We start from the raw sequence: 144,179 nt of genomic DNA on the forward strand, positions 1-144,179 counted from the left end.
CCCACTATTAAATACCTTTAAAATAAGTGTGAGAATAACTGGTAAGTATGGAGATTGGTGGCTAAGAATTCTTGATTTTTTTTCCACAAGTGTATTGAGAAATGGCCTGTAATTGTATACTCTGCACACAATGGCTAATGAGCCCTTAATTTCTTTCACCACTATTAATCGCCTTTAAAAACCCCACAGTACAGGTGAGTGCAGGTATGCGTGGTTGATAATTCACAGTTTTTTGCTGTAATGCACTGTAAAAGGCTTGTTGTGTTCCACCTTGAACACACAGGTATGAGTAATGAGCAGCAGTAAAGCGGCAGTGAACGCTGCAATGTGTATTAAGATTCTTTTGGTTATTGATGCTGCAACCACCCAAAATTCTTCTTTAATTTCCTCCCTATACTTTCCCTTCACTAGCAATTTTCTTTCCCTGAACTTCTGTCCATTTTCTATCACTGTGTGTAGCTCCTGCTGATGTCTGTCCCTGCACTAAAAAAGATGTGAAATACTTAAAATACTGTACTTAAAATGGCCGCTGTTTTTTTAGGGCTATGACATCACAGGGGCGGATGGCTGCTGATTAGCTGCATGCTTGGAATTCTGGGTGATCCAGAATTCTTTGCCCCTTTTCTTAACCTGTGAAGCGACCATTTATTAATTATTATTATTATTATTATTATTATTATTATTTTATTTATTTTATTTTTTATTTTATTTTTTTTTTCTTTTGGGGGGTCTCGCATTTTTTGCTTACTAGTATTGTTTATTATGATAAGTAATTTTTTATATATATTTTATAAAGCTAAAGTTTTTTATGAGACACATTAAATATAAGGATTATACTGGAGCAATCATGTCATTTAATGAGGGAAAATACATTTCCTCACCATTCCTGATGTTATGTAACTGGATCTTTTATGACGATGAAAATGTGAGCTTTAAAACAAAGTTACATAGTTACTTCATGCCGATGGAACCCATACCACAGGATCGGTGGCTGCAAATTCATGATAATACAGTCCTATGAAAAAGTTTGGGCACCCCTATTAATCTTAATCATTTTTAGATCTAAATATTTTGGTGTTTGCAACAGCCATTTCAGTTTGATATATCTAATAACTGATGGACACAGTAATATTTCAGGATTGAAATGAGGTTTATTGTACTAACAGAAAATGCGCAATATGCATTAAACCAAAATTTGACCGGTGCAAAAATATGGGCACCTCAACAGAAAAGTGACATTAATATTTAGTACATCCTCCTTTTGCAAAGATAACAGCCTCTAGTCGCTTCCTGTAGCTTTTAATCAGTTCCTGGATCCTGGATGAAGGTATTTTGGACCATTTCTTTCTACAAAACAATTCAAGTTCAGTTAAGTTTGATGGTCGCCGAACATGGACAGCCGGCTCTCAAATGATCTGAAAACAAAGATTGTTCAACATAGTTGTTCAGGGGAAGGATACAAAACGTTGTCTCAGAGATTTAACCTGTCAGTTTCCACTGTGAGGAACATAGTAAGGAAATGGAAGACCACAGGGACAGTTCTTGTTAAGCCCAGAAGTGGCAGGCCAAGAAAAATATCAGAAAGGCAGAGAAGAAGAATGGTGAGAACAGTCAAGGACAATCCACAGACCACCTCCAAAGAGCTGCAGCATCATCTTGCTGCAGATGGTGTCACTGTGCATCGGTCAACTATACAGCGCACTTTGCACAAATAGAAGCTGTATGGGAGAGTGATGAGAAAGAAGCCGTTTCTGCACGTACGCCACAAATAGAGTTGCCTGAGGTATGAAAAAGCACATTTGGACAAGGCAGCTTCATTTTGGAAACAAAAATTGAGTTGTTTGGTTATAAAAAAAGGCGTTATGCATGGCGTCCAAAAAGAAACAGCATTCCAAGAAAAACACATGCTACCCACTGTAAAATTTGGTGGAGGTTCCATCATGCTTTGGGGCTGTGTGGCCAATGCCGGCATCGGGAATCTTGTTAAAGTTGAGAGTCGCATGGATTCCACTCAGTATCAGCAGATTCTTGAGAATAATGTTCAAGAATCAGTAACGAAGTTGAAGTTACGCCGGGGATGGATATTTCAGCAAGACAATGATCCAAAACACCGCTCCAAATCCTCAGGCATTCATGCAGAGGAACAATTACAATGTTCTGGAATGGCCATCCCAGTCCCCAGACCTGAATATCATTGAACATCTGTGGGATGATTTGAAGCGGGCTGTCCATGCTCGGCGACCATCTAACTTAACTGAACTTGAATTGTTTGTCCAAAATACCTTTATCCAGGAACTGATTAAAATCTACAGGAAGCGACTAGAGATGAGCGAACAGTGTTCTATCGAACTCATGTTCGATCGGATATTAGGCTGTTCGGCATGTTCGAATCGAATCGAACACCGCGTGGTAAAGTGCGCCATTACTCGATTCCCCTCCCACCTTCCCTGGCGCCTTTTTTGCTCCAATAACAGCGCAGGGTAGGTGGGATAGGAACTACGACACCGGTGACGTTGAGAAAAGTAGGCAAAACCCATTGGCTGCCGAAAACATGTGACCTCTAATTTAAAAGAACAGCGCCGCCCAGGTTCGCGTCATTCTGAGCTTGCAATTCACCGAGGACAGAGGTTTCCGTCCAGCTAGCTAGGGCTTAGATTCTGGGTAGGCAGGGACAGGCTAGGATAGGAAGGAGAAGACAACCAACAGCTCTTATAAGAGCTAAATTCCAGGGAGAAGCTTGTCAGTGTAACGTGGCACTGACGGGCTCAATCGTCGCAACCCAGCTTTCCCAGGATCCTGAATGGAATACACTGTCAGTGTATTCCCGTATACCCGATATATACCCCGATACCCGTTCCAACGGTGTGCCCCCCCACCTTCACCCCAGAAATACCCTGCAAGTCCCCTAGCAATAGAATTGGGGCTATATACACCCACAATTTTTACTACTGGTATACAGTGCCATTGTCTGACTGGGAATTCAAAGAATATATTGGGGTTATAAATACCCTCATTTCTTGCTACTGCCATATAGTGCCAGTTTCTGACTGGTAATTCAAAGAATATATTGGGGTTACGTGCACCCACAATTTTTACTACTGGTATACAGTGCCATTGTCTGACTGGGAATTCAAAGAATATATTGGGAATACAAATACCCTCATTTCTTGCTACTGCCATATAGTGCCAGTTTCTGACTGGTAATTCAAAGAATATATTGGGGTTACGTGCACCCACAATTTTTACTACTGGTATACAGTGCCATTGTCTGACTGGGAATTCAAAGAATATATTGGGAATACAAATACCCTCATTTCTTGCTACTGCCATATAGTGCCAGTGTCTGACTGGGAATTCAAAGAATATATTGGGGTTACGTGCACCCACAATTTTTACTACTGGTATACAGTGCCATTGTCTGACTGGGAATTCAAAGAATATATTGGGAATACAAATACCCTCATTTCTTGCTACTGCCATATAGTGCCAGTTTCTGACTGGTAATTCAAAGAATATATTGGGGTTACGTGCACCCACAATTTTTACTACTGGTATACAGTGCCATTGTCTGACTGGGAATTCAAAGAATATATTGGGAATACAAATACCCTCATTTCTTGCTACTGCCATATAGTGCCAGTGTCTGACTGGGAATTCAAAGAATATATTGGGGTTACGTGCACCCACAATTTTTACTACTGGTATACAGTGCCATTGTCTGACTGGGAATTCAAAGAATATATTGGGGTTATAAATACCCTCATTTCTTGCTACTGCCATATAGTGCCAGTTTCTGACTGGTAATTCAAAGAATATATTGGGGTTACGTGCACCCACAATTTTTACTACTGGTATACAGTGCCATTGTCTGACTGGGAATTCAAAGAATATATTGGGAATACAAATACCCTCATTTCTTGCTACTGCCATATAGTGCCAGTGTCTGACTGGGAATTCAAAGAATATATTGGGGTTACGTGCACCCACAATTTTTACTACTGGTATACAGTGCCATTGTCTGACTGGGAATTCAAAGAATATATTGGGAATACAAATACCCTCATTTCTTGCTACTGCCATATAGTGCCAGTGTCTGACTGGGAATTCAAAGAATATATTGGGGTTACGTGCACCCACAATTTTTACTACTGGTATACAGTGCCATTGTCTGACTGGGAATTCAAAGAATATATTGGGGTTATAAATACCCTCATTTCTTGCTACTGCCATATAGTGCCAGTTTCTGACTGGTAATTCAAAGAATATATTGGGGTTACGTGCACCCACAATTTTTACTACTGGTATACAGTGCCATTGTCTGACTGGGAATTCAAAGAATATATTGGGAATACAAATACCCTCATTTCTTGCTACTGGTATATAGTGCCAGTTTCTGACTGGTAATTCAAAGAATATATTGGGGTTACGTGCACCCACAATTTTTACTACTGGTATACAGTGCCAATTTCTAACTAGGAATTCAAAATGCGCAAGGCTCCCGGAAAGGGACGTGGACGAGGCCGTGGGCGAGGTCGGGGGAATGGTTCTGGGGAGCAAGGTAGCAGTGAAGCCACAGGGCGTCCCGTGCCTACTCCTGTGGGGCAGCAAGCATTGCGCCACTCCACAGTGCCAGGGTTGCTTGCCACATTAACTAAACTGCAGGGTACAAACCTTAGTAGGCCCGAGAACCAGGAACAGGTCTTGCAATGGCTGTCAGAGAACGCTTACAGCACATTGTCCAGCAGCCAGTCAGACTCTGCCTCCTCTCCTCCTATTACCCAACAGTCTTGTCTTCCTTCCTCCCAAAATTCCGAAGCTTTACAGAACAATAACCCAAACTGTCCCTGCTCCCCAGAGCTGTTCTCCGCTCCTTTCATTGTCCCTCAACCTGCCTCTCCACGTCACGATTCCACGAACCTAACAGAGGAGCATCTGTGTCCAGATGCTCAAACACTAGAGTCTCCTCCATCTCCGTTCGATTTGGTGGTGGATGACCAGCAACCCACCCTCATCGACGATGATGTGACGCAGTTGCCGTCAGGGCATCCAGTTGACCGGCGCATTGTGCGGGAGGAGGAGATGAGACAGGAGTTGGAAGAGGAAGTGGTGGATGATGAGGACACTGACCCGACCTGGACAGGGGGGATGTCAAGCGGGGAAAGTAGTGTGGATGTTGAGGCAGGTGCAGCACCAAAAAGGGTAGCTAGAGGCAGAGGCAGAGGTCAGCAGCTTAGGCGAAGCCAGGCCACACCCGGAATCTCCCAAGATGTTCCAGTTCGTACCCAGCCCCGAAAAACTCCCACCTCGAGGGCACGTTTCTCGAAGGTGTGGAGTTTTTTCAAGGAATGCGCCGAGGACAGATATAGTGTTGTCTGCACAATTTGCCTCTCGAAATTGATTAGGGGCTCTGAGAAGAGCAACCTGTCCACCACTTCAATGCGCCGTCATTTGGAATCCAAGCACTGGAATCAGTGGCAGGCAGCAACGGCAGGACAAAGGCCGCCTGCCGTTCACGCCACTGCCACTGCCTCTGCCACTGCCTCTGCCTCTGCCACTGCCACTGCTGACTGTGCTGGCGATGCACTCCAGAGGACGAGCCAGGACACCACTTCATCTGCCTCCGCCACTTTGTTGACTTCTACCTCATCCTCCCCTGGTCCTGTCTTATCTCCTTCTCCTGCACCATCAAAGGCACCATCAGGCGTTTCTTTACAACAACCCACCATCTCTCAGACATTGGAGCGGCGGCAGAAATACACTGCTAACCACCCACACGCGCAAGCCTTGAACGCCAACATCGCTAAACTGCTGGCCCAGGAGATGTTGGCGTTCCGGCTTGTTGAAACTCCCGCCTTCCTGGACCTGATGGCAACTGCGGCACCTCGCTATGCCGTCCCTAGCCGTCACTACTTCTCCCGGTGTGCCGTCCCCGCCTTGCACCAGCACGTGTCACTCAACATCAGGCGGGCCCTTAGTTCCGCGCTTTGCACAAAGGTCCACTTGACCACCGACGCGTGGACAAGTGCATGCGGACAGGGACGCTACATTTCACTGACGGCACACTGGGTGAATGTAGTTGAGGCTGGGACTGCTTCCCAAACTGGCCCGGTGTACCTCGTCTCCCCGCCTAACATTCCTGGCAGGGACACGAGAAGAACACCCCCCTCCTCCTCCTCCTCTACCGCCTCCTCCTCCGCCACCGCCTCCTCCTCCGCCACCGCCTCCTCCTCCGCTGTTAGATTGACCCCAGCTACGAGTTGGAAACGTTGCAGCACTGGCGTTGGTAGACGTCAGCAGGCTGTGCTGAAGCTGATCAGCTTGGGGGACAGACAGCACACTGCCTCCGAGGTGAGGGATGCCCTCCTCGATGAGACGGCAATATGGTTTGAGCCGCTGCACCTGGGCCCAGGCATGGTCGTTTGTGATAACGGCCGGAACCTGGTAGCAGCTCTGGAGCTTGCCGGACTCCAACATGTTCCATGCCTGGCCCACGTCTTCAACCTAGTGGTGCAACGTTTCCTAAAGAGCTACCCCAATGTTCCAGAGCTACTGGTGAAAGTGCGGCGCATGTGCGCCCACTTTCGCAAGTCGACAGTAGCCGCTGCTAGCTTAAAATCTCTCCAGCAACGCCTGCATGTGCCACAACACCGGCTTTTGTGCGACGTCCCCACACGCTGGAACTCAACGTTTCAGATGTTGAATAGAGTGGTTGAGCAGCAGAGACCTTTGATGGAATACCAGCTACAAAACCCTAGGGTGCCACAAAGTCAGCTGCCTCAGTTTCTCATCCATGAGTGGCCATGGATGAGAGACCTTTGTGACATCCTACGGGTGTCCACAAGGAGGGTGAGCTCTGAGGATGCGATGGTGAGCCTTACAATCCCGCTCTTGTGTGTTCTGAGAGAATCCCTGATTGACATCAGGGATAACTCAGATCACACAGAGGAGTCAGGGATAGCATCCAATCCGTCACAGCTGGAGAGTAGGTCCACACATCTGTCCGCTTCATCGCGTTTAATGGAGGAGGAGGAGGAGGAGGAGGAGGAGGAAGAAGAGTTGTCCGATGATGTGATGGTGATACAGGAGGCTTCCGGGCAACTTCGAATCGTCCCATTGTTGCAGCGCGGATGGGTAGACATGGAGGATGAGGAGGAAATGGAGATTGAACTTTCCGGTGGGGCCAGAGGAGTCATGCCAACTAACACTGTGGCAGACATGGCTGAGTTCATGTTGGGGTGCTTTACAACCGACAAGCGTATTGTCAAAATCATGGAGGACAACCAGTACTGGATCTTTGCTATCCTTGACCCCCGGTATAAAAACAACATCTCGTCTTTTATTCCGGTAGAGGGGAGGGCCAATCGCATCAATGCTTGCCACAGGCAATTGGTGCAGAATATGATGGAGATGTTTCCAGCATGTGACGTTGGCGGCAGGGAGGACAGTTCCTCCAGTAGGCGACCAAGTTCTCACCGGTCCACACAAACGAGGGGCACACTGTCTAAGGTCTGGGACACCTTGATGGCACCCCCTCGCCAAAGTGCCGCCACGGAGGGTCCTAGTGTCACCAGGCGTGAGAAGTATAGGCGCATGTTGCGGGAATACCTTTCCGACCACAGCCCTGTCCTCTCCGACCCCTCTGCGCCCTACACGTATTGGGTGTCGAAGTTGGACCTGTGGCTTGAACTTGCCCTATATGCCTTGGAGGTGCTGTCCTGTCCTGCCGCCAGCGTCCTATCTGAGAGGGTGTTCAGTGCAGCCGGTGGCATCATCACTGACAAGCGCACCCGTCTGTCAGCTGAGAGTGCCGACCGGCTCACTTTGATAAAAATGAACCACCACTGGATAAAGCCTTCATTTTTGTGCCCACCTGTGTAAAGCACCCCAACATGAAACTCCATGTCTGTACTCAACCTCTCCAATTCCTCCGCATCCTCATACTCATCCACCATAAGCGTTGCACAATTCTGCTAATACTAGGCTCCCTCCAACATGATTTCCCCCAACTCTGCTGGTTAGAGGCTCCCTCCACCCTGATTTCCACCAACTCTGCTGGTTAGAGGCTCCCTCCACCCTGCTTTCCCACAACTCTGCTGGTTAGAGGCTCCCTCCACCATGAATTTGCCCAAACTGGGCTGGTTAGAGGCTCCCTCCACCATGAATTGGTCCAAACTGGGGTTTTTAGAGGCTCCCTCCACCATGAATTGGTCCAAACTTGGCTGTTTAGAGGCTCCCTCCACCATTAATTGGTCCAAACTGGGCTGGTTAGAGGCTCCCTCCACCATGAATTGGTCCAAACTGGGTTTTTTAGAGGCTCCCTCCACCATGAATTGGTCCAAACTGGGGTTTTTAGAGGCTCCCTCCACCATGAATTGGTCCAAACTGGGCTGTTTAGCGGCTCCCTCCACCATTAATTGGTCCAAACTGGGCTGGTTAGAGGCTCCCTCCACCATGAATTTGCCCAAACTGGGCTGTTTAGAGGCTCCCTCCACCATGAATTTGCCCAAACTGGGCTGGTTAGAGGCTCCCTCCACCATGAATTGGTCCAAACTGGGGTTTTTAGAGGCTCCCTCCACCATGAATTGGTCCAAACTTGGCTGTTTAGAGGCTCCCTCCACCATTAATTGGTCCAAACTGGGCTGGTTAGAGGCTCCCTCCACCATGAATTGGTCCAAACTGGGTTTTTTAGAGGCTCCCTCCACCATGAATTTGCCCAAACTGGGCTGTTTAGAGGCTCCCTCCACCATGAATTGGTCCAAACTGGGCTGGTTAGAGGCTCCCTCCACCATGAATTGGTCCAAACTGGGGTTTTTAGAGGCTCCCTCCACCATGAATTGGTCCAAACTGGGCTGTTTAGAGGCTCCCTCCACCATGAATTTGCCAAAACTTGGCTGTTTAGAGGCTCCCTCCACCAGTAATTGGTCCAAACTGGGCTGGTTAGAGGCTCCCTCCACCATGAATTTGCCCAAACTGGGCTGTTTAGAGGCTCCCTCCACCATGAATTGGTCCAAACTGGGTTTTTTAGAGGCTCCCTCCACCATGAATTGGTCCAAACTGGGCTGTTTAGAGGCTCCCTCCACCATGAATTTGCCCAAACTGGGCTGGTTAGAGGCTCCCTCCACCATGAATTGGTCCAAACTGGGCTGGTTAGAGGCTCCCTCCACCATGAATTGGTCCAAATTGGGGTTTTTAGAGGCTCCCTCCACCATGAATTGGTCCAAACTGGGGGTTTTAGAGGCTCCCTCCACCATGAATTGGTCCAAACTGGGGTTTTTAGAGGCTCCCTCCACCATGAATTGGTCCAAACTGGGTTTTTTAGAGGCTCCCTCCACCATGAATTGGTCCAAACTGGGCTGTTTAGAGGCTCCCTCCACCATGAATTTGCCCAAACTGGGCTGGTTAGAGGCTCCCTCCACCATGAATTGGTCCAAACTGGGCTGGTTAGAGGCTCCCTCCACCATGAATTTGCCCAAACTGGGCTGTTTAGAGGCTCCCTCCACCATGAATTGGTCCAAACTGGGTTTTTTAGAGGCTCCCTCCACCATGAATTGGTCCAAACTGGGCTGTTTAGAGGCTCCCTCCACCATGAATTTGCCCAAACTGGGCTGGTTAGAGGCTCCCTCCACCATTAATTGGTCCAAACTGGGCTGGTTAGAGGCTCCCTCCACCATGAATTTGCCCAAACTGGGCTGGTTAGAGGCTCCCTCCACCATGAATTGGTCCAAACTGGGTTTTTTAGAGGCTCCCTCCACCATGAATTTGCCCACACTGGGCTGGTTAGAGGCTCCCTCCACCATGAATTGGTCCAAACTGGGGTTTTTAGAGGCTCCCTCCACCATGAATTTGCCCAAACTGGGGTGTTTAGAGGCTCCCTCCACCATGAATTTGCCCAAACTCTGCTGGTTAGAGGCTCAATCCACCCTGATTTTCAAAACAAATGTTGGTGCCAACCTCAACTTACTACAAGGGCCAAATTCACTGCTGGTGACAAGCTCTCCTCACTGCAAGTGCCAAATACACATGTTTCAAGGTGTTTTCCTACTGTCAGAGATGTGGTATTGAGTGTGTAAAGTGTGTAGTTGTTAGGCTGTGATGTTGGGGTAATAGAGGGTCTTTGGTGTGTTAGATGCCCCCAGACATGCTTCCCCTGCTGTCCCAGTGTCATTCCAGAGGTGTTGGCATCATTTCCTGGGGTGTCATAGTGGACTTGGTGACCCTCCAGACACGGATTTGGGTTTCCCCCTTAACGAGTATCTGTTCCCCATAGACTATAATGGGGTTCGAAACCCATTCGAACACACGAACATTGAGCGGCTGTTCGAATCGAATTTCGAACCTCGAACATTTTAGTGTTCGCTCATCTCTAGAAGCGACTAGAGGCTGTTATCTTTGCAAAAGGAGGATCTACTAAATATTAATGTCACTTTTCTGTTGAGGTGCCCATACTTTTGCACCGGTCAAATTTTGGTTTAATGCATATTGCACATTTTCTGTTAGTACAATAAACCTCATTTCAATCCTGAAATATTACTGTGTCCATCAGTTATTAGATATATCAAACTGAAATGGCTGTTGCAAATACCAAAATATTTAGAACTAAAAATGATTAAGATTAATAGGGGTGCCCAAACTTTTTCATAGGACTGTACATTAATATGGAAAAACAATGTGGTAAGTTTTGTGATTTCTGGTTTTCAGTCTTTGTTATGTGTACAATATACTGTAATACTCTGGTGGACAGTGCATTATGTTATTGCTCTACAAATCTTTACTCCATGTTGAAACATTGAGAAAACTATACAGCAGTGATGGCAAACCTATTAGAGACCAAGTGCCCAAACTGCAAACCAAAACCCACTAATTTATCACAAAGTGCCAACACAGCAATTTAACCTTAATAATGTGCAGATCCACAATTGCATAGAATTACAGAATTGCAAAATATTGTCATAGGAATGGGGCTTTATAGAGATTTCTGCTCCACTGTGACCCCCACACCGTCCAATCTGCTCCACACTGGCCCCCCACACAGTATAATCTGCTGCACAGTGGCTCACACACAGTACAATTTGCTCCACGGTGGCCCCCACACAGTATAATCTGTTCCAAGGATGGGTGCCCAAAGAGAGGGCTCTGAATGCCACCCCTGGCACCTGTGCCGTAGGTTCACCATCACGGATATACATTATATTACCTGATGTCATGTTATATGTATACTGCTACAATCTTGGTTTGGAGTTATGATAAAGGCTAGGGATACACAATATCTTTGGTGAGAACTCCAGCCATGAAAGCAAATATTGCTGTGTTTTTCTGCAACTCCTTCACTAATGTAAGTGACTGGAGCAACATTGCCACTAGGAGGGTGCTGCAAACCGAGACCTTCAGTTGCTAAAATATTGAGCACAATTTAATCATTTTGAGAACGCAGCATTTATGGGGTCCTAATGTGACTCCAGCAGTAGTAGAAGGTCCTGGGGGGGTGGGGGGGCACAATTTACTAAAGCGACTGGCTGGAATAGCCAGTGGAAGACATCTGGTGCATTATCAGTTATACTACCTATTATTTGGCTTAGTTTGAGACAGAAATGTGAGCTAAATTAATAGAAATTTTGTTGCATCATAAAGGGGTATTCTCATCTCAAATATCCTATGAAAATTCAAGCATTTTCCAAAATGCATTGCTTTAGATATGCAGCTTTGTTTACCTGCTTTGTGCAATTATTCCCCCCATTGTTAACACAACATTCCCTTGGTCCCTGGATGGGACTTTGTCCTTACCTAGCATCTCAGGATGGGTGATGTGACTATCTGCTCTCTGGAGGGGAGGGGGGCTGAGTTCTCAACATCATGATTACTCACACAGCTTAGTTATTTCACTGGCCTTATGATGAGCATTTTAGGGGTGTTCTGCTCTGTTGGTAAGGATGTGGTAAGGAGTCAGACTCTTCTTACTGACTATAAGGCATAAGGACTGTTTATCAAAATTTCTCATACTAACAGATGGGTTTTTATTACATTTATTACACACACTGTAAATACTGTAACAATAATTATAAAGGATATTTGTTTGATATTAGAAGCCACAATCTCGTTGCAACGACAAATGTCCTCCTGGTTCCAGAAAAGCTCCTAATGGAGGATATCACGTCTGCTGCTATGACTGTGCCCCGTGTTCTGAGGGAGAGATGTCCAATGCAACAGGTAGGAAAGTGCTTTCACTTCAACAATCACAAAATCACAAAATCAGTAGATGGAAAGGAGTTTCCAACATTTTATCTCAAAACTTCTTGTAGATGATGTAGTTGAAAATCAAAAGTGAAATATAAAATGTGCATATCATTAATATTTGGTGGGACCTTTGCCCTTTGCCTTCCATCACTTCTTCTCGATACCTGCAGACAGTTTTTGGCAGGATTCGGCAAGGAGGTTGTTCCCGCCACCATCTTGGAGAAGTGAGCAAAGATCTTCTATAAATGTAGTCTTGCTCCAATCCTTCTGTCTCATCATGTAACCCCAGACAGACTAGATGATGGTGAGATCAGGGCCATATCTGTATGGCCATATCATCACCTCCAAGACTCCTCCACCAAAGTACAAAGGTCACACCAAATATTAATGGGATTTACATTTCTTTTTTGTTCATATATTATGTATTTTATTCATTGACACGAAGAAACTCTTAACTACTCTATTCCTGGAAGTATTCCCACTTTGCAATATTTTTGACACATTTGCACAAGGCTGTATGGAAATCTGCATGGAAATCTATGTAGAAAATGTAAAACAACTGGTTGGCATGGATTACTGTGAAAAAGTATAAAAGCAGGACTCTGATGACTTTTTTTGTGCAGTCATGGTCGTTCTATTGGTCATTATCTATATAAACTGGTTATTATTGTCCTGGGGGCCAAACATGGGTGGATTAATAATATGGTCACTGATGGGTGCTGTGTAGAGATGAGCGAGTAGTATTCGATCAAGTAGGTATTCGAAATATTCATACTCGATCGAATACAACTAGCTATTCGCAGTAAATATTTGATTCAGAGCCAGCGTTGATTGGCCGAATGCTATACAGTGTATCAACGCTGGTTCTGCAGCAGGCTCGTCCTTGCTAGTCAGGAGAGCTGGCAGCTTGCTGTTACGAGGGAGCTTACTTTTTCTCATAGGAATGAATAGACCAACGTTGATTGGCCAGAGTACAGCATTCGGCCAATCAACGCTGGTTCTGCTAGAGGCTCGTCTGTGAGGAGGCGAAGTCTAAGATAAGGACCACAGCAGTCTCCATTGTGGTCCGATTTTAGTCTCCGCCTCCTCACAGACGAGCCTCCAGCAGGACCAGCGTTGATTGGCCGAATGCTGTACACTGGCCAATCAACGCTGGCCAATTCATTCCTATGAGAAAGAGAGTCAGCTCCCTCATAACAGCAAGTTGCCAGCTCTCCTGACTAGCAAGGACGAGCCTGCTGCAGAACCAGTGTTGATTTGCAACAGGCTCGTCCTTGCTAGTCAGGAGAGCAGGCAGCTTGCTGTTATGAGGGAGCTGACTCTCTCATAGGAATGAATTGACCAGCGTTGATTGGCCAGTGTACAGCATTCGACCAATCAACGATGGTTCTGCTGGAGGCTCGTCTGTGAGGAGGCGAAGTCTAAAATCATCAGTCTCCATTGTAGTCCGATCTTAGACTCCGCCTCCTCACAGACAAGCCTCCAGCAGAACCAGCGTTGATTGGCCGAATTATGTACACTGGCCAATCAACGCTGGTCTATTCATTCCTATGAGAAAAAGTAATCGCCCTCGTAACAGCAAGCTGCCAGCTCTCCTGACTAGCAAGGACAAGCCTGGCAGCTGTGGGACAAGGTGGGGGTGGCAAGAGCAGTATGGGCTTCAGCAGCAGCAGTCTGAGCCTAAAGTTGCTGATGAGCAGCTTTCTTCGCCTGCATAGTGAAGAAGCTGCTCATCAACAGTGACACATAAAGCAGAACTTGAACCAGCAGGTGGTGGCATAGAGAGAGTGCACCCTGCCACCCGTCGTGGAAGATCCACTGGACTTACAGGCAGCCAAACCTAAGTTGTAGCCGCAACTGGCTGAGTTGCCCTGGAAAAACTGTCCTGCCAGGCTAGTAGTGTGGTATCAGAGCATGTGTTTATTGCAGTGGGGGCCATAGTTACCCCAAGGAGAAGTCGACTGTCCACCCAAAATTTCTAGAGACTCACCTTTATGAAGATGAATCAGTGGAGTAGATCAGACAGTATTTCCACCCACTAATTCCTTATACAGCAGATTAAATAATCAATGCTGCCTCACCTCACTCTGCCACTGAGTCACTCTATGGCCTCCTAAGGCTATGGCTACCTCCACATTATATCAACTTGCCACTCTGTGGCCTACTCATTCTGCTTCCACCTCCACAGTCTGCTACAAGGTTACTGTATAGCCTCCTCATGCTGCCGAAACCTCCTCTCTCTGCCACTGGGTCACTGTATGGCCCCCTATGGCTGTTGCTACTTCCACATTATATCAACTTGCCACTCTCTGATCTACTGACACTACTGTCACCTTCTTACTCTGCCACTGGCTTCCTCATGCTGCTGCCACCTCCCTATTCTGAGATTGGATCTCTGTATGGTCTTATAAGGCTGCTGCTACCACCACAACATATAGACTTGCCACTCTGTAGCCTACTCATACTGATGTCACCTCCACACTTTGCCACTGGGTGGCTGTATGAGCTCGTCACACTGCTGCCACCTCTGCACTCTGCCACTGGGTGACTGGACGGCCTCCTCATGCTACTACAAGCTCCGCATTCTGCTACTGGGTCACTGTATGGACTCAAAAGACTGCTTAAATCTGCACACTCTGACATAAGGTTACTGTAGAGTCTCCTCATGCTAATGCTGCCATCCCACTCTGCCACTGGCTCACTATATGGCCTCAAAAGGCTACTGCAACCTCCACACTCTGCCGTTGAGTCACTGCATGGTTTCATAAGGCTACTGCAACTCCATGCTTTTCCACTGGGTCACTGTATGGCTTCATAAGGCTATTGCAACCTCCTCACTCTGTCAATTCTGCCTCCACATTCTCTCGCCATTGGTCCTGCAATGTCTGCCTCATCCTCCGCTGTATCCTCAGCCTCCATTGCAGGGAAAAGGGCTCCCTGGCCTGTCATTCACTGGCTTTTTTTGCAGGCTACTCTATGTAGCCTGCAATAGAAGCCCCGGTATTTTACAATGCATTACAAACCATTAGCATTGTAATGCATTGCATTAGTAATCAGACCCCCCCTTTGGTTCAAGACCCGTAGGGGGGTCTAACAAATGCATAAATTAAAAAAAAATATATATATATATATATATATATATATATATATAAAAAATAATAAATAATTATAATTCAAATCACTCCCCTTTCCCTAGAACACATATACATGTATGTAAATACTGTGAAACCCTTACATGTTTGGTATATCTGTATCCGAAAACCCTCGCTCTACAAATATAATATACACATATATACAAATATATACAAAAATATAAAAATATTTTTCCTGTACGGTAAATGGCGTAGAGAGAAAAAAAAAGTCAAAAGTGCCAAACCGCTGTTTTTTCACTGTTTTGTCTTTGCTAAAAATTTTAACAAAAAGTGATCAAAGTGATACCAATTCCCCAAAACAGTAGAACTAAAAAGTACACCCGGCCGAACAAAAAAAGACACCGTATGCATCCCTGTACATGGAAGTATAAAATAGTGACGGGTGTTAGAAAATGGCGACTTTTAGAAAAAAAAAAAACAATTTTGGAAGTTTTGGATTTTTGTTAAGAGGTTAAAATGTAAATAAAACCATATCTATTAGGTATCTCCAGAATCGTACCGAAACACAGAATACAGGTGAGATGTAATTTTGGCTGCACAGTGAACGCCGTAAAAACGAAGTTCGTAAGAAAATAGCACAAATGCATTTTTTCTTCGAATCCACCCCATTCGTAATTTTTTTCCTGCTTTACAGTACATTGTACAGAATAATTAATGGTGGCATTATGAAGAACAATTTGTCCCGCAAACATTAAGACCTCATATGGCTCTGAGAGCGGAGAAATAAAAAAGTTATGGGGTTTGAAAATTCAAGCCAGTCAGGTCTTTTTCTGGGAGCCGTTTGTTCTGGCTCCCAGAAGAAAAAATGGACATGCTCATTCTTTGGCCTGTAGACACTCCCTCCTCCCGACTAGGCCCATTCATTGGACCTAATCTGGAGCGGAGTGCGCAACTGGATGCACCGGCGATCAGTCGCAGCTACCCTTTTTTTGTTCCGGAACCTGAGGAGGACTTTGCTTAAGGTTTCGGACTAAAAAACCCTGTGTGAACCTGGCCTTAGAATGTTTTTGTAGTATGGGAGGAAATCCACACAAATACAGCATGTGAAGAACATACAAACAGTGCAAAATTCAAACCCAGGACTCCAATGCTGCAAGACTACAGTGCTAGCAGTGGCGTAGTAACTACCGCCGTAGCAGCAGAGGCAGCTGCCATAGGGCCCGGGACATTAGGGGCCCGGTGACAGCTGCTACCGCTGCTATCATTATACTCGGGGGTCTTTTCGGACCCCCGAGTATAACGATCGGCAGCCTGGGAGAGGTAAGAAACATAAAAAACACTATTACTTGCCTTTCCACGCTCCGAGCGGGGTTCGGCCTAGTCGTTTGACATCTCATGACCTCGGCCTGCATGCGGGGTCAAGTGACATCTGACGTCATTGAAGATGACCAACAGCGTAGGAGGCCGACAGCGTAGGAGACGGGAGATAGGTGAGTAACAGAGGTTTTTTTTTTTAATGTTTTTCTCCCCCTGGGTCTCTGATTATTATATAATTGTTTATGGGCCACTATGGGGGACAATACTGTGTGCAGGGGCCACTATAGGGGATAATACTGTGTACAGGGGCCACTATGGGGTATAATACTGTGTGCAGGGGACACTATGGAAATAATACTGTGTGCAGGGGCAACTATGGGGGATAATACTGTGTGCAGGGGCCACTATGGGGGATAATACTGTGTGCAGGGCCACTATGGGGTATAATATTGTGTGCAGGGGCCACTATGGGACATAATACTGTGTGCAGGGGCCACTATGGGGGATAATACTGTGTGCAGGGTCACTATGGGGTATAATATTGTGTGCAGGGGCCACTATGGGACATGATACTGTGTGCAGGGACCACTATGGGGGATAATACTGTGTGCAGGGGCCACTATGGGGCATAATACTGTTTGCAGGGTCACTATGGGGCATAATACTGTGTGCAGGGGCCACTATGGGGGATAATACTGAGTGCAGGGGCCACTATGGGGCATAATAGAGTGTGCAGGAATGCATAGGAGGGGGTCGGTCAAGGTCTTCTGCATCGGTTTCGGTCTGGGGGGCCTCATGTCAAAAGTTCACCACGAGGCCCCGCCATTCCTAGTTGTCCCATGTCAGCAGTAAGTGTGAGTTAACATCACCAAATATTTTACCCTTCCTTTGATCCATCAGAACGATAATCTCCCAAAAAACAGATCCTGTCTGTTGTGTGACCGCTTTCACTTGGTCAGGATTTGGTCAGTAATCCATCAGTATTAGAGATGAGCGAACAGTGTTCTATCGAACACATGTTCGATCGGATATCAGGCTGTTCGATGTGTTCGAGTCGAATCGAACATCACGTGGCAAACTCCAAAAAAATTTGATTCCCCTCCCACCTTCCCTGGCGCTTTTTTTGCACCAATAACAGCGCAGGGGAGGTGGGACAGGAACTACGACACCGGAGGCATTGAAAAAAATCGGAAAAAGTCATTGGCTGCCGAAATCAGGTGACCTCCATTTTAGACGAATAGTGGATTTCAAATCCGGGTCATATGAGAATGTGAACTTTGTGACTAAGAGACAGGGATAGCTGTACAGGCAGGGATAGCTAGGGATAACCTTTATCTAGGTAGGAATGTTATTAAAAATAACTTTTTGGGGCTCTATCGGGTGTGTAATTGTGATTTTTGTGAGATAAACTTTTTCCAATAGGAATGTATTGGACAGCGCTGATTGGCCAGAGTACGGAATTCGACCAATCAGCGCTGGCTCTGCTGGAGGAGGCGGAGTCTAAGATCGCTCCACACCAGTCTCCATTCAGGTTCGACCTTAGACTCCGCCTCCTCCGGCAGAGCCAGCGCTGATTGGCCGAAGGCTGGCCAATGCATTCCTATGCGAATGCAGAGACTTAGCAGTGCTGAGCCAGTTCTGCTCAACTACACATCTGATGCACACTCGGCTCTGCTACATCAGATGATGTACATCTGATGTAGCAGAGCCGAGGGTGCACTAGAACCCCTGTGCAAACTCAGCTCACGCTAATAGAATGCATTGGCCAGCGCTGATTGGCCAATGCATTCTATTAGCCCGATGAAGTAGAGCTGAATGTGTGTGCTAAGCACACACATTCAGCTCTACTTCATCGGGCTAATAGAATGCATTGGCCAATCAGCGCTGGCCAATGCATTCTATTAGCGTGAGCTGAGTTTGCACAGGGGTTCTAGTGCACCCTCGGCTCTGCTACATCAGATGTACATCATCTGATGTAGCAGAGCCGAGTGTGCATCAGATGTAGCAGAGCTGAGTGTGCATCAGATGTGTAGTTGAGCAGAACTGGCTCAGCACTGCTAAGTCTCTGCATTTGCATAGGAATGCATTGGCCAGCCTTCGGCCAATCAGCGCTGGCTCTGCCGGAGGAGGCGGAGTCTAAGGTAGGACCTGAATGGAGACTGGTGTGGAGCGATCTTAGATTCCGCCTCCTCCAGCAGAGCCAGCGCTGATTGGTCGAGTTCCGTACTCTGGCCAATCAGCGCTGGCCAATGCATTTCTATGGGGAAAAGTTACCTTGCGAAAATCGCAAACTGACAGGGATTTCCATGAAATAAAGTGACTTTTATGCCCCCAGACATGCTTCCCCTGCTGTCCCAGTGTCATTCCAGGGTGTTGGCATCATTTCCTGGGGTGTCATAGTGGACTTGGTGACCCTCCAGACACGGATTTGGGTTTCCCCCTTAACGAGTATATGTTCCCCATAGACTATAATGGGGTTCGAAACCCATTCGAACACTCGAACAGTGAGCGGCTGTTCGAATCGAATTTCGAACCTCGAACATTTTAGTGTTCGCTCATCTCTAATCAGTATAGCTGATGCCAAAAATAAACAGCAGAGGATCCAAAACAGAGATGACACATGAAAGGAATATTTGCAGGTCTTCTGTGTTTTGTACCCACTCCTGTTTTTGGCTACCAAATCATAAGCCAATTCATGATGGGACCATACAGGCTTTACAGCTTTGACACAGATGTATATATATCCAAGCGTAGGAAATTATTTTTTATTAATAATAATTTGTTCCATTTTTTTCCAGACAGTGAAATTTGCCACAAATGTCCTCTTGATCAATGGCCAGATCCAGAAAAAACAAGATGTCTTCCTAGAGTGTATGAATTCCTCTCCTATGTAGAAGATGCTATAGCTTCTTTCTTCTCCGTAACTGTGGTCCTCTGTTGTGCCATAACCTGCTTTATCATAAAACAGTTCATCGTATATTGGGACACTCCTCTTGTGAAGGCCAACAACCGGACAGTCAGCGTCATCCTCCTGGTCTCCATCTTCCTCAGCCTCCTCTGTGTCTTCTTCTTCATCGGTTGTCCAGTGAATATAACCTGTAAACTGAGACAAACATTCTTTGGATTTTTCTTCTCTATTGTTGTCTCTTGTGTTTTGGCCAAGACGATCATGGTCTACATTGCTTTCAAAGCCACTAAACCAGGCAGTTCCTTGAGGAAGTTAGTAGCAGTCAGATTATCCTATTATATTGTGGGTATATGTTCTTCTGTACAAGTTCTAATATGTATTGTGTGGTTGTTGGTGTCTCCTCCTTATGTAGAATTTGACCATTACTCTTATCCTGGGAAGATCATCATCCAGTGTAAAGAGGGCTCAGATCTCTGGTTCTATTCCATGTTGGGTTATTTGGGGCTCCTGGCCGCTGTCAGCTTTCTTCTGGCTTTCATGGTGAGGACATTACCGGACAGTTTTAATGAGGCCAAGTACATCACCTTCAGCATGCTGCTGTTCTGTAGTGTCTGGATGGCCATGATCCCGGCTTATCTGAGCACCAGAGGAAAGAACATGGTGTCCGTGGAGATATTCGCTATATTGACCTCCAGAGCTGGGATATTAGGCTGTATATTTTTTCCCAAATTATATATTTTAATCAACAAACCCGAGCTGAATTGCAGAAAGCAAATAGTCGAAAAGGAACATTTGTAGTATCGATGTATCACACGTGGTTCCTGCCCAATGTCTGAGTGATGGATAAAAATTGCAAAATTAATTGTGGTAAATATATTGTGTATATATACAGTGGGGCAAAAAAGTATTTAGTCAGTCACCAATAGTGCAAGTTCCACCACTTAAAAAGATGAGAGGCGTCTGTAATTTACATCATAGGTAGACCTCAACTATGAGAGACAAAATGAGAAAACAAATCCAGAAAATCACATTGTCTGATTTTGTAAGAATTTATTTGCAAATTATGGTGGAAAATAAGTATTTGGTCAGTAGCAAAATTTCATCTCAATACTTTGTTCTCTCTCCTTTGTTGGCAATGACAGAGGTCAAACGTTTTCTGTAAGTCTTCACAAGGTTGGCACACACTGTTGTTGGTATGTTGCCCCATTCCTCCATGCAGATCTCTTCTAGAGCAGTGATGTTTTGGGGCTGTCGCTTGGCAACACGGACTTTCAACTCCCTCCAAAGGTTTTCTATAGGGTTGAGATCTGGAGACTGGCTAGGCCACTCCAGGACCTTGAAATGCTTCTTACAAAGCCACTCCTTTGTTGCCCTGGCGGTGTGCTTTGGATCATTGTCATGTTGAAAGACCCAGCCACATTTCATCTTCGATGCCCTTGCTGATGGAAGGAGGTTTGCACTCAAAATCTCACACTACATGGCCCCATTCATTCTTTCATGTGCCCAGATCAGTCGTCCTGGCCCCTTTGCAGAGAAACAGCCCCAAAGCATGATGTTTCCACCCCCATGCTTTACAGTAGGTATGGTGTTTGATGGATGCAACTCAGTATTCTTTTTCCTCCAAACACGAAAAGTTGTGTTTCTACCAAACAGTTCCAGTTTGGTTTCATCAGATCATAGGACATTCTCCCAATACTCTTCTGGATCATCCAAATGCTCTCTAGCAAACTTCAGACGGGCCCGGACATGTACTGGCTTAAGCAGTGGGACACGTCTGGCACTGCAGGATCTGAGTCCCTGGCGGTGTAGTGTGTTACTGATGGTAGGCTTTGTTACATTGGTCCCAGCTCTCTGCAGTTCATTCACTAGGTTCCCCCGCGTGGTTCTGGGATTTTTGGTCACCGTTCTTGTGATCATTCTGACCCCACTGGGTGAGATCTTGCGTGGAGCCCCAGATCGAAGGAGATTATCAGTGGTCTTGTATGTCTTCCATTTTCTAATTATTGCTCCCAGAGTTGATTTCTTCACACCAAGCTGCTTGCCTATTGCATATTCAGTCTTTACAGCCTGGTGCAGGGCTACAATTTTGTTTCTGGTGTCCTTTGACAGCTCTTTGGTCTTCACCATAGTGGAGTTTGGAGTCTGACTGTTTGAGGGTGTGCACAGGTGTCTTTTTATAGTGATAACAAGTTTAAACAGGTGCCATTACTACAGGTAATGAGTGGAGGAAAGAGGAGACTCTTAAAGAAGAAGTTACAGGTCTGTGAGAGCCAGAAATCTTGATTGTTTGTAGGTGACCAAATACTTATTTTCCACCATAATTTGCAAATAAATTCTTACAAAATCAGACAATGTGATTTTCTGGATTTGTTTTCTCATTTTGTCTCTCATAGTTGAGGTCTACCTATGATGTAAATTACAGACGCCTCTCATCTTTTTAAGTGGTGGAACTTGCACTATTGGTGACTGACTAAATACTTTTTTGCCCCCACTGTATATATATATACAGTATATGTATATATTTCAGTTATTTCTTGGTTGTTGCATGTATTTATGAAATAAAATAATCATTTCTTGCATTATTTCTATAAAATTTTGACCTGAGGGTTAAATGATTTTATGATGGACCACGTTAAAACTAGTATTTATAGACCTTGAAAAGGTATTTGACACTGCCTCTTCGAAACCCCTTAAACTCTGTTCACACTTGCATTTAAGACTTTCTGTCAAGCTTTGAGGTATTACCAGATAATGCTGACAGATCCTCTCCAATTTTATTTTATTTTGGGTTGGCTAGTTCAGTCCTAAGGTTTGTTTGTATCCTAAAAAAAAATGTCGTGACAGTGACAGTCGTTACAGTGTAACGAACAATAGTTATGGCTGACGTGTATAATACATTGTACAGCATGGCAGGTCTAATGGATGTTAGGACCACAATACTAAGTCATTTATCTGGGCTGTTACAAGTGGCCCTCACACCTGTGTTGTCTGCTGCTAATATTCTAACCATCCCCATATTTGCATTTGGTATCTTTCACATGTCTCCATGCCTTCCCCGGCAGTGACAGTGACTGTGGCCTCCCCCGGAGGGGAGCCTTCACTGTTGGTTCACCTGGTCTAATTTACTTCCTCTAAGTGATGGAATTATTGATTGTTCAAGAAATGTTCATTGCACTCTTGCCATGACCATAATTAAACCCATGAATGCAGGTACCCCGTCAGTAAGAGAAGGAGTCCCTGCACTCTAGTCCACGCCCTCATAATCTCCCGCTTAGATTACTACAACACCCTTCTCCACAAAATCCCAGCTAACACCCTCGCCCCCCTCCAGTCAACCTTAAACTGTGCTGCTCATTTAATCCACCTCACCCCCCGATCTTCCCCGGCTGCTCCCCTCTGCCAGTCCCTCCACTGGCTACCCATTACCCAGTGTGTTGAGTTCAAACTACTAACGCTAACATTCAAAGCCATCCACAACCTGTCCCCTCCATATATCTCTGAACTAATCTCCCGCTACCTGCCCACACGTAACCTCAGATCCTCCAATGACCTCCTGCTCCGCTCTTCTCTCATCCGCTCCTCACACAACCGTCTCCAAGATTTCTCCCGTGCATCCCCCATACTCTGGAACTCCTTACCAAGACACATAAGACTGACCCCCACAATCACAGGCTTCACGAAGGCCCTGAAGACTCCCCTATTCAGGAAGGCCTACAACCTCCAATAACACTATCACCGCACCACCATCTGTACAGTCTCTCCACTCACCTTCTCAGCCGGGATGGCGTATCTGAGCACCAGAGGGAAATACATGGTGGCCGTGGAGATATTTGCAGTAATGGCTTCCAGTGCTGGACTTTTAGCTTGTGTGTTTTTCCCAAAATGTTTTATTATTTTATTTAGATCAGAAATGAACAGAAAAACTGATCTGCTGGGGAGAAGAAAGGAAATATGTAATAATAGTAATAAATGATGATGTGTAATGTGCCCTGTGGTAACATAATGCCCCTCCCCCACACCACTATTATACGCTGTGCTAGGCAGAATATCTCTGTATTATATTCTATTATAAAGCTTTTGTCCCTATACTCCTGAAGTGCTGCAATGTGTGAGAAAGTGACAGGCAAAGTCCTGGATGGACGCAATATCTCACCCAGACTCCTCTCTTATGTGTAGTGAGTGAGGTCAGTACAGGGCTGTAGCAAAAACCTCGCCTGTGATTATTAACCACTTCTTTCCTGACAACGGGGCCCCCCGGAGCGCCTAGCCTGGGGGACACATGGTGTCATGGTCCATTCAGGCTGTTATTTAGTAACTTTTGTATGTTTTAAATGGATTTTGCCTGTTTCTGGGCTGTTTTTGTGTGTTTTTCCCTCCCCCTCCCCCTCTTTTTTCCCCCCTTTTTAGGTGTCACCATACTTACCATGGGCGTTTCCTGCAGCTGGGTTTTTTGGTGCAGCCATCTTCGGATTGGTTCTGAAATCCTAATTTTGCTTACCTGAGGATGGAAGAGCTGCTGACATCGCTGATCCGGAGAGCCGAGTCCAGAGGGGGAGAAGAATGGCTGCGGCGCTGTCTAGAAGATCCACATGCCCCGGAGGAATCTTTGGAGGTCTTTCATCCGGCAGCGCTGCTGCCCGAAGCACTCCCTGCAGAGCTTGGGAGAGGAGGCCGAAAGCGTGGCTCTGCTACACGCCGGACTGATGGGGGCGGGCCGCCCAGTGTAGTGCCGCCCCCTGTGTCTAGGGGGGCGGAGCCGAACGCTGCCGGAAGTCTGTCGGCGCCGCTGACGTCAGATGCGGCGCCGACTTCAGCTGCTTTACCGGCACCCGACTGTCTGGAGTGGGTGCCGGCATCCTCGTCTTCTGAGCCGGTGCCAGCGCCGCTGACATGGAGGGTGGCGCTGGTTTCTGAAGAGCTGCAGGCGCCCTCTCCCAGAGTGAGGGCGCCGGGACCTGACCGGAAGCGCTCGTCCAGCCGGGCGGCGCTTCCCTCCTTGGCTTCAGCCCTGCCTTCTGCATCTGGTGGGGCTGAGCTAGGGATGCATCAGCATGCTATGAGCCGGAGATCAGCGGCGCCTGCTCTGCTGGGACTGGGAGCAGCGCCTGAAGACCGACAGCTGCATGAAGTAAGAAGTGGAAGAAAGAGAACCAGGAGAAGCAAGGTTGTCTACTCCCCTCCAGTGTCCCCTGTGAAGAGGAGAAGTGATTCCAGCATCCGTGGGGTCCAGCCCAGGCAGGAGCGACACCAACAGGAACAGAGGGAACCGAAAACCGCCACTCCAGGGGACCTGTCATCTGATGAAGCTGATCGTGGGGGTGAGATACAATCTATCCCTGTTTCTCTTCCTTCTGTACCTAGCGTAGCGGACAATGCTAGCGTAGGTTTGATGTCTGAGTTCATGAAAGCGGTAATTAGCCTAGTTAAACCTAATGTTAGTTCTCCTGCTAATGTATGGAATAGCGTTAGTCAGACCTCTGTTCCTTCTGATGTAGAATTGCCCGTTTTAGAGAAGGGTATTGGTGTTCCAGAAATTGCTACTAGAGAAATGTTTTCTTGCGCCATATCGCCATTGGGTTTTCATTTACAGTCAGCTGTTAAGGAGCAGATATGGCATAACGAATACGTTGATTTGTTGTCCCTACTCCCGTCCGCTAAAGAGCATTTAGTTAAGGAGCCTAAGGCGGACAGGAGTGAGGACGATAAATGTAAGGGCCCGCCGCGGTCCTTTAATAACTGGTTACAGGCTTTTTGTATATTTGCCGCTGTGTATGGGGAAAAATTCCCTTCCTGTAGCGGTCTATTTCAGCATGTTGATATCGTATTGGAGGCATACCGCCAGTTTGGTGGAATGGCATGGTTCCAATACGACGAGATGTTTCGTCAAAAAATGGCGGTTTACCCTTCCTTGAAATGGGGTTCTAAAGATATAGGTTTGTGGCTGCATCTGATGTTGCCTCAGAAGGATGCTCCGGTGCTCCATTCTAATGCTAATGTGTCTGGTTCTGCTAATGCTAGTGGTAATGTTTTTCGTAAAGGAGTGTGTTTTGCATACAATGAGTCTCAGTGCAAATGGTTGGCGAACTGTAGATACAAACATGAATGTTCCTTTTGCGGGGGATCTCACCCCCAGTGTCGGTGTTATAAAAGAGCCAGCCAATTACAGCAAGCCCCCAGTACTAGAGAACAGGTTTCCAAAAGCATGGACTCCAGTGATGTTAGCAAGGCTGGAACCGTGGCTAAGGGTCTACCCAGACAGGGAGAAAGCTAAGTTGCTTTATGACGGTTTTAACAATGGTTTTTTGGTTCCCAGTTATTCTGGTTCTGGTTGCATTTGGGTTAACAATTTGAAGTCGGTTGAGCAGTTTAAGGACGTGGTTAGGGATAAATTGGCAAAAGAGATTGCTGCAGGTCGGATGGAAGGGCCATTTTCTTCCCCACCATTTGCGAATTTCCGGTTGTCTCCTTTAGGTATAGTTCCCAAAAAGGAGCCGAATACATTCAGGCTGATCCATCATTTGTCGTACCCAGAAGGGGGTTCGCTGAATGATGAGGTAGATACGGATCAGGCTTCTGTTAAGTACGCTTCTTTTCAGCATGCTATTTTGTTGTTGCAGCGGTTTGGTTGTAATGCATTAATGGCGAAGGTTGATGTGAAATCGGCTTTCAGGTTATTGCCAATTAACCCTATTGGTTATAATTCTTTGGGTTTGCAGTTTGAGAATGGGTTTTATTTTGACAAATGCCTCCCAATGGGTTTTTCGTTATCATGCTATTATTTTGAAGCTTTCTCTTCCTTTTTGCACTGGGTGGTTCAATGTCAGGTCCCTGAGGGGGGTATCGTTCACTATTTGGACGACTTTTTATTTGTAGGTCCAGCAGATTCTGATGTGTGTGCCAGGTTGTTGGAGGTTTTCGTGCAGTTGATGGAATATTTTGGTGTCCCCCTGGCAGAGGAGAAAACAGTTACCCCCTGCTGTGATATTGAATTCTTAGGGATCCGTATTAATTCCCAGTCTATGCAGTTTAGCTTGCCGGCGAGTAAGTTGCAGAAGTTGCAGGGGTTGTTGGTTTCCATGTTAGCTAGGACTAAATGTACATTACGTGATATGCAGTCTGTTTTGGGCCTATTGAACTTTGCTTCTAGAATTATCCCCATGGGACGAGTGTTTTCTAAGAGGCTGTATTTTTCCACCAGTGGTCTTCGGTCTCCCAGGTCACATATTCGCTTGACTGTTCCGATTAAGGAAGATTTATCCATGTGGCTGGAATTCCTTGCAAAGTTCAATGGGCGTACTGTCTGCCAGAGTCAATTTATTGATGGGGAACACTTAGAATTGTTCACCGACGCGTCAGGAGGTATTGGTTATGGTTGTTTTTATAGAGGTCATTGGTCAGCAGAGTCTTGGCCGGTCAGTTGGGTCTGCAATAAGGTTACTAAAAATATTGTGTTGTTGGAGCTGTTCCCAGTGGTGGTGTCGATCGTTGTTTGGGGCGGTTATTTTAGAGATCGTAGGATTTTGTTGCGCTCCGATAACAAGGGTGTCGTTTTTGCGATCAATACACTTTCCTCCAAATGTGACTTAGTGGTTAAATTGTTACGTCATTTAACGCTTTGTTGTTTGCAATTAAATATATGGTTGAAAGCATCATATATTGAGGGTAAAACTAATGTTATTGCGGATGCTTTATCTCGCCGTCAGTTTCACAGATTCAGGGAGCTGGCGCCTGGAGCGGACCGTCAAGGGGTTTCTTGTCCCCCTCATCTGTGGACTTTGATATGGGACTGATAGTGTCTAATTTAAGAAATTCACTGGCCCCAAGAACATGGGCTGCATATGCAGCCGCATGGAGGGAGTGGATTGACTTTTGTGTTGGTCTAGATACTGATTTTTGGCAGAGTGATGTGGGTTTGGGTTTAAAATTTGTGAATCATTTACTGTTGCAGAAGTTATCTTATGCGAGTGTAGTTAAGAAATTGGCTGGGATTTCCTTCTTTTTTAGACTCCAAGGTTTGCGTGCTTTGACGTCCTACTTTCCTATTAAACAGGTTTTGAAGGGTTATAGGAAGTCGGGATTTGTTAATCCTAGGAGGAGGCCTATTTCTTTTAGTTTGCTTGGTAGCCTCTGTCATGTGCTAGCATCCGTTTGTAGGACGGAGTTTGAGGTTTGTTTGTTTAGGACCGCTTTTGTTCTGGCGTTCTTTGCTGCTTTGCGGGTAAGCGAGCTGGTTTCCGCTAGTAGGTCTGTTCAATCCGGCCTATTAAGGGAGAATGTATGGTGTGAGAATGAGCAGGTATTCCTTCGTATTGTCAAGTCTAAGACGGATCAGTTAGGCAAGGGTACTGTGATTAAGTTGAGGCGTTTTCACAGTTCTGAGTGGTGTCCGGTTAGGATGGTTCACGTTTGGCTTTCTGTTAGACCTTCCAGTGGTGGGGTCATGCTACTTCATGAGGATCTTTCCCCTCTCACCATATACCAATTTAATTTTGTGTTGAAGGCTTGTTTGCGTAAACTCAATTTATCGGAATTTTCTTTCTCTTCTCATTCTTTTCGCATCGGTGCGGCTACTGAGGCGGCGAGATTAGGTCTGGAGGATAGTGTAATTAAGAGACTGGGTAGATGGGATTCTGATAGGTTTAGACTCTATGTTAGGCCGGATCTCCTTTTGGTCTAATTTTGATGTTTTTATAGGTAAACGAATGGTCATTTGGATCATTGGCCATTCATTTATTCATTGGGCACAGGACCGAGCTGCCAGGAGGCCCTATTCTGCGAACCTTTCCTTGGACCCCGACAAATTTACAGTGTATTGGCATGGGGTAAGGGGTTTGTCATGGGATAGACTTCCTGACGAGTTGTGTAAAGTTGAACAATGTTGGCCTGAACCTGATCTTCTTATAATACATGCAGGTGGGAACGATATTGGCAAGCGTAAGACCTTGTAACTGTTAGTTGAGTTTAGGAGGGATTTGTCTCAGTTTAAGTTCAAGTTTCCTAATTGTGTTATTGCCTTTTCTGAAATAGTTCCCCGGCTGTGTTGGTCCTATGGGGACAGGAAGTTTATGGAGCAAATCAGGAAGAGAGTCAATAGGAACATGGAAAAGTTTCTTCCGGTTCTGGGTGGCTTATCGTACAGGCACACAGACCTTGAAGGCTTTTGCCATGGCTTATATAGACAGGATTTGGTTCATTTATCGGATATTGGTTTGGACATTTTCAATTCAGGTCTGGAGAATTTAATCCAAATATGGCTGCGGTGTTTTGGTGGTGGGGCCATGTCCTAGGTACATGGCTTGTGGGTAATGGTCACCCAGCTAATGCTGGGTGGACTAGGTTATTTGGTGATTATTATTTTGTTATTTGAATCATTTGATATTTCTATTGGTTCAATTGTGTTTATTATTATTTGGTTAATTAAATTTATCCGTTATTTAGATTGATTAATTAATTATTTAATAATCTAATTTAACCCTTAATAAACACCGCGGCCTTATTTATCCACAAGTTTGTGTAGTGTCTTTTACTCTAGGTTTATTACTGTTTTTAGTTGTTTATGAATTGGGCCTATGACACCATGCAGCAGAGAGGAGCACATGCACAGGCGGGAGCTGGGCCTGCTGCTACCGCTGACCTTACTCCCCCACAAGTGATACATATGGGGGGGTAATAGTGGCTTTAGTGTTGTTGTACTGTGGGGTCACAATCCTAAGTGCTGACCATCCTGCAGATGTGACATCACACATTACACAGCCGGCAATATGTCAGAACTGAATGAATATACAATATACATAGACAATGTGAGTGTGAGCGATACCATGGAGATACCAGGCAATACTGTGACCTGTCCCCCTTATATCTGGCGGTCATACTTACGCTCCATACATCGGCTATTCTGACGATTTTATACATTGCCATGTTTAATGTGCAGAAATAAATTATTTAAAATCCATAAACCGGAAATATTTAATATCTGCTGGATAAGAAGTAGGGAGAAAACCCCAACATTAGTGGACGTTACATGATGGTGTATCTGCAAGAGTCAACCCAACCAAAGTAGTGGCAGGTACAGATGTAGGAAAGTTTATCCTGACACTGATAACTTGCTATATTTCTAAATTCTGGCACATTTTGCTTAATAAATCAACATATTTACCCCCCCAGTCCATTGCAATTTACAATGTCCACAGGTCTTCCATCCATATGTTATCCATTAGTTTATGATGTCCACAGGTCATCCATTAGTTTAAATGCACGGAGAGCATCTTCAATAATGGACAGTTTGTCCCGGGCAACCAGCATTCCCCCACACACTGAGGCAAAACATCACTGAGTGTCCAACGCTCTCCAAACCAGAGTGGAGCCAGGCTCCATAGGGATTCACCAGAGCTCCTGATGGTGGAGTTGGACTTGGTAAATTCTGAGACCTAGAACCACAACCGCCCAGAGAGTGTCACACATACAGCGCTCCCCAATTTGCAGTGGAACCAGAAAACCCAAAAATCACTCACCTAAGTGGGTGAAGAAACAGGAGAAGCTGGACAGCAGGGTTGAGTGCAGTACAGATGATCACCAGGGAATGGCAGAGGCACCGCAGGAAAGTCGTACAGGCCGAGTCGGTACACAGGAGGTCATGCAGAATCCAGGGGTAGTCAGGACGTAGTCAAACAAGCCGGGTCGGTACACAGGAGGTCACAAGGTAACAAAAGAGTGTAGTAGAAGAGTAGTCAGAAGTGTCGGGTCATCCACTGCAGGTCATGAGGTATCCAAATCACAGGTCAAGGAGAGGTGGACTAGGAGTCAAGTAGGCTAATACACAGAGGCCAAAAACAGGAACAACAAAGGAAGGCAGGGAAAAGGTAGACAGGCAGGAGTGGAGCCACAGGAGAGCTGATTCCAGAGGAAACTGAATAACAAGGGCTGGAGCCAGAATGAGGCCTAAATAGCCTTCATCCCGCCGCTGACCCTCCACACCCCGCAAGTATCGTTCTGATCCCAGGAGGAGACCATAATCCCCCGCAGACTATTGCGGAGGTTCCGGCCTTCCTCCTCCAGGGACTGGAAGTGCCAGACCCAGCGTAGGAAACAGAATGGGTCGGCAGCCTCCATGCAGCGCAGCAGAGGCTCTGCTCCTGGAGTATAACATATAGTTTGCCCAAGACGATTCTCCATTTGTCTGGTTTTGTAGAAAATAAATAAACAAAAATCAAGAAATTTTGCATATTCAGGTCCAACGCAAGAAGTGGTTAATTGTAGTCTTCACAAGATTGTGATAAACCCCTTGAGTGCAAGGACCCTTTCAGTAGTAGGAGCCCCCGTACTCTGGAGCTTCCCTGGGCACTGTACTCCAAAGATGGGGAATTTTAGGTTCATTGGACAATTAACTGTAGTAACTTCTATCACACGAGTAGAGATGGGCAAAGCTCCCGAGATTAATTTCAACCAAAATTTATGCATTTGTTTACTATTTCTTTGTTTTTAAAAGGAAAATTACAAACAATATTCAGGATTATAAATAATTTTGTATTTAGACATGGATTTTTCTCATTAAAATAACTGGCCCGGTGAAGATTGTGTATACAAGACAAGAAAGTCAGGATTTGATTCTTATGAGAATTTTCTTAATTTGATTTTAGGCTTCTTACTACCTATAAAGATTAATGTTACTGACTAGAGATGAGCGAGTAGTTAAATACTCAATATTCGATATCGTTTTGAGTAGCCCCTCAATATTCGACTACTCGAATCGAATATCGAACATTATTATAGTCTATGGGGGAAAAATGCTCGTTTCAGGGGTAGGCAACATTCGATCAAATTGAACTTACCAAGTCCACGAGTGAGGGTCGGGCTGGATTCTCCGAGAAGTCTTCTCCGTGCAGCGTCCCCGCGGCGTCTTCCAGCTCTGAATTCACTCTGCCAGGCATCGGGCCTGGGCAGAGCCGACTGCGCATGTCCGCACTACAAGAAAATGTCCGTTTACAGTCAAAGTGGCCATTTTCTTGTAGTGCAGGCATGCGCAGTCGGCTCTGCCCAGGTCCGATGCCTGGCAGAGTGAATTCAGAGCCGGAAGACACCGCGGGGACGCTGCATGGAGAAGACTTCTAAAGGTAGGAGAAGAACCAGCGTCGATTGTACGACTGTATAGCATTCAGCCAATCGACACTGGTTCTGCATCAAATTTTTCCATTCGAATAGCGAGTGGTACTTGATCAAGTATGAGTATTTTGAATACCGTAGTATTCAATCGAATACCTACTCACACATCTCTATTACTGACCAATCACTCAATGACAAGATACGTTCCTTAACGTTCCATAACTTTACCAATACATTTCATTGCTTCATTATTAATAAAGAGTTACAGTATTTAGTCTAAACCACCTTGTGATAGATGGAGAAATTACTGGAAGATATTGAAACTATTTGATAAACCTCACAGATAAGAAATATTGGAATCTTTACAAACTGGAAAACATCAGATTTGCTGCTAACCAAATTTCCATTCCATTCCGCTATTTGAGCATTCACTAATCTAACCTTCAGAAAAGGGGGGCTGGTATATTTTTTGTTCCTATATTGAAATATAGATGTAGCCAAATTTAACATGACTTAATGTAAGTAAACAGTTGTGGACATGATTTTTGATGTGAATTATTACGGTGCAGTGATCCGTCAGATTCAAGGTGAAGAGATCGACATCTGTATAATAAAGAAATCATTTTAGAAATAAAGAAACATTCATTTCAAAATACAACTTTTTTATCATTTCATCTTTTATTTGTTGGATTTCTCCTTGATGATTTTTGTAGAATTTAGCTCGGGTCTTAAAAGCAAAATGTGGAGTTTTGGGAAAAATATACATAAAAGAAGTCCAGCAGATGAGGTCAGTATGGCAAATATCTCTGCAATAGTCATGTCCTTTCCTTTGGTGCTCAGATAAGCCGGGATCATGGCCATCCAGACACTACAGAACAGCAGCATGCTGAAGGTGATGTACTTGGCCTCATTAAAACTGTCCGGTAATCTCCTCACCATGAAAGCCAGAAGAAAGCTGACAGCGGCCAGGAGCCCCATATAACCCAACATGGAGTAGAACCAGAGATCTGAGCCCTCATTACACTGGATGAAGATCTTCCCAGGATAAGACTGATGGTCAAACTCTACATATGGAGGAGACACCAACAACCAAATAACACAAATGAGAACTTGTACAGAAGAACACACCAAGACCACGGAATAAGAGACTTTGCTAGAGATCCACTTCACCCAGACACTGCCAGGTTTGGTGGCTTTGAAGGCAATACAGACTGTGATAGTCTTGGCCAGAACAGAAGAGACACCAATGGAAAAGAAGATCCCAAATGATGTTTGTCTCAGTAAGCAGGTTATGTCCACCGGACGACCAAGGAAGAAGAAGACACAGAGGAAGCCGAGCAAGATGGAGACCAGGAGGATGAAGCTCACAGTCCGGTTATTGGCTTTAACAATTGGAGTTTCCCAGTAATAGATGAAGATTCCCAATATAAACAATGTTATAATAGAAAAAAGTAAAGATAATCCTAAAAATACAAAGACCAAAATATCCTTCTCATATGATAGAAACTCATAGGTCTTAGGGATACACAGTACTCTCTTCTCATCAGGCCACTCTTCCTCAGGACATTTATGGCAGATGTCACTGTCTACAATTACACAGAGAAATAATGTGATCAGCAGATATATCATAAAGGATAGGTCATCAACTGAAGATTAGCAGGGATTTGACACCTGGAACTCATACTTTGCAGGCCAGGTGACATCAAATTCATTGGCCAAATTGCCCGTTTGCAGCTCAGTCTCTTACAAGTGAATTGGCTAAAATGCAAACAAAGAAGCTATACAAATGCCCAGCGCTATAAAATCTTTATCTCGGACAACCCCTTTAAGCTGAGGCCCTGAATAGTGTCATGCAGCAAAAAATTGCTGTGATGGAAAAACCTCAGCAGCAGCACATCGCGGTTTTTCCTGCAGTGCTTTTCACATATAAAATCTGGTTCTGGAAATCGCTACGTGTCCGTATATTGTCCGGTACTATGGGGGTGGGATTCACTAGAATCCCATCACCAAAACAGTGACTGCTGTGTTTTTTCCGCAGCATTTCCGCCAAGGGCAAACTGCAGTGCCTACGCCACATCTGTGTTTGGGTTTCCGTTCGGGGAGTCTGCTTGGGTACCCCATAAACAGAAACCTATATGCATTACAAAGCGGTTACCTAAGGAAACCACACAGACTCCATAGACTATAAAAGTGCAGCTTGCAGGACTTTTCTCTCCACACGATTCATGCGGAAACTGAGTGGAAACCACACGGTACTCATTACGGTCTATGGGGTACGTGGTTTTCTCAGGTAACCGCTTTTAATACATATAGGTTTCTATTTAGGGGTCTCCAAATGGACTACCCAAATGGAATACTGAACGCAGATGTTAATGGGGCCCTAAAAAGGGTTTTCATTAGACCCTAAAGAGGACCTTTCATCACTTGAGGCACATGCGGTTTTATATACCGCTAGAAAACCAACAGTGCGCTGAATTCTGAGCACTGTCTGCTTTTACGATGTGTGCCCCCGGTGAAGAGCTATAGGTGCCAGTACTGTAGCTCTTCACCGTCAGAAAGGAGTTTCTGACAGTCAGGAAAGCCCTTCCACACAGTAGCGTCTATAGTTCTTTCTTTCTTTCTTTCTTTCTTTCTTTCTTTCTTTCTTTCTTTCTTTCTTTCTTTCTTTCTTTCTTTCTTTCTTTTTCTTTCTTTCTTTCTTTCTTTCTTTCTTTCTTTCTCTCAGTACTACTGACTCCTGGTCAGGACACTACCCACTGCTGTCAGGACACTATCCACTGCTGTCAGGACGCTATCCACTGCTGTCAGGATGCTATCCACTGCTGTCAGGACGCTATCCACTGCTGTCAGGACGCTATCCACTGCTATCAGGACGCTATCCACTGCTGTCAGGACACTACCCACTGCTGTCAGGACACTACCCACTGCTGTCAGGACACTACCCACTGCTGTCAGGACACTACCCACTGCTGTCAGGACACTACCCACTGCTGTCAGGACACTACCCACTGCTATCAGGACGCTATCCACTGCTGTCAGGACACTATCCACTGCTGTCAGGACTCTATCCACTGCTGTCAGGACACTACTCACTGCTGTCAGGACACTACCCACTGCTGTCAGGACGCTATCCACTGCTGTCAGGACACTATCCACTGCTGTCAGGACGCTATCCACTGCTGTCAGGACGCTATCCACTGCTGTCAGGATGCTATCCACTGCTGTCAGGACGCTATCCACTGCTGTCAGGACGCTATCCACTGCTATCAGGACGCTATCCACTGCTGTCAGGACACTACCCACTGCTGTCAGGACACTACCCACTGCTGTCAGGACACTACCCACTGCTGTCAGGACACTACCCACTGCTATCAGGACGCTATCCACTGCTGTCAGGACACTATCCACTGCTGTCAGGACTCTATCCACTGCTGTCAGGACACTACTCACTGCTGTCAGGACACTACCCACTGCTGTCAGGACGCTACCCACTGCTGTCAGGACGCTACCCACTGCTGTCAGGACGCTATCCACTGCTGTCAGGACACTATCCACTGCTGTCAGGACACTACCCACTGCTGTCAGGACGCTATCCACTGCTGTCAGGACACTACCCACTGCTGTCTGGACGCTATCCACTGCTGTCTGGACGCTATCCACTGCTGTCAGGACACTACCCACTGCTGTCAGGACACTATCCACTGCTGTCAGGACACTATCCACTGCTGTCAGGACACTACCCACTGCTGTCTGGACACTATCCACTGCTGTCAGGACACTATCCACTGCTGTCAGGACACTACCCACTGCTGTCAGGACGCTATTCACTGCTGTCAGGACGCTATCCACTGCTGTCAGGACGCTACCCACTGCTGTCAGGACGCTACCCACTGCAGTCAGGACACTATCCACTGCTGTCAGGACACTACCCACTGCTGTCAGCACACTATCCACTGCTGTCAGGACGCTATCCACTGCTGTCAGGACACTATCCACTGCTGTCAGGACACTACCCACTGCTATCAGGACGCTATCCACTGCTGTCAGGACACTATCCACTGCTGTCAGGACTCTATCCACTGCTGTCAGAACACTACTCACTGCTGTCAGGACACTACCCACTGCTGTCAGGACGCTACCCACTGCTGTCAGGACGCTATCCACTGCTGTCAGGACACTATCCACTGCTGTCAGGACACTATCCACTGCTGTCAGGACACTACCCACTGCTGTCAGGACGCTATCCACTGCTGTCAGGACACTACCCACTGCTGTCTGGACGCTATCCACTGCTGTCTGGACGCTATCCACTGCTGTCAGGACACTACCCACTGCTGTCAGGACACTATCCACTGCTGTCAGGACACTACCCACTGCTGTCTGGACACTATCCACTGCTGTCAGGACATTATCCACTGCTGTCAGGACACTACCCACTGCTGTCAGGACGCTACCCACTGCTGTCAGGACGCTATCCACTGCTGTCAGGACGCTATCCACTGCTGTCAGGACGCTATCCACTGCTGTCAGGACACTACTCACTGCTGTCAGGACGCTACCCACTGCTATCAGGACGCTATCCACTGCTGTCAGGACACTACCCACTGCTGTCAGGACACTACCCACTGCTGTCAGGACACTACCCACTGCTGTCAGGACACTATCCACTGCTGTCAGGACACTACCCACTGCTGTCAGGACACTACCCACTGCTGTCAGGACACTACCCACTGCTGTCAGGACACTACCCACTGCTGTCAGGACACTACCCACTGCTGTCAGGACGCTATCCACTGCTATCAGGACGCTATCCACTGCTGTCAGGACACTACCCACTGCTGTCAGGACGCTACCCACTGCTGTCAGGACGCTATCCACTGCTGTTAGGACACTATCCACTGCTGTCAGGACACTATCCACTGCTGTCAGGACACTACCCACTGCTGTCAGGACACTACCCACTGCTGTCAGGACACTACCCACTGCTATCAGGACGCTATCCACTGCTGTCAGGACACTATCCACTGCTGTCAGGACTCTATCCACTGCTGTCAGAACACTACTCACTGCTGTCAGGACACTACCCACTGCTGTCAGGACGCTACCCACTGCTGTCAGGACGCTATCCACTGCTGTCAGGACACTATCCACTGCTGTCAGGACACTATCCACTGCTGTCAGGACACTATCCACTGCTGTCAGGACACTATCCACTGCTGTCAGGACACTATCCACTGCTGTCAGGACACTACCCACTGCTGTCAGGACACTACCCACTGCTATCAGGACGCTATCCACTGCTGTCAGGACACTATCCACTGCTGTCAGGACGATATGCACTGCTGTCAGGACACTACCCACTGCTGTCAGGACACTATCCACTGCTGTCAGGACACTATCCACTGCTGTCAGGACACTATCCACTGCTGTCAGGACGCTATCCACTGCTGTCAGGACACTACCCACTGCTGTCAGGACACTATCCACTGCTGTCAGGACACTATCCACTGCTGTCAGGACACTATCCACTGCTGTCAGGACACTATCCACTTATGTCAGGACTCTATCCACTGCTGTCAGGACACTATCCACTGCTGTCAGGACACTATCCACTGCTGTCAGGACACTACCCACTGCTGTCTGGACACTATCCACTGCTGTCAGGACACTACCCACTGCTGTCAGCACACTATCCACTGCTGTCAGGACGCTATCCACTGCTGTCAGGATGCTATCCACTGCTGTCAGGACACTATCCACTGCTGTCAGGACACTATCCACTGCTGTCAGGACACTACCCACTGCTGTCAGGACACTATCCACTGCTGTCAGGACACTACCCACTGCTGTCAGGACACTATCCACTGCTGTCAGGACACTATCCACTGCTGTCAGGACACTATCCACTGCTGTCAGGACACTACCCACTGCTGTCAGGACGCTATCCACTGCTGTCAGGACGCTATCCACTGCTGTCAGGACACTACCCACTGCTGTCAGGACACTATCCACTGCTGTCAGGACACTATCCACTGCTGTCAGGACACTATCCACTGCTGTCAGGACACTATCCACTGCTGTCAGGACACTACCCACTGCTGTCAGGACGCTATCCACTGCTGTCAGGACGCTATCCACTGCTGTCAGGACGCTATCCACTGCTGTCAGGACGCTATCCACTGCTGTCAGGACGCTACCCACTGCTGTCAGGACGCTACCCACTGCTGTCAGGACGCTACCCACTGCTGTCAGGACGCTATCCACTGCTGTCAGGACGCTATCCACTGCTGTCAGGACGCTACCCACTGCTGTCAGGACACTATCCACTGCTGTCAGGACTCTACCCACTGCTGTCAGGACACTATCCACTGCTGTCAGGACACTACCCACTGCTGTCTGGACACTATCCACTGCTGTCAGGACACTATCCACTGCTGTCAGGACACTATCCACTGCTGTCAGGACGCTATCCACTGCTGTCAGGACACTACCCACTGCTGTCAGGACACTATCCACTGCTGTCAGGACGCTATCCACTGCTGTCAGGACGCTACCCACTGCTGTCAGGACACTATCCACTGCTGTCAGGACGCTACCCACTGCTGTCAGGACGCTACCCACTGCTGTCAGGACACTATCCACTGCTGTCAGGACACTATCCACTGCTGTCAGGACACTATCCACTGCTGTCAGGACACTATCCACTGCTGTCAGGACACTATCCACTGCTGTCAGGACACTATCCACTGCTGTCAGGACTCTATCCACTGCTGTCAGGACACTGTCCACTGCTGTCAGGACACTACCCACTGCTGTCAGGACACTATCCACTGCTGTCAGGACACTACCCACTTCTGTCAGGACACTACCCACTGCTATCAGGACACTATCCACTGCTTTCAGGACACTACCCACTGCTGTCAGGACGCTACCCACTGCTGTCAGGACGCTATCCACTGCTGTCAGGACACTACCCACTGCTATCAGGACGCTATCCACTGCTGTCAGGACACTACCCACTGCTGTCAGGACGCTACCCACTGCTGTCAGGACACTACCCACTGCTGTCAGGACACTACCCACTGCTGTCAGGACGCTACCCACTGCTGTCAGGACGCTATCCACTGCTGTCAGGACGCTATCCGTTGCTGTCAGGACGCTATCTACTGCTGTCAGGACGCTATCCACTGCTGTCAGGACACTATCCACTGCTGTCAGGACACTATCCACTGCTGTCAGGACTCTATCCACTGCTGTCAGGACGCTATCCACTGCTGTCAGGACACTATCCACTGCTGTCAGGACGCTATCCACTGCTGTCAGGACGCTATCCACTGCTGTCAGGACACTATCCACTGCTGTCAGGACGCTATCCACTGCTGTCAGGACGCTATCCACTGCTGTCAGGACGCTATCCGTTGCTGTCAGGACGCTATCCACTGCTGTCAGGACACTATCCACTGCTGTCAGGATTCTATCCACTGCTGTCAGGACGCTATCCACTGCTGTCAGGACGCTATCCACTGCTGTCAGGACACTATCCACTGCTGCGTTCTAACGTTTATGCAGCCAGCCCAGCAGGACTCAGGACCCTCCACCCTGTTATGAGCAGACAGTGTGCACTGATGTAATTAATAATCTGTCTGCACCCTACGCCCCCTGCTGAGCTGGAGGTTGAAGCGGAGGAAGGCTCTCGCTCATAACATCAGACACATTAGCTGACCTCATATAGAGCCCTCCCTGGAGTCCCTGCTTGTATGACCTCTGCGCAGCTACAAATGACTGCACAGTCCAGCGGCCGCTGCACAGTCAGTGACCTGAGAGTAAGAACTGGGGACAGACAGTGACATATTAGGCAGCACAGCATAGGGGGCCCCTTAAGCTGTGAGGGCCCTGGGCAATTGCCCAGTTTGCCCCCCTAACGCTCCCCCTGGATGAAGGAACCGATTCAGAACCAAATTGGAATTTCCAAAAGTTTCAGGTTTGACCTGAAACTTTTGGGGTTCACCACACACAAAACACTACAATACTCAGGGGTCTCCTCAGAGGTGGTGGTCCGGGGGAGCTGAAAAAAAATGACAATTCCTACCTGTTATATTGGACATCTCTCCCTCAGAACACGGGACACAGTCATAGCAGCAGACATGATATCCTCCATTAGGAGCTTTTCTGTATCCCGGAGAACACGGCTCATTACAGCGGCCTTGTGGCTTCTTGTACATGTAGTAAATGATACACAATACATACAGTCATATATACAGCGTATATTATTACTGATCAGTCACACAGCTGGATTCTATTCATCATACTAAGACTAATAGGATTACATAACACCACCAAAACATAAGGCAATGTATATTCTACTCTATTATTATATACTATTGAAGGGAACTATATCTGTAATGGAAGTCCACACAGCGGACACAGCACACCGACATCTCTCAGGTAGAGGTCTGCAGCATTAATAGTTTGGATACACATAAAGGACTCAATGTTGACCATGTGTGGCTACAGGACCTGTGTAGCGGAAGAGGGGCTCAGGTGTCGGACCCCAATGGATGTATAATGATTGATTCCAAGAATAGCTCATCAATTAAAAAGTTTTCTGACCTTCTCTCCACTTTTTTCAGAAAACTGGGCAGCGGGTGGGCCACACGGTGGCTCAGTGGTTAGTACTGCAGCCTTGCAGCGCTGGAGTCCTGGTGTTCAAATCCCACCAAGGGCAGAAAACCATCTGCAAGGAGTTTGTATGTTCTCCCCGTGTTTACATGGATTTCCATCCCATATTCCAAAGACATACTGATAGGGAAAATGTACATTGTGAGCTCTATGTGGGGCTCACAATCTACATTTTAAAAAAAAAACAAAAAAAAAAAACTGGGCAGCGGCAGGGATGCCTTGGCCAGACACCTTTACTTTAAGGGATTGTCCAGATTTAAGTAGAGGGGGCAACACCCAGCCCTGAAAAAAATCAGCAGTATGGCGCCACTTTCAGCACCCGTCCCTTACACAATACAGAAATCTCTGACTGCTATATAATGTCTAGGGGCTTAAGATAAATCTTAGCTCCCACTGACCTCAATGGGCGTTGTGATGCAGTGATGGCATAGACATAAAACATTAAGAAACCAAACCAAAAAGTTAATTTCAGCTGACCATATAAAGAATCCTTCCATAATTCCAGGAGACAAAGAGCCGCTGTGTGAACTCAGACCAGGTTACGACTGCACCCTACTACTTCTATTAACCCTTAACCCATTGTCTCACATGTGTTATAATTATGTCATCCCATATAGCAAATATAGCCTAGAGTACGTAGTATGTCACATGTCCGGAAATCATTGTCTAGCTACGATTGTTGTAGTATTGATACCATCGGGTCTGGACGTCTTTGGAGTCCATTCAGACGGGACGGCTTTGAGGACATCAAACGATGTAGTGGTCTAACTAAGGTAATGGTGTCCTATTCTTGATATAGGTTATTTATTATCTATTTATTTATGTAGAAATATTTATGGAACAATGGGAGATTTGCTTACTATGCTATTTGCTACAGTCCTATGAAGAAGTTTGTGCCCCCCTATTAATCTTAATCATTTTTAGTTCTAAATATTTTGGTATTTGCAGCAGCCATTTCAGTTTGATATATCTAATAACTGATGGACACAGTAATATTTCAGGATTGAAATGAGGTTTATTGTACTAACAGAAAATGTGCAATATGCATTAAACCAAAATTTGACCGGTGCAAAAGTCTGGGCACCTCAACAGAAAAGTGACATTAATATTTAGTAGATCCTCCTTTTGCAAAGATAACAGTCTCTAGTCGCTTCCTGTAGCTTTTAATCAGTTCCTGGATCCTGGATGAATGGATTTTGGACCATTCCTCTTTACAAAACAATTCAAGTTCAGTTCAGTTTGATGGTCGCTGAGCATGGACAGCCCGCTCTCAAATGATCTGAAAACAAAGATTGTTCAACATAGTTGTTCAGGGGAAGAATACAAAACGTTGTCTCAGAGATTTAACCTGTCAGTTTCCACTGTGAGGAACATAGTAAGGAAATGGAAGACCACAGGGACAGTTCTTGTTAAGCCCAGAAGTGGCAGGCCAAGAAAAATATCAGAAAGGCAGAGAAGAAGAATGGTGAGAACAGTCAAAGACAATCCACAGACCACCTCCAAAGAGCTGCAGCATCATCTTGCTGCAGATGGTGTCACTGTGCATCGGTCAACTATACAGCACACTTTGCACAAATAGAAGCTGTATGGGAAAGTGATGAGAAAGAAGCCGTTTCTGCACGTACGCCACAAATAGAGTTGCCTGAGGTATGAAAAAGCACATTTGGACAAGCCAGCTTCATTTTGGAAGAAGGTCCTGTGGACTGATGAAACAAAGATTGAGTTGTTTGGTCATACAAAAAGGCGTTATCCAAAAAAAACAGCATTTAAAAAAAAACACATGCTACCCACTGTAAAATTTGGTGGAGGTTCCATCATGCTTTGGGGCTGTGTGGCCAATGCCGGCACCGGGAATCTTGTTAAAGTTGAGGGTCGCATGGATTCCACTCAGTATCAGCAGATTCTTGAGAATAATGTTCAAGAATCAGTGACGAAGTTGAAGTTACGCCGGGGATGGATATTTCAGCAAGACAATGATCCAAAACACCGCTCCAAATCGACTCAGGCATTCATGCAGAGGAACAATTACAATGTTCTGGAATGGCCATCCCAGTCCCCAGACCTGAATATCATTGAACATCTGTGGGATGATTGGAAGCGGGCTGTCCATGCTCGGCGACCATCTAACTTAACTGAACTTGAATTGTTTTGTAAAGAGGAATGGTCCAAAATACCTTCATCCAGGATCCAGGAACTGATTAAAAGCTACAGGAAGCGACTAGAGGCTGTTATCTTTGCAATAGGAGGATCTACTAAATATTAATGTCACTTTTCTGTTGAGGTGCCCAGACTTTTGCACCGGTCAAATTTTGGTTTAATGCATATTGCACATTTTCTGTTAGTACAATAAACCTCATTTCAATCCTGAAATATTACTGTGTCCATCAGTTATTAGATATATCAAACTGAAATGGCTGCTGCAAACACCAAAATATTTAGAACTAAAAATGATTAAGATTAAGAGGGGTGCCCAAACTTTTTCATAGGACTGTATATGGGATGACATAATTATAACACATGTGAGACAATGGGTTAAGGGTTAATAGAAGTAGTAGGGTGGAGTCTTTTGGTCGTTTGGAGTTTTAAATAGCCGAGTGTTCAGTATACATGTATGCCATGAGGAAGGTACTTCGGTACCGAAACGCGTAGCAATATTTTGACCTGAAAATTCGTGTAACCCTTTTAATGGAATGAAATAAAAGCTAATTTTTATATATTGGACGTCTCTTGGATCCTTTTCTGGTATTGAGCAGAGCGTTTTACCTGAAGTTTCAAAAAACATTAAGCCTGGACAACCCCTTTAACTCATGCCAGAAACATGGCATAAGTTATATATGAAATCTATGGCAGTCCCTGAATGGAGTAGGTTTCAATAGTGGCATATGAGACCTTGCAGGATGTACCAGATTTATTAAGAGGTTGGAGCCTTTCGATAATTCAGCACATCTGGCTCCAGAAGGGGAATTCATTAAGACTAGAGGAAATATGGAGTCCTTTAACAACTGCCCCGGTATACAAATGAATACACCCCTGTAAAATATCACACTATTCTCTTCTGGATGTTCTATTATTTTCTTCTGTGTTGCTTACGTTACGGGTCATATTAGGATCTGGAATAGATGCTTTGTTTCATCACGTCGCTACTAGAGATGAGCGAACAGTAAAATGTTTGATATTCGATATTCGTTTCGAGTAGCCCCTCAATATTCAACTACTCGAATCGAATATCGAACCCTATTATAGTCTATGGGGGGAAAATGCTCATTTCAGGGGTAGGCAACGTTCGATCAAATTATACTTACCAAGTCCAGGAGTGAGGGTCGGGCTGGATCCTCCGAGAAGTCTTCTCCGTGCAGCGTCCCCGCGGCATCTTCCGGCTCTGAATTCACTCTGCCAGGCATCGGGCCTGGGCAGAGCCGACTGCGCATGCCCACACTACAAGCGGACGTGCGCAGTCGGCTCTGCCCAGGACCGATGCCTGGCAGAGTGAATTCAGAGCCGAAAGACGCCGCGGGGAAGCTGTACGGAGAAGACTTCTAAAGGTAGGAGAAGAACCAGCATTGATTGGCCGACTGTATAGCATTTGGCCAATCAACGCTGGTTCTGCATCGAATTTTTCCATTCGAATAGTGAGTGGTACTCGATCGAGTACGAGTATTTCGAATACCGTAGTATTCAATCAAATATTTACTCGATCGAGTACTACTCACTCATCTCTATTTCTTACGTTACGGGTCTTATTAGGATCTGGAATAGATACTGTGTTTCATCACGTTGCCACCATTGGATGATCCCATAGAAACACATATAGAATAGATTCTCACGGCAGAGTATCAAAAAATTAAGACGTGCCAACAGTAATATAGGGGAGGACACGCATGTGACGTTCATGTTTAGCACAGCCGAGCATGCATGTTACTTCTAGAATCAGGATTAATAGTTCCTCTTACTCTGTTGTTCTTCCACCTGATTTCTCCTCCATCAGTATTCAGCTCACCGTGGTTTAGGGACGATTCTTTAAAAATACCAAATTGTAATAAAGTCATTGTAGCGTCATCGGAGTCAGTATTACGCCAAACCCAGTTCTTTATGTACCATACTGTGGGCACTTCACCTCTCTCATTGAAGAAAATATCATCTCCAGTGGGATCCGTGTACATGACATTTCTTACATACTTATGGAGCTGATTCTTTAAAAAAAAATTGAGAAAGTGGAGTTTTTTTATGTTTTTGTAGCATAAAAATGTAAATAAATATTTTTTTCCACTAAAATGTGAATTAAATTATGAGATATGACTACAGATTTCTGTCTATGGTGAATTGTTTCTTCCTTTGGTTTTATACACGAGATCTATATATGTAGCCTCTCCATTAGACTATGGACCACCAATGAGGTTTAATTGACCTCTAAATTAAAAATATCCAGTTTTATTCCACAATTCATATCCTACTAATATTATAAAGGTGAAAGTATTTGTGTTTGGATGTGTGTGGGTTTGTGTGTTTGGATGTTTGGATGTTTGTTCCTCAATCATGCCCAAACCGCTGAATGGAATGACGTGAGATTTCACACATACCTAGATGGCCACCAGGAAGGATTGATAGGTTACTTGGTATACCGCTCCGTGGTCACGGGTTTACTGTAAAGGAGGTCGCAGCAGAGGGGGGGTTGTAAAGGGGCTGGGGTTGCGGGGGGGGGGGGGAGAAGGCTTCCTGTAAAGTGGGACAGGGTATGGGGGGGTGGAGAGGGAACCGGGGCCGCAGGGGGCCAGGTTGTGCAGAGGGTGCAAAGGGGGCCGACACCAGGGTCGCAGGTGTGGGGGGGGAGGGGACCAGAGTCACAGTAGAGGAAAGAGGGCCGGGGTTGTAGAGGAGGGGTGGTGGAAAGGGAGCCGGAGTTGCGGGGGGTGGTGGAAAGGGGGTCGGGGGAGAGAAGTTGGTAAAGGGATGCAATGGGGGGGCCAAAGCCCGTGCTGCAGGTGGGTCGCGCAAAGCGGGAACACTGCTGCAGACGAAGTCGCGGCTACTGCTAGTACAATCATATATCAATACTAGGCTTCAGTGGACTCCCATGGCCACTAGTGTCACCAGTAGGCTGGTAGAGCCTAGACAAGGTTGGGGGACATCCGGGAATGAAGACCTGATGGGGGCCTAGTAGAGATGGGTAAGGTGAGTATGACTCCTGAAGAGACCCCAGAGTATAAGAGCATTTTGCACCAAAACTGGTCGGCAAATCTTGCGAACATTTTCAAACTGAATCTCAAAAGATTTTCCTGTTACGATACTGGTGATACAGCTGGAATCCAATAGCCAGGAAGGACGGCAGACACAGCGGAGTAGGAGACTTGGTCGATGGATAGCCAGAGGTCGGTGCACAGAGCGGGTAGTCGGGTGAAGCCAGGAGTCGGTACACGGAGCGGGTAGTCAGATGAAGCCAGGAGTCGGTACACAGAGCGGGTAGTCGGGTGAAGCCAGGAGTCGGTACACGGGGCGGGTAGTCAGATGAAGCCAGGAGTCGATACACGCAGCGGGTAAGCAGGAGAAGCCAGGAGTCAGTACACGGAGCGGGTAAGCAGGAGAAGCCAAGGTATACTGAGCAAGAATACCTCAGAGCTAGAGGACTGGGAACAAACACAATACTCAAGCATTGTTTATAATATGCTCTGGCTATATATAGGGCCAAACAGGAAACAAGATGGCCGCCAACAGGAAACAAGATGGCCATGGTCATGAAGCAATACTCGCCATATTAACTGTGGGCAAGAGTCAGGGAACAGCAGCCTCCAGTGGTGGGAGTAGTAATGACATTTGAATAGCGGCCACCAGTGGAGATCCTTGGAACAGCATCTTCACATGATGATGAAACACAGGTTCTAACACACAGACTCTGACATTACTCCCTCCTTTAACAGCGGCCTCTGGACGCTGTTTGACCTGGCTTGTCTGGATATCTTTGGTGGAATTCTCTAATCAAACGAGGAGCATTGATGTTGCTGATGGGCTCCCATGAATTTTCTGAAGGACCGTATCCCTGCCACTGTATTAAATATTGCAGACGGTTTCTGAAGATCCTAGAATCCAGGATTCTCTCAACCACGTAGTGTTCTTCTCCAGCAACTTTAATGGGACCCGGAGGAGGCAACAGACGACCTGGAAAAGGGTTAGGAACAACTGGTTTCAATAGTGAAACATGAAATACTGGATGTATCTTCATTGTCTTGGGGAGTTGGAGGCGGAAAGCTACAGAGCCTACTTGTGCTGTTATCTTAAAAGGACCGATAAACTTCTGTCCCAGTTTTACTGATGGTACATTGAGCTTTAAGTTTTTAGTAGACAGCCAAACTTCATCCCCTATCTGGAAGGTCGGAGAAGGTCTGCGTAACCTATCAGCTGTCTTCTTATACTTCTCTTGAGCAAGTTTCAGAGTCTCTTTTAACATCTTGAGATTTTGCTGTAATGCTTGGATTCTATCGGTGACTGCAGGAATGAAGGTTTCTATCGGAAAGTTAGGAAGAATATTGGGGTGGTAACCTAGATTTGCAAAAAATGGAGTTTGTTTCGTTGATGCATGCTGTGAGTTGTTGTACGAGAATTCTGCCACAGGAAGTAAATCGAACCAATCGTCCTGCAGATGACATGTATAACATCGTAGGTATTGTTCCAAGGTCTGATTGGTGCGCTCTGTTTGTCCATTAGACTGAGGGTGGAAGGCAGATGATAGATTAATATCGATATTTAATGCCGTACAAAAACTTCGCCAGAATCTTGAGGTAAATTGTACTCCACGATCTGAGACAACCTCATCAGGCACTCCATGAAGCCGAAAAATATTGTGAATCACAAGATCAGCTGTCTCCTCAGCTGAAGGTAATCCAGAACAAGGGACAAAATGTGCAGCCTTAGTGAGATGATCCACCACCACCAGAATGGTATTCTTCCCCTTCGAAACTGGCAGATCAACGATAAAGTCCATAGAAATTGATCCCCAGGGGCGAGATGGAATTGGTAAGGGCTGCAACAACCCCATAGGTGAAAAGCGTGGAATCTTATTCATTGCACAGGTACTGCAAGATGTCACATATTTCTTCACATCCTTGAGATGATCAGGCCACCAAAAGAAGCGGGATAGGAATTCTTGTGTCTTCTGCACTCCCTTATGACCCCCTATCTTGGAGTCGTGAATTAGTTTTAAGACTTCTAGTCGTACTGCTTCAGGAACATAGAGACGGTCCTCATGGATCCACACCTTGTTCTTGAAGACTAATGATAAATCATTGGGGGGATGTGCCAAGACTGGGTCACTTGTATAGGCTTCTCTTATCTTCCCCAGCAGGTCTGTGTTATGGATCACCCCAAAGAATCTTGATTCAGGGAGGATAGTCTTTGGTGGCTCTGCAGGAGAGGATTCAGTGGAAAACATTCGTGATAAGGCGTCAGCCTTACCATTCCGAGAACCAGGCCTGTAGGAAATTAAGAAATTAAACTGATTCAGGAACAAGCTCCATCGGGCTTGACGAGGACACAGACATTTGGCAGATCTGACAAATTCTAAATTGCGATGGTCAGTTAAGACCACTATTTGCTGTGTTGCGCCCTGTAAATGATGTCTCCATTCTTTGAAAGCGGCTACGATCGCTAGGAGCTCCTTGTTTCCTACATCATAATTCTTTTCTGATGAGGTCAGGCGTCTTGAGAAGTAGGCACAAGGGTGTAGCATGTCTTTTTCCCCAACTCTTTGTGACAAAATGACTCCAATTGCACAATCCGAGGCATCCACTTCGACAATGAATGCACGTTCCGGATCAGGATGTATCAGTATGGGAGCTGTTGTAAATTTTGTCTTTAGCTGAGAGAAAGCTTCTTGTGCCTGTGTGGACCAGACGAAGGCTGCTCCCTTCTTTGTTAATCGGGTAATTGGTGCAATTATCTCCGAAAAATGTTTGATAAAACGTCTATAAAAATTGGCGAATCCCACAAACCGTTGCACCTCCTTCACATTTTTGGGAATGGGCCAGTCCATGATTGCTTGAACTTTACTAGTGTCCATGCATAATCCTGAAGGAGAGATTACATAACCCAGAAACTGTATTTCCCTTTGATGGAATTCGCATTTCTCCAGCTTGATGCAGAGTTGGTTGTCCCTCAAACGTTTCAGCACGGTCTTCACGTGATTTTGATGTTCTTCTAACGTGTTGGAAAAAATTAGAATATCATCAAGGTAGATAACAACAAATAAGTCTAGTAAATCTCTGAAAAGGTCATTGACAAAGTGTTGGAAGGTTGCCGGTGCATTACAAAGACCAAAGGGCATGACCATGTATTCAAAATGCCCATATTGTGATCTAAACGCTGTCTTCCATTCATCCCCTGGTCTAATACGAATAAGATTATAGGCTCCTCGGAGGTCTAGCTTTGTGAATATTTTTGCCTGATGGACTCTCTCCAGCAACTCAGGAATCAATGGGAGGGGATAACGGTTCTTAATGGTAATTTTATTCAGCTCCCTGTAGTCGATGCATGGTCTAAGGGAACCATCCTTCTTTTTAACAAAAAATATGGGTGCGCCTGCTGGTGATGAAGATGGACGAATAAATCCCTTTGCCAAATTCTCATCAATGTATTCCTTGAGAGACTTCAGTTCTGGTTTGGCTAAAGGATAGATGGTTCCAAAAGGTATAGCCGCACCTGGTAACAACTCCACCGGACAGTCATAATCGCGGTGTGGCGGGAGTTTGTCAGCATTCTTCTTATCGCAGACATCAGCAAATTCTGCATATATGGATGGTAGTCCTGTAGTTGATTGAGGATTCTCCTCTGGCTTGCTCTGGGGTTGTTCCGAAAAACACTCCTGTTGTAAAGACTCAGATGGGAAGGATATTTTCTTAGTCTCCCAATCAATTATAGGGTTCTGTGTACGCAGCCATGGCAATCCCAAAATAATAGGGAAGTGTGGAGATGAAATTAGAAGGAAAGATAGGACCTCATGGTGATTAAGCTCCATGACCATCTCCAGGGGTTCGGTCTCATGATCAACTGGTCCTGAGTTCAGTGGAGACCCATCCACAGTTTCCATAACGATAGGAGACCGCCTTTTTTGCAGTTTCACCCCATGTCTTCTGGCAAAGTCAATGTCCATAAAGTTACCGTTAGCTCCAGAATCGACCATAGCTTGTGTGGATATCCACTGGGAGTTGGCTAGGAATTTTACAGACATAACACAGTGGGAGTCCTTGTTCTCCTTTCCTATACCAGGTGCGATGGAGCGGGTAACTGCAACCACAGGTGAAACATGTTCAGAGCACACAGATTCCTCATCTGAAAATTCTGGTTCGACCATAGCGGCAACAGTCTTGCGCCCCCGGTGGGGACAATTAATGAGGAAGTGATCATTCTTTCCACAATAGAAACATTGATTCTCTCGAAGCCTACGTTCTCTTCTTTCAGCATTTTCACGTCTCTGCATGCTGTCTACTTGCATCAGCTCTACTCCGGATTCCTGGTACCCTTTCTCCTGGGAGTCTCTGGTAGCTGGAGCTGAAACAGAAGTATAGCTGTTATTATTACGGAACCACAAGGAGCCCCATCTCTCCTGTTTACGTTCAGCCAATCTAGTGTCAATCCGGATACAGTGTTGTACGAATTTATCCACCTCAGTGGGGGTTTCAGCACGTGCCAACTCATCCTTTATTGTCCCAGAAAGGCCATTTCTGAAGATTGTAAGCTTAGCAGCATCATTCCATTTAGTGTCAATTACCCACCTCCTGAATTCCAAGGCATATTCAGCTACTGAGCGTTTGCCCTGGCGTAGTGCTAGTAAAGTCGCCTCCGCTGTAGCCACTCGGTTGGGGTCGTCAAACACTTCACTCATAGCTGCCAGGAAGTCTTTTAAATTATTCAGCCCAACATCGTTTGTCTCGATGAAAGGGCTAGCCCAGGCTAATGCCTTATGTGTCAGGAGCATGATGACGCACAAAACCTTGGATCGGTCTGTGGGGTAATGCATGGGATGAGCTTCAAAAAAGAGTTGGCACTGATTGAGGAATCCTCGAAATTTATCTCGGTCCCCACCAAACCAAAAGGGTGGAAGTGGCAGAGTGGGAAGGGCAGATGCTGTTCCACCACGCTCTTGGGACTCCAGTTTGACCACGCGGTCAGTTAGATCACGTACCAATTCCTGCAAGTTTTGGATGGCTTGTCCATAAACTTGAATGTGGTGTGTAGTCTGATTTTCCAAGGCCGTATGTTTAGTCTTGAAGTCACGCACCTCACTATGAAGCTTGGACAGTGTACCGTGCATCTGGTTCACACGATCCTCCAGACTCTTAATCCCGGCGGATTCCATTATTAAGGCTTGAGTATCCTGTTTACGATACTGGTGATACAGCTGGAATCCAATAGCCAGGAAGGACGGCAGACACAGCGGAGTAGGAGACTTGGTCGATGGATAGCCAGAGGTCGGTGCACAGAGCGGGTAGTCGGGTGAAGCCAGGAGTCGGTACACGGAGCGGGTAGTCAGATGAAGCCAGGAGTCGGTACACAGAGCGGGTAGTCGGGTGAAGCCAGGAGTCGGTACACGGGGTGGGTAGTCAGATGAAGCAAGGAGTCGATACACGGAGCGGGTAAGCAGGAGAAGCCAGGAGTCAGTACACGGAGCGGGTAAGCAGGAGAAGCCAAGGTATACTGAGCAAGAATACCTCAGAGCTAGAGGACTGGGAACAAACATAATACTCAAGCATTGTTTATAATATGCTCTGGCTATATATAGGGCCAAACAGGAAACAAGATGGCCGCCAACAGGAAACAAGATGGCCATGGTCATGAAGCAATACTCGCCATATTAACTGTGGGCAAGAGTCAGGGAACAGCAGCCTCCAGTGGTGGGAGTAGTAATGACATTTGAATAGCGGCCACCAGTGGAGATCCTTGGAACAGCATCTTCACATGATGATGAAACACAGGTTCTAACACACAGATTCTGACATTTCCTTCTAACATGTAAAGTATAGATGAAATCTATAAAATTGACAAGAGAAAGGTTTGGAAGGATTTCCACCCTATACACAGTCCAGTCACATTAATGTGACCACCTATCAAAATCCAAAATAGCCACCCTTGGCAGAGTGGACCGCTGCGAGACGTGCAGGAAGAGATGGGATGTTGTAATGATGTTCACTGGGATGTTGAGCCATGCCGACTCCAGTGCCGTGGCCAGCTGCGCTAGGTTATGTGGTTGAGCATCCATGGCGCAAACAACCCAATCGAGGTGGTCCCATAGATTCTCAATTGGGTTCAAGTCCGGGGAATCTGCTGGCCAATTGAGTATAATAAACTCATCCTGGTGCTCCTCAAACCTCGCACGTACACTGCGAGCTTTATGACACGTCACATTGTCCTGCTGGTAGATGCCATCATCCTGAGGAAAAACAATTCGCATGTAGGGGGGAACATGGTCCGCAAGGATAGATGCATACTGGTGATCCATCGTACCTTCCACAATGATGAGTGCACCCAGATGGCTGATGACACGCGCCTTCTGCGATTGATTATTTAACGTTGATGTCAAAAGTAGGCGGTGATCACATTAATATGACTGGACCGTGTAACTTTTCTTCATACATGTCACTTACTTCTCTGATGTCACTTACTTCTCGGACTGTACCATATTTCTTTCTGGTCATCTCATGAATGGCGTGAGCCAGGATATAAACTGATATATATGTATAGTAGAAGTTTCTATCTGTCAAAATCAAAGGTTCTGGAATCCGATAGACATCAGAGCAATTTACATAATGACCATGTAAAAAATCAGCAAAAAATTCATTTTTCTCTTTATTTTTAGTAAGACAGGAATACGTTGTTAGCCATATTTCCTCCAATACTGGGTCGTCTGGACGGCTTAATGAAGTTACACTAGCGATCATGCGTTTAATGTGAGGAATTGTTCTTTGTGGTAACATAAATATTAAGCTGCAGTTGATCAATGAATACAAATACGTTCTTTTTGGTAAGGAATTCATCCAGGAGTCGTGAAGGATCAGTGTGTGATTCTCTATGTAAGCTTTATATGGGATGAGATAGTCAGCATATGTTTTGGTGTAATGACCAAATATCACCAGAACTTTAGTAGTTGATTTGCTTAGTGTAGCCATGAAATATCTAATACCATCTTCAGATTCGGTCAGTCGTATAAGAAATTCAATGCAGATCCCATTCTGCTCCATTTTCTCCTTCAGCTGCAATAATCCCATATCAACACTCTTATCTTTTGGGGCTATAATTCCAACCCAATTCCATCCAAAGTGTATCAGGCATTTCACAATAGCTTCATATAGGACCTGATCATCTGGAATGATCTTGAATAGACGCGTTGATGGGTCTTTATCATTTTGGAAAGGCTCCCGTTCTCCATGAATGATCTACGGAAAGAGAATTGTCTCATGTATCAAACACACTCTTCTAAAAGGAATATAATCTATGCTGTCTGCAGGATATGATGGATACACTTAGGAAATTAGATAGTTGTGATGTTCTCTTCAAGGAAAGGAATATATGAAATAAATAACATAGTTGCGTAGGTTGGGTTTGGATGGCATGGGAACAAAATTTGGTTCGACCAAGTTTGTTTATGAACCTTACCTTAATTTGGCTTAAAAGTAGATAGTTTTGGGGCTCCTAGAAAACTATCTGTAAAATATAGGTTCCTTGGAACCCTAAGAGTATTCTACACTATGTATTATAGATAGGTTCCTAGGAGTCCTAAGAGTATTCTACACTATGTATTATAGATAGGTTCCTAGGAGTCCTAAGAGTATTCTACACTATGTTTTATAGATAGGTTCCTAGGAGTCCTAAGAGTATTCTACACTATGTATTATAGATAGGTTCCTAGGAGCCCTAAGAGTATTCTACACTATGTTTTATAGATAGGTTCCTAGGAGTCCTAAGAGTATTCTACACTATGTTTTATAGATAGGTTCCTAGGGGCCCTAAGAATATTCTACACTATGTTTTATAGATAGGTTCCTAGGGGCCCTAAGAATATTCTACACTATGTTTTATAGATAGGTTCCTAGGAGCCCTAAGAGTGTTCTACACTATGTTTTATAGATAGGTTCCTAGGAGTATTCTAAAATAATTTAAGCCATAAAAGTATTCTACACTAAAAGAGCCAGCTACTCTGTAAGAAGTCTCTAAAAGAGTTTTTGATACACTCCCTTTTCAGGATATCATTTACCTAATCACTTATTCTTATCTCTGCTTCTAAAACCAGTACTAACTGTTCCAATGATAAATATATTGCATTGACACTTGGTCACTTGCAATAAAAAAACAAAAAAAACTTACTTAACTCTCTACAGTCTGTAACTCATATGGTAGTCCAGCTGTAGGACAACATAGTAACAGAAGTCCATCCAGTTCTGGCTAATATCCTGCAACAAAGGTAAAATGCCCATGAGGCAGAAGCCATTTCTATATTTTAGGGGAGAAATCCCTTTCCAACTCCAATCTGGTCATAAATATTAAATCTTTGACTGAATGTACAAATACTAAAATTTCTATGGAAAATTATAACCTTCAATTATAATTTTTGTTCCCTGTCGTCCTTACCAGCGGCACAATGTGGGGGTATTTCGTGCCCCTGTGTGCTGGTAGGACAGGCGGAGTTTTAATTAGCCATGTATTAATTTCACATGGCTCGTTCCCTTTAAGAGGAAACAGATACCTCCCCCCTGTGTGTTTTTTTCTGTCCTGTGTAAAGGATCGGACAGGTGGAGAGGACTCTGTGTCCTCCTAAAGAGAAAGAAGGAAGAAGTTGTAAGTTGCAGGTTCTCACCTGTTCAAATCATCTTCAGTGAAGCACTCTGGCCTGCTGGACTTCTGTGTCAGTCCTGCAGGGAGAAGAGGGGTAAGTTTAAAGGCTCCTTTATCTCTTCATATATCCCTGCCTCCCTCCCACAATGTTTGCCTCATGTATCCCCGTCAGTCCCGTCTTGTTTGGGCTTTGTGGAGCCGCGCACCGCTGGCTCCAGGAAGGGGAACTTCCGTTTTCGTGGAACCTTCTCTGTCTAGGAGGTTCCCGGCTGGGCGCTCATAGAGGTGACACCGGCACTTCCGGTTTCGGCATCCGCCGCTCCGGGACCACGCAGACAGCGGTGCAGTGCGGCTATAGAGGCAAGGTATGTGCCAAGGGTCTGTTGGCTAGGGAGGGAGCAACTCATAAGGCCTGAGAGTGCTCTCAGGAGGGCAAGGAACGGAGCTCACATATTTTTTTGTTAAGCCACGCCCCTTTCTGGATACAGGGCTGTAAACAGGGGCATGGCTGCTTCCCTCATTGCCTGCTAGCTTAAACCACTAGCTGGTTCTGTGTTGTGGCTCGTGTTACTGCTTCAACTACACTTGTTCTAGTGCAAACTCGACTGAAGTTTGGTAAGTTGTCTGACTGAAGATGGGTGAGTCTCCTTATATGGTTCCTTAAATGTACTCCTTTATGTTCCATATCCTATGCTTAGGTATCGCTGAAAGCTAGTTTTTGTCATGTCTTCGTCTTCCACCCCTCCCGGGGATCAAGTGAGACGGATGAAGTCTTCAAAAGGAGACATCTGGCTTGTATTGAATGTGACGTTCTACTACCTGATAGTAGGTGCGGTCTTTTTTGTCTGCTAATTCTCCCAATGGTGGGAGTATCCTGAATGTCATTTTTTGCCTCTAGGCTATGACTGGTCACGCTGCCAGCAATGCAGGGGACCTCTGCGGGAGGAACCCGTTACCAGTGATATGGTAGCATAGGTCAAGGAGTATGGTGAGTACGTTAGCCGCTAAAAGGGGTAGGGTCCCCACTGGCTTCTAAGTATCCTTGTTTTTGCAGGATGATTCCTTAAAGGATATCCGTACATCACTGGCTCAGCTCACCAAGAAACAGTGCGTGAGAGGCGTTCTGTTTCGCTGCCCTCCCTGGAGTGCCTCCAGGTGGAGGATGAGTCCATATCATCGGACGACCAGTCCTCCTGTTCCAGCAGACCCATTTTTTCATCATGAGAAGACTAACAAGCTGCTGAAGGCCATCTGGTCGTGGGACCAGGTTGGCGAGCGGGAAGCCTCTGCGTCCACCTTTGAAAAGCGGAGGGTTTTTCAAGTGGACGCCTCCATGGCCAGTTTAATGGAACAAGAGTGGAAGCAGCCGGAGGAAGCTTATGTCACCACCAGGGCTTTCAAAGCAGTATATCCAATTGATTCCTCCCAGCTGGATCGCTGGGGTCCTCCACCCAAGGTGGATTTGGCCATCTCAAAGCTCTCCCGTCGCACTGTCGTGCCTATTGATGACGGGTCAAACCTCCAAGATTTGCTCGATAGGAGAGTGGATTCCACACTCAAGAAGGCGTATTCGTCTGCTTCAGCCCAGATGGCAGTGGGCATTGCCTCCACAGAAGTAGCTGATAAGCTTCAAGCCCGGTTGGACCGTCTGGAGCGGGACATCGACTCCGGGGCCAACAGGGACGTCATCCTGGCGTCCATGGGGGAATTCCATCTCGCTACGGATTTCCTGAGAGAGTCAGCAAGACAGAAGGTGAAACTGGCTTCCAAGACCATGGCTCTGAATACCGCTGCCAGGTGGCCCTTGTGGCTCAATCCTTGGCGGGCTGATGTCACCTCCAAATTTTCTTTATGCTCCCTCCCCTTTCAACCAGGGAAGATTTTCGGCCAGGGGCTAGACGACCTGATGGAGGGGCTGGCTGAAGGTAAAGGCAGGTCGCTACCACAAGCGACCAGAAGAAGAAGGCTTTCCCCTTCTAGGGGTCGAGACTCTACATCCCAATACAGGCCTCAGCAAGGTAACCAGAGACACTCCAGATACCTCCCAAAGGGGCGGGGCAAGGGGTCCCCAAGGAAGACCCTAAGAAGAAGAGGTTTTGAGGAGGCTTCGCTCTCTGTGTCCAGCTCTCCCGTAGGAGGGCGCCTTTCCAAATTTTTCCATGGCGTGGCATCTTCACATTTTGGATCCATGGGTCCTTCAGTTCGTTCAGCGGGGGTACGCAATAGAGTTCTCACACCCTCCTGTGGACCGGTTCATCACTACGCGGGTTTTACCAGCTCTACAACAGGTCTGCCTGGAGGCTTCCGTGGCAGAATATTTCGCAAAGAGGGACCTGGAAAGGGTCCCTCCCTCAGAAGTGGGATAAGGAGTTTATTCACCCGTATTCCTGGTTCCAAAGTCCACAGGAGGGTGGCGGATGATTATAGATCTTCTGTTCCTCAACCTTTTCATAAAGGGAAAGCCATTCAGGATGAAGTCCATAAACTCAGTAACCAACTTTCTATTGCGCAACGAGGTCATGGTCACCCTGGACCTGAAGAATGCCTACTTACATATCCCCACCTTCCCGCCACACAAGAAGTATCTACGCATAGCCATTCTTATGGCTGGTCACAGAGAGCACCTACAGTTCACTGCTCTGCCATTCGGCATATCGTCAGCCCCGTACGTATTCACCAAGATGGTCGCACCAGTTACCGCCACCCTCAGACTGCAAGGCCTCTTCGTGGTTCCCTACCTCGATGACTGGCTTATAAAAGCTCAGTCTACTTCAATTCTCCATCACCACCTCCAGATAGCCATCACCTTCCTCCAGGAGTTAGGTTGGCTGATCAATTGGGAGAAGTCAGAAATAGTGCCATCCACCCGGAAGAAATTCCTAGGGTTTATTCCGGATTCCCAGAGCATGCAGATTTTCCTATCCCGTCCAAGGCGAGCGAAAATAGAAGCTTCAGTGCAGGGCCTTTTCAGGACCCGGCGGGTCACCATCCGCACCGCCATGTGGGTCCTAGGCCTAATGTCGTCTTCAGCCAAGGCGGTCCCTTGGGCTTCATGGCATTTGCGTCCCCTTCAGATGGAGGTGTTGAGAGCCTGGAACGGATCTCCACGGGGACTGCACAGGAAGATCTGCCTTTCTCCCGGTACCCGTCTTTCCCTCAGATGGTGGAGACACCTGAAAGACGGAAGGTCCTCGGTCCAACCTCGTTGGACCCTGTTGACAACAGATGCGTCCCATACGGGATGGGGAGCCCACCTAGACGGCGGGACCGTCCAGGGTCTGTGGAGGAATCCAAAGGTAGGAACCTCCAACCTGAAGGAGCTAAAAGCAGTCTATCTGGCGCTGAAGTACTTCGCCCCTTTTCTCAAAGGGAAGGCAGTCAAGATCCGGTCAGACAACATGATGACGGTAGTATACTTGAACAAGCAAGGCGGCACCAGGGTTCCAGCCCTACTGAGAGAGGCGAACTTGATTTTCACGTGGGCAGAGAAGAATCTGTCCCACATATCCGCTGTTCACATCAAGGGCTCCCTGAACATAGTAGCGGATCAGTTGAGTCGGGGTATCCCTGTATCAGGAGAATGGTCTCTCAATCAAGACAGATTCCATCAGATTGTCCAAGCATGGGGCATTCCAGACGTCGACCTCATGGCAGCCCGACTCAACGCCAAGGTGGAAACCTTCTGTTCTCTGTACCAGGAGGACAATGCCTTGGCAGTGGATGCCCTGTCCATCCCATGGAGGTTCAGGCTGATATACATTTTCCCTCCAGTTTCCATCATACCCAAGGTATTGATGAAAATCAGACAGGACCAAGTCTCGGGAATTGCCACATTCTCATTCTGGCCAAAAAGGACTTGGTTTGCCCAGCTCATGTGGATGAGTCAAGGCAGGTATTGGAGGCTTCCCCCCTCCCAGATCTGGTGACACAAGGAGAGCTGAGACACCACGATCAGAGGAGATTCAATCTGACAGCCTGGAGGTTGACCAGTCCCTATTAAGGAATAGAGGACTGTCTGAAGGCGTCCTAAGGACTTTAGCCAGCACCAGGGCCAACTCTACCAATAAGAATTACCTTAGGGTCGGTAATATTTTCCAGGCCTGGTGCACGGATCACGAAGTGGACTCCTCCGATCCCCTGTGAGGGCAATCCTGGATTTCCTTCAGGACGGCCTAGACAGAGGGCTTGCAGCTTCTACCCTGAAGGTACATGTGGCCGCTCTGTCCGCCTATCTGGGGAGGCGGTTGTCTCAAGATCCTTTAGTGAGCACCTTTATCAAAGGGGCAACTAGGCTGAGACCAGCAGTGTCTGCTCCTGTCCACCAATGGGACCTCAACATGGTCCTAAAGGCACTTTGTGTTGCTCCATTCGAACCCCTGGAGGAGGTGGATCTAAAGTGGCTGACCTATAAGGTATCTTTTCTCCTCGCTGTCACCTCGGCAAAAAGAGTAGGGGAGCTTCAAGCACTCTCATCGGAAGCTCCTTACATTGCCTTCTTTGAAGACCGTGTTCAGTTAAGATTTCTGCCAGGGTTCAGGCCTAAGGTTTCTTCTAGGGCAAATGTGTGTCAGCTCATTTGCCTGCCAACCTTTTTTCCAGTACCCACTTCCCCTGAGGAGGAGAGGAGGCATACCCTGGATTTAGTCCGGAACCTGCAGATTTATCTTCAGCGCATGCGCGCTTTCAGGAGATCTGAAAACTTATTAATAAATTATGTAGGTGGCCATAAAGGCCGCAAGGCTTCTAAAGCAACCATCTCCCGCTGGGTGAAGGAAGCAATCAAGTTGGCTTTTGTGAAACAGAACTTACCTCCGCCCACTGTCCTAAGGGCCCACTCGACACGGGCAGTGTCGACCTCTTGGGCGGAAATCAAGGCTCTTGCCTTGGATCAGATTTGTGCAGCAGCATCCTGGTCTTCAGAATCGACTTTTGTGAAGCACTACCGACTTGATCGGTATAGCTCAGAAGCTACTGCCTTCGGGCGCACTGTATTACATTCTGCTTGTGTTTAATGTCCCACCCTTATGGGGATTACTTGCTATTTCCCCACATTGTGCCGCTGGTAAGGACGACAGGGAACGAAGGATTATGTAGATAATCTTGTTTCCCTTAGTCCTAACAGCGGCACAAGGATTCCCCCCCTATTGTTGTTTATTTGAAATGTATGTATTATTACTTGTTATTTACACACAGGGGGGAGGTATCTGTGCCCTCTTAAAGGGAACGAGCCATGTGAAATTAATACATGGCTAATTAAAACTCCGCCTGTCCTACCAGCACACAGGGGCACGAAATACCCCACATTGTGCCGCTGTTAGGACTAAGGGAAACAAGATTATCTACATAATCCTTCGTTGTGACGAGGGTTGAGCCAATCTTGAGATTTCAAGATCGATTTTAAAATCCGATTTCCGATCATTTTCCAGCCGATCTTGAACCCGATCGTGATCGTGAAATTTGCTTGATCACCGATCGGAATCCGATCTTTTCCGATCCCAATCCTCAACCCCAGTCAATGCTTCTCTATGGGAAAAGTCACTTTTAGGGCCAGTTCACACGGAGTTAACGGGTGCGCATTCTGGCACGTATACACGTGTTAGAATGTGACCACTCAAAACAGAATCCATTCATTTCAATGTGTCGTTATGGGCGTATATAAGCAAAATTACGTGCGTTATACGCCCGTAATGACACATTGAAACGAATGGATTCTGTTTTGAGCGCTCACACTCTGACACGTGTATACGTGGCAGAATGCACGCCCGTTAACTCCGTGTGAACTGGCCCTTGGGGTTGAGCCGATTTTGAGATAACCTCCGATCTCGATCCCACTGGAAAAGGTTGGGAAATTTACTCGATCGCCAATCGGAATCCGATCTTTTCCGATCCCGATCGCTCAACCCTAATTGTGACCCTTTTTCGAACTCTCTTTAGAGAATTGCCCATGAAAATGAAAAAAATTCTAGACAATCCTTTAAGATCCAACTTTTGACCGATATATGTCTTATTGCATAATCTGATATTGTGATTTATTTTATACAATATGATATGTAAGAGTCGCTTACCTGTGTGTGCTTATATAGGCTGAGAATGTGACTCATGACCTGTCCTGTAAAATAATCCGAGTCACACATAAAAGCCATCACTTCACCACGATCTCTACAGGAATAATTGGGAGCTTCCTGCTGTTTTCCAGACAATATATGGAAGGCAGATTTTATGGTTTGCTGTGCATGTCCACAAGAATCAAATATATGATACCCCAGAGTCATGTTGGGCAGAAGGTCCAGATCCCTGTTAATCTCATCCACAGCAAAGATGAAGGACAAGATGCTTTTATATTCTTCAAGATCAACTCTATAAAGTAATAATAATAATAGTAATAATAATAGTAATAATAATAATAATAATAATAATAATAACCCCCTTATTGTGCAGGGATCCTATCTCTTATGTGTATAAAAAAAGAGTTTCTGTCTGTTCTTTATGTGCAAACAAATGACTGGACCGATCTTCACCAAATTTGGCACACACATACATCAGGTGTCCGGGATGGTTTTTGACCAGGTTTCAACTCTCTCAGACGTACCATTCCTGAGATACAGTATTCCCCCAAAAAAATGACTTGCATTATCCAATAGAAGCTTGCAAGTTTTTCACATATATTCCAACTGCCATATACACAGTCATATGTCCCTTATCAGCCAATAGAAGCTTGCAGGTGCTTAGTATCCGCATGCACACAGCTTTACTCCAGGTTTCCATAACAACTCAACCCTTTGTCTTCACTGCTGTAGGGCATCTTTAAAAGTGCAGGGCGCTGTGGATGACACTGTTACATAATGTCACATACATTCAGCTTCACTCAAGGTTTCCATAACAACCAATCGCAGTTTTTTCACTGATATCCAAACTGAGATACACATGATCACACGACAATCATGGACCTATAGAAACTCACAGGTGTTTCAGTCTTGACATACACACAGCTTTACACCAGAATTACATAGCAACCAAGCTATTTATGACCTACAGTATCATAGTCAATAGCAGTTCGCAGGTCCTTAAATATTCAGTTGTATGATATCAGGAAATATAACTTCACATTTAATTTACCAGGTTTCCAAAACAACACAGCCATAACTAGACTGTACCAATATTGGGCTGCCATACTGGATGTCAGTATTCTCAGAAATTGAAACGTATTTATACTACTCATGCCTCCAAAAAGGAAAACTGCAGTTGGACGCAAGACTCCTACAGCAAAACACATGGCTGCTGCTCAAGATAATGAAAACTCTTTTCATGTTTTCCAATGAGAATCCCATCAGATCTCCTCATTCCCTTGGACACCAGACGCATCTTCCCTGGCAATGTCAGATGTTTGGCAGATCAGTGGGACCAGGACTAGGACCATGGAAGTCATCTACTCACCTTGGAGGTCACATTGTAGATGTTTTTTGAGACACTCTCTTTAACCATTTATCTTGGCGTTGTGAAACCTAAGACTTGTATAATTTTATATATATACTTTATTAAGTTGTAAGTTTCACCTCATGTCTAGATGATCCATTATTATTATTATTATTATTATTATTATTATTATTATTAATAATTTGGTCATAAAAACCCTATATTTTGGAATATTTTTGTACTATTGTAATTTTTAACCAATTAAAGTATAATGGATGAAAAACATTTAAAAAAAAAAAAAAATTCTTTGCAGTATGTGAATACATGTGTATGACTGTTAGGATTAGGTCCCGCAGGTTGTCATAGCGCACTGTGCCACCTGCGGGTCAGTCTAACCATCCAGCTTTCACCCTACTCTCATGCTCAGATGTATTGGAGCTGCTCACAAGCTAAGTGCCATTTCTCCCCTACTGAGCATGAGCGGTGAGGTCATCACCACCTCCCCTATTGGGCAGGGACTTCTCTTTAAATAGTGTGAGCCGACGCCCGCCAGGGGCTCACACTTCCACTAAAATTTCCTCAAAGTCCACGGAGTGAATGACAGTAGTCAGGGATAGGCTCCAGTACTCAGGCAGGTTGTCAGACTAGGCCTCTGTGTGGGGTTTCTCTGCTTCAATCTGGGTGCTGTTAGTTAGGACCTGTAAATCCTGAACTGCTAGATCTACACCAGGGCTAGGAGCGGTAGACGCCATTCCAGCTTGTAGATCTGTGGCAGGTATGGTCTCTGAGATAGCCTATGTGTACTGTCTGACTTCATGTATGGCTCCTAGATGTGTGCGGGAGCATGCAAACACCCCTGGTAACTCCAAGCTGTGTGCAGGAGAATGTTCTAAACTTCCGTGGTAGCTCCTAGCTGTCGCAGGGGTAAGTGTGTGTGTGTTTGCTGGCCTGGGTCAGTGTTAACTCTTGGCAGCTGTTTGTGTTTCACTTGTACTGATGCATCTGGCCAGTGAGATAAACTGGCAGGGTTTTAGTTGCACCTTGTTCACATGGAGTGTCGCACAGTACACACTGTTCACATTGGGTTCAGGCTGAAGTGTTCTGCAGTAGTTCACATTGAGTCCAGGCTGCAGTGTCTTGCAGTAGTTCACATTGAGTTCAGATATACAGCCGCCCACCATTGGGCCTGTGGACCTTGCTGTAGTGTTCTACAGCTAAGAGATTCTGTAGTTTAATATATATATATATATATATATATATATATATATATATATATATATATATACACACACACACACAGAACAGTAACAATGACTTGCACCCAGACAGAAATAACTATGGCAGTTCCTATACATGGACTCATAGTCCATGTGGAAGAATTTTTAAGCATCCACTACTCTAGCATATTACATGGACTGGAAGACCCCTGGATAGCATTATCAGTGGCATTTCCCCAGTCTGTCTTCTCCACAGACATATGGATGTAAAACACATAAAGTTATAGTTACATTTGTTGCAGTTGCATCTCAGATGATTTTTTTTTTTTATGAACTTGACCTTAGACTGTGAGTCGGAGAATACAAAAAGCCTACATTCACACGACCATCAGTGAAAATGGCTGTGAGAATGTAAATTTTTTCACGGCCGATAGCCCCCGACGTGCATTTGTTTTCAGGGATACCTAATACATTCAGTGTATGGAGGAATCCATGAAAACAAACAAAAATAGAACAACTATTTGCATTATCAATGGCAGATTTCTATCAGCCAACATTTGTCCTCTTGACAAATCTCAGCTGTGGTCAGCCAAAAATACACGAGCATGGCATAATCCTCCAAATATGGCCTATCATTTGTCAATTTGAGCAAACTTTTCACTTTGTGCCCTTGCAATTTAGTTGGATATGTTGATGGTGGGGTCATTGGTATAAACAATCCCTCCATCAATAGATCGACAGCATTAGGACTGGCTAAATTGAGGAGGACCAGTTGCAGTCCCATTCACACAGTCAGTATTAGATCAGTATTTTGCAGTGTTAAGCCAAAACCAGGAGTGGCACCTAAAATCTCAATCTGGTTTGAGATTATAAATACTGATGGAAAATACTGATCATGTGAAAGTTTCCTACAAATCCAAGAGTTAAAAAAAATTCAAGAGTAACTATGTCCAGCACGTTATACGTATGTGTCTTCTATGGACGATGATTTGTTTACAAAAAAGCAAAATTCTATGAGCAACATTCCATCAATTGTAACACGATGTAACGTAATAGCATAGAACAATGAGTTGGAGTCTCCTGATTTTACTTATAATATAAACATCAGATTTTGTGCAATCCCTGAGTCACCCTGCGGAGGGAACATACAGTATGTGGTCACGTCAGCTTCTCTGTGAGCATTATAGAATGTGTGGATATCAATTATTACCAATACATTTCTTATATAGTTTTTACCTGTAAAGAAAATCAGAGAAGGAATAAGAGGAAAAACTCACTGAAAACAGTAAAAACGTAAAAGACGGGGGTCATTATAAAACTTGTAATGAAACATTCCCTCATGAGCAGAAAGCAGACCTCCGATAATGACGTCTCCTGGCTGATAATATTCATATCTAAAGGCAGGCTTCAATCCAGACAACTCGCAACGAGGGGTTATACTTCCAAAATGTGCCAGAGGTACGAAGGTTACAAACATGTAAGAGACATAGAGAACAGGGGACAATATCATGGTCCAAACAAGGTCTGGTACAGCACAGACAGTGACAGCCCTGCAGATCCTCAGCACAGGTAAGATATGACAGTCAGCTCAGCAGCCGCTTATATATGTTACCTGCGACTGATACAGTAACTACAATCACCAGGAGAATAGAGAGCACAGGATAAAAAAAAAATAATGAAATGAAAACAAACTTCCGAGTTTACATTTGCAGATTTATAGATTGTTTTTTTCTATTTTCTCTTTCAAAAGTTCCCAATGTCTTGAGTTTTAACCAGACAGAATTTGTAGTGAAAGAAAAATTTGCAAAAAAATTTCTTTTACATATTATAATAACATTTTTTACAACCTCATGTACAGTTGTACGATATAGAGATGGTGGCCACTGAAGGTTTGTTTCATCCTGTGTTTGGGTGAAGCAATCCAATGGTTCGCCTACAACTGGAAGTGAAATTATTATACTCTGGGTTTCTTCAGAATAGGTGTAGGTTCGGAGAGGTGTAAAAAGATCAAACACATTCATGCTCACGTTCTGTTACCTCTTCGAGGTCTTTGCACAGTGTTAGGATTACATCCTCCATCTTGTATTTTGTCAGCCATCTTGTCCCTATCAAAGATAAGTAGTTTTTAGAGATGAGGGAACACTCTTCGGATCAACTGATCCGAAAAGCACGCACCCATAGAAATGAATGGAAGCATCTGTGACGCTGACTTTGCCAGCGGCCGGTTGGCGTCACAGGTGCTTCCATTCATTTCTATGGGAGTGTGCTGTTCAGATCAGCTGATCCGAACAGTGTTCGCTCATCTCTAGTAGTTTTGTCTCAAAAAGAAATTGGTTAGACTAATTAACATGGAGATGCCATGGGCTGTATACTATTGAGACTTTAAGCAAAAGTCCAAAGAAGAGAAACCCTTCTTTAGGTGATAAGGAAATGGTATGTTAATGAATCCTTATCCATCTGATCGACTTCAGGGCTGCACCTTTGTGTCAATGTAGAGTGTGTAAACACAGAATTTCTATAGTCCATTGAATGTTAGCTCCGAGACTGGCACCAAGTCTTTTGATTTCTAATTATCTTCCCAACCATGAGATATACATCTACAGTGACTGTGGGGTGGTAGTTTCCTGTTGGAATGTAATAAATACATGTAGATTACATTAGGCATTAGCCAATAAGCAGGTGCCAGGTTATGTTATCAATCTATAACCAATCCTGTCAGGCCAGCTATGTCATGATGTTAGAATAACCCAACCTGCTTTTGTCTGTATAAAAGCTACCTCTCTGTAACAATAAATTAGAACTCATATTGATACACCACCAGCTGTGTCTTTGTGATTTCTCCAGGCCTGAAGGATGGGTGTAGCCTATCCAGGCCTGTTATTTAATTTGAAGCTACAGACAAAATAGCTTTGGGGGTCTTGTGCCCCCAACAACAGCGTCGGCGTTCTGTATCTGCCTCCTGACGTCATGAAGCTTGGCATGTCCATGTCACCGCTGAGGCCCAATCACAAGCTTCAACAGTGACCCCTTGCACACGACATAACAGGAGAGAGTCAGAAACAGAGAGACAGACGTCATGAGCAGGACCAAGAGAGGTAACAGAAGGTGAGTATAAGTATTTTGTCATTTCCCCAGAATATAACTTACCACAACACATGTCCAGGTCACCATTATAGTTCATCCAAGATGAATCCCAAATTGGTTGGGTTTGTTAGAAACTGAACAATCTGGAAATTAAGCTCAAATCTGGTTTGTTACAAACCGATTGACCCATCTCTAGTGGAAAGGAGTAACTTGACTTTTTACAGAGTGATATCACATCGAAAAAAATCCATTGAAAATGAAATGAAAGAGTCAAGTTAAAGGGTTTTCCAAGACAATGATACGGATTGCTGAGACCTCTGACCTAGAACAGCGCCGTACGTTCTCTAGTAGCTGTGCTTGTTATTGTTGTATAGCCCCGTTCATGTGAAGAGGACAAAGCTGTAGCATGGCCATGTGACTAACGTACATGAGGAGAGGAAGTCAAGCTGGAAAACCCTTGTAACAGTCTGTACTACAGTGTTGTTAACGTGTTTCATGTCAAGTTATAGGGGCTTTCTGATCTGGGAAATTTATTACATGAAGCAGTGGGGGTACAACTGCTCAGGGTCTCGCCAGTCAGGAGGACGTGAGATTTGTGTCCTCCATACTTAGTAGAGAAGTTATCACTTAGTCATTAGACAGAACAATTCCATGTATTTAATTGGGAATGCCCGAGATAGGTGAAGTACAGCCAAAGCTCAGAAATACAGGTAGGTACTTATCCATCATACAATAATGGGAGACAGAGGACAGTGACCCCAAGCTTACAGCCAATGTCATTAAGAGCTATTTGCATTGTAAAGAAAAACAATGAGCCCTGGAAGTGATGACATGGCCCCCACAGAGCTCTGATGTCAACATCCAAGATTTCTCTCGTGCATCCCCCATACTCTGGAACTCCTTACTAAGACACATAAGACTGACCCCCACAATCACAGGCTTCAAGAAGGCCCTGAAGACTCACCTATTCGGGAAGGCCTAGAACCCCCAATAACACTACTGCCACCAACCCTCAAATTTAAAGCAGCATGGAATTAATATAATAATGTACAGCACCATGGAATTAATATAATAATGTACAGCACCATGGAATTAATATAATAATGTACAGCACCATGGAATTAATATAATAATGTACAGAGCACCATGGGATTAATATAATAATGTACAGCACCATAGCTCTCTTATCAATGCTTCTCATATAGTAGTGTTATGAGAACGCTGTATCATATAACGGTGGTTGATGGGAAAGCAGGTTTGCTTAGTAAACGGAGCATTCAACGCCCAATGAAGGGTTTTTCCAGTGTCAGGTTAACCTCTGAAGAGCTGGCCATTTGGAGCGGGGGAGGCCTTATACTGGACAAATACCGATCTGTTAATTTGTGTAGCACTGGGCTAACCAGGCATTTGTTTTTAAATAAGATATAAGCTGAGAAAGTTTGCTGCAAAGTTAGATGCGTCTGGACCTGCGTGCTAAGGGGACGTCCATGGCTTAGTGTGGATCCCAGGAACTCTCTATCCTCGCTGGCCCGCTTCTCCCAGCTGATGCGGGACAGATGATGTTTATAATTCCTGGTGAAGCTTTTACCTGTATATAGCTGTGTAATGTAAGTTGTTGGTGAGGATTCTGTATCTTAATCTCTGTATATTAATCTGTATAACTTGTAGCATACAACAGTGTACACAATATCACACTATCTTCTGTTATTGTTATGTAATCACTGATTCTGCATATAATAAAATTAATAAAGCATTCAGAGTTTCCTTCATTAAAGCCGTACCCAACCCCTTAAAATAGTTGGCAGAACAGATGGGGATGACTATAAAGTTACCGGTAACCTATTTGCCGATGGCATACCCCTTACTCTATCATTTAATGAGTCTTGTACACTTGACCACTTTCAGCTAAGTTCTCTGTACTTAATGTCAATTCTGCAAATTACAAAATTCTTTGCGCAAACTTATTGACCTGAATTTTGGATTTAAGTTAAGGGAGAACTTTTTCTCTTATCTTGGCATTGACTTCAGTAACTTTCTTTCTACATTATGTTTCATAGATGGGTTCCTAGGAGCCCTGACAGTATTCTACACTATGTTTTATAGATAGGTTCCTAGGAGTCCTAAGAGTATTCTACATTATGTTTTATAGATAGGTTCCTAGGAGCCCTAAGAGTATTCTACACTATGTTTTATAGGAGCACTGGCAGTATTCTACACTATGTTTTATAGATAGGTTCCTAGGAGCCCTGACAGTATTCTACACTATGTTTTATAGATAGGTTCCTAGTAGCCCTGGAAGTATTCTACACTATGTTTTATAGATAGGTTCCTAGGAGTCCTAAGAGTATTCTACACTATGTTTTATAGATAGGTTCCTAGGTGCCCTGACAGTGTTATACACTATGTTTTATAGATAGGTTCCTAGGAGCCCTGACAGTGTTCTACACTATGTTTTATAGATAGGTTCCTAGGAGTCCTAAGAGTATTCTACACTATGTTTTATAGATAGGTTCCTGGTGCCCTGACAGTGTTCTACACTATGTTTTATAGATAGGTTCCTAGGTGCCCTGACAGTGTTCTACACTATGTTTTATAGATAGGTTCCTAGGAGCCCTGAGAGTATTCTACACTATGTTTTATAGATAGGTTCCTAGGAGCCCTGAGAGTATTCTACACTATGTTTTTTAGATAGGTTCCTAGGAGCCCTGACAGTGTTATACACTGTGTTTTATAGATAGGTTCCAAGGAGTCCTAAGAGTATTCTACACTATGTTTTATAGATAGGTTCTTAGGTGCCCTGACAGTATTCTACACTATGTTTTATAGATAGGTTCCTAGGAGCCCTGACAGTATTCTACACTATGTTTTATAGATAGGTTCCTAGGAGTCCTATGAGTATTCTACACTATGTTTTATAGATTGGTTCCTAGGAGCCCTAAGCGTATTCTACACTATGTATTATAGATAGGTTCCTAGGAGTCCTAAGAGTATTCTACACTATGTTTTATAGATAGGTTCCTAGGAGCCCTGACAGTATTCTACACTATGTATTATAGATTGGTTCCTAGGAGCCCTAAGCGTATTCTACACTATGTATTATAGATAGGTTCCTAGGAGCCCTGACAGTATTCTACACTATGTTTTATAGATAGGTTCCTAGGAGCCCTGACAGTGTTCTACAATGTTTTAAACCATTTGAAAGTGTGTTTTTTTTTGTTTTTTTTTTAATGGAACTTGTCCTGAATAGAGATGAGCGAGTACTGTTCGGATCAGCCGATCCAAACAGCATGCACGCATTGAAATGAATGGAAGCACCTGGTACTTCCGCTTTGACGCCAGCCGTCTGCTTAACCCCCCGCATGCCGGGTACGTCCATTCATTTAAATGCGTGCGTGCTGTTTGGATCGGCTGATCCGAACAGTACTCACTCATCTCTAGTCCTGAACAATATCTTGGTCCTGAGCCACCCGAACCTGAGACAAATCTTGAGAGGTTCTCCCAAGTTGTTCTTTTTTTCACGTGTATGAAAAATAGATCAACTTTTGTTTTTAACATTGTCTGTTCTTTTCAATGTCTTCAGGTTAATGAAAAATACCACACATGATGCAAGGCGTTTTGTTTTTTGTTCATGGAACCATGGACTTGCATTGATTTGATACATTCATGAAAAAAATCTTCAAAGTTTTTCTCACTTAAGGACTGAAAATAAAAAATGATGTGTGATTAAATACACTTAAATGAATGGATATGTATACTATCTGCTAATATGTGTGAATAAGGCCTACAGAAGAGGTGAGAACTGATGGGCTTCTTGAGGAGATATATCAGGATTTTCAAGTTCTTAGCCCAATGATATTAAGATAAGATAAGATAATCCTTTAATAGTCCCACAATGGGGAAATTTCAGTGATACAGTTTCATAGATGGTACAGTAGTATATAACAAGAGAGAAACACATACAAGCTCATGGCAGATAGAGAAATCCTATAACTAAAAGAAAGAAACACAGACACACTGCAGGATCATTTAGTTCTCTGTGTGAAGTGATGTTAATAATACAGCCCGAATGTGGTTGGAGGACACGAGGAGAGGGGTCACAGCATGTAGATATAACAGGCAGAAATGTTTTTGCAGAGGTGGGGGACATATGCAGCTGTCATGATAACATGTGGCAGTTCCTTTGGTAGGTGGTGAGATCTCATGCTCACAGCTGATAGTTCGGTATCTTACATCAGCACTATTGTCCATTAACCACAAAAAATGCCCCAAATGTCCTTCATCACAAGCCCTTCCTCTTTCTTTCTTCTTACCACTGTGTTCTACTGCCCAGAGAGGTCTGAAGCCATCCAGGTAGACAGGCTGCTGCTCTCTTGCCAAGCTTCCATAAACACATGTGGGTGGGTGATGGTAGGTTCCCAGGTTGTAACAGAGTCCCACGTGTCCACAGTAAAAGAAAGAAATACCAGTCAGCAGTAGCATCTTCCCACATCAGCAATAGAAGTCCGCACTTCCATGCAGGTTTCTCCTCCAGCTTTGTCTGCATCATGGTGACCATGCTATCTTTAGCTCCTGGGGGGATGGTAACAGGCACATGTCCACACAGGAAACTCCAGCTCATCAGGTCTTGAGTCTTGTCCATGCTTTAACAATAGAAACAAAAGGAAAAAAAAATACTCCACAGGGTCTTCCATTCGACTTATAGCTGCTAATTAGAGGATTCTTGAAGATACAGACAAAAAGAGTGAAAAGGAAGATAAAGGTCGCTCTCAGCTTGGAAACCTGTTACAGTCCCCTTAGTGAAGAGGAGAATAAATAGACTACCAGCCGCCAAAATCTCATGCCCCTAGAAGGGGGTGTGGCTGTCGGAGGAGGGTGTGTTTATACAAATGCTATCATTATGAACAGAAGTAGTAATAAACATAGGGTTAATGTAGTATGACATTGTAGCAGAGTTCCAAGCTTCTATTGAGCTATCTGGTGGGATATCAGAGGGTATTAGCGCACGTCATCCCAGGTTCTACAGTGTGCTGGGTCCTGCAGCGAATTGAACCGTGAGAAGCACCGGCCACGGGAGTGAATTGCGGTGGTGTACGGGAATTCCATGTAGCCTATCGTTCAATCCGGGACCCAAGGTATGTATGTGTGCAATTTCAGACAAATCCGTTCGCCCGTGCAGGTGTGATTGAGGAACAAACATCCAAACACACATACTTTCACCTTTATAATATTAGTAGGATTGTTGTTCTTATTGTCTGTACATTTAGTGGCCTGAGGAAGACGTCAGCTCGGCATCCTTATTCTTATTCTTATTCTTATGGTAGAGTTGGAAGGGACCTCAAGGGCCATCGGGTCCAACCCCCTGTGAGTGCAGGTTTTCCTAAATCATCCCAGCTATATGTTTATCCAGATTCTGCTTGAAGATTTCCATTGATGGAGCGCCCACCACCTCCCGTGGCAGCCTATTCCACTCTCTCACTACCCTCACTGTCAGAAAGTTTTTCCTAATGTCTAATCTGTATCTCTTTCCCTTTCGTTTCATCCCATTGCTTCTTGTACTTCCTTGTGCTAATGAGAATAGGGGAGATCCCTCTGCACTGTGACTACCTTTCAGATATTTGTAGACTGCTATTAAATCTCCCCTCAGCCTTCTCTTCTGCAAACTAAACAATCCCAGTTCTTTTAGCCGTTCCTCATAGGACATGGTTTGCAGACCTTCCACCATTTTGGTTGCTCTTCTCTGGACTTGCTCCAATATATCGATGTCTTTCTTGAATTGAGGCGCCCAGAACTGTACACAGTATTCCAGGTGTGGTCTGACCAGGGAAGAGTACAGCGGAATAATGACCTCTCTTGATCTAGATTCAATGCTTGTCTTAATACATCCCAGAATTGTATTAGCCTTTTTTGCAGCAGCACCGCACTGTTGGCTCATGTTGAATTTGTGATCTACTATTATGCCCAAGTCCTTTTCCCCTATGCTATCACTTAGTTCTATTCCTCCCATACTATATATGTTTTTTACATTTCTGTTACCCAGATGTAGAACTTTGCATTTGTCCCTGTTAAATCCCATTTTGTTGGCCTCAGCCCATTGTTCCAGTGTGTCTAAGTCCTTTTGAATACACTCTCTCTCCTCTCTAGTGTTGGCTATTCCTCCTATCTTCGTATCATCTGCAAATTTTATGAGTTCCCCAATAATTCCATCGTCCAGATCATTTATAAAGATATTAAAAAGTACTGGGCCCAGAACAGAGCCCTGCGGCACCCCGCTTTTGACTTTCTTCCAGTTGGATGTGTAGCCATTTAGTATTACTCGTTGTGCCCGATCATTAAGCCAGTTGTGAATCCACCTAACGGATTTTTTGTCAAAGCCATACTTAATCATTTTTTCAATAAGAAGGTTATGTGATACTTTATCAAATGCCTTACTGAAGTCAAGATATACTATGTCCACGGCATTCCCTTGGTCCAACCATTCAGTGATTTTGTTGTAGAAGGAAATCAGGTTAGTCTGACAAGATTTATTGGTCATAAAGCTGTGCTGGCTCTGGTTAATTAATGCCTTCCCATCCAGGTACCGAAGTAAATGTTCCTTGACAATTTGCTCAAAGATTTTTCCTGCTATCGAGGTCAGACTTACCGGCCTGTAATTTCCTGGATCGTCCCTTTTCCCCTTTTTGTAGATGGGGACAACATTTGCCCTTTTCCAATCTAAAGGGACCACTCCTGTCTCCCATGACTTACCGAAGATTATAGCAAGGGGTTCTGTTATTTCCTCTGCTATCTCTTTCAGGACTCTAGGGTGTAAATCATCTGGTCCTGGGGACTTGGTTTCCTGTAACTTGGCTAAGTGCTCTCTTACCAGACCTTCGCTTATAGTCAGCTTGGAGTCCTCCTTCCCCTCATCTCCATCACCATTAATGTCGATATTTCCATTAGTTTCTTGGGAGAAGACGGATACAAAATATGAATTTAGTAGCTCCACCTGCTGTTCCACCATGTTAACTGTTTCTCCTTTGTCATTCTTCAGGACTCCAATGGTCTCTTTCACTTTTCTTTTGCTTTTAACATATCCCCAAAATCCTTTTACCTTACTCTTTGCCTCTTTTGAAAGCTTCAATTCGTGTTCAGCCTTAGCTCCTTTGATGCTTGTCTTGCAGAGTCTGCAGACTGCTGTGTACTCTTCCTTAGGTATAGTTCCCATCTTCCACTTTTTGTATGTTTCCTTTTTCCTTTTTAGCAGGTTATGTAATTTTTTGGTCATCCATCCTGATATTTTTAGGTGCTTCCCATTTTTCTTCCTTCTAGGTATTGTTAGTTCCTGTGCTTTAATGATTTCCCTACGGAAGATTTCCCACCCTTCATGTGCATTTTTGTGCTTAAGAATTTTGCACCATGGAATTCTGCTAACCCTTGCCTTCAGGCTCTTGAAGTCTGCCCTGCTAAAGTCGAGCCTTGAAGTCTGTGTCTTCTCAGGTCTTCTTCTTCTTGCAACCCCAAACTCAAGTATAGCATGATCGCTGAATCCCAGTGTCCCTGCTACCCGTAGTCCCTTAACCATGTGCTCTTTGTTGGTTAGGACTAGGTCCAAAATGGATGTTCCTCTTGTGTTTTCTTCTACTAGCTGGGCAATGAAGTTGTCTGCTAGAGAGGATAAAAATTTGATGGAACCTTTACTCTTGGCTGTGTGGGTTTCCCAATGAATGTCAGGGTAATTGAAGTCTCCCATGATCACTATTTCATGTTTCTTTGAGAGCGTGGTCATTTGCTGTGAAAAAATCTCATCCATGTCTTCTGTCTGTCCTGGTGGTCTGTAATAAACGCCTAGTATGATGTCCTTATCATTGTTTTTCCCTTGAATTACTACCCAAATAATTTCCAGTAGATTATCATTCTGTAAAACTGTAATTTCTGTGGAGATGTGTTCTTTTTTAACATACAATGCAACTCCACCCCCTCTTTTATTAGTTCTATTCTTTTTGAATAAGTTGTATCCTTCCATCTGTATGTTCCAATCATGCATGTCGTTCCACCAGGTTTCTGTGATGCCGATGACGTCATAGTTTTCCTTGTGTATCATCAGCTCTAGTTCTCCTTGTTTGTTTCCCATGCTTTGTGCGTTTGTGTAAAAACATTTCAGATTGTGCTCTGTTGTATCCTTTTTTGGTAATTTCCTTCTGAGTATCCTGTCTTGGGTCCTCTTTACCACATCTAGTAATCTTGTTTAGTATGTCTTTTAGCTGCATGTTCTTGTCTTTCTTTTTTCTTCCCATCCCCTCTTCTTCTAGTTTAAAGCCCTTCTGATGAGTGTGGCAAGTCTTCTGGCAAATATGTTTTTCCCAGGTTTTGTGAGATGTATCCCGTCTCTAGCAAGGAGTCCATCGTAGAGGTAATTCACGCCATGGTCCAAAAATCCAAATCCTTGCTCTCGGCACCACCATCGAAGCCAGGTGTTTACCTCTAGTATTCTATTCCATCTCCTGATGCCATGACCATCAACTGGGAGGATTGATGAGAATACTACCTGCGCATCCAGTTCCTTCACTGTCTTCCCCAAATTTTCAAAGTCTTTATAGATAGTTGGTAAATCATTTTTTGCCGTGTCGTTTGTACCCACATGTATCAGTAGGAATGGGTAGTCGTCCTTGGAGCTGAGGAGGCTTGGTATCCTATCGGCCACATCCTTGATTTTTGCTCCTGGGAGGCAGCATACTTCTCGTGCGGTTAAGTCTGGCCTGCAGACAGCTGCCTCTTTGCCATCCAAACGCGTAACCATTCCTGTGCCATTCCTGTCTGTCTTTTGGGACCATTAAATGAATAATTAATTTATCTTTGGCCTCCTTGGACTTTGTGCAGTGGCGCTCTCTACACATCCCGGGTTTGTTTCTTTTTTTCACATCAATTAGATTAATTAGCTTGGGTTTTTTGACAATGGACATTCCAGGATTAATAAGGAAATAATTGACACAGATTTCATGGGGGCTTTAGACTACACGAGAGGACCTGGAAGACTTACACTGGTGTCATTTGATTTGGTCAAAGGCATTGACTATGTTGAGTGGGACAACGTCTAGGCTGTACTGGAGAGGTATAACCTGGTGGATGGGATGTTTTTTATCGGCCAAAGTTCAAGGTGGACTGTGTAAAATTAATCATTAATTATAATGCTTCGTCTACGTTTCATCGTCGGAGGGGCACATTGTAGGGATGCCCTTTGTAGCCCTTGCTGTTTGACCTTACAATTAAACTGTTGTCATAGATCATTAGAGGATAAATAGACTTAGAAGATCAGTCATAAATAGAGATGAGCAAAACAATTTGGATCAAAACAGATTTGACCTAAATTTTCTAAAAATTTCAGACTCAACCCAAACCAGAAACATTTGGGATTGTCAACCACAAACCACTAGCATAGACTTCAGACCACAAAGTATAATACGTTTTACTTGGAGTGTTTCTTTAATTAATATAACCTCTAAATACAGAATAAAACGCTCTAAAATTATTTTTTGTCCAGAATGATATTTCTTGAGTTCAGTTCTGGTTTTATAAGCAAAATATACAGTTTAGGCAAAAATATACAACCAAGAATGCCGGCACATGAAGTCAGTATGGCAAATATCTCTATGATCACTAGGCTTTTGCCCTTGGTGCTCACATAGGCCGGGATCATGGCAATTCGGACACTACAGAAGAGCAGCATGCTGAAGGTGATGTACTTGGCCTCATTAAAATTGTCTGGTAATGTCCTCACCATGAAAGCCAGTACAAAACACACAGCAGACAGGAACCCCAAATATCCTAACATAATATAGAAGGCAATGTCTGATCCCTCATTACATTGGATGATGATCTTCCCAGGATAAGAGTGATGGTCAAATTCTACATAAGGAGGAGACACCGACAACCAAATAACACAAATGAGAACTTGTATAGAAGAACACACCAAGACCACAGAATTAGAGATTTTGAGCAAAACCATCTTCACCCAAAAACTTCCAGGTTTGGTGGCTTTGAAGGCAATACAGACTGTGATAGTTTTGGCCAGAAGAGACGAGACACCAATGGAAAAGAAGATTCCAAATGATGTTTGTCTCAGTAAGCAGGTTATGTCCACCGGACGACCAAGGAAGAAGAAGACACAGAGGAAGCCGAGCAAGATGGAGACCAGGAGGATGAAGCTCACAGTCCGGTTATTGGCTTTAACAATTGGAGTGTCCCAGTAATAGATGAAGCTTCCCAATATCAGCAAAGTTACAGTAAACAAAAATAAAGCAACTAATAAAAAAACTGGAACCAAAATGTCCTCCTTGTAAGATAGAAACTCGTAGGTTTTGGGGAGACATGTCACCTTCTTCTCATCAGGCCACTCTTCTTCAGGACATTTATGGCAGGTTTCACTATCTAAAGGTATATATAGAAAATATGATCAGGCTCGATATATAAGAAGAGATCTATATCATGTATGATATTTATAATGAGTACATATGAGCGAACAGTAAAATATTTGTTATTCGTTTCGAATAGCCGCTCAATATTCAACTATTCAATCGAATATTGAACCCCATTATAGTCTATGGGAGAAAATGCTTCATTTCACGGGATCCCACCATTCGACTCAGGAGGGTCACCAAGTCCACTATGACACCCCAGGAAATGATGCCAACACCTCTGGAATGCAACTGGGACAGCAGGGGAAGCATGTTTGGGGGCATCTAACAAGCCCAAGTCACAGTTTTACCCCAACATCACAGCCTATCAACTACACACTTTCTACACTCAAAAAAACCTCTATCAAAGTGGGAAAATACCTGGAAACCTGGGGGGCCACACGGTGGCTCAGTGGTTAGCACTGCAGCACTGCAGCGCTGGAGCCCTGGTGTTCAAATCCCGCCAAGGGCAAAAAAACATCTGCAAGGAGTTTGTATGTTCTCCCCGTGTTTGCATGGATTTCCATCCCATATTTCAAAGACATACTGATAGGGAAAAAAATGTACATTGTGAGCTCTATGTAGGGCTTACAATCTACATTTAAAAAAAAAAAAAAAATACCTAGAAACCTTCTTTACTCCCCAAACGGATGGACAGAAACCCAAATTCACGCTAAAGAAACATTACCAAGCACTAGAGATGAGCGAACACCGTTCGATCAAAATAGGTATTCGATCGAATATCATGGCGTTTGATGTATTCGTTCACAATCGAATACCAGGCCGCATAACGCAGTAAAAATTTGTATCCCCTCCCACCTCCCCTGGCGCATTTTTTGCACCAATAACTGTGCAGGGGAGGTAGGGCAGGAACTACGACAATGGAGGCAGTGAAAAAAATTGAAAAAACTCGTTGACTGCTGAAAACATGTGACCTCCCATTTATAAGAACGGCCATCGCCATATTCTCCATTTTCATGGTCAGAGATCGGGAGAGAAACATATCTGCTGAGGGCTACATAGGCATTAGCTTGAGATAGGCAGGGAAGAACCAAAGAACAACAACAGCTCTTCTCAGAGCTATACACTGCAGGGAGAGGAGTCCAGCTTTCCACGGACGGTAGAAAACAGGGATACAGAACAGTTACTTCTTGCTATATACGTGCACACCAGATTTTGTTAGGGGTGTCCCCCCACAAAATAGCAGGAATCCACAGCAGTTACTTGTTGCTATATACGTGAAAACCAGCGTTTCTTTGGGGTGTCCCCTCCACAAATTTGCGGGAATACAGAGCAGTTGCCCTGATGGCAACTGTGTTTCATCATCATCATTGAGGATGGAAAATGCTGGCTGCAGGTCCACAACCACAAAATCACCAGGAGATGGCGGATGCTCCAGTGTTTGGGCATCAGGACACACAAAGTCGTCTGGTATCTCCTGGGATTCGGGAAGTGGTTCAACAGAGGCAGAGACAGTAAAAGGACCCGAAAAGAGTTCCTGGGAGGGGGAAAGGGTGGGATGAGTCTGATGGGAAGATTCGGCATGTTGGGAGGAAGGAGGGGCAGACTGTTGGGTATAAACATGACTGCAGGTAGTGGCTGACTGGCTGGTGGAAAATCAGCTGGATGCATTATCCGCTAGCCATTGTAACACCTGTTCCTGGTGCTTGGGCCTAGTCTGCATTGTACCCTACACCCTGCTTAACACAGCTGTCATATCAGGAATTGTGATGAGCACATGCTAGTTTCTTGTCCAGTGGAAAGGATGGGATAGGATTAGAGATGAGCGAGTACTGTTCGGATCAGCCGATCCGAACAGCACGCTCGCATAGAAATGAATGGACGTAGCCGGCACGCGAGGGGTTAAGCGGCCGGCTGCCGTCAAAGCGGAAGTACCAGGTGCATCCATTCATTTCTATGGAGCATGCTGTTCGGATCGGCTGATCCGAACAGTACTCGCTCATCTCCAGATAGGATTTCACATAAGTCTGCCACCCATCCAACAGTTACACATTACACAGTATTGTGGCATTATAAGGAGACATGTATGATTCACGAGAGCTACAAACAATGGGAGAGATATAAAAAATGAAAGACTTTGGCTCAGATTTACAATTGTGGTTAGGACCAGATGCTAGAATAAATCTGGTCCATCTTTGGTGCCTCTTAACTTGAAAGTGGTCCATTTTTGGCTCATGTGAACACATCAAGTTTGGGCTCAAATTTTTTGACTTGTAAGATATGAGGATGTGGAATCTCAATAAAGGGCCCTGACTTTAATGTGTTACAAGGCACCAAAAATAAGCCACACTGGGCCACACGGTGGCTCAGTGGTTAGCACTGCAGCCTTGCGGCACTGGAGTCTTAGTGTTCAAATCCTGCCAAGGGCATAAAACCATCTGCAAGGAGTTTGTATGTTCTCCCCGTGTTTGCATGGATTTCCATTCCATATTTCAAAGAAATACTGATAGGGAAAAATGTACATTGTGAGCTCTATATGGGGCTCACAATCTACATTTAAAAAAATAAGCCAAAATTTTGTTGTAAAATTCTAGGTAAATAAAAGTCAACTAAAAAGTGATAGACAATGATATAAAAATAGAAACACCAGATTTATCATCCAGTATGTTATAAATCTGGAGAATTTTCAGACTTCCTGTCTACGTTTATAACTAGGGTTGAGCAATCGGGATCGGGAAAGATTGGATCCCGATCGGCGATCGAGCAAATTTCACGATCGGGATCGACTGGAAAATTATCGAAAATCAGATTTTAAAAACGATCCTGAAATCTCAAGATCGGCTCAACCGTACTCCATAAACATAAAGTAACTAGGGTTAAGCGATCAGAATCGGGAAAGATCGGATCCTGATCGGTGATCGAGCAAATTTCACAATCACGATCGGGATCGGCTAGAAAATGATCGAAAATCTGAATTTAAGAACGATCCTGAAATCTCAAGATCGGCTCAACCCTATTTATAACTATTAGAGATGAGCGAACACTAAAATGTTCGAGGTTCGAAATTCGATTCGAACAGCCGCTCACTGTTCGAGTGTTCGAATGGGTTTCGAACCCCATTATAGTCTATGGGGAACATAAACTCGTTAAGGGGGAAACCCAAATTCGTGTCTGGAGGGTCACCAAGTCCACTATGACACCCCAGGAAATGATACCAACACCCTGGAATGACACTGGGACAGCAGGGGAAGCATGTCTGGGGGCATAAAAGTCACTTTATTTCATGGAAATCCCTGTCAGTTTGCGATTTTCGCAAGCTAACTTTTCCCCATAGAAATGCATTGGCCAGTGCTGATTGGCCAGAGTACGGAACTCGACCAATCAGCTCTGGCTCTGCTGGAGGAGGCGGAGTCTAAGATCGCTCCACACCAGTCTCCATTCAGGTCCGACCTTAGACTCCGCCTCCTCCGGCAGAGCCAGCGCTGATTGGCCGAAGGCTGGCCAATGCATTCCTATGCGAATGCAGAGACTTAGCAGTGCTGAGTCAGTTTTGCTCAACTACACATCTGATGCACACTCGGCACTGCTACATCAGATGTAGCAATCTGATGTAGCAGAGCCGAGGGTGCACTAGAACCCCTGTGCAAACTCAGTTCACGCTAATAGAATGCATTGGCCAGCGCTGATTGGCCAATGCATTCTATTAGCCCGATGAAGTAGAGCTGAATGTGTGTGCTAAGCACACACATTCAGCACTGCTTCATCACGCCAATACAATGCATTAGCCAGTGCTGATTGGCCAGAGTACGGAATTCGGCCAATCAGCGCTGGCTCTGCTGGAGGAGGCGGAGTCTAAGGTCGGACCTGAATGGAGACTGGTGTGGAGCGATCTTAGACTCCGCCTCCTCCAGCAGAGCCAGCGCTGATTGGCCGAATTCCGTACTCTGGCCAATCAGCACTGGCTAATGCATTGCATTGGCGTGATGAAGCAGTGCTGAATGTGTGTGCTTAGCACACACATTCAGCTCTACTTCATCGGGCTAATAGAATGCATTGGCCAATCAGCGCTGGCCAATGCATTCTATTAGCGTGAACTGAGTTTGCACAGGGGTTCTAGTGCACCCTCGGCTCTGCTACATCAGATTGCTACATCTGATGTAGCAGTGCCGAGTGTGCATCAGATGTGTAGTTGAGCAAAACTGACTCAGCACTGCTAAGTCTCTGCATTCGCATAGGAATGCATTGGCCAGCCTTCGGCCAATCAGCGCTGGCTCTGCCGGAGGAGGCGGAGTCTAAGGTCGGACCTGAATGGAGACTGGTGTGGAGCGATCTTAGACTCCGCCTCCTCCAGCAGAGCCAGCGCTGATTGGTCGAGTTCCGTACTCTGGCCAATCAGCGCTGGCCAATGCATTCTATTAGCCCGATGAAGTAGAGTGTGCACAAGGGTTCAAGCGCACCCTCGGCTCTGATGTAGCAGAGCTGAGGGTGCACAAGGGTTCAAGTGCACCCTCGGCTCTCCTACATCAGAGCCGAGGGTGCGCTTGAACCCTTTTGCACACTCTGCTTCATCAAGCTAATAGAATGCATTGGCCAGCACTGATTGGCCAGAGTACGGAATTCGGCCAATCAGCGCTGGCCAATGCATCCCTATGGGAAAAAGTTTATCTCACAAAAATCACAATTACACACCCGATAGAGCCCCAAAAAGTTATTTTTAATAACATTCCCCCCTAAATAAAGGTTATCCCTAGCTATCCCTGCCTGTACAGCTATCCCTGTCTCATAGTCACAAAGTTCACATTCTCATATGACCCGGATTTGAAATCCACTATTCGTCTAAAATGGAGGTCACCTGATTTCGGCAGCCAATGACTTTTTCCAATTTTTTTCAATGCCCCCGGTGTCGTAGTTCCTGTCCCACCTCCCCTGCGCTGTTATTGGTGCAAAAAAGGCGCCAGGGAAGGTGGGAGGGGAATCGAATTTTGGCGCACTTTACCACGCGGTGTTCGATTCGATTCGAACATGGCGAACACCCTGATATCCGATCGAACATGTGTTCGATAGAACACTGTTCGCTCATCTCTAATAACTATTAGTAAATCTTGGCCATTATTCCTTGCCGGAATTTGGTTAAAAAGAAGAAGAAGGTTTGTGTCACAGTCCTGTCCATGACCCTATGGAGATGTTGTGACACGCACTGAAGAGCATTGCGTATGCAAGACATCCCAGAAATACTGATTAACTAAAACATATTTGCAGAAAGCAAAGGTACTAAGTTATCTGAAGTATAGAATTCATATTATTTGCATGTCTGGGAATTGGTGGTGGTTTCTCCTGCTAAAGGAGGCTCTACAGGAGATTAAAATCAGGGGTTCATTTACTTTTTCTTCCTATTGTCTGTGTGATATCAGTTCTTGGTTTGTATGCAGTGTAATATACTGTAGTGTTACCTGTTATATTGGACACTTCTCCCTCAGAACACGGGATACAGTCATAGCAGCAGACATGATTTCCTCCATTAGGAGCTTTTCGGTATCCCGGAGAACACGGCTCATTACAGCGAGACTGCGGCTTCTGGTATAAACATAGATTAAAAAAATACTAAAATGCAGGGAACTCCGCATACAGCTCAAGGGCATATGAAAACCCTAAAGGGCAATACTCATGCAAATAAAACAATCTGGTATAAATTTAGAGGTTTTTTGTTATACACATTTGATCAAACAGTATGAAGCCTGAAACTACCACAACAAGTCAACCGCATTCATATAGGGCCCTACACTAAATAAACAGACCTCTCTTGGACATGGATAGGTCTACAGTGTGAACACAGGGTGAGTAGGGTCCAAAGTACACTCTATATCAAAATAGCCTAAGGCAGATGGGGATGTGATAACTATATATACTGTATATATACCGGGGTCCTCAAACCTTTTTAAACAGGGGTACAGTTCCCTTGGACCATTGAATGGCCAAATTATAGTTTAAAAAAAAAAAAAAAAAAAAAAAGGTTATACACTCCACATTAGCACCCCCAAAATATTACATGCTCTTCAGTATACCCCACCCCCACTCTGTATTATATGCTCCTCAGTACTCCCCCCACACTTTATTATGTGCTTCTCAGTACGCCCCACACACAGTATTATATGCTTCTCAATGCGCCCCCACACAGTATTATATGCCCCTGAGTATGCCGCCCCAACACTGTATTATATGATCCTCAGTATGCCCCAACCCCCCACACACAGTACTATATACTCCTCAGTACACCCACACACACACACACACAGTATTATATGCTCCTCAGTACACCCCCACACAGTATTATTTGCTCCTCAGTACACCCACACACACACACACACCCACACACAGTACTATATGCTCCTCAGTACTCCCACACACACACACAGTATTATATGCTCCTTAGTACACCCCCACACTGTATTATATGCTCCTCAGTACTCCCCACACACAGTATTATATGCTCCTCAGTATGCACCTCCAACACTGTATTATATGCTCCTCAATACGCACCCCCAACACTGTATTATATGCTCCTCAGTACATCCCAACCGCCCACACACACAGTATTATATTCTCCTCAGTACATCCCCCCACACTGTATTATGTGCTCTTCAGTATTCCTCCTCACACACAGTATTATATGCTCCTCAGTACAGTCCACCCACACTGTGTTATATGTTCCTCAGTGAGCACCCCCAACACTGTATTATATGCTCTTCAGTACACCCCAACCCCCCCCACACACACAGTATTATATTCTCCTCAGTACACCCCCCACACTGTATTATGTGCTCTTCAGTACGACACACACACTCACCCTCACACTCACTCACTCACTCACTCACACACACATTGTGTTATACTTACCGCCAGATGTCCTCCTGCTTCTGACTGCAAGAGCTGATGACTTACATTATTGCGCCTGTGCTGAGGCAGAAGTCACACTCTGCCGCCAGTGTAGGCCATGGTCGCGCGGACCACAGCCGATACTGACTGCAACTGAAAGCAGCGATTGCAGGGAATTCTGTACCAGATTCCCCGTTAGTAAGAGATCCGGGTGATGGCGTGCAGGCCACTTGCGGCGGGTTGAAAAAATGTCCTTGGCGGGCAGCATGTCACCCGCGGGCCACAGTTTGAGGACCCCTGGTCTATACCAATTAGAGAAACCTGTGCAATTAGAAGGGAGTGCTAGTCAAACCATGGAAGTAACCCCCCCTCATTATGTAATACACAACAAAAAAACGTTAAGACTGCAGATCCCAGTGTATCCAGTGATGATGATTCTGAGCAGTGAACTGAGCAGCATAGCAGGCAGGAGAGGACAGATAAAAGGAGACAGAAGACTTTTCCTCTGATAAGAAATATTACAAAGGTTTTTTATATTCATCTGAACTATTTATATATACCAAAAAAAATATCATGATAATATCAATTGTATCGTATCTACTATCCTCTTACTCTGTCATTTTTCCATCCGGTTACTTTTGGGTCAGCTACAAACTCTGCAGTTCCTTGAGGCGACTCCTTTAGGATAGCTGCAAGATTTTCTGTAATATTCACTACATCTACTTCTGTTGTGTTGAATACGACCCAATTGACTAAAAGCCAAGGAAAGGGCACTTCGCCTCTGTCGTTAAAGTAGATGTCCTGTCCACCGGGATCCGTGTAATGAACAGTTTCTAGCGATTTTTGTAACTGTTAAAGACAGTAAAGATGTAAAAATATTACAATCTGAAAATGGCGCCAAATAGGAAACCCTTCAATCCCTGCCATCTCCATAATACTACAATCACTTATTGCTTTATATTGTCCAATACATTGAACCTTCATGTCAGGAATTTCAAGAAAGTAACGTTGGAACCGAAGGCTTACTTAATCCTAAGTATTGATGCGCTCAACCACAGTGATGCAATAGGATGCCTCGGGTAGATTAAACCAGGCTTTTATTATAATATGATAACGCATTTCAGGGTGATCTGTATCCAACATGGATACACCCTTCTTCAGATCTCAAATTTTCAGCCTTTTTTTTACAGCCGGTCTGTGGGTCTGAGCTTTCTAGAAAAAAAGGCTGAAAATTTGAGATCATGGGGCAACATGGTGGCTCAGTGGTTAGCACTGCAGCCTTGAAGTGCTGGAGTCCTGGGTTTGAATACCACCAGGAACAACATCTGCAAGGAGTTTGTATATTCTCCACGTGTTTTCATGGCTTTCCTACCATTCTACAAAGACATACTGATAGGAAAAAAAAATGTACATTGTAATCCCTATATGGGTCTCACAATCTACAAAAAAAAAGAAAATTTGAGATCTGAAGAAGGGGTGTATCCATGTTGGATACAGATCACCCCAAAACGCGTTGTCATATTGTAATAAAAGTCTGGTTTAATCTACCTGAGGCATCCTATTGCATCACTGTGGTTGAACGCATCAATACCTGGGATGAAGAGAGCATTCGGCTCCACGTGTGTATCTACGTGCTACGTGGTTAGTCAATCAAGACAACCCGTTCCCCAGATGGATGCGACCCCTGCCCACAAGCTACATTAAGATTCAAGTTTTGCACCCCAACGGGCCTAGCAGGTAATCCCCAGGTTTGAGGAGAATTAAGGGAAAGCCATCTAAACCTTATACTGAAGCAGAAGGAGCACAACTGATTTCCAATACTGTCCACTGTACATCCAAGAAAGCAATGTTGGGAGACAAAGACCATTCTAGTTCTGTGACAATGTTCATGAGGACACGGAGAGCCAGCCATGAGAACTACATAAATACACTGAACAATGACTTACCTTTTGTTGATATTTTCCTGATGTATTTCTTGTTAAACTCAGCTTACTTAGGGCATGGGCCAGAATATACACCGATACATATGTATAATATAAGTTTGTGTCCTTCATTTCGTAAATGTGAGGTGGAATATAGCTTGTACTAGAGCAATTCATTCCCTCAAACTTATACAGCCGCTCCAAAACGATGTTTTTTGCTTGACTTTCAGACAGACAACCAAAGCGCGAGAACCTTATGTCTTCCAGTACTGGATCATTTGGATGAGTTGAGGGGTTTACAATAACAAGAGTTTCCGTGACTTTGGGGATTGTTTTTTTAGGCACCATCAAAACTAAACTGCAGTTGAAAAGGTTTATCGAGAAATGCGTTGCCCCATAAAAAATACTAATCCATGACTCGTGGAAAATGAAGGTGACATTTGTCTTCCGAGCTGTCAATTCATAGATTATTGGGAGGTAATGTAAGGTGAAGGAGCCGCAGACTACAATAACGTTCACCGACGATTTATCGCTCTCAGAAATCTTCTTTTTTATATTTTGAATACCTAGCAGATTTATAATAAAGTCAATGCAGATCTGGTGCTCGGCCATCAGTTTCATCAGGTCTCTTACTCCCATCTCATCACTCCCCTCGCCTGTTGTGACGATTCCAACCCAATTCCATCCAAAGTACTGCAGACACTTAACAATAGCCTTATAACGGAAGCGATCATCCGGCGCAAACTGGAATAAGGTCGGATACAAGACTCGATCATTTGTGAGCGGGTCGGCGACTCCATAACTGAGCTACAAGAACAGAGCACATCTATTATTACATACAGTATCTGTCATATAATACATGGAAAATAAGAAGACGCCCATATCTGCATATGCTATTCTCAGTATTAGAGATGAGCGAGTAGTACTCGATCGAGTAGGTATTCGATTGAATATTACGGTATTCGAAATACTCATACTCGATCGAGTACCACTCGCTATTCGAATGGAAAAGTTCGATGCAGAACCAGCATTGATTGGCCGAATGCTATACAGTCGGCCAATCAACGCTGGGTCTTCTCCTACCTTTAGATGTCTTCTCCGTGCAGCTTCCCCGCGGCGTCTTCCGGCTCTTCATTCACTCTGCCTAGGCATCGGGCCTGGGCAGAGCTGACTGCGTATGTCCCCTTGTAGTGCGGGCATGCGCAGTCGGCTCTGCCCAAGGCCCGATGCCTGGCAAAGTGAATTCAGAGCCGGAAGATGCCGCGGGGACGCTGCACGGAGAAGACTTCTTGGAGGATCCAGCCCGACCCTCACTCATGGACTTGGTAAGTATAATTTGATTGAATGTTGCCTACCCCTGAAACGAGCATTTTCCCCCCATAGACTATAATGAGGTTCGATATTCGATTCGAGTAGTTAAATATTGAGGGGCTACTCGAAACGAATATCGAACCTCGAACATTTTACTGTTCGCTCATCTCTACTCAGTATCTAAATTTTGTGTCTGTGTGTGAGGCTGGAAATGTATAAGACTGGTCTATTGAGTGGATGATTTCCCAAAGGTCATATCAGGAAGATTTCTTTATTACCTTATAAAGATCTGGTGATAATTTGCACTGGGAGGGGTTCGTAGGGTTGTAGTAGTTGACTAGCTGGTGTATCAGAAACTATGACATTGATGTCCCACATAGAATATAACCAATGTAGCAAAAGTAAAGACATAGTTGTTGCCAGAAACCTTGGCATCATCCAAGTTGGACAGTTACTTCTGAGGATGATGAAAGACCCTTTAGTAATTGAGGAAAGCCAGAAACTACACATAGCTGAAATGATGCGGTGACCCGATAAAGACCTGGCCATCCAATAGTTAAAGAGATCTCTACCTTGATTTATTCTGACTAGACTAAGCCTTTCATACTGTACAGTGATGGAAGCTTGAAGGGTTTAGGTGTAGTTTTGCCCCAAGATGTCCAAGCAAAAAAATCACCTGCGCAAGCCAAAAATTAAGGGACTGGGAGAAAAGCCCTGATAAATATGGTTCATTCAAGTATTGACCTTGGAAATTTTTACCATCATTGACTTTTTCCAAGCCTCATGTAACTCAAGATGACATACTGTAAGGACATACCTAGGTGGACAAACTACCAATACCATCAGATACACCACTAGATACACCCAGGAGGTGTAAGAATTTGTTGAGTCTAAAAGCCACCATGACAACTTTAGATTCTACCACTACTCACAACTTACGGGCTCCATGGGTTGCTGCACATACATATATTAAAGTAGGACACATGGGATGACATTCAGCAACTTACAAGCTATAGAGTGAAAAAATTTTTTTACCCAATTGTGGCTTGTAGCAACTTTCACCCTTCACATTGCAAAAGAAGAGATGTTGTTTACAATACTGTAACAACATTGTCCAGGGAGTTCTATTTTACCTACTTCATCTGGGGGGGGGGGTCAAGATAGATCTGGGGGTTCCAAAGTGGTCTTGATCTGGGGCCATGTGATCAGAACCAGCACCTAGATCCTGGGTCACTCAGTCTCTTCCACAAATATTCAGAAGAACTTTCTTGTGCTATGGGGGCTGACTTTAGCATAGTTTACCATAGTCTACTAAATCCCATAGAACAGGTAACTAGTGGTGAAAATGGGAGAGGAGGGAGGAGATAAAATGAGTCTGGGGGCTTGTACCGATCAGGTGACCTGAGGTCCAGCAAGAAAAAACCCTGAGGAGGTAGGTAAACTTGAACTCCCTGGAGAACCCCTTTAATAGGCTGAGTGTCCGTGTGCGCCTTGTTACAGGTAAGATACAATAACAGAATATTTGTAATCTAAAAGTCTTGGGCTTCAGCCGCACACGGTTGTCAGAGCCCGTAGCCATCCCTTATATGTTGTCTTCTCTCCACTCACCATTGTGTACTTATACTGACTTAGTAACTCCACCGTGGACTGCCTTGTATAAAACTCAGAGTCAACCATAAAGGCGGCCACTTCTTCATGACCCCGGCAGGAATAATTTGGGGCCTTTTTGTGTCTCCCAGAAAGTATTTGAAACACATCTTGTACAGTTTTTAATGAATTTGCACATGTGCCAAATATATGATACCCCAGAGTGATATTGGGCAGAAGGTCCGGATCCCGGTTAATCTCATCCACCGCAAAGATGAAGGACAAGATACTTCTATATTTCTCAATCTGTGGGCTAGAAAAGATTTAACAAATAGTTTATAGAAGAGAGAGAATTCCTTGCAGCACAATAGTCCCTGATTGAAAGTCCTAAAGGGGAACTGAGGTAATAACCCCTGGATGTCAGGGCAACCAATCGCAACCCTTTAATGATGTTCCTGAGGGTAGTAGTCATTAAAAATGGTGGAAACCATTGCGCCTGCGTACGTTAGATGTCACAGTCGCGTTTTGCAATGGAATCTAAAACCATTAACCGATCACGGCTGTAAGAGGCAGAGCCACCTCCTGAGCCCTCTCCATACAGCCCCTAATGCCTAATACATGTAAGTGATTTTGTTCCTGTCTCAGCAGCTAATGAGTTAAAGGAGATTACCAATACAGACCTTTATTCCCTATCCACAGGGGGTAGTATATAATTGTCAGAATGCTGAGGGTACAACTGCCGAGACTGCAACAACTGCTGAGACTGCAATGACTGCAATCTCTGGTAACTAGGTGCAGTGGTGCTTTATCGACAGGGAGGATGAAGAAGGATTTCATGAGTCAGTCACACCACTAGTGATATTACACTTATCCCCACTGTACCGCACAACCCCTTTAAGTGTGAAATATAAAGGTTCGCCATATCTGTAGAATATGTCAATCTCCAAATTCATCCAAATAATATGATAATATTCTGTAAGAATTTAGAACATGAGAAAAATATTAGGCTCCCTCCCTGGCATATGAAGCAATGAGTCCCTAGTGAGTGATAACAATGTCTGTAAATTCCTGCGGAATGTGTTGGCGCGATACAAGTAAGAGAAGTAAATAAAGTGTAAAGTATAAGACTTACTCGATACAGTGGAAATATAAGCAACTGTCTTCATTAAATGCATTATAATGAATGTTTCGAGTAACTACAGTATGGACTGAGATGAGACCTCCGATAGTGACGTCGCCCTCCTGATGGTATTCATACTCCAGTGCCGGGGTAATCCCACTCATCTTACACTTAGGGGTTCGGACTCCATTGGATATATTAGGTAGTGAGATAATAAGTACATGAAAGGTATAGCAAAGTGGGGAGATCTTCTTATACCGCATGGTCATGGCAGGACCTCAGCAGGAGGCGGTAGTTTATAACCAGAATACGGGATTGGAAAGATTTAGTGACCCAGAAGTTGAATGATGAGAATCTAGAGAAAATAGAAAAGACAACATGTGATATGTATTGCTGTAAAAATACATGAAATAAAAAATTCTGCCCTAACTCAATGACGTAAATATTAGATTAGCTCCTGCCAATGAAGATTATTCCAGCTGAATGACAAATCCCCACTTTCTCATACATTCTAAGCTCTTAAAACCTCTTCTGTGCTCTTTGCACATATAATAAGGTTGATACATTGAATATATTTCAAGCCGTCACTCACTAATGTGAGTTAGGTTCTGTTCACACTATGTGGGACAATTTGTTATTCAGTTTGAACCCGATGTTTTTCTATATTTTGTGAATTTTTTTTTATACCTGGAGCCAAATGTATTCATGTAGTGCACAATATTTTTAAAATGATTTGTACCCATTGTATCTTTTGTGAAAACTGTCTGGCATTATGTAGGTTTTTTGTCGTTTAAGTTTGATAAATTGCTGTGGACAAACTGGATATTATTGCATATACAAACTGCATATACTATGTGATCCAAAGTATCCGGACACCTGGCTGAAAATGACTTACAAGTTGGTGGCGCCCTCCATCGGCAATGGAGGGGGCTTGCACCCCTTGTTGTTTTGCGTGGCACTATCACAGCACAGGCTTACATTGATGCTTTAAACACTTTCTTACTTCCCACTGTTGAAGAGCAATTCGGGGATGGTGGTTGCACCTTACAACACGATGGAGCACCTGTTCATACTGCACGGCCTGTAGTGGAGTGGTTATACGACAATAACATCTCTGTAATGGACGGGCCTGCACACAGTCCTGACTTGAATCCTATAGAACACCTTTGGGATGTTTTGGAACGCCGACTTGGTGCCAGGCCTCAGCGACCTACATCGATACCTCTCCTCAGTGCAGCACTCCATGAAGAATGGGCTGTCATTCCCCAAGAATCTTCCAGCACCTGATTGAACCTATGCCTGCGAGAGTGGAAGCCGACATCAAGGCTAAGGGTGGGCCAACACCATATTGAATACCAGCATTACCAATGGAGGGCGCCACCAACTTGTAAGTCATTTTCAGCCAGGTGTCCGGATACTTTGGATCACATAGTGTATTATCACATGGACAAACTGCATATTATTACATGGACAAACCGCATATTATTACATGGACAAACCACAAATAAGAACATGGACAAACTGCACATTACTACATGGACAAAATGCATATTATTATTACATGGACAAACCGCATATAAGAACATGGACAAACTGCATATTATTACATGGACAAACTAGACATTGATTAATTGCAATAGACATGTCACCAGAATTTGTATCCAGGTAATGGATAAGGAATAACACAGGACAAAAAAATAACCTGTTCTACATATCCAGAAAATATTACATGATATGAAAGATAAACTCACAGAGAACAGTACAAGTATATATAGTACTAGAGGTATACAGTACTGCAGTGATATAAGAAATCTGATAATTCTTCAATAATTTGGATGCCTCCTTCCTGGTAATATTCACTTTCCCCTACAGCTGATGTCTTGTCAGATCACACTGAAGGAATAGCCATGAAGAAGATCTTACAAGTAAAGAAGAGGAGATGAGATCTTGTCACTCAGGATGTTCACATGAGATCCTCAGTACAGGCAGAGATGACAGGAGGCAGCAGCTTATATACACCACATGGCACTGATATAGAGGCAGAGATTACAGCAAAGTGATGAACTATAATAACAACCTGAAAAATAGAAATATAACCAGATATATCCTGTATCCACCTGAGATCATACTGATACAATTAACCATTCCCTGACACTTCTACAGTGCATTATACTTTGTAAATACCCAGTTTAGGTTTCAAAGACATTGGGCCGGTATCAGCAATACAGGGATCCCATGAAGGCACAATGCGCAGGCTCCTCTTTCCCTGGTGTATATTACAGTTGCCCATCTCTAAATCTGCTCCGCAGTGGTCACACACACAGTGCAATGCTATGCAGTGCTCCTGTATACAGTATAACATTCTCTCTAGTGGCCACACACAATATAAAATGCTCCCTAGTGTCACCCACACACAATATACTGCTCCCCTATAGCCCTCCACACAATATAAGGTTCAGCTATGGTCCACACACAATAAACTGCTCCCCTATGGCCCTGGCACACAGTAAAATGCTCAGCTATGGTCCATGGACACAATATACTGCTTCCTTAATGTCCCCCATACACAGTACAATGCTCTCTTGTGGCATCACAAACACAAAAAATACTCCCCAGTAGACCCACACACAGTATCATGATCTCTAGTAACTCCAAACATGCTATAAAATGCTCCCCAGTAGCCCCCACACAGTACAATGGTCTCTAATGACCCCACATACATTATAAAATGCTCCCCAGTTGCCTCCACAAAGCATAATGCCCCCCAGTGGACCACACAGAAAAAAAATTCCATATTGGTCCTACACAGTGTCAAATATTTGCCAGAGGTCCCGTCACACATTTTAAGGATCTCAAAGAGTCTCTAGTCTATACGCCACTTCTCTGGGATAGTGTACATACATTGCCCAGTGTGGTGTACATACATCGCATAATGCTGGGCCTACTTACGGTAGTACTGCTGGAATTGCCCTGATAATAGCCCTGGTGTGTTTGCGTCAAGGTGGGTATCCTATACATGGGGCTTAATTCCCCTTGTGATGGTAGAGGACTCCAAGGGACCGTGCACCCCAATGGAAATCTACGCAAGCTCTATAATAGGGTTGAGCCGATCTTGACATTTCAGGATCGTTTTTTAAAATCTGACTTGCGATCATTTACCAGCCAATCCCGAGCGCAATCGTAAAATTTGCTCGATCGCCGATCGGCATCCGATCTTTTCCGATCCCGCTTAGCCTGCCTCCATATTTACATATCATTTGTGCAATTTTTTTGCTCTCCTGTACCAGAACAAAGGATGAGATTTTTAACTTATACCTGGGGTCGAGGATTGCAAAAATCCATGATGTGAACTATGCCTTTGTCTCATGAAAAGCAACCTAACATGAAGTCAGCCATGTGTGCCAGTGTGTTACTTGGCATGACTTATAATGAGCTTCTAACCAGCAGAGTTGGGGGAATCAGGGTGGGTTGAGCCTCTAACCAGAAGAGTTTGGGGGCATTAGTGTGAATTGAACCTAGTAGGAGCAGAATTGTGCAACACAGATGATGGAGGAGTATGAGGAGGAGGAAGAATTGTAGAGGGTGAGCACACACATCAAACTTCATGCCAGGGTGCTTGACACTGCTGGACATGAAAATGATGGGTATATCCAGTGGCTGCTCATTTTGATCAGCGTCAGCCAGCGAGTACTGACAGCTGGCTGTGCTTATCCGTAATGATGCCACTGGCTGCGCTGAAGACATTTTCCGATAGCACGCTGGTGTTAAGGCAGGAAAGGACCTCCAATGCATAGAGTGCAAGTTCCAGCCACATATCCAACTTGGAGACCCACTAAATGTAGGGCGCAGAGGGATCGGAGAGGACAGGGCTGGGGTCGGTCAGGTACTCCCGCAACATGCGCCTATACTTGTCCCTCCTGGTGACACTAGGCCCCTCAGTGGCGGTATTTTGGCCAGGGGGTGCCATTAACGTGTCCCAGACCTTGCAGAGTGTGTCCCTGGTGGGTGTTGCCCGGATGGCAGTTGTTAGCCTGTTGGAGGAATTAGTCTGGCAACATGGGCGAGTTTAGCATGAGTGGCTAGTACACAGAAAATCTTTGGCTTTGCTGCCTCTGAACATGCCTCTGCCTCTAGCCACCTTTTTTGCTGCTGTGCTTGCATCCACATCTATACTGCTTTCACCCCTAGACATCACCCTAGTGCATGCCTCTGCCTGTATCCACCTTTTTTCCTGCTTATCCTGCCTCCACATCTACACTGCTTTCCCCGCTATACATCACCCCTGTCCATTTAGGGTCGGTGGCCTCATCGTCCATCAACTCCTCTTCCAATTGCTCATTCTCCTCTTACTGCAAACCGCACATGACAACAGCATGCCCTGATGGCAACTGTGTCTCATCATCATCACTGAGGACGGAAAATGCTGGTTGCAGGTCCACAACCACAAAATTGCCAGGTGATGGCAGATGCTCCAGTGTTTGGGCATCAGTACACACAAAGTCATCTGGTAGCTCCTGGGATTCGGGAAGTGGTTCAACAGAGGGAGAGACAGTAAAAGGACCCGAAAAGAGATCCTGGGAGGGGGCAAGGGTGGGATGACTCTGTTGGAAAGATTGGGCATGTTGGGAGGAAGGAGGGACATACTCCTGGGTATGAACAGGACTGCAGGTAGTGGCTGACCGGCTGCTGGAAGAGCAGCTGGAAGCATTATCCGCTAGCCATTGTAACACCTGTTCCTGGTGCTCGGGCCTGGTCTGCGTTGTACCCTGCACCCTGCTTAATGCAGCTGTCATATCCAGAGTTGTGATGAGCGCATGCTAATGTTTCTTGTCCAGTGGAAAGGATGGGATAGAATTTCGCATAAGTCTGCCACCCATGGAAACTCATGGTGCAGAAACTGAGGGAGATGACTTTGATGAACCCTTGGGTTTTGTAGATGGAACTCCATCAAAGGTCTCTGCTGCTCACACACCCTGCTCAACATACGGTATCTAGGGTTTCAGCGTGTGGTGACCTTGCACAATAGCCGGTGCTTCAGGCAGATGTAGGCGTTGCTAAAATGTATTGAGGCTAGCACCAGGTACTGAAGACTTGCCAAAGTGGGAGCACAAGTGCCGCACTTTGACCAGTAGCTTGTGTAAATTGGGGTAAGTTGTTAGAAACCGTTGCACCAATAATTTGAAAACGTGGGCCATGTGTGGACCATGTTTGAGTTTGGAAAGCTCCAGATCTGCTACCAGGTTCCGGCCATTATCACATACGCCAACCTGCACCAGGGCCCAGGTGCAGCGGGGCAAAAAACATTGCCATCTCATCCAGGATGGCATCCCTGACCTCGGAGGCAGTGTGCTGTCTGTCCCCCAAGCTGATGATCTTCAGCATGGCCTGCTGTCATCTCCCCACACCAGTGTTGCAGTGTTTCCAGCTCGTAGCTGGGGTCGATTTAAGGAGGAGGAGGAGGGTGGTGTTTCAGCACTCTTGCCAGGAATATTGGACGGGGAGACAAGGCAGACCGCTACAGTTTGCGACCCGATCCCAGCCTCAACTACATTCAGCCAATGTGCCTGAGATGCAGCGTGCCTGGCCGCATGCACTTGTCCACGCGTCAGTGGTCAAGTGGAACTTTGTGCAACTTAGCGCAGAACTTAGGGCCCGCCTGATGTTACGGGACATGTGCTGGTGCAAGGCTCAACTCACCCAAAGGGCCAAAAACACTGCTGGTGAATTTTGTTCTGTTCCAAAGGACTCTGTGTTTAGATTTGGCTCAGTCGCAGCTCCAGGACAGGCCTTGGAAGGGAAGGTTTCCTTTAGTGGCTCCATCTCAGCAGGATGATGATGATGATGATGGTGAAGCTTGGTTAAATCTGGTGTCGGAAGGGAAAGTGGTTTCTGATCTACAGCTAAAGTACTGGAGCATGTTGTTTGGATTATTAACACCTGATCAGAACCCTGTATAGGTAATGTAGAGTCCCATATTAGAGGACCATTACCGGTAGTAGTGGTTGCAGCCAATTCTCCACCTTTGCAGTCCTCTAAATAAAAGTTACCCCCAGGACTTGATGCCAAAATGTTATCAATTTCCCAATCAAAATGAAGGTCAATGTCTGGGTCCTCAGTCCAATCCACTGCATCAATCCAACACAATGAGAGGGATGGTTCTAGAACCACCGTTTTAGGGACTAAGAATTATAAAGGGGCTAACACTCTGCTGGTGCAAGGCTTTACTCACCAAAAGGGCCAAAAACTCTGCAGGTAGAAGGCTGAAGTCACCTGAAGGGCCTCAATCTCTGCTGGTAGCTCAGCTTAAAGGGGTATTCCCATGTACATTTTTTTTTTTTAATTTGTAGATAATTAAAAGTTATGCATTTTTGCAAATATAAGTTATTAAACATTTTGCAGAGTTTTAAAGATTTTCTCTAAATATCTTGTGGTCACAGTCTGTTGACTTGATCGGTTGCCATTGGATACAACCATGAATGCAGGAACTTTCTAAGGTAAGAAAATCCACCATGGTTTCCTTTTTGTGGTCGGGATATCTTCTGATACATGTAGTGTCCCTGTCTGATGACCCAGCTACAATAAGGAAATCATGGCCGGGTTCCTGACAAGTCCCAGATCATAGAAAGTTTCTGCATTAGTGGCCTTATCCATTGGCAACCGATCAAGACAACAGACTGTCACCACTAAGAAAGTTAGAGAAAATCTTTAAAACTCTGCAGAATTTTAAATTAGTTATATTTGCAAAAATGTTTAACTTTGAATTATCTACAAATATAGAAATGATTATGTACATGGGAATACCCCTTTAAGGTCCTGTAACTTAATTTGGAAGGGCTCACGTTAAGGGCCATAACAGTGAACACACACACACACACACACACACACACACACACACACACACACACACACACACACACACACACACACACACACACACTCACTCATCCACAATGACAGCTCAGGGTGGGGGCTGTTGGATTTCCCATTGCCTATTCCATCTGTGATTGTCATGGGCAATGTGATTTAGAGGGGTGCTTGTTACTGTTTCTTTAGCTTAAATTTGGGTTTCTGTCCATCCATTTGGGGAAGAAAGAAGGTTTCCAGGTATTTTCCCACTTTGATAGAGGTTCTATTGAGTGTGGAAAGTGTGTAGTTGATAGGCTGTGATGTTGGGGTAAAACTGTGACTTGGGCTTGTTAGATGCCCCCAGACATGCGCCCCCTGCTGTCCCAGTTGCATTTGCTGAGGTGTCATAGTGGACTTGGTGACCCTCCTGAGTCGAATGGTGGGATCCCCTGAAATGAGGCATTTTTCGCCATAGACTATAATGGCGTTCGATATTCAATCGAATAATTGAATATTGAGCGGCTACTCGAAACGAATAACCAACATTGAATATTTCACTGTTCGCTCATCTCTATCAATTAACTCATCATCGGGAGGCATCAAATTTTGAAACTTGATTTAATTTACATAAATCATTACAGCATCTTATGGTACCATCTGGCTTAGGAATTAATACAAGGGAATTCAACCAGTCACTCTTAGACTCCTCAGTTAACCCAAGTGCCCACATATCTTTGTCCTCCTTAGATATGTCTTGTCTATGAGTTTCAGTTATCCGATATGGTTTTGGATTAACCCGTACCTGCCGCTCAGTGACAATGTCGTGTTCTATCTCATGGGTGCGTCCAGGCGTCTCAGAAAACATCCTTATTTTTCTGTGCCAACTCTTCTGATTCCTGTTTCTGGGCCTTAGACAGGGACTCAGCTATTTGCACCTCGGGTGAAGCCCTACCAGGAGTGGTAACCTTGCTAGGGGCACCTACTGACGTCCACACTTCTCTGTCCATCCAGGGTTTTAGTAAATTTCTATGGTATATGTGTTTGGGCTTTCTCTTGCCTGGCTGGTACCTTAGAGTTTACTTCCCCCACTCTTTCAATAATCTCATATCGTCCTTGCCATTTGCAGCTGACTACACATGCCCGCAGCAATTTTCCTGTGGCCGCTTACACAGTAAACTGGGTCAAGAAATCACAAGAAAATGGCCGCGGGCATGCGCAGTCGGCTCTACCCGAGGCCCGATGGCAGAGCCAACTGAGCATGCCTAGAAGTTTGAAGGCCAGTGCCAGCGCCCCCAGTGCTGCAAGAAAACTCATTTGCATACAGAAGAAACCCAGGATTTCTACCAAACGGCGGTGTGGAAAAGACATCTATAGGTAGGAGAAGAATAGTCTTTCTTAAGTCTATTCCTACGTGTTAGGGAGAAAAAATTGTATTTTAATGATTGAATCTCTTTAAGGGATAGTTCACACTTTGTTAGGTTCAAGGGATTTGGTTAGGAAAAAATCTGCTTCAGGAACTAGGAAAAGGTTTTTTGAAGCATTTTTTTGGAGTGTTTTTTCAGGCGTTTTTAGTTTTGTTTTTTTTTTTACCTCCAGCACATTGTATGGACCCTGAAAAATCACAACGCGTTTTTTTCCACCTCCCATTGACTCGTGGTGGTGTTTTCAGGCGGAATCTGCCTGAAGAAAGGTCATGTCACTTCTTTTTTCCATTAGCTGAAAAAAAAGCTAGCGTATTACATAGGATTCTATTTTAAGGCCTTTTTTGTTGGAGCATTTTGAGCCGGATTCCGCCTCAAATTCCTGACCAAAAACACAGTGTGAACTTATCCTAAGGGTTTTCTTGACCCTCTCCACTAGGCCATCTGTCTGGGGGTGATATACAGAGGTGCGCAGGAGTTTGTCAGGGGCTTACACATTTCTTTCATTACCTTGGACATAATAGAAGTCTCTTGGTCAGTCCGGATCTCCTTGGGTAGACCTATCCAAGAGAACAAATAAAAGAGCTCCTTGGCAATTAGCTTAGCCGCAGTATGTCTCAAGGCTCCGGCCTCAGGGTATCGTGTAGTATAATCTAACACCACTAGTATACACCGATGACCCCTAGCAGACCTTACAACAGCACCTTCCAAGTCCATGGCCACTCTTTAACAGGCTACCTCTATAATGGGTAGGGGTATCAAAGGACTCCTGGTGTGACACAGGGGCAGTTATCTGACATTCTGGGCAGTAGTTATAATACTCTTGGATATGCTTATACATTCCTGGCCAATAGAAACACTGTAGAATGTGCTCTTTGGTCTTTTCGTACCCCAGGTGTCCTCCTAACACAGGCTTATGTGCCAAATCTAACTCTACCTTCTAATAGGGCCGGGGCAGCACCAATTGCTCAACAATTTCTTCCCATACTTGGTCCACCCTATAAAGTCAGTCCTGTTTCATGGACATATAGGGGAACTCCTTATCAGCACCCGGATACTGAGGTTCACCTTTATGTTTTCTCTGGCATGTGCCAGATTAGGATCTCTCATTTTAGCAGTCCCAAGGTAAGATATTATCAATAGAGATATCACCACACGCTCAAACCCTAGATACCGTATGTTGAGCAGGGTGTGTGAGCAGCAGAGACCTTTGATGGAGTTCCATCTACAAAACCCAAGGGTTCCTCAAAGTCAGCTCCCAAAGTTTCTGCACCATGAGTTTCCAGGGGTGGCAGAGTTATGGCTAGGGGCAGAGGCATGGATAGGGATGATGTCTATGGGCAAAAGCAGTGTGGATGTGGAGGCAAGCTAAGCAGCAAAAACTGGGGGTACAAGCTAAGGCACGGACTGGGGTGATGTCTAGGGGCAAGAGCAGTGTGGATGTGGAGGCAAGCTAAGCAGCAAAAACTGGGGGTACAAGCTAAGGCATGGACTGGGGTGATGTCTAGGGGCAAAAGCAGTGTGGATGTGGAGGCAAGCTAAGCAGGGAAAAAGGTGGCTAGAGGCAAAGGGATGTCCAGAGGCAGAAGACAGCTGCATGACAGAAGCTAGACCTGAGCCAGCAAGGCCCAAGATGCCCTCTTTTCTAGCTTCCTTAGAAAAATTCCCCCATCGAGGCCACGTTCCTCGCTGGGGGAGATATTTTCTAAATGTATAGGTCGAGGACAAACTGAGTGTGGTTTACACACTCTGCAATGCGACTCCCCATCTCCCAGGCCTTTCATTCCAGGCTAAAGTACAGCACAACCCACCCACATGCCCAAGGCTTCAACGGCCTCATCTCAAAAATTCTGGCCCAGGAGATGTTGGGGTCCCAGCTTGTGGACACTCTGCCCTTTTTGGGCCTGCTGGCTACTGCGCCACCTCACTGTGCCGTCCACACAAGCACTTTTCCCCAAACATGAGGCGGTCCCTAAGTTCAGCGCTTTGCCCAAAAGATCCACGTGACCAGCTACGAATGGACAAGTGCATGCGGACAGGGACGCTACGTTTCAATCTTGGCACAGTGGTTGAATGTACTTGAGGCATGGACCGGGTCGCAAAATGTGGTGGACTGACTTGTCTCCCCACACAACATTCCTGGGAGGAGGGCTGAAACACCACCCTCCTCCTCCGCTGTTAGATTGACCCAGCAACGAGCTGGAAACGCTGCAACACTGGAGTGAGGAGACGTCAGCAGGCCGGGCTGAAGCTCATCAGCTTGGGGGACGGACAGCACACTGCCTCTGAGGTCAGGGATGCCATCCTGGATGAGATGGCAATTTGTTTATCCCCGCTGCCCCTGGGGCCAGGCTTTTTTGTCTTGTTGGAGGGCTCTGGAGCTTGCCAGCCTCCAAGACGTTCCATGCCTGGCCCACGTGTTCAATGTAGTGGTGCAACGATTTTTAAAAACATACCCCAAATTAGCTGAGCTAAGGGTGAAAGTACGGCACTTGGACACCCACTTTCCCAAGTCTACAGTACCTGGAGCTAGCCGCAATACACTCCAGCAAGGCCTACATCTGCCTGAAGCACCTACTGTTGTGCGAGGTCACCACACGCTCTAACCCTAGATACCGTATGTTGAGCAGGGTGTGTGAGCAGCAGAGACCTTTGATGGAGTACCAGCTACAAAACCCAAGGGTTCCTCAGAGTCAGCTCCCTCACTTTCTGCAACATGAGTTTCCATGGGTGGCAGACTTATGGCTAGAGGCACAGGCATGGATAGGGGTGATGTGTAGGGGCAAAAGCAGTGTGGATGTGGAGGCAAGCTAAGCAGCAAAAACTGGGGGTACAAGCAGCCGGTGGCATCATCACTGACAAGCACAGCTGTCTGTCAGCTGACAGGCTGACTTTCACCAAAATGAACAGACCATGGATAGACTCATCATATACATGTCAGTTACATGACAAATTTAGTGCACTTTGCAAGTCCAAGATGGGTTGGAGATCTGCAGAGAGGAATCTCACCACCTCTTGCGGGTGCCATCATTTGGAAGGCAAGCCCTGGGCTCAGTGGGTGAGAGCAAGCGCAGGATAATCGTCGTTTGGCCTTGCGGCCACTGCCTCTCCCACTGTTGACAGGACTGGTGCTGCAGTCCAGACCAGCAGCCAGGACACCTCCAAATCTGCCTCTGACACTTTGAGGAGTTCACCCTCATCCTCCCCTTTTCCTGCCACTTCTCCTTTTGCCCGCGCCATCATGCGCCTCTTCCCAGCAACTCCCCATCTCCCAGGCCTTTCATTTCATGCTAAAGTACAGCGCAACCCACCCACATGCCCAAGGCTTCAACGGCCTCATCTCAAGAAATCTGGCCCCCACACAACATTCCTGGGAGGAGGGCTGAAACACCACCCTCCTCCTCCGCTGTTAGATTGACCCCAGCTACGAGCTTGAAACGCTGCAACACTGGTGTGGGGAGATGTCAGCAGGCTGTGCTGAAGCTCATCAGCTTGGGGGACGGACAGCACGCTGCCTCTGAGGTCAGGGATGCCATCCTGGATGAGATGGCAATTTTTTTTATCCCCGCTGCCCCTGGGGCCAGGCTTTTTTTGTCTTTTTGGAGGGCTCTGGAGCTTGCCAGCCTCCAACACGTTCCATGCCTGGCCCACGTGTTCAATGTCGTGGTGCAACGATTTTTCAAATCATACCCCAAATTAGCTGAGCTAAGGGTGAAAGTGTGGCTCTTGGACACCCACTTTCACAAGTCTACACTAGCTGCTGCTAGCCTAAAAACACTCTAGCAAGGCCTACATCTGTCCAAACACAGGCTGTTGTCCGTCATTCACACACGCTGAAACCCTACAATACCATATCTTGAGCAGGGTGTGTGAGCTGCACAGACCTTTCATGGAATACCGTCTACAAAACCCAAAGGTTGCTCAAAGTCAGCTCCCTCACTTTCTGCACCATGAGTTTCCTCCTCCGCTGTTAGATTGACCCCAGCTACGAGCTGGAAACGCTGCAACACTGGAATGGGGAGACGTCAGCGGGCCGTGCTGAAGCTCATCAGCTTGGGGGCCAGACAGCACACTGCCTACAAAGTGAGTCATGCCATCCTCGATGACACGGCAATGTGGTTTTTGCCACTGCACCTGGGCCCAGGCATGTTGTCTTGTGTGATAATGGCCGTAACCTGGGATCGGCTCTGTAGCTTGGCAGCCTGCAACATATTCCATGCCTGGGCCACGTTTTTAACTCATTGCTGCTAATCTTTTTAAAAAGGTACCCCAATGTTCCTGAGCTACTGGTGAAAGTGTGGCGCTTGTGCGGATAGTTTTTAAAGTCTATAGTTGCCGCTGCTAGCCTCTATGCACTCCTACAACGCCTGTACCTGCTGGAACAACGGCTGTTGTGCGACGTCTCCACACTGCTGGCACTAAACATATCATGTGTTGAGCACAGTGTGTGAGCAGCACAGACCTTTGATGTAGTTCCAACTCCAAAACCCTCGGGTTCGTCAAAGTCAACTCCCTCAGTTGCTCAACCATGAGTGGCCATGGGTGGCAGACTTATGCGAAATCCCATCCATTGCACTGGACACGAAACATTAGCTCATCACAACTCCGGATATGGCAGCTGCGTTAAGCAGGGTGCAGGGTACAACACAGACCAGGGCCAAGCACCAGGAACAGGTATAAGAAATACTGCAGCATCCGCCATTTCCTTCTAATTTTGGGGTTTTGGACTCGCCACCGACTTGTCTGGACCTCAGTGGGGATCATGAGACAGTTGCCATCAGGGCAAGCTGTGGTCATGTGCGGTTTGCAGTAAGGGGGCAGTGCGCAATTGGAAGAGGAGTTGGTGGATGACGAGGCCACCGACCCCACATGGACAGGGGTGATGTCTAGGGGCTAAAGCAGTGTAGATGTAGAGGGAAGCTAAATCAACAAAAAAACCTGGGTAGAAGCAAAGGCATAAACTGGGGTGATGTTTAGGGGCTAAAGCAGTGTAGATGTGGAGGGAAGCTAATTCAACAAAAAAACAGGGTAGAAGCAAAGGCATAAACTGGGGTGATGTTTAGGGGCGAAAGCAGTGTATATGTGGAGGGAAGCAAATTCACCAAAAAAAACAGGGTAGAAGCAGATGCATAAACTGGGGTGATGTTTAGGGGCGAAAGCAGTGTAGATGTGGAGGGAAGCTAAGCAGCAAAAACAGTGGGTAGAAGCAAAGGCATGCAAAACTCTACCCTGTTGGAAGACTTATTCCTAGGTCTGGAACACGTTAATGCCCCCCCCTGGACAAATTACTGCCGCTCAGGGGCCTAGTGTCACCAGGAGGGACAAGTATAGGCGCATGTTGTGCGAATACCTGGCCGACACCAGCTCTGTCCTCTCCGATCCCTCTGTGTTCTACAGCCTGCACTTATTTTTTCATCTTTTTTTCTGCACTGCACATCTCTTGCCTACTTCCTTTGGGATCTTAGAAGTGGTGGTCCACTTCCACAGATGGTAACTTCAGTGCTGGAGTTGTCAATAGACAGTGTAACGGGAGTAGCTGAGGTATCGCTGTCTTAACCACTTTTTGGCACAAAATTAAATTCCAAAGCCAAGTATGGTGCAAGTATATGATGCAAGGACACCTACACACCTATCTCTGACACATTGGGGAGTTCACAGTCATGCGCATTTTTGGCCTGCACCATCATGCGCCTCTTCCCAGCCACTCCACATCTCCCAAGCTTTTCATTGCAGGCTGAAGTACAACACAACCCACCCCCATGCCCAAGCCTTTAACAGCCTTATCGATAAACTGCTGGCCCTGGAGATGTTGGTGTTTGTTTATGCTTCTGGATACCCAGGCCTTCCATCAGCAGATGGCAGCTGGGGCACCTCCCTATGCTGGGCCTAGCCGTTACTACTTCTCTTGGTGTGCTGTCCCTGCCTTGCGCCTGCATGTGTCCCATGACATCAGTCGGGCCCAGAGCTCTGCGCTTTGCTGCAAGGTCCACTTGACCACCGACACATGGACAAGCGCCTGTGGTCAGGGATGCTGCAGTGCTTATCTTTAATGACAGGCAGGGTGAATGTGGTGGAGTCTGGTCCCCGGGTGCAAAATGGGGTGGCCTATCTCCTCTCCCAGGCCAAAATTCATGGCAGGAGTAGACTGAAACCCTACGACGCTGCAACCTCCACCCCAGCTACTAGCGGCAAACGCTGTAACACTGGCTTGGGGAGATGTCAGCAGGCCGTGCTGAAGCTGATCAGCTTGGGGGACAGACAGCACAGTGCCTCCGAGGTCAGGGATGCCATCCTGGCTGAGATGGCTTTTTTTTCCCCTGCTACACCTGGGGCCTGGCATTTTTGCGCCTGTGATAATGGCTGGAACCTGGTAGCAGATCTGGAGCTTGCCAGACTCAAACACGGTCCACACATGACCCACATTTTCAACTTGTTGGTGCCATGTTTCTTTGAAACCTACACCATTGTGCCTGATATACAGGTCAAAGTGGGGCCATTTTTGTAAGTGAGAACTAGCCTCTGCTAGGCAGAAAACATTCAGAGCACACTCCTCTCATCTTCGCACCGTTGGCTGGCGGAGGAAGACGAGGGGGTTGGAGTGGCATCTGATGTCCCTGTCCCACACGAGGCTAGAGGGTGCACTTCAGTGCATCCCATTGCTTCACCACAAATGGTGTGAAGGGGAGTGGAAAATGGAGGAAATGGAGAGTGACCCTTACAGTTGGGGCCAGCAAAGGCATGCCAAGTAACACACTGGCACACATGGCTGACTTCATCTTGGGTTGCTTTTCAACACATATTTCACATCATGAAGAACAAATAATACTGGATTTTTACAAGCCTCAAACCCCGGTCTAGGTCTAATGTCTGTTCCTTTCTTATATTAGGGGAGAGGGGGAAAAAATTACTTCAGTGATGCGTTTAGCGTACATAGACTGACTATTAATGTGTATCCCACTTAGTGTTGTTAGGGTTACACACTGTCACAACCTGGCTAAAGCTTCTATAGCTGGTAATAAAGTCAACATAACTTTACAGTATCCAAAAAGACAGCTGGTACCGACAGAGAGCAAGACAAATGTCAACCAAAGCTGTGAGCTCTGAACACCCACAGTGACTTTGGCGTCATCATCATTATAAGGGAGCGGATGGTAATAAATAACTTGGCAGTGCCTAAAACCCAACAAGCTTATACAACTATATTTACATTAAGATACACAAATGACACTTTTTAGTAGCAGGTGCAGTGCTATTTGAATGTTAATAGCTGCCTTCATTTTAATTCTGGAGAAGGTGCAGACATTAGATTTAGAACATGTTGTCTTCATTGTCAAAATCCTCTATATAGGTAATGGGTTTTCCGGCCGAGCTGTCTGGGAACGAGCAGGTGCAGCACTGACAACCTGGGTGAATATGGCAAGAGCCTGAGATGTAGGTTGAATGAATCCCCAAATTATTTGGGGAATTTCCACTCAGAAACTGGCACTATATAGCAGTAGCAAAAATTGTGGGTGCACGTAACCCCAATATATTCTTTGAATTCCCAGTCAGACAATGGCACTATATGGCAGTGGCAGGACTTGAAGGTATTTGTAACCCCAATATATTCTTTGAATTCCCAGTCAGACAATGGCACTATATGGCAGTGGCAGGACTTGAGTGTATTTGTAACCCCAATATATTCTTTGAATTCCCAGTCAGAAACTGGCACTATATGGCAGTAGCAAGACTTGAGTGTATTTGTAACCCCAATATATTCTTTGAATTCCCAGTCAGAAACTGGCACTATATGGCAGTGGCAGGACTTGAGTGTATTTGTAACCCCAATATATTCTTTGAATTCCCAGTCAGAAACTGGCTCTATATGGCAGTGGCAGGACTTGAAGGTATTTGTAACCCCAATATATTCTTTGAATTCCCAGTCAGAAACTGGCACTATATGGCAGTAGCAAGACTTGAGTGTATTTGTAACCCCAAAATATTCTTTGAATTCCCAGTCAAACAATGACACTATATGGCAGTGGCAGGACTTGAAGGTATTTGTAACCCCAATATATTCTTTGAATTCCCAGTCAGACAATGGCACTATATGGCAGTGGCAGGACTTGAGTGTATTTGTAACCCCAATATATTCTTTGAATTCCCAGTCAGAAACTGGCACTATATGGCAGTAGCAAGACTTGAGTGTATTTGTAACCCCAATATATTCTTTGAATTCCCAGTCAGAAACTGGCACTATATGGCAGTGGCAGGACTTGAGTGTATTTGTAACCCCAATATATTCTTTGAATTCCCAGTCAGAAACTGGCTCTATATGGCAGTGGCAGGACTTGAAGGTATTTGTAACCCCAATATATTCTTTGAATTCCCAGTCAGAAACTGGCACTATATGGCAGTAGCAAGACTTGAGTGTATTTGTAACCCCAAAATATTCTTTGAATTCCCAGTCAAACAATGACACTATATGGCAGTGGCAGGACTTGAAGGTATTTGTAACCCCAATATATTCTTTGAATTCCCAGTCAAACAATGACACTATATGGCAGTGGCAGGACTTGAAGGTATTTGTATCCCCAATATATTCTTGGAATTCCCAGTCAGAAACTGGCACTATATGGCAGTGGCAGGACTTGAAGGTATTTGTAACCCCAATATATTCTTGGAATTCCCAGTCAGAAACTGGCACTATATGGCAGTGGCAGGACTTGAAGGTATTTGTAACCCCAATATATTCTTTGAATTCCCAGTCAGACAATGGCACTATATGGCAGTGGCAGGACTTGAAGGTATTTGTAACCCCAATATATTCTTGGAATTCCCAGTCAGAAACTGGCACTATATGGCAGTAGCAAAAATAGTGGGTGTATATAGCCCCAATTCTATTGCTAGGGGACTTCCAGTGTATTTCTGGGGTGAAGATGGGGGGGGCACACCGTTGGAACGTGGATCGGGGGTGTATATATAGGGTATACTGGGATACACTGTCAGTGTATTCCATTCAGGATCCGGGGAAAGCTGGGTTGCGGCGATTGAGCCCGTCAGTGCCACGTTACACTGACAAGCTTCTCCCTGGAATTGAAGTGATATGTAACCCCAATATATTCTTTGATTTACCATGCAGACAATGGCACTATATGGCAGTAGCAAAAATAGTGGGTGTATATAGCCCCAATTCTATTGCTAGGGGACTTCCAGTGTATTTCTGGGGTGAAGGTGGGGGGGCACACCGTTGGAACGGGGATCGGGGTATATATAGGGTATACGGGAATACACTGTCAGTGTATTCCATTCAGGATCCGGGGAAAGCTGGGTTGCGGCGATTGAGCCCGTCAGTGCCACGTTACACTGACAAGCTTCTCCCTGGAATTTAGCTCTTATAAGAGCTGTTGTGGTTGTCTTCTCCTTCCTATCCTAGCCTGTCCCTGCCTACCCAGAATCTAAGCCCTAGCTAACTGGACGGAAACCTCCGTCCCCGGTGAATTGCAAGCTCAGAATGACGCAAAGCTGGGCGTCGCTGTTCTTTTAAATCAGAGGTCACATGTTTTCGGCAGCCAATGGGTTTTTCCTACTTTTTTCAACGTCACCGGTGTCGTAGTTCCTGTCCCACCTACCCTGCGCTGTTATTCGAGCAAAAAAGGCGCCAGGGAAGGTGGGAGGGGAATCGAGTAATGGCGCACTTTACCACGCGGTGTTCGATTCGATTCGAACATGGCGAACAGCCTAATATCCGATCGAACATGAGTTCAATAGAACACTGTTCGCTCATCTCTAATTATCAACATTCACATTTTCAGGACATGGCGGCTTCTGCTTTTTCAACATATCCCAGAACAGAGGAAAACCTCTCCCTATAATCACACTATGGAACAGGGACTTAACCACGCCCACTTTGTGAGAGGCGGTGCTAGAGGTTGCTTTTATAGTGACCTCTGCAAAAGGATACTCCTCAGTCTCACCATCTATACACAAGACCCCAGTAGTTTGTCCACTGTACAGTGCAGGGTCGACCAAATCATGCTTCACCAGGGTTACCAGGCTTCCATAGTCCAAGAGAGCCAGTACAGCTTGCCCAACCACAGTTGCATTGCACATCTGGGGTTCCATCGCAGTATCTGCTGAAGAAGCGGGTTGGGAAAACAGGGACACCTGCCTAGAACTGCTTCAGTTCATAGGCTCAGTTGTGAAGGGACAGTATGCAGCAATGTGACCCAGTTCATGGCACCGCCAACACCTGAGCTAGTATGAGTCTCCATTGTGAGACCTGGGCTTTACACTTTCAGTCCCAGGTGCCTGTTTCTCCTCTGAGTGTCCTCCCCTCACAACCTTTCTAACCCCCACAGTAGTAGGCACAGTATTACCCACCTTGGGTTTAGTAGAGCCTGGAGATGCCTGCAGTAGCTCCTTGGTGGTTTGGTATCGTTCCACCAAACACACCAACTGGTCAGCAGTTGTAGGTCCCGCTTATCCAACCCAGCACTGAATCTTAGATGGAAGCGACCTGGTGTATTTGTCAAGTACCAATTTTTGTACCATCTGTGCCCAAGTGGCCTCCTCAGGCTGAAGCCATTTCTTTACCAGGTAAATCAAATTCTGCATCTGGGATCGGTGTGGGAGACTCTCAGGGAAAGTCCAGTGGTGCACTCTCCCAGCACGTACGTGCATATTCACCTCTTGGATCTCACCTCTCAGCTTGGAGTAGTCCTTAGACTCCTGTTCACAGAGGTCCTAGTAGGCCTTTTGAGGTTCCCCTGTGAGAAAAGGTGCTATTACTTCAGCCCATTGATCTCTCAGCAGCTTCTCTTGTTCAGCAACTCTCTCAAAGACCCCAAGATACTCCTCCATGTCATCTCTGGACATCATCTTTTGCAAGGTACTCTGAACTGCAGGTCAGGCAATGGTCTGTAGCCTCTGGGTCTCTCTTACACCAGCACACTCACCTGCCATCCTCTCCTTGACCAAAGCCTGGCTGAGCAGTGTCAACTTCTCCATAAACCGCAAGTTCATCTCCTGCTGCTGTGCTTGCGCTTGCTGATGATGCCTCTCGGATTCCATCAGGGCTTTTTGCTGCTGTGCCTGAGTGTGCCGCTGCTGATGACCTGCCCAAACTGTTTTACAAAATCCTCCATATCGGAGATCTCCATCTCTCCTGCAGCTTTCACCCAGGACATAGGAGAGGGGAAAAAAAATAGATGTATGTCTCTTTAAGACTGTGTAACTTGGGTTGCCCACATCCGAAGCGCAGTATGAGGGGAAGTTAGCTCGGTAGAAGCAGTGGTGCAGACCCAAACAGTCAAGACAGGGACACAAAAATGTGCAGCAAACTGATTTATTTAGAAAAACAGGAAAACAAATAAACCTTGACTTCACAAAATGAGCAAAATAAAATATAGCCTTAACTTTTGGCAAAAATAAAACAAACTCCAGCTTGTCCGAGCAAATAACTAAACAGAAGCAATAACCTAACTATACGTGTGGCTTACTACCAGTTACATGAAAAAACCACAAGCACAAATTGGTCTCATAAGACTCAGGGTTACAGGACAGACTCAGCCATCTCCTCACTTCCTGGATCTGCCCTGAAGTGCAGACTCTGCAGCCTTTTATGGGCCAGTATCGAGGCTCAGGACAACCAACTGGGGCTGAAAACTATTCCACACCTGCACTGGACCACACATAAGTCAGGAATCTGGGACTGACATAGCAGGACTCTAGCACTGTCTTTCACCTTCTCACAATATATACAAAATGTATTTATTTATTTATGTATTTTTTGAACCTTTGTATGTATATAAATGAGTGCTTGCCTGTCTGTCGTATGCAACCAAACGACTAGACCGATTTTCACCAAATTTAACACAGATACATTAGGTTTTAGTCCAGGCCTAAACTCTCTTGGACATACCATTCCTGAGATACAGTATTCCTAAAACAATGACCTACATTAGCCAATACAAACTTGCACGTCTTTCCCTCATATTCCAACTGCCATACACACAGTCACTCCACCTACACACAGCATTACTCCAGGTGTATCCAACACTGATATCCAAACTGAGATACACACATCGGAGGATTAGATACACAGCTCAACACACAGTATCACACGTCAGAGGATTAAATATACAGCTCGGCACATAGTATCACACATTGGAGGATTAGATATACAGCTCAGCACACAGTATCACACATTGGAGGATTAGATATACAGCTCAGCACACAGTATCATACATTGGAGGATTAGATATACAGCTCAGCTCACAGTATCACACATTGGAGGATTAGATATACAGCTCAGCACACAGTATCATACATTGGAGGATTAGATATACAGCTCAGCTCACAGTATCACACATTGGAGGATTAGATATACAGCTCAGCACACAGTATCATACATTGGAGGATTAGATATACAGCTCAACACACAATATTATGCGTCAGAGGATTTGATACATAGCTCAGCACACTATCACACATCAGAGCTTGATTCCATGTTTCCATAGCAGCCCAGCCATTTTTCTTCACTTCTGTAAGTCAGCTTTAAATGGGCAAGGTGCTGTGAATGACAGTGATACACAAGGTCACATTCATACAGCTTTACTCCAGGTATCCATAACAACCGATTGCAGGTTTTTCACTGATACCCAAACTGAGATACACAAGATCATATGATGCTTATAGACACACACGCCCAAATGACATACAATATACCCCAGTGCAAAACAGGGCGATTCTTATGGGGCCACTACACAAACAAAAAATGAAATATACCCGTGCAAAGTCATATATGTATATTGTGGGGATGGTAGCTCGGTAGCAGCAATGGTGTGGACCCAACAAATCAGAGACAAGGACATAAAATCTGTAGCAAAAAGGTTTATTTAGGAAAACCAGCATAATAAATAATCCTTCACTTCAGGCACAAAAGGAGAAAAATAAAATACAGCCTTAACCTCAGGTAAAAAAAAAATAAAACCCTGCTTGTCTGAACACTAACTGAACACTAAATGCTCGTGGGGCTTACTACCAGCCACACGAATCAACAAAAAGAGCACAGTACAGTTTCAGCAGACTCACAGTGTCAGGACAGACCCCGGCACTTCCTCTCTCTCCCAGGATCTGGGGCATCCTCTTTTTGAATTCAATAGCAGCAGTGGCTCCTCCACGGACCACCGCTGATGATAAAAAAAAAAAAAATTGGGTCCCACTATGTACAGTATAGACACACTGACCATTTGAACTTAGCGCCAAAGCAACTGGTCCTAATTCAAATGGTCAATCATAGGAAATGCATTGGATGAGGTGGCTGCCCCCTCCACTCGTAAAGTCCCACATAGGAGGCAGCAACCCTGGCACACGCCACAGGCACGATTTCTTCAGCGGTGCTCTAGGTGTGCCGAACGTCTCTGGAGAAAATCACATTCACCTGCAGATTTCCTCCACTTCAAATTTATGCTTAAAACATATAGTTCTGCCCTTTACCTCACCAAACAAGACTATTTCACTGCCCTCATCTCTTCTCTCTCCAGCAACCCTAAAAGGCTTTTTGAAACTTTTCACTCCTTACTCACACCCAAGGTGCAGACGCCATTCACAGACCTTAGTGCCGATGACCTTGCCACTTATTTCCATGATAACATTGATAAGATCCGTCAGGAAAGTACTGCCCAAGCCCCAGGTGGCATTGATCCCATCACCTACCATAGTACTGATCCCCTCACCAACCGCACTTCAGACTGTCCATTCTCATTTTTTGAACCTGTTACAGAAGAGGAAGTCTCCCAGCTACTTTCTTCATCTCGCCCTACAACCTGCAGTAGTGACCCCTTCCCCTCGCACCTTCTCCAATCTCTGTCGCTTGCTGTCACGACTTACCTTACTAATATATTTAACCTCTCGTTCTCTTCTGGAATCTTCCCATCCTCCTTCAAGCATGCTGTTATAACCCCGCTATTGAAAAAACCCTCTCTGGACCCATCCTGTTCTGCTAACTATCGACCTGTCTCTAACCTCCCCTTCATCTCTAAACTCTTGGAACGCCTGGTCTATTCTCGTTTAATCCGCTATCTCTCTGCTAACTCTCTGCTTGACCCTTTACAATCTGGTTTCCGCGCTCTGCACTCTGCTGAAACGGCTCTCACAAAAGTCTCCAATGATCTCCTAATGGCTAAATCCAATGGTGACTTCTCTCTTCTTATTCTTCTGGACCTCTCTGCAGCTTTTGACACTGTTGACCATCAACTCCTCCTCACTATGCTCCGCTCAGTTGGCCTCAATGACACTGCGCTCTCCTGGTTCTCCTCTTATCTCTCAGACCGCACTTTCAGTCTATCATTTGCAGGCTCTGTTTCCTCCCCTCTTTCCCTTGCTGTTGGGGTTCCTCAGGGCTTGGTCCTATGCCCCCTGCTCTTTTCTCTCTACACAGCCCCCATTGGACAAACCATCGCCAGATTTGGCTTCAGGTACCACCTTTATGCTGATGACACCCAATTATACACATCTTCCCGTGACATCACCCCTGCACTCATACAGAACACCAGTGACTGTCTCTCTGCTGTCTCTAATATCATGTCCTCACTCTATCTGAAACTAAATCTCTCCAAGACTGAACTACTACTGTTTCCACCATCTAATAGATCTGTCCCTGATATATCCATTGTAGTCTCAGGCCTTACTATAACTCCTAGGCAGCAGGCCCGCTGCCTCGGGGTCATGTTTGATGCAGACCTTTCCTTCACCCCTCATATTGAATCACTCGCACGTTCATGTCACCTCCACCTCAAAAACATCTCCAGAATACACCCTTTCCTCACCAGAGATACACTAAAGACACTTATTGTCTCTCTGATTCATTCTCGCCTTGACTACTGTAACTCCTTACTAATCCGTCTTCCCCTCACTAAACTCTCCCCTCTACAATCTATTCTGAATGCAGCGGCCAGGCTCATCTATCAGGCTAGACGCTACAGCGATGCCTCTGGTCTGTCCCAGTCACTACATTGGCTTCCTATTCATTATAGAATAAAATATAAAGTTATCACTCTCATCCACAAGGCTCTCCATAATGCCGCACCTCCATACATTTCCTCCCTCATCTCTGTCTACCGCCCAACCCGTGCTCTCCGCTCACTCAATGATCTAACACTTACATCCTCTATTATCAGAACCTCCCACGCTCGTATACAAGACTTCTCCCGAGCTGCACCACTTCTCTGGAATGCTCTACCCCGGACAATCAGATTAACTCCCAATTTCTACAGTTTCAAATGCAAACTAAAGACGCATCTTATCAGACAAGTCTATCACAATGTCTAACGTAAACCCTTAACCCTCTTCAGGTTCCCTTCAATTGTATCGCTCACTTGTGTATATGGATGAAGACTGATCTGGTGGTCCACACCTTCATGGAACGCAGAGACTAAATAAGCATATGGGAAATATCCAATTCCTTTTTGTTGCTAGTCAGACTAGCTGACTACTGATGTGCCGTTCCTTACCCGACTCCAGCTTTCTGCAAATTACTGACCATAGAGAAGTCGGTGACGTTATCCTGAAGTGCCAGCAACCCTGCCTGGTGAGGAGGACAGGAGCTTCTGCTCTGTAATGGAGGAGCCATTGCTTTTCTTACAGCCTTTCGCTGGAAAACCACTTTAGGCTGGGGCGTCACGTTGCAAACATGCAGCGTTTTGGCTGCGACGGAAATTCTGCAGCAAAAACACTGAAGTTTCCATTACCTGTACATATTGCAGAGAAATATCCGCAGTGGAAAAGCAACTCTACCTACAGAAATACCGGTGTTTTCCGTGTTTTCTAAGAAAAAGGTGTGGAAACAATGGCGATGCTTCTCCACTGCATCCTTTTCTGCAGTGTTTGTGTAGCAATTCACTGCATTGAGTCTTAGCCTCAGGTTAAGGCCCCGTGATGTAGAAAAGCAGCTTTTTTAGGTGTAGATTTTGTTGAGGTTTTTTGAGTCAAAGCCAAGAATGGCTACAAAAGGAATGGCAAGTTCTTAGGCCCCTTTCACATGGGACATGGGATGGTGTATTTTGCTCCTGATTTTGACACGGGAAGCCATGTCAGAATAGGACCAAAATGCGCCTGCCGCAACTGTCGCGGCTTCCGAAAGTCGCGACTTCCTGCTCCGGAGTAGGCTCAAATCAATGGCCTAATTGGCCAAATGGTCAAATGCAGTGCATCAGCATTCCGTCATGGCATCCCGCTCCTGATTAGGCCTGGATGAATGGGCCTAATCAGTAGATAGTCTCGAGACGCGGACCCCGCTACTGAATCAGCTGTGGAATCCACGGCAAGATCGAGCATGATGCTTCTTTTTTCCGCGTTCTGCTACAATCGCTTCCTCCCATTGAGGCAAATTCCTCCATGTGAACACACCCTTAGTGATTCCAAAACAGGAAAATTTAAAAAGTATTTTAAAAATTATTTATTTATTAACCCCTTCCTGCTGCAGGCATTTTTTTTTTTATCTTTGTTTTCCAGTTTGACTTCTCACAATCCAAACCTCAAAACTTTTCTTTTTCTAGTCACAAAACATTATGAGGGATGAATGTTTGCAGGACAAATTCTACTTTGTAATGAGGGGCAACACGGTGGCTCAGTGGTTAGCACTGCAGCCTTGCAGTGTTGTTCTTCCTGTGTTCAAATCCCGCCAGGGACATCATCTGTAAGGAGTTGGTATGTTCTCCCCGTGTTTGTGTGGCTTTCCTCCCTTTCTACAAAAGACATACAACTAGGGGAAAAAAGTACATTGTGACCCCTATATGGGGCTCATAATCTACATTAAATTAAAAAAAAGTACCTTGTATTAATATATATTCTGTATGATGTACTGGTAAACTGGAAAAAAATTCACAATGGGGTGGAATTGGAATTACATGTAACCTGTGTTCTATAGGTCGATATGATTCTGAGGACACCAAATTTATGTTTTGTTTTTTTTTATATATGCATAAGGCATCATTTTGTGCGGGGTCATATGTACTTTTTATATATACCTTTTTGGGGAATATCTCATGTTTTGATTGATTTTTATAAAAAATTTTCAAATTTGGCTCTTTTGAATTTTTCACTTTGGAGGTGCTGATACAAAGTGATGCACTGCAGGCATTAGCTACAGGTCTTGGCTGTGACCCGGCATCCACTATACCATTATGTCGGATGTTTGGAAAGGGTTAAAAAAAAGCAGAATGCCCCAGCCTAATAACACCAGCCTGCAGCCACTCCGGTAGTAGACCTCACAAGATGGTCAGATACTGGACCATACCCGACTTTTCCCAGTAACAATCTTCTATCTTTCTATAATGAATTTAGGCATGCCTGGCATACACACGTTTATCCAAAGATATAATATTAATAGAAATGAGCGAGTACTATGCGATCGAGTAGGTATTCGATTGAATACTATGGTATTCAAAATACTCGTACTTGATCGAGTACCACTCGCTATTCGAATGTAAAAGTTCGATGCAGAACCAGCATTGATTGGCCGAATGCTATACAGTTGGCCAATCAACGCTGGTTCTTCTCCTACCTTTAGAAGTTTTCTCCGTGCAGCTTCCCCGCGGTGTCTTCCGGCTCTTCATTCTCTCTGCCAGGCATCGGGCCTGGGCAGAGCCGACTGCGCACGTCCGCTTGTAGTGTGGGCATGCGCAGTCGGCTCTGCCCAGGCCCGATGCCTGGCAGAGTGAATGAAGAGCCAGAAGATGCCACGGGGACGCTGCATGGAGAAGACTTCTCGGAGGATCCAGCCCTAACCTCACTCGTGGACTTGGTAAGTGTAATTTGATCGAACATTGCCTACCCCTGAAACGAGCATTTTCCCCCCATAGACTATGATAGGGTTCGATATTCGATTCGAGTAGTCGAATATTGAAGGACTACTTGAAACGAATATCGAACCTCGAACATTTTACTGTTCGCTCATCTCTAAATATTAATAATATAAGAGCAGACTAATTGGACCGGGGGTGGTGGTGGTGGTGGGGGGGGGGTTATGCCATTCATCTTCTATGTTTTTATCTATTGTGGCAGTGGGTAGAGGGGTAATAATTAGGGCAATAGAGATGGCCTAATTGGTGGCTAAAACTAAGGCTCACTTTAGTATTGCAGTAAAAAGACACATAAAAAAGGACATTAAAACAGAGGACTCTTATTGGCCCATTGTCTTGGTAACATTAGAAGTGAATGATTATTGTTATATTGTTTATTATAATGTTTTAATTTAATAAAAAAAATGTATTCATAGTAATGAATTACACAAGCATGCACCATATTTATATACTATATTTATGTACTATATTTATGTACTATATTTTCAGTTGTATGTTTATAGACCATATATCTGATAGCACATATGGAAGCTTTTGGTATGTATACAAATTAAACTTGTACTTTAAACACAGTGTGAACAGAGCCATATGAGGCAATTCACCTCCATATTGTTATATTATTTATATTATTATATTCTACATGTTACACAGTCTAGTTAAATGTTACAATTCAGTGTCTAATGCTAAGAGCATTGCAGGGTCTTGTCAATCATGAAGCCTCATTCATCAATTTCTTCCATGTCACAGACGGGTTAAGATAAAACTCAATATCTATTTCCCATTAGACAGAACAGAAAGTTTCTGAGTTGTAAATAAGTAAAAGTTTCTCGTTGTTCTCTCCAGTCCTGACCCCAGAGACAATACGGTTCCTGCCCTGTAATTATGATAGTGAATGGCGGCATATGTCGGGGGAATTCTACACTGGGCGACATTGTGAGATGTGAGGAGGGGGCCGCTCCTCTCACCTGAGTCAGTCTTACTATAGACTGTGATTCTTTGTGTCTCCTGTATAATTATGTATCCAGGAGATGTATTACAGATTTATCCATGTAGTGAGGGAGGGGGAGCGGAGTGTGACAGCTGTGACTGCAGCTCTGACCTGTCATCTGGTTATACTGTGTCATATCTAATACTGGGAATAATACGATAATGTCTAATGCAATGAATAATGCGGTAAAATCCTACAATATATAATAAAAATCATATAAAACATAATAAAATAAAATCCTACAGTGACCAATGCACTAGAATGATACAATGAATACAATAAATCATAAAATAAATACAATTAAACCATACATTATTCACTGTAGGATTTTATTGTATTATTTACCGTATATTTCAATGGTATTTTTCATCACATGATTTATTATATTATTCAATGTATGATTTTATTGTATTACTTACTATTAGAGATGAGCCAACGCCGTTCAATAGGTATTCGATCGAATATCAGGCCATTCGAGGTATTCGTTCCCAATCGAATACTATGCGGCAAACGCAGTAAAAATTTATATCCCCTCCCACCTTCCCTGGCGCATTTTTTGCACCCATAACTGTGCAGGGGAGGTGGGGCAGGAACTACGACAACGGAGGGATTGAAAAAAAAAATTGAAAAAACCCATTGGCTGCCGAAAACATGTGACATCCCATTTATAAGAACGGCCGCCACCCTATTCGCCATTTTTGTGGTCAGATATAGGGAGAGAAACATATCTGCTGAGGGCTAGATAGCGATTAGCTTTAGATAGGAAGGCAAGAACCAAAGAACAGCTCTTCTCAGAGCTATACACTGTAGGGACAGGAGTCCAGCTTTCAACGGACGGTGGAAAACAGGGATTCAGAACAGTTACTTGTTGCTATATACGTGCAAACCAGCTTTTGTTAGGGGTGTCCCCCAAAAATATCAGCAATCTACAGCAGTTACTTCTTGCTATATATGTTCCAACCAGATTTTCTCAGGGGTGCCCCCCCCCAAAAAAAAATAGCAGGAATCCACAGCACTTACTTCTTGCTATATACGTGCAATCCAGCTTTTGTTAGGGGTGTCCACACCCAAAAAATTGCAGGAATCCACAGCAGTTACTTCTTGCTATATATGTGAAAAACAGCTTTTCTTTGTGGTGTATAGACCATAGAAAGGGCATTACTATACATCAAAAAATGCGTAAGGCTAGCGCAAGGGGACGAGGACGAGGGCGTGGAGATGCAGATGTGGAGCAAGGTTGCGCCCAATTAACAGCGTCTACTGTGTCTACTGCTCTGTGGCAGCAAGCATTGCGCTTCCCCACAGTCTCCGGCTTGATGGCCACATTAAGTAGGGTACAGGGTATAACCCTAACCAGGCCCGAGCACCAGGAAGAGGTGTTACAATGGCTGGCGGACAATGCTTCCAGCACATTCTCCACCAGCCAGTCAGCCCCTACCTCAACTCCTCCTCCTACCCAACAGTCTGGTCCTCCTTCCTCACAACATGCCCAATCTTCCCAGCAAACTAATCCCACCTTTCCCACCTCCCAGGAGCTGTTTTCGGGTCCATTCACTGTCCCTCTCTCTGTCCCACTACATCCTGAATCACCAGAGGTAACAGATGAGTTGCTGTGTCCTGATGCACAAACACTGGAGCATTCGTTATCTCCTGTTGTTGTTGACCAGCAATCGGCCCTCAGTGATGACGATGACGAGACACAGTTGCCATCAGGGCAGCCTGTTGCCATCATCGGTGTGCAAGAGGAGAAGGAATTGGAAGAGGAGGTGGTAGACGATGAGCACACTGACCCGACCTGGACAGGCGGGATGTCAAGCAGTGAGAGCAGTGTAGATGTGGAGGGAAATGCAGCACCAAAGAGGGTGGCTAGAGGCAGAGGCATGTCCAGAGGCAGAGGACAGCTGCTTCACCAAAGCCAGGCCACAGCCAGCAGGGCCAAAAATGTTCCCTCTTGTAGCGAGCCTAGAAAAACTCCCACATCAAGGTCACGGTCTTCGGTGATGTGGAATTTTTTAAATGAATGTGCGGCGGACAAATATAGTGCCGTTTGCATACTCTGCAACTCCAAACTGACTAGGGGCTCTGAAAAGAGCAACCTTACGACCACTGGCATGCGCCGTCATTTGGAAGGCAAGCACTGGGCTCAGTGGCAGAGAGGAAACGCAGGACAGTCATCGTCCAGCATTGCAGCCATTGCCTCTCCCACTGTTGCCAGTGCTGGCACTGAAGTCCAGACCAGCAGCCAGGAAACCTCCACATCTGCCTTCGCCACTTTGGAGACTTCTCCGTTCAAACCTCCACATCTGCCTCCGCCACTTTGGAGACTTCTCCCTCATCCTCCCGTTTTCTTGCCTCAGCTCCTTCTCCTGCCTTACCTCCTTCTCCTGTACCATCATGCGCCTCTTCACAGCAACCCACCATCTCCCAGACTTTTGAGCGCAGGAAAAAATACAGCGCTATGCACCCCCATGCACAAGCCTTAAACGCACACATCTCCAAACTCCTGGTCCAGATGTTGCCATTCCGGCTTGTGAAAACTCAGGCCTTCCATGATCTGATGGCAAGCGCGGCACCTTGCTATGCCATCCCAAGCCATCACTACTTCTCTCACTGTGCCGTCCCCACCTTGCACCAGCATGTGTCACGCAACATCAGCCGGGCCCTAAGTTCCGCAATTTGCACAAAGGTCCACTTGACCACCGACGCGTGGACAAGTGCATGCGGACAGGGATGCTACATTTCACTGACAGCACACTGGGTGAATGTAGTTGAGGCTGGGAGCGGGTCACAATCTGGGGCGGTCTACTTCATTCCCCACCCAACATCCCTGGCAGGGGCTCAGAACCACCACCCTCCTCCTCCTCTGCCATCACATCGACCCCAGCTACCTGCTGGAAACGCTGCAGCACTGGCGTGGGGAGATGTCAGCAGACCGTGCTGAAGCTCATCAACTTGGGGACAAAACCTGATAGCGGCTCTGGAGCCAACCTCCAACGCATTCCATGCCTGGCCCACGTGTTCATTATAGTGGTGCAACGGTTTTTAAAAACTTACCCAAATGTACCCGAGTTACTGGTGAAAGTGCAGCACTTGTACTCCCACTTTCGCAAGTCTCTGAAGCCTCCAGAAATGCCTCCATATGCCAGAACACCGGCTGATGTGCAACATCCCCACACGCTGGAACTCAACATACCACATGTTGAGTAGAGTGTGTGAGCAGCAGAGACCCTTGATGGAGTACCATCTCCAGAACCCAAGGGTTCCTCAGAGTCAACTTCCGCAGTTTCTGCACCATGAGTGGCCATGGATGCCAGACTTATGCGAAATCTTGCGTGTCTTTGAGGAGTCAACCATGAGGGTCAGCTGTGACAACCCACTCATGAGTGTCACAATCCCGCTCCTGTGTGTGATGCAAGAATCCCTCATCGCCATCAGGGATAACGCATTGTACGCTGAGGAGTTGGGCATAGGAGCACAACAATCCCAGCACGATAGTCAGGGCACACTCCTGTCCGCTTCACAGCATACACTGAGGGAGAAAGATGATCTCATTGTCACACAGGAGGCTAGCGGGAACTTCAGTGCATCCCATTGCTGCAGCAGGTGAAATGGAGGAGGAAGAGGAGGAAATGGAGAGTGACCATTCCAGTGAGGGCAGCCAAGTCATGCCAAGTAACACTCTGGCACACATGGCTGAATACATGTTGGAGTGCTTTTCAACTGACAAACACATTGTCAAAATTCTGGAGAGCAACCACTACTGGATTTTTGCAATCCTCGACCTCCGGTATAAAAATAATGTTTGTAATATTATTTCGGTAGAGGGGAGGGCCAGTCGCATGAGTGATTGCCACAAGCAACTGGTGCAGAATATGATGGAGATGTTTCCATCAACTCTTGTTGGCACAACACATGAGAGTTCCTCCAACAGGCATCAAACTGTCATCCGGGCCACACCCGGCAGGGGCACACTCTCCAAGGTCTGGGACACATTAATGGCCCCCCCTCGCCAAACTACCGGCACTGAGGGGCCTAGTGTCTCCAGGAGGGACAAGTATAGGCGCATGTTGTGGGAGTACCTGGCCGACACCAGCCCTGTGTTCTCCTATTCCTCTGCGCCCTATACTAATTGGGTCTCCAAGTTTGATTTGTGGCTGTAACTTGCGCTGTACGCTTTGGAGGTCCTTTCCTGCCCTACCCACAGCATGCTTTCAGAAAGGGTCTTCAGCGCAGCCGGTGGCGTAATTACAGATAAGCGCAGCCGGTTGTCAGCTGACAGTGCTGACCGGCTGACGCTCATAAAAATGAATAGCCACTGGATAGACCCATCATTTTCATGTCCACCGGTGTCAAGCACCCCGTCATGCAGTTTCATGTGTCTGCTCACCCTCTACAATTCCTCCTCCTCCTCATACTCCTCTACCGTCAACGTTGCACAATTGTGTTCCTACTAGGCTCAATCCACCCTGATTCCCCCAAACTCTGCTGGTTAGAGGCTCTACTCACTCCAAGGGCCAAAAACACTGATGGTGCAAGGCTCTACTCATTCCAAGGGCCAAAAGCACTGCTTTTAAAGGCTCTACTCACTCCAAGGGCCAAAAGCACTGCTTTTTAAAGTCTCTACTCACTCCAAGGGCCAAACACACTGCTATTTAAAGGCTCTACTCACTCCAAGAGCCAAAAGCACTGCTTTTTATAGGCTCTACTCACTCCAAGGGCCAAAAGCACTGCCAGTGCAAGGCTCTACTCACTTCAAGGGCCAAAAACAATGCTTTTTAAAGGCTCTTCTCACTCCAAAGGCCAAAAGCACTACTTTTTAAAGGCTCTTCTCACTCCAAGGGCCAAAAGCACTGCTTTTTATAGGCTCTACTCACTCCAAGGGCCAAAAACACTGTCGATGCAAGGCTCTACTCATGCCAAGGGCCAAAAGCACTGTATTTTAAAGGCTGTACTCACTCCAAGGGCCAAAAACACTTGACTTCAATACACATAATTAACATTTTGATACTAACAGATTATAAACTTACCTCTCTCTAGAGCAGGGGTAGGAAACGTATGGCACTCCAGCTGTTGCAAAACTTCAACTCCCAGCATGCATACTGGCTCTGCTGTTCTGGGAACTCCCATGGAAGTGAATAGAGCATGCTGGGAGTTGTAGTTTCACAGCAGCTGGAGAGCCAAAGGTTCCCTACCCCTGCTCTAGAGGTTCTCTTTCCGTTCGTCTCCCATTTAATACATTAGGAACAGATATATAATGAAATAAGAAATCTTCTTCTAAGGGATATAATCCACAGCACTATGTGGTTTAGTGTGAACATAAACTCAGATTAAGTAGTTTACATCTATTTGTCTCTAGCCAACAAATTGAAGGTTGGTTGTAGAATCCAAAATTGTTATCTTTTCATATCCAACATTATAACTATGGGACATGGATTTATAGTATTTATACAAGGAACATGGATCAATACTTATCTAGTGCTACGTTGTAATTGAATTCATCTGAACCATTAATATAGATAGTCATTTATGTATACTAAACAAATGAAGTGGAGTGCTAAAGGCTTAATAAGTCTCCACACACCTATATGGTGGTCTCTCCCTATGGAGTGACAATATCCCCTGAACCCTAAGCCTCTCACCTCTACCAGGTTATAGTCCTCTCTACATCGGGCTGAAGAGATGCAAGTACATCGAAACAGCCGTCCTCGATTGAGAGACTATACCTGGTAATAATCCCAGCGTCATTGCAAAACAAAGGCCTCTTGGAAGGTCGGGCATGATGCAAAAGGGAGCAGCCTGTATTGGGTTGGTTCACTGAAATCCGGTCTTCCTAACTACATCAGGGAAGACAGGCTTGCACATTCCAGTGAGCGCCCTCTATTGGTTTGCAATACTGAGGCAGCAACTAGCTTCTTAATTACATCATGGAAGGCAGATTGCATATTCTTCCCATAAACAAATTAATACATTCATTACCTGCTCTGCATGAAAGACATATAATACTGTGAGGTGGGGTGTGGTGGTGGGGGATACTGCTGGGCATATAATACTGTGTTGGAGGGACACTGCTGGTATATAATACTGTGGGGGACACTGCTGGTCATATAATACTGTGGGTGTGACACTACTGGGCATATAATACTGTGGGGGGGGGGGGGGACACTGCTGGACATATAATACTGTGTTGGAGGGACACTGCTGGTATATAATACTGTGGGGGACACTGCTGGGCATATAATACTGTGGGGGGGAGGACACTGCTGGTCATATAATACTGTGGGGGGGAGGGGACACTGCTGGGCATATAATACTGTGGGGGGGGGCACTGCTGGGCATATAATACTGTGGGGGGGACACTGCTGGGCATATAATACTGTGGGGGGGCACTGCTGGGCATATAATACTGTGGGGGGGGGGACACTGCTGGGCATATAATACTGTGTTGGAGGGACACTGCTGGTATATAATACTGTGGGGGGGGGACACTGCTGGTATATAATACTGTGGGGGGGGACACTGCTGGGCATATAATACTGTGTTGGAGGGACACTGCTGGTATATAATACTGTGGGGGGGGACACTGCTGGGCATGTAATACTGTGGGGCTGACACTGCTGGGCATGTAATACTGTGTGTATGTGAGGGGACACTTCTGGGCATATAATACTATGTTGGGGGACACGGCTGGGAATATAATACTGTGAGGGGAACAGTGCTGGGCAAATAATACTGTGTTGGGGGGACACTGCTGGCAATATAATACTATGGTAGGAGGCCACTGCTGGGCATATAATACTGTGTGGGAGGCGGACATTGCTGGGCATATAATACTGTGGGATGACACTGCTGGGCATATAATACTGTGGGGGGGGACATTGCTGGGCATATAATAATGTGGGATGACACTGCTGGGCATATAATACTGTGGGGGGGGGACATTGCTGGGCATATAATACTGTGTGTGGGGACATAGCTGGGCATATAATACTGTGGCTGTGACACTACTGGGCATATAATACTGTGTGGCGGGGGGACATTGCTGGGCAAATAATACTGTGGGGGGGGGGTGACACTGCTGGGCATATAATACTATGTGGAGGGGGAAAACAATGCAGGCACATAATACTGTGTCCAGTGGGGGCACTGCTGGGCATATAATACTGTGTACACAGTTAGATGCAAGAGGTACCTCCAAGACCTCTTGCCACCCCCCTTCCTTAGATGCCAGAAGCACCCAAAGGCCCTTGTCTCCCTCATTGACAAAATTCCTAAAATTAAAATCCATTTGGATTTTTTTTTTATTACATTATTATTAGAGATGAGTGAATGCCGTTCGATCAAATAGGTATTTGATCGAATATCATGGCGTTCAATGTATTCGTTCACAATCGAATGCAAGGCCGCATACGCAGTAAAAATTTGTGTCCCCTCCCACCTTCCCTGGCGCGTTTTTTGCACCAATAACTGTGCAGGGGAGGTGGGACGGGAACTACGACAACAGAGGCAGTGAAAAAAATTGAAAAACCCCATTGGTTGCCGAAAACATGTGACCTCCCAATTCATGGCCGCCGCCATATTCATGTCATTTCAGTTTTGGAGTGATGGGGAGAGCTTGTTCTCAGTGCTTTCGAGCTGTGCTTAGGCAGGAAATAACAGCTATTTTCAGAGCTTAATACATGATGCAGCGTAGCAGCAGGGGATGTGGGCGAGGACATGGACGTGGATATTCCGCTGGGTGTCCAGTCCACAGTCCAGGTACTGGAGAGGGGCTGCCAGCAGTGTCCCTCGTCAGTAGCAGCAGGGGAGATGGGCAAGGACGTGGACGTGCATACCCAGCTGGGTGTCTAGTCCACAGTCCAGGTACTGGAGAGGGGCTGAAAGCAGTGTCCCTCGTCAGTAGCAGCAGGGGACATGGGCAAGGACGTGGACGTGCATACCCAGCTGGGTGTCTAGTTCACAGTCCAGGTACTGGAGAGGGGCTGCCAGCGATGTCCTTCGTCATTATGAGCAGGGGACGTGGGCTAGGATGTGGATACCCAGCTGTATATCCACTCCACGGTCCAGGTGTAAGAGGGTGAAACAGCCCCTGTGTAGTGAATGTGCAATGTGTAATTGAGTTGGTGTTTTCATAACCTGACATTTTGTTGTTTGACCACAAGAGGTCGCTGTTGCGAGATAACAAGTAAAAGGAAAAAGGCTGCATGCCCCTGGAAGATTGATGTGGAGACCCTGATCGTTGGAGGAAGGTTCTAGGAGCCATTTTGAGTCAGAGTGTGCTGGACTCTAGAGGAGAAGAGAGAGCTGTGGAGATATCACTGTGCAGAGAGGGTCCTTGGAGGGAGAAGCCATAGCAAGAATAGCTGAGGATTTGAGACTTTCAGAGTCTGTCCAGACACCATCCTAAGGAGAAGATTACTGTCAGAGACTTGGCTGAGAAGTGAGACTGTCAGTGAGACCGCATGCTGTCCGAGGAGCTCCTCTTCACCCTGATGCTAACAGAGACTAAAAGGTACCCAACAGAAGTAAGCGTGCACGCACCACACTGCAAGTTTTGCACCATATTGCTGGGACTGAGTAAAAAGCCTGTAGTTAGTTAGTTCGGTATAATCATCACCCCAGGCTGCAATACTGGTGAACTATCTACCTGTCTGGTAAAAGGACTAAGTCACAGAGGATTTCTACAGAGTTATATCTCCCAGAGAGGGACTTGTAAGGAAGTCTGGGAGCAACATTTAGTTTAACTTTACACTGTTTGGCTTGCAAGCTAACTAACCATTATACTTGCTTAGTTGTACTTGGTTTGGGGGGAATTTAGTAGTATTGTGATAAGATTGTAAACCCTGGTGTTACACCGCCGGATGCCTGTGTCACACACACTGAATTGTTCCTGTGTAATAGGGTAATAACAGGTAACAGGCAGCTGCATAGGCGCAGCTTGCAGGTAGGTAAAAGCTTGGAGTATATTGAAGGCCACACTAGTGGGCACCGTGCTGTATAACACCAGGGTCCCAGCCTCTAGGCTGTGTAAATGTAATACCTGGGAGTGTTCTTTTGGACAAAAGAGGTTATCTAAACTAAGTAAAGTCCTATCTTGGTTAAATTGAATTGGACTCACTTCCTTTGTTCGTGACTTCGCTGTATCCTGGGGAGCCCACCTCGGTACACGGCTTACAACTTGGCGTAGTCGGCAGGATACAGCGACCCTCATGGACGGGAATGTGGCGGGAGAGAATCCCCTGGCACCAGCTGTGGTGGTCCAGGGTGCCCCTGCACAGCAAGCCCCAGCGCTGGTAATGCCGGCCCAAGTGGGGTACTTATCGGCCGGGGCACTAATGCAGCATCTGCCAAAGTTTGACGGTAATAATATGACGTTGCAGGACTGGACTGAAAGGGTACGAAGTATAGTTAGACTGAGCAACCTGATACCGGAACTGCGTGCAGAGATAGCATTAGGGGCCCTAGAAGGTGACGCTAGACGGACAGTGATGGTACGGCCCGAATCGGAAAGAGACACTTTAGAAAAAATATTTGCTCTGCTAGAGGGAGCTCAGGGAGGGCGTGCCAAGGTAGCGCAGTTGCGGAGCAACTTCTTCAATCGGTCACAGAGGGAGGGTGAGACTTTAACGCAATACTCTAACGCCTTACAAGAGATGCTGAATGAAGTGCAGCGACGGGACTCAGAGGCTATGGGAGCCTTCAAAGAAGTGGACCGGCTGCTATGAGATCAATTCATCCTAGGGTTATCCAATAAGTTGTTACAGGATAAACTGCAAGAGATGATCCGGGCAGATGCCAACCTGACATTCTATAATGTTTACCTGGCTGCTGTAGAGAGGGAAGAAGCGCCCGTGGCTGTGAATGTGAAGGCTGTGAGTAGCACCCAAGTGACAGGGACCCGAGGAGGTCCTGAAGACCCAGGGTCCTTAAAGGATCTAGTCCAGGCTCTACGGGCAGAAATGAGAGAACTCCGACTGGAGGTGTCCCAGATGCGAGCAGGTCAATCCATGGTTCCAGAAATGACCGCATCGTCCTACTCTCCCCCGCTGAGAGTACACCGTGGCCGAGGACCTACCAACCGAGGCTCATCAGCTGGACAGGGATCAAGGGGACCCCTCTGCTGGAGTTGCAGACAGTATGGCCATATCGCCAGAGAGTGTAAGGGGGAGGTGGAACCCGAGCCGGCTTTAAACTCCCGACCGCCGCAGTAACGGGGCGTCCTGTGGCGGTTCACCAACAATCAAACCCCGTACGTGATGAATGCGACCTATATGCTAGCAGCCCCGTTATGGAAGCTGAGCTGGAGGGCCAGAAGGTACGCTGCTTAGTTGATACTGGATCGGAGTGCACCCTGATGCCCCTGGAGTTCTTCGAGAGACACTTCGGACATATGATGGAGCCAGAGGATGGAAGTGTCATCCGGTTGATAGCTGCCAACAATGGTGCGATGGACGTACAAGGGATCGTCTGGATGCGGGTCCGGCTGTTTGGGCAAGACATTGGCAAAAAGGGGATCGTGCTGATAGACCATCCGTCCAGGAGAGGACTCGATGTGACGCTGGGCATGAACGTGCTGAGAGACCTAGATCATCACCTTTATGCAAAGGAAGGACCTAAATACTGGCAGCGGGCCACCACACACCGGCCGACTCAGAAGGTCCTACAGCAGATGGTGAGGAGCTGTAGTTTGCAGAAGAGCACCATGGCAGGGCGCTCCATTGGATACGTGAAGGTGCCGCTGAGTGCCCCAATGAAGATTCCACCGCAACAGGAAAATATTATGATGCTTCCGGTGGGGGCTGGACGACCATTAAATGGACTAGAGGTCTTGATAGAGCCCGCCCTGCAGGGAGAAACGCAGACCCGCCCTCTGGTAGCCCGAGCACTTGCCACTGTGAAGGATGGGTGTGTGCCTATACGCTGTCTCAACGTTCTGGACAGTGAGTTGTTCGTGCCTGGGAATACCCTGCTGGCTGAAGTTCACGTGCCCGGGGGTGACATCCTTCGCCGGAAGAGCTTCACGTTGCAGCCTGATGGGAGGTCGTCTTGGACCTATGCTGTGAAGGTCCAGCAAAGGCAGCCTCCAACGGCAGAGTGGAATGGCCAAGTGATCATGTCTCTGATGGGAGTAGATCGCCGGTCTCTGACCCCGGGACAACAGAAGCTTCTGGAGGACACTCTGTGGGAATTCCAGGAGGCGTTTTCAAGACACGATGAAGACTTCGGGTGTGCTACCGCCATTGAACACGAAATCCCCACTGGCAACGCTGCGCCTATTCGGGAGCGGTATAGGCAGATTCCCCCCAAGATGTATCAGGAGGTGAAAGAAATGGTGGCTAGCATGCTGGAGAATCAAGTGATCCAGGAGAGTAAGAGCCCATGGACTGCTCCGGTGGTCTTGGTGCGGAAGAAAGACGGAAGTCTCCGTTTCTGCGTAGATTACCGGAAACTAAATGCTAAGACCGTCCGTGATGCATACCCCCTTCCACGGATTGAAGAGTCACTATCCTCCCTCGGTCATGCCAAGTATTTCTCAACGCTTGACTTGGCCAGTGGATATTGGCAAGTGCCAGTGGCCGAGAAGGACAAGGCCAAGACAGCGTTTATCTTACCCATGGGACTCTATGAGTTTAACAGAATGCCTTTCGGTCTGTCCAATGCCCCAGGGACATTTCAGCGGTTGATGGAGCTCTGTTTGGGTGACCTAAACTTTGAGTCGGTATTGATATATTTGGATGACGTTGTAGTGTTTGGGTCCTCATTTGAAGATCATCTCGAAAAGCTGCGGCAGGTCCTAGGGCGATTGCGTGATCATGGGCTAAAAATCAAGCCCAAGAAGTGTCAACTATTCCAGCAGCGAATAGAGTACTTGGGACATGTAGTCACTCCGGAAGGGGTACAACCTGCGCCCAGCAAGGTGGAGGCCGTCCAGAAGTGGCCCCAACCAAGAACCCTGCGTGAAGTACAAGCCTTTCTAGGGTTGGCCGGTTATTACAGGAGATTCATACCCAAGTTCTCTCATCGGGCTGGCCCCCTAAATGAACTACTGAGAGGCACAGCTGGTGGACCCAAGAATCGCCCCATTGAGTGGGGGCCACGACAGCAAGAAGCCTTTGAGGGGTTAAAGAAAGCTCTGACCAGTACCCCGATCCTGGCCTATGCACAGTTTGATAAGCCATTCCTGTTGTACACCGATGGAAGTCTACATGGTCTGGGAGCTGTGCTATCTCAAGTTCAAGATGGACGTGAGAGGGTGATTGCCTATGGCAGCCGGTCCTTAAGGGAGTCAGAGCGTAACCCCGACAACTACAGCTCCTTTAAGTTGGAGCTTTTGGCACTTGTATGGGCCATGACTGAAAGATTCACAGAGTATCTGACGGGTGCAGAAGTGATTGTGATGACGGACAATAACCCTTTAGCACACTTAGAGAACGCTAAGTTAGGTGCCCTTGAGCAGAGGTGGATGTCCCGCCTTTCCAAGTATCAATACCATATCCAGTTCCGATCAGGGAGAGAGAATGGCAACGCTGATGCCCTCTCCCGAGTCCCTGTGGGGTTGCCAACCAAGAGTGGAGAGGAAGGGCTAGAAGACAGTGAAATCCCACACCTCGGCAGAATACCGCCATTCCAGAACATAACCCATTCAAGTGGGGTGGCTTCAGGGATGCCGATGGTGCTGGGGAAGACATTGGAAGATTGGGAAAGGGTTCAAAATAGCTGTCCGGACCTATGTAAAGTGAAAGAGTGGATCCGGACTAAGATCTGGCCACGGCCGAATGAGCGGGCTAGCTTAACCCAAGAGGGTCAGAAGTTACTGAGACAGTGGGATAAGCTGGTTGTCATCCAAGGACTCCTATGTCGGACCATATACATACAGTCAGAGCTGCAGCACCGGCAACAGATTGTCATCCCGATGTCATTGGGACCAGTAGCCGCTCAGGAAGCCCATGAGAGTGGGGCCCATTTTGGGAGTGCCAAAACGTACCAATGGCTCCAACGATTTGTGTATTGTCCAGATTTGGGAAAGATGGTGACCAAGGCATGTCTTCAATGTCGGTCCTGCGGGCTGAGTAAAAGTCCCGAACAACGTGCCCCTGTACAAACTATTCAAACATCTGCCCCCCTGCAAATTCTAATGATTGATTATGTACAGATTGGGTACTCTACCTCAGGACATTCTTACTGTTTGGTTATGACGGACCATTTTACAAAGTATGCAGTAGCTGTACCCACCAGAGATCAGACGGCTGAATCCGCTGCCGAAGCGGTCTGCAAACACTTTATACAAGTGTTTGGGTGTCCACAGAAAATCCATTCAGATCAGGGGGCGTGCTTTCAGGGGGCTTTGATGAGTGAATTGTATCAACTCTATGGGATCGAACATTCTCGCACGACCCCATATCATCCACAGGGGAACGGGGCATGCGAGCGGTTCAACCGCACCTTGATACAGATGTTGCGGATGCTAGAGGATAGTCAAAAAGCTCGGTGGCCAGAGTATCTACCTGAACTGATGTGGGCCTATAACAATAGAGTACACAACACCACTGGTTACTCTCCACACATGTTGATGTTTGGGAGGGCAGGTCAAGAGATTGAGGATCTCCACATGCCAGATCCAATGCAGCCTCCTCCAAGGAGCACTACCGCATGGGCGCAAGAACACCGTCGCCGACTGAGAGCAGTACATAAGGTTGTGGGCGAACGCATGAGACAAATAGTACACCCCAACCCAGGGCCGGTGCAGAGGGATGAATACGCCCCAGGTGATCGTGTGATTGTCAGGGCCAAGAGGCCAACGGGAAAATTGGATGGGCGGTGGGAGGCGGTACCATATGTTGTGAAGCGAAAGGTAGACCCTGATATTCCAGTGTATGAGGTACAGCCAGTAGGGACTGGAGGACCCTCAAGGAACCTTCACCGTAACATGTTAAGACGCTGCAATTTTGAACACTCGGTGGCCGACGAGGTGGTACAGGCTCCTAGCATTGCTACCAGGGAAACCCCCTTAGACGATGAGTGGTGGGTTGTCCCTGCCCCAGCCGATCCAGGGAACCAAGTCGAGTCTAGTTTGCCGCCCAGGGAGGGAGTTGTACAACCTGCAGAACAGCCATCATTGGGTGTGCCGGGTGCCCCTGATTCTGTGACTCTGCGTAGGACAGCCAGGTCCAATGCTGGGGTACCCCCACAGCGCTATGCACAAGATGAGTTTATATGGGAAAGGTTGCCAGGGACGTCAACCTCTAGTGGGGTGGCATGTAAGAGGGTGAAACAGCCCCTGTGTAGTGAATGTGCAATGTGTAATTGAGTTGGTGTTTTCATAACCTGACATTTTGTTGTTTGACCACAAGAGGTCGCTGTTGCGAGATAACAAGTAAAAGGAAAAAGGCTGCATGCCCCTGGAAGATTGATGTGGAGACCCTGATCGTTGGAGGAAGGTTCTAGGAGCCATTTTGAGTCAGAGTGTGCTGGACTCTAGAGGAGAAGAGAGAGCTGTGGAGATATCACTGTGCAGAGAGGGTCCTTGGAGGGAGAAGCCATAGCAAGAATAGCTGAGGATTTGAGACTTTCAGAGTCTGTCCAGACACCATCCTAAGGAGAAGATTACTGTCAGAGACTTGGCTGAGAAGTGAGACTGTCAGTGAGACCGCATGCTGTCCGAGGAGCTCCTCTTCACCCTGATGCTAACAGAGACTAAAAGGTACCCAACAGAAGTAAGCGTGCACGCACCACACGGCAAGTTTTGCACCATATTGCTGGGACTGAGTAAAAAGCCTGTAGTTAGTTAGTTAGGTATAATCATCACCCCAGGCTGCAATACTGGTGAACTATCTACCTGTCTGGTAAAAGGACTAAGTCACAGAGGATTTCTACAGAGTTATATCTCCCAGAGAGGGACTTGTAAGGAAGTCTGGGAGCAACATTTAGTTTAACTTTACACTGTTTGGCTTGCAAGCTAACTAACCATTATACTTGCTTAGTTGTACTTGGTTTGGGGGGAATTTAGTAGTATTGTGATAAGATTGTAAACCCTGGTGTTACACCGCCGGATGCCTGTGTCACACACACTGAATTGTTCCTGTGTAATAGGGTAATAACAGGTAACAGGCAGCTGCATAGGCGCAGCTTGCAGGGAGGTAAAAGCTTGGAGTATATTGAAGGCCACACTAGTGGGCACCGTGCTGTATAACACCAGGGTCCCAGCCTCTAGGCTGTGTAAATGTAATACCTGGGAGTCTTCTTTTGGACAAAAGAGGTTATCTAAACTAAGTAAAGTCCTATCTTGGTTAAATTGAATTGGACTCACTTCCTTTGTTCGTGACTTCGCTGTATCCTGGGGAGCCCACCTCGGTACACGGCTTACACAGGTACTGAGAGGGGCTGCTAGCAGCAGCAGGGGACATGGGTGAGGACGTGGATAACCAGCTGGGTATCCACTCCATAGTCCAGGTACTGGAGAGAAGCTGCCAGCACCCAATTTACTCTTCCTCCTCATCCTCCCCATCATCCTCCTCCTCCTTCTCCTCCTACAACAACCCCAGCTCCTACTTCTGAATGTGAATTTGTTTTTTTTTTCCCCTTCACCCCCGGGGGGTTGCAACTCAATTTTTTAGGGCTCCAGCCCAAGGGCCTGCAAAGTAATTTTTTAGGGCTCCCCCCAAGGGCCTGAAAATTAATGTTTTAGGGCTCATCCCCAAGGGCCTGAAATCTAATTTTTTTAGGGGTCACCCCAAGGGCCAAAAAATCAAACACTGCTGCTGCATGGCTCTATTCACCAAAAGGGCATAAAACACTGCTTTTTAAAGGCTGTACTCACTCCAAGGGCCAAAAACACTGCTGGTACAAGGCTCAACTAACCTCAAGGGCCAAAAACACTGCTGGTGCAAGGCTCAACTAACCCCAAGGGCCAAAAACACTGCTGGTGCAAGGCTCAACTCACCCCAAGGGCCAAAAACACTGCTGATGCAAGGCTCAACTAACCCCAAGGGAAAAAAATAAAACACTGCTGGTGCAAGGCTCAACTCACCCCAAGGGCCAAAAGCACTGTATTATAAAGGCTCTACTCATGCCAAGGGCCAAAAGTACTGTATTTTAAAGGCTCTACTCACTTCAAGGGCCAAAAACACTGTATTTTAAAAGCTCTACTAACTCCAAGGGCCAAAAACACTGCTGGTGCGAGGCTCTACTCATGCGAAGTGCCTAAAACAATGTATTTTAAAAGCTCTACTCACACCATGGGCCAAAAACACTGCTGGTGCAAGGCTCTACTCACTCCAAGGGCCAAAAACACTGCTTTTTAAAGGCTGTCCTCACTCCGAGGGCCAACAGCACTGTATTTTAAAGACTCTACTCATGCCAAGGGCCAAAAACACTGCTTTTTAAAGACTCTACTCACTCCAAGGACCAGAAACACTGCAGGTGCAAGGCTCTACTAACTCCAAGGGCCAAAAACACTGCTTTTTAAAGGCTGTACTCACTCCAAGGGCCAACAGCAGTGTATTTTAAAGGCTCTAGTCATGCCAAGGGCCAAAAACACTGCTGGTGCAAAGCTCTACTCACTCCAAGGGCCAGAAACACTGCTGGTGCGAGGCTCTACTCATGCCAAAGGCCAAAAACACTGTATTTTAAAGGCTCTACTCACTCTAAGGGACAAAATCTAAATTTCTGCTGTTTAAAGGCTCAACTCACCCAAAGAACCAACAAATCTCTGCTGGTACAAGGCTGAACTAAGTTATGGGGCCTAAAACTCTGCAGGTAAAAGGCTGAAGTCACCAAAAGGGCGTCAATCTCTGCTGATAGCTCAGCTTAAGGGCCTCTAACTTAATTTGGAAGGGCTCCTGTTAAGGGCTAGAAAAGTGACTTGTGGAAGGTCTTACCTATGACCAGTGTGACCAGAGACTTCCACAATAATAATCTACATAAACTTTGGAGAAACTTTGTGAATACTTGGCTTTATCTCTGGATAGGAAAGAAGAAAACAACAAGAAATAGCAATATAAATAAAAAAAATATATAAATATTATTTCTAGATTGTATTCTTTAGTTATATTAGACCAAAGTCAGCTGGGAGTTGATGCTGAGTAACGTATAATACAAGATATATCTGTCCCCATGTAACATCTATCCCCTCATACTGTATATAAGGAGAGGATTTGCTGGTGCTGTACATGATGCAGCTGATGGTGTGTGCTGCGCTCTCTGTGCTCCTCTGTTATCTGCTCTTCACCTTCCCACATCTATATGATACAATGATCGGTCCTGGAGCTCCAGGTCACTGCTGTAATGTCATGTTTTATGTCACTTTCTTGTTGCTGACTCTGACCATATCTGAGGACTCACATCCAGTCTGTAACCTCAAGATTAGAGAGACATATACTGATACCATTACATTTTACCAGAATGGAGACGTCATGATTGGTGGATTGTTGACTGAATATACAAGCTCTGATGAATATCCAGTACAGGTTCCTTACAGGACTATACTATGTACAAGGTAAGTCAGGACTACTAGTCACATGATTGGTGAGGTTGTAAAACACTGGTCCATCAATTTCTTTCCACTTCATAATTATCGGCTCCTTTGTGTTGGTTATCACATAAAATCTGAATAAAATACATTAAAGTTTGTGAATGTAAGGTGACAAAATGTGAAAGGGTACGAGGGGTGTGTATACGCTTAGTCACTGTACACATACTGACTAGTACTGCACGTTCTTATGGTTAAGTGAGTCGTATGAGATTAGAAAGACAACTTTGAACTGGTGATAGATTATCAAATACATAGGACACTAGGAGAGACAGAGGATAGTCCAGTAAAGATCTGATCTAACCTGATGATCCCTTCATGTGTTGGCGAGTTGCGAAGGTCGAAGCTTAAGGGACAGGTGCATAAGGTTTAGCAGACAATGATTAGGGATGTTGAGGTCATCATAATGAATGTTGATACATTACATGGACAAAAGTATTGGAGCTCCTATACATTACATGTGAAGAAGTTTTTATTTCATCCCATTCTAAACCCATAGCTATTAATATGGAATTGGTCTACTCTGTACATCTAGAAGAACTTCCACTCTTCTAGGATCTACAAGGTTCTGAAGTGTGTATGGGGTCATTTACACCCATTCATCCAGAAGAACATTTGTGAGGTCAGACACGTATGTTAGACTAGAGGGCTAGGTTTGCTATCTATGTTCTTCTTCACCCCAAAGGTGTTCCATGTGGTTGAGATCAGGGTTCTGTGTGGCTGGTCAAGTTCTTCCACACCAAATACCCCCAACCATGTCTTTACCTACCTCAGGAAAGGACCTTCTCCAAGCTTTTTCCACAAAGTTGGAAGTGACAATTGTCCAAAATGTCTTGGTATGCTGAAGAATTAAGATTTTCCTTCATTTGGAGATTAGAATCAATACTCTTTTTTATAGTTTATTTGACAGTAGAGGGGGATTGTTACCCAAGCAGTAAAGTGAGCCATAATGGCATTGACTGAGACCGAAGTAACATCAAGTATTTCTAAGTGCAGAGAAGGAGAACAAGGACTCCTAGTTTATCCTTTTTCTATTTTCAGGCAATACTTTCAGGGAGTCCTACATTCTATAGTTTATGCTTTTGCTATTGATACAATTAACAAGAATCCGGACATCTTACCTAATATTACACTGGGATATCAAATATATGACACATGTACAGATGTAAGATTGGCGGTGAAATATATTTTACATCTTCTGTCTGGACCAGATAAGGTGATGCCTAACTACTCCTGTGGGGAACGTGGCCCGCTGGCTGGTATTATAGGAGACCACCACTCATCCACCACTGTCCCAGCAGCACAAATTCTTGGCGTATATGGATATGCACAGGTCAGTGTTACAGAGGACCTGTCACCTCTGGTTAGTAATTGTATTGCCCATGGAACAATTCTTGGCATTGATGCTATCTTGTGCTAGTACATTGTTATTCCTAATAGAAATAGAAAACCTTGAGGTTAGTTGAGCCTTGCACCAGCAGTGTTTTTGGCCCTTGGAGTGAGTAGAGCCTTGCACCAGCCGTGTTTTATTTTTTGGCCCTTGGGGTGAGTTGAGCCTCTAACCAGCAGAGTTTGGGGGAATCAGGGTGAATTGAGCCTAGTAGGAGCAGAATTGTGCAACGCTGATGGTGGAGGAGAGCCTATAAAAAGAAGTGCTTTTGGCCCTTGGGGTGAGTAGAGCCTTTAAAAAGAAGTGCTTTTGGCCCTTGGGATGAGTAGAGCCTTTAAAAAGCATTGTTTTTGGCCCTTGGGGTGAGTAGAGCCTTTAAAAAGAAGTGCTTTTGGCCCTTGGGATGAGTAGAGCCTTTAAAAAGCATTGTTTTTGGCCCTTAGAGTGAGTAGAGACTTTAAAAAGTAGTGCTTTTGGCCCTTGGAGTGAGTAGTTACTTTAAATAGCAGTGATTTTGGCCCTTGGAGTGAGTAACTTTAAAAAGCAGTGCTTTTGGCCCTTGGAGTGAGTAGAGCCTATAAAAAGCAATGCTTTTGGCCCTTGGATTGAGTAGAGCCTTGCACCATCAGTGTTTTTGGCCCTTGGAGTGAGTAGAGCCTCTAACCAGCAGAGTTGGGGGGGGAATCAGGGTGGATTGAGCCTAGTAGGAACACAATTGTGCAACGCTGATGGTGGAGGAGTATGAGGAGGAGGAGGAATTGTAGAGGTTGAGCAAACACATGAAATTTCATGTCGGGGTGCTTGACACCGGTGGACATGATGGGTCTATCCAGTGGGTGCTCATTTTGATGAAAGTCAGCCGGTCAGCACTGTCAGCTGACAGCCGGCTGCGCTTATCTGTGATTATACCACCGGCTGCGCTGAAGACTAGAGATGAGCGAACGCCGTTCGATTGAATAGGTATTCGATCGAATATCATGGCGTTTGATGTATTCGTTCACAATCGAATACAAGGCCGCAGACGCAGTAAAAATTTGTGTCCCCTCCCACCTTCCCTGGCGCGTTTTTTGCACCAATAATTGTGCCGAGGAGGTGGGACGGGAACTACGACAATGGAGGCAGTGAAAAAAATTGAAAAAACCCATTGGCTGCCGAACACATGTGACCTTCCATTCATAAGAACAGCCGCCGCCCTATTCGCCATTTTTGCCGTCAGATATAGGGAGAGAAACATATCTGCTGAGGGCTAGATAGCGATTAGCTTCAGATAGGCAGGCAAGAACTAAAGAAGAAAACCAACAGCTCTTCTCAGAGCTATACACTGTACGGACATCAGTCCAGCTTTCCCCGGACGGTGTAAAACAGGGATACACAACAGATACAACTTCATATATAGCGGAGAAACAGCTTTCATTTTTGGCTGTCCGCACACAGAATAGCCGGAATCCACAGCAATTACAAGTTCATATCGCTGGAAAAAGCCTTGAATATTGGGGGGCCTGAAACATAGCAGCAATCCACAGCAATTACAAGTACATATAGCTGGAAAAAAAACTTGAAATTTGTTGTTTCGGGAAAAATTGAAGCAATCCACTGCAGTTACTTCTTGCTATATACATGCAAAGCAGCTTTTCAGGCTGTGTAACCCCAAAACAAAGATACAGATTAATTAGGTCAGGCTATGTACATCCAGATATCCAGGGTGTGTACCCCCAAAACCTAGGTGGGAGAGACAGAAATTCAGTCAGGCTATGTCCACTCTTTTCAGTTTTTCACAGAGTATAACCCCAAAACTTAGGTGGGAGACCCAGAAATGCAGTCAAGCTATATCAGCTCAATCCAAATTTAAGGGTCTACCCCTTGTATTTTTCATTTATTTCTGTGACATTATTTCAACCAATAACTCAAGCAGTACAAGCACCGGACACTGGTACTAGAACACTGAAAACTGCTATATAAATGTAGTACAACTGCAGCCATTACTTCTCCTCCCTCCCAGGATCTCTTTTCGGGTCCTTTTCTCCCTCTGTTGAACCACTTCCCCTCAATATGGTGTGATACACTAAACAATTTATTTGATACTAAGGTCACTCATGCCTACCTATTTCCAAGGGCAACTGGTGGCATTCATCACAGTCACACAAGTACAGTTAAGGATTGTTTGATGCGATATCTCAACCTTTCACCCTCCCAAGTTTATTTCCTAAAGTATAAGGAAAATTTAATGAAGGACAATTCGAACATCTGATGTGACCGTTGTGACAGGACCAGGGTAAAAGTGGGAGTATACATGTCTCCCAGGTTCCTGTCATACACAATCTAGGTGCAGCTGAGCAAAGCTGCGCTCCTGGCTGGTGGGTTTTACCAAAACCCTGGTAAAGGTCTGGCTGCTGGAGCAGGGATTATTGGTGTCTCTACTCCATTCAGCTACTCCAGGTTTTGGGATATGTGGGGTTAAATCCTTGCACCATACTTGGCTGGATTGAACTTTCATTTTGTGCCAAAAAGTGGTCAAGACAGTGATCCCTGAGCTAATCCCGTTACACTGTCCATTGCCAACTGCAGCACTGAAGTTAACATCTCTGGAAGCGGTACAACTTTTTTCTCTGCATTTAGCCATGCTCGATGCTATGCTAGCTGACTACACTTGGTTGCTTGAAGGTTCTCTTAATGCATATTGCCAAGGTGCATTAGATGTGTTTTTCAGCACTGAGGCCACCTCCTCTGAGATCCCAAAGGAACTTCAAAAGATTTGTGTATTGCAGCAAAAGAGAAGAGAAAATAAGTGTAGGGCACAGAGGGATCGGAGAGGACAGAGCTGGGGTCGGCCAGGTACTCCCACAACATGCGCCTATACTTGTCCCTCCTGGTGACACTAGGCCCCTCAGTGGTGGTAATTTGGCCAGGGGGGGGCCATTAACGTGTCCCTTCTGGTGACAGTAGGTCCCTCAGTCGCGGTATTTTAGCCAGGGGGGCCATTAACGTGTCCCTCCTGTGACAGTAGGCCCCTCAGTGGCGGTAATTTGGCTGGGGGCCCATTAATGGGTCCCTCCTGGTGACAGTAGGCCCCTGAGTGGTGGTAACTTGGCCAGGGGGGCCATTAACGTGTCCCAGACCTAGGAATAAGTCTTGAAACAGGGTAGAGTTTTGCATGCCTTTGCCTCTACCCTTTTTGCTGCTAAGCTTCCCTCCACATCTACACTGCTTTTGCCCCTAGACATCACCCCAGTTTATGCCTCTGCTTCTGGCCACCTTTTTTGTTGATTTAGCTTCCCTCTACATCTACACTGCTTTCGCCCCTAAACATCACCCCAGTTTATGCCTCTGCTTCTCGCCACCTTTTTTGTTGATTTAGCTTCCCTCTACATCTACACTGCTTTCGCCCCTAAACATCACCCCAGTTTATGCATCTGCTTCTAGCCACCTTTTTTGTTGATTAGTTTGCCTGCACATCTACACTGCTTTCGCCCCTAGACACCACCCCTGTTCATGTCGGCTCGGTTGATCGTCATCCACCAACTCCTCTTCCAATTGCTCACTGTCCCCTGACTAAAAACCGCACATAACCACAGCTCGGGCTTGGTCTGCGTTGTACCCTGCACCATGCTTAACGCAGCTGCCATATCCAGAGTTGTGATGAGCGCATGTTTTGTGTCCAGTGGAAAGAATGGGAAAGGATTTCACATAAGTCTGCCACCCATGGAAACTCATGGTTCAGAAAATGCGGGAGCTGACTCTGAGGAACCATTGGGTTTTGGACATGGAACTCCATCAAAGGTCTCTGCTGTTCACACACTCTATTCTGGCAGATGGAGGCATTGCTGGAGGCTTCGGAGGCTAGCAGCGGCTCTTTTACACTTGTGAAATTGGGCGCACAAGCACCGCACTTTCACCAGTAGCTTGTGTACATTGGGGTATGTTTTCAAAAAACGCTGCACCACTAAGTTAGAAGTGGGCCAGGCATGGAACGTGTTGGAGGCTGGCAAGCTCCAGAGCCGCTACCAGGTTCCTGCCGTTATCACACAAGACAAACATGCCTGGTCCCAGGTGTAGCAGGGAAAAACACATTGCCATCTCAGCCAGGATGGCATCCCTGACCTCGGAGGCACTGTGCTGTCTATCCCCCAAGCTGATGAGCTTCAGTGCGGCCTGCTGACGTCTCCCCACGCCAGTAGCTGGGATCGATTCAATGGTGGAGGAGGGTGGTGTTTCAGCAGGAATATGGGGCGGGGGAGACAAAGCAGGCCACCACAGTTTGCTACCCGGTCCCAGCCTCAACTACATTAATCCAGGCTCAGGTTAAGGGCCATAAAAGTGAATTTTGGAAGGTCTTACCACATCACACACACACACACACAACCACAATGACAGTTCAGGGTTGGGACTGAAGGATTTCCCATTGTCTATTCCATGTGTGGTTGTCATGGGCAACGTGATTTAAAGGTGTGCTTGTTAATGTTTGTTGAGCTTAAATTGGGGTTTGTGTCCATCCATTTGGGGAGTAAAGAAGGTTTCCATGTATTTCCCCACTTTGATATAGGTTTTTTTGAATGTGGAAAGTGTGTAGTTGTTAGGCTGTGATGTTGGGGTAATAGAGGGACTTTGGTGTGTTAGATGCCCCCAGGCATGCTTCCCCTGCTGTCCCAGTTCCATTTTAGAGGTGGTGGTATCATTTGCTGAGGTGTCATAGTGGACTTGGTGACCCTCCTGAGTCGAATGTTGGGATTCCCTGAAACAAAGCATTTTCTCCTATAGACTATAATGGGGTTCAATATTCGTTTGAATAGTCGAATATTGAGATGCTATTCGGAACGAATAACGAACATCGAATATTTTACTGTTCGCTCATCTCTACTGAAGACTCTTTCCGATAGCACTCTGGAGGCAGGGCAGGAAAGGACCTCCAATGGGTACAGCGCAAGTTCCAACCACAAATCCAACTTGGAGACCCAATAAGTGTAGGGCGCAGAGGGATCAGAGAGGAAAGGGCTGTGGTCTGTCACGTACTCCCGCAACATGCACCTATACTTGTCCCTCCTGGTGACACTTTGCCCCTCAGTGGCGGTAGTTTGGCGAAGGGGTGCCATTAATGTGTCCCAGACCTTGGAGAGTGTGCCCCTGCCGGGTGTGGACCGGATGACAGTTTGTCGCCTGTTGGAGGAACTCTCCTGTGTGCCGCCAATGAGAGTTGATGGAAATATCTCCATCATATTCTGCACCAGTTGCTTGTGGCAATCACTCATGCGACTGGCCCTCCCCTCTACCAGAAAAAAAGCCGAGATATTATTTTTGTACCGGGGGTAGAGGATTGCAAAAATCCAGTAGTGGTTGCTCTCCAGGATTTTGAAAATGTGTTTATCACTTGAAAAGCACCCCAACATAAATTCAGCCATGTGTGCCAGAGTGTTACTTTCCATCACTTCGCTGCCCCCACCAGAATGGTCACTCTCCATTTCCTCCTCTTCCTCCTCCTCCTCCTCCATTTTGCCCCATCTGCGCTGCAGCAATGGGACGCACTGAACGTCCCAGCTAACCTCCTGTGTGACAATGAGATCATCTGCCACTTCGTCATCCTCCTCCTCCTGTTCCTCCATCAATGTACGCTGTGAAGTGGACAGGACTGTGCAGGGATTCTCGCATCACACACAGGAGTGGGATTGTTACACTCAGGAGTGCATCGTCACAGCTGACCCTCTTGGTGGACTCTTCAAAGACACGCAAGATCTCACATAAGTCTGCCATCCATGGCCACTCATGATGCAGAAACTGTGGGAGCTGACTCTGAGGAACCCTTGTTTCCCCGCCCAACATTCCTGGAAGGGGCTCTGAACCACCACCCTTCTCCTCCTTCTCCTCCTCCTCCTCCACATCTCCCTCCACCACTTTGGAGACTTCTCCCTCATCCTCCACTTTTCCTTCCTCAGCTCCTTCTCCTGCCTCAGCTCCTTCTCCTGCCTTAGCTCCTTCTCCTGTACCATCATGCGCCTCCTCAAAACAACCCACCACCTCCAAGACTTTTGAGCGCAGGCAAAAACACAGCGCTACCCACCCCCATGCACAAGCCTTAAACGCGCACATCTCCAAACTGCTGGCCCAGGAGATGTTGCTGTTCCGGCTTGTCGAAACTCAGGCCTTCTGTGACCTGATGGCAAGTGCGGCACCTCGCTATGCCTAGCCCTAGCCGTCACCACTTCTCCCGGTGTACCATCCCCCGTCCCGCCTTGCACAAGCACGTGTCATGCAACATCCGGCGAGCCTTAAGTTCCGCGCTTTGCACAAAGGTCCACTTGACCACCGACTCGTGGATAAGTGCATGCAGACAGGGATGCTACATTTCACTGACGGCACACTGGGTGAATGTAGTTGAGGCTAGGACCAGGTCACAAACTGGGGCGGTCTACCTCGTTTCCCCGCCCAACATTCCTGGAAGGGGCTCTGAACCACCACCCTTCTCCTCCTTCTCCTCCACCACATTGACCCCAGCTACCTGCTGGAAACGCTGCAGCACTGACATGGGGAGACGTCAGAAGGCCATGCTGAAGCTCATCAACTTTGGGGACAGACAGCACACTGCCTCAGAGGTGAGGGATGCCCTCCTCAATGAGGCGTCAACATGGTTTTCGCCGCTGCATATGGGCCCAGGCATGGTCGTGTGTGATAATGGCCGGAACCTGGTAGCTGCTCTGGAGCTTGCCAACCTCCAACACGTTCCATGCCTGGCCCACGTTTTCAATTTAGTGGTGCGACGGTTTTTAAAAACGTAGCTGCTGGTCTGGACTGCAGCACCAGCACTGGCAACAGTGGGAGAGGCAGTGGCGGAAACACCGGATGATGATTGTGCTGCGTTTCCTCTCTGCCACTGAGCCCAGTGCTTGCCTTCCGGAAACCTGGTTGCTATGGCGACTGCTCTGCAGCAGAGTGGCCGCCATTATTCTTACATACCCGGCATCCTGGCAATAGAACGGCGGATGGCGGGAAGGGAGTTTTAGACACGTGTCCTGGCGTCTAAAACCCTCTTCCCGTCATCCTTCATTCTATTGCTGAGATGCCGGGTCTGTTAGAATTGAAGGACAGAGATTTCATCCCTGGTTCACTAGAGGGCAGCTGTCTCACAGGTCTTGATGGTCAGGCAGGGTCAGAGGATGGTCCCACATTATCACTCAGGAAACCTGCAATCAGTTTGTGCTCTGATGACAGGGAGAGAGAACAAGCCACAAAGTTATGGAGTAAGTTTGAAACTAGGACAAGTGCAAATTTTCAAGGACTGCAGGACCTCCTAGCCATGTTATGGAGGAAAAAAAGAGATGAGTACAGAGCTCCTAGCATCTGCAGAGATAGTGCTGCAGGACCATAGGCCTCAGAAGTAAGGCACTGAGAAGGATGGACTGATGGGGCTGCAAACCAGATACCCCCACAAATAGCCCTTCAATGGTCGATGGTTAATGAAAGAGTACAAGGTCTAGTTGGTTCTCTTTAATGTGCTCGAGAAGGTGGGCTTGCTGTGAGTTCTTACCTCTATTGCCCTGGAGAAGCATCACATGCATCACATAGTCCTAGTGCTGTTGCATTGGGAATCAGCGTCTGGCTACAGGGTGCTACTGTCTTGCTGAGTCTTATAAACCTCAATGGATGTTACCTTAGCCCCTGTAGACTTGATGGTTCACATGTATCCAGTACAGGTAGTGCCACAGGGGCTTCATTGACATGTGAAATCCATGAGCACTGCTAAGGTTACCATGATAATATGACCAATGTGAGTAAGAAAGAATGTGTGAGTAAGACCAACTGGCAAGAGTCTTGTAAGCACATCACAATGCCTAGCATAAACCTAATAAAGAAACAATAGAGATAACAAGAGACTGGAAACTGGAGAAGTCCAACCACTCCAGAAACAGTATCAGCAGATGCCCCCTGCCCTATAAATGTAGGATAATCAGGTTACTCATTCCAGAATCCCCTATTGTCATGGCCAATAAGATGGACAGCTCCTTGCAATTTTATTTGAACTATTGGCACCTCATCACCATCACAGCCCACATGATTTCCCATGAGGGTCTCAGATGATCAGCAGTCAGTGTGTGCACCAAAAACAGGAGAGAAGATGTAGATTGAGCTTGGAACTAGGCCTAGTGCCAGTGATGGGATAAGAAAATCAGGGGCTTGGGAAGGTGGTGAACAGTGGCGCAACTAGGAATGGTGGGGCCATGTGGCGAACTTTTGACATGGCCCTTACCCCCGACCGACCGACACCAATGACATCGACCGACCCCCTCCTATGCATTCCTGCGCACTCTGGATGCCTAGGCAGAGTGATTTCCAGCCGGAAGACGCCGCGGGGACGCTGCACGGAGAAGACTTCTGTTGGGGACATCAAATTGTCCTCATAAGAGTATGTTGCAGGGTTCCAAATTAAATAATTAATTAACAGGCCTAGATAGACTGCAGCCATCTTCTTTAAGCCTGGAGAACTGATTAAGACACAAGATGGTGGTGTATCAAAAGAGTTCTGATTTATTGTTACAGAAAAGGCAATATTTATACAGACAAAAGCAGGTTGGACTTAGAACATTCCAGGATTGGATGTGGAGTGCTGACATATTACACTTCAACAGGAAGCTACCCCCCTACAGTCACTGTATACAGTATGTGTATCTCAAGGCTCAGAAGATAATTACACATCAAAGACTTTTGTGTCACTTCTTGGATCTAACTTCCAGAGTTCTATAGACATCCTGTGTTACACACTCTATATGGACAAGAAAAAGGTGCAGCCCTGAAGCTGATCAGATTGATGAGGATTCATTAGCATTCCATTTCCTTATTACCTAGAGAAGAAAAGGGTTTTCCTTCTTTGATCCCCATAGCATCTCCATGTTAATTAGTCTAACCACTTCCTTTTTAGACAAGACTACATATATTTGCTAAAGAAAAATGGATGACAAATACGAGATAGAAGATATGATTCTAACACTTCCCCCATTTTTGAGAAAGGGTTGAATACAGAAATTAACATGTAAGTACTTCAGTGACCTAATGTCTACTGCTGGATCTTCCCAGATTCCCTACATGTGTTTTCCTGTATTTCAACTTTTATCTCAAAGAAAAAAAAAA

At 45.8% G+C, this 144,179-nt stretch overlaps 2 protein-coding genes across 2 annotated transcripts; both read right to left on the reverse strand.

The window, feature by feature from the left end:
* Positions 1–32,325: 32,325 nt before the first annotated feature.
* Positions 32,326–61,500, reverse strand: LOC142185743 (vomeronasal type-2 receptor 26-like). The gene is made up of 7 exons (XM_075261098.1): positions 61,400–61,500; positions 60,204–60,495; positions 51,986–52,742; positions 48,306–48,510; positions 47,678–47,786; positions 39,737–39,860; positions 32,326–33,233 (listed from the first exon to the last, which is right to left on the reverse strand). Exons 1-7 carry the CDS (start codon positions 61,498–61,500, stop codon positions 32,326–32,328), a joined length of 2,496 nt encoding a protein of 831 aa, XP_075117199.1.
* A 13,854-nt stretch (positions 61,501–75,354) lies between these two features.
* On the reverse strand, positions 75,355–89,220 carry LOC142185902 (vomeronasal type-2 receptor 26-like). The gene is made up of 6 exons (XM_075261110.1): positions 89,069–89,220; positions 87,958–88,249; positions 85,063–85,845; positions 83,729–83,965; positions 81,694–81,817; positions 75,355–76,256 (listed from the first exon to the last, which is right to left on the reverse strand). The coding sequence occupies exons 1-6, from the start codon at positions 89,218–89,220 to the stop codon at positions 75,355–75,357; spliced, it is 2,490 nt and encodes an 829-aa protein (XP_075117211.1).
* Between the last annotated feature and the right edge of the window lie 54,959 nt (positions 89,221–144,179).

The sequence above is a fragment of the Leptodactylus fuscus genome, chromosome 1 (assembly GCF_031893055.1).
Source record: "Leptodactylus fuscus isolate aLepFus1 chromosome 1, aLepFus1.hap2, whole genome shotgun sequence".
NCBI classification, from domain to species: domain Eukaryota; kingdom Metazoa; phylum Chordata; class Amphibia; order Anura; family Leptodactylidae; genus Leptodactylus; species Leptodactylus fuscus.

Excerpts from the sequence above, each read along its gene's own strand:
- LOC142185743 (XM_075261098.1), bottom strand. The coding sequence starts at position 61,500 with ATGCGTCTGGTGTCCAAGGGAATGAGGAGATCTGATGGGATTCTCATT. Across the intron at positions 52,743-60,203 it reads GCCTATATAAGCACACACAG|ATCATTCATGGAGAACGGGA; the intron begins GTAAGCGACTCT and ends CTCTTTCCGTAG. Across the intron at positions 48,511-51,985 it reads GATGACCAGAAAGAAATATG|AAGAACATCAAAATCACGTG; the intron begins GTACAGTCCGAG and ends CCAACACGTTAG.
- LOC142185902 (XM_075261110.1), bottom strand. The coding sequence starts at position 89,220 with ATGAGTGGGATTACCCCGGCACTGGAGTATGAATACCATCAGGAGGGC. Across the intron at positions 88,250-89,068 it reads TTATATTTCCACTGTATCGA|CCCACAGATTGAGAAATATA; the intron begins GTAAGTCTTATA and ends AATCTTTTCTAG. Across the intron at positions 76,257-81,693 it reads AGAAGTGTCCAATATAACAG|ATAGTGAAACCTGCCATAAA; the intron begins GTAACACTACAG and ends ATATACCTTTAG.